This window comes from Amblyraja radiata, chromosome 16, assembly GCF_010909765.2.
Source record: "Amblyraja radiata isolate CabotCenter1 chromosome 16, sAmbRad1.1.pri, whole genome shotgun sequence".
Lineage (NCBI taxonomy): Eukaryota > Metazoa > Chordata > Chondrichthyes > Rajiformes > Rajidae > Amblyraja > Amblyraja radiata.
In genome coordinates, this window is record NC_045971.1 from 47,621,228 (window position 1) to 47,765,406 (window position 144,179).

Genomic DNA, 144,179 nt, shown 5'->3' on the forward strand with positions numbered 1-144,179 from the left:
AGATAAAATGTCTATTATTCTGTTCCTCCTTGAATTTTGTTTAAAATCTCCTGGGCGTATTTGCAAGCAGAGTCTGGGTCCGTAAATGAGCGTTGCTTGCCCTTAAACGTAATTAGCATTTTCGCTGGATAGATCACGCCATAACGAACTTCAGAATGTCCATATAAAATACTGCTTGCCCTTTTAAACTCGCGTCTTTTTGCCAAAATTTCCTGAGGATAATCCCTGTAGAATCTTACGATATTATCAGCAAAATGTAAGATTTTCTCCATAGGTTATTTTCTTTAATAGAGTTTCCAGAGTTGAAATATCCAGGAACTTTACAATGATTTGCCTTGGTTTAGCATTATCATGTTTTTGGAAGCGACCCACTCGATGAGCCAGATCTATCTTTGGTTTTTCTGGAAGTTTGAAAACATCTTTAAGTAGATTAGTAATAAAATCACGCATTTGAAGGCCGTGTTCAGCACCCTCTTTAACTCCTACTATTCTCAGATTTTGCCTCCTTGACCTGGCCTCTAAATCTTGACATTTCTCATTCAGTTTATTCGTTAGCTCCCAATTAGTATCGTGTTGTTTTTTCAGACCTTGTATTTCTTGGCTCATCTGTTCCATTTCACCATCCATCTCTTCCATCAATTTTTCCGAGTCTGTTAATTGCTTCAGCAGGGTGTCATGTTTATTGTTATAATCTTTCTGGATACTTTCCAATTCCTTCGCCGTCCTGGACTCCAAATCTTTAAACTGCTGGTTCAGGGCTACATAAAGCTCTTTTACTTCGCCGCAGCTATTATCAATTTTCTTAGAAAGATTGCCCTCCATAGTGGAGAAGTTGTTCTGCATTGTAGAATTCATTTTGGCAAATTGCTTCTGAAGATCTTTAGTGATATCTTTAAGAATATTAGCTCTTACCGTTTCTTCCCAGCTTTTCATTTATTTCTCCTTTGTATCACTTCTCGCAGCCATATCGCTTGTAGGTTGTTGAGGTTCCAGCTCCTCTTCCAAACTTTCAAAAGTGAGTTCCGGGGTGGTTTCAAGCTCATCCAGAGCATTTTGGAGCTGGAAACTGATTGTAGTTTTCTTGGGTCCTTTCTGACCTCTTCGCTTTCTCATCCAGTTTTAAGGATAAGATCGTTTAAAATCCCAAATCCACCGGTACCGTTTGATTGAGTCAGTACCCTCGACGTTCAGCAAACCTGATAAGATTTTTTTAACTCGATCCTGGCATGGGAGTCGACTTTAAACACGACTTGTTGGAGGAGAGCTCAGTGCAGCTGCCTTCACTGCTTCATAGCTGCCACCGGAAGTCGCAAATGTTTGTGTTAGCTTAAGAATCCCAGCCACTGTAGCTTCTGCAGAGCGGTAATTTAGCAACCTCAAGCTGATTAAGAATTACTTAAGCTCTACAGTGTCTCAGGAATGTCTTGTAGATTTAGCCAGGCTAAGTATTGAATCTATCATTGCCAGAACAATACACTTTTATGCTGTGATTCAAACATTTTTCCAAAAAAGGCCAGGAAAGCTCTTTAATTAAGGTAAATAATGATGTATTTTGATGATCTGATCTGCTTTGAAATACAAAAGGGTGTTTTTGTGTGAATTCTTCCTCCTTATCTGTATTGTAGCATTAAAAACATATGTTCAAAACAAATGTGCTTTCTTCTTTCTGATCATTTTATTTGAGTTGTATTTATCATGGAGGGAGTATAGGAGCATGAGGCCTCAAATGCAGAAAATCAACAGAGCGCTCCATTCCACCCCTCTCATCTTTCATACCCCTTTTTGCTTTACAGGCTACAGCTCATGGCATAAACCGGCAGTGGATATAAACAGGATGATTAATGGAGAAGGGACGGGGCCCGAAAGAAACTTTGTACCCACTGATAAAATTCCTCTCGGAGGCGCTGTGTACAAGCACACCCAGGTCTCGTTACACCTCCCTTTTTCCTAATCTGATACTATTCAGGTAATTGTCTGCCATTCTGTTCTTGCCATCAAAAAGGATGACCTCACATTTATCCACACTATACTGCATCTGCCATGCATCTGCCCACTCACCCAACCAATCCAAGTCACCCTGCAGCCTCATAGCATCCTCATCGCAGCTCATGCTGCCACCCAGCTTTGTGTCATCCGCAAACTTGGAGATGTCACATTTAATTATCTTGTCTAAATCATTTATATTGTAAATAACTTGGGTCCCAGCACTGAGTTTTAGTCACTGTGTGCTATTCTGTAAAGGACCCGGTAATTCCTACTCTTTGCATTCTGACTGCCAACCAATTCTCTATCCATGTCAATACCCTACCCCCAATAGCATGTGCTCTTATTTTGCATACTAATCTCTTGTGAGGGACCTTGTCAAAGACTTTTTGAAAGTCCAAATGCACCACATCCACTGGCTCTCCCTTATCCATTCTACTTGTTACATCCTCAAAAAATTCCAGAAGATTAGTCAAGGAAGATTTCCCCTTCATAAATCCATGCTGGCTTTGACCGATCCTGTTACTGCTTTCCAGATGCACAGCTATAACATCTTCCCCACTACTGGTCTATAATTCCCTGTTTTTAGGCTGTGGGCCAAAGTGCTTTTTTGTTTCAGTTTGTGACCCAAATCACGTAACTACCTGAATTTTTAACATATTGTGTAAAAATATTATAGAAATCATACCTGAAACTCGTCAAGAACAAAACCTGCACATTTATAAAATATGATAAAAACCTCCAGTTTTCCGAGTAGTAATTGTCCAATCAAAGCACCTTTGACATTGAGATCAGACGCCAATTGACCATTCACTCGCTTTGTTTCATGTAGCGAGCACTCTGGGATCATGGCTGCCTCCGAATTACATCAAAACAATAGCAAGGTTTCCAAGGAATAAAGGTAATGCTAACCTTGCTGATAATTTTGTTTCAGAATTGATTTATCTTTATAAAGTTATGATGTGAACTGTTAAATAAAAATGATAAATAACAAATGTAGAGCTGGGGTTAGGATTAGGATTAGGGTCAGTCAGTCAGTCAGTAGGAATGTTACAACATTTTGAGATTTTAAAAATCAAGCCTGAAATTTATCTCATCAGATAAAGCACAAAAAAAACTTGATACCTAATTCACTTTCATATCTTCAGTATTAATAAAGTTATGGTCATTTTCATACTCAGAAATTAGCATCTTGTTCCCTATTGCTTTTCCATTAATTTAACACAAAAGCTGTGATCAAGGACAGTCAATTGACATAAAAGCCCATAACTTTAATAAAAATTAAGAGAACTGAATAACATTTTCAGTTATTATAGATTGAAGCATTCTGAAACAAATAGGATGCATCTTACTTTGATGGGCTGAAATTAAAGTATATAATGAGTTAATTACCTAATTAAGTAGCTAATTACAAAATTAACCGTTGTGACGGAAATAGTAATAAACACCCAGACTGCCTTAAAAATTCAAAAATGTGATATTCTCAAGATCAGAACTTTAATATTAATCACAGCAATGAGGGAGGAAACTATATCCTGGCCTGGATTTCACAGGGAGCAAATGAAGGGAGGGAGAAAAATACTGGAGTGAGGTTTAATACTTGCAGGGAGAATACTTACTGATGAGCCTGGGCTAGTACATGCCTGATGGGCCAAATGAGCACTTTAAAAAAAATCTGAGCAGATTCTCAGTGAAAGGCAATTTTTCTGGACTTTTCCTGGCCTGGCACGGGCCTTTTGGGCCAAAATGCTCCTCCTGGGCTAATAAGGGCATTTGGGGCTAAAGGGACCAGTTTCTCGGCTAATAGGGGTCGTGGGCCGAAATTAGTGGTTTCAGGCAGGCCAAACAACTCATTACATTTCATTTCCAATTGCATTGCAGATTCAAGCTCAGGGCAGGCTGAATAGCTCATTGCATTTTCATTTCACTTCCATTGCCATTGCAGTTTCAAGCACAGGGCAGGCGAAGACAAACAGCTGATTGCATTTTCACTTAATTTCCATTGCAATTGCAGTTTCAAGCACTGGGCAGGCTCAAGCTAAACAGCTGATTGCATTTTCACTTCACTTCCATTGCCATTGCACTTTCAAAACAGGGCAGGCTCAAGCTAAACAGCTGATTGCTATTTCACTTCATTTCCATTGCCATTGCACTTTCAAGCACCGGACAAGCTCAAGCCAAATAGCTCATTGCATTTTCACTTCATTTCCTTTGCCATTGCCGTTTCAAGCACAGGACAGGCCAAACAACTCATTTCATTTTCATTAAGGGCTAACAAATCATTTATTCAAGTACATTGCAGACTCACAGTGTTCTGTAGTTTCCCAGCTCAGACAGAGAGTTGTGACCTCTCCCTCGCTATCTTGCAGACAGACTGAGCCACGCCCACACTTCCGGGTTTTATAGTCCCTCCCACCAGAAGGGGCGTGGCCTTCATGGCAGTGATTGCCAGGAGAGAGAATCAAAAAGTTGTAAACACTGCCCAGGCCATCACCGGCTCTGACCTCCGCACCATCGAAGGGATCTATCGAAGTCGCTGCCACAAAAAAGGCAGCCAACATCATCAAAGACCCACGCCATCCTGGCCACACACTCATTTCACCATTGCCATCGGGAAGAAGGTACAGGAGCCTGAAAACTAACGTTCAGGTTCAGGAACAGCTTCTTCCCTACATCCATCAGGCTATTAAACACGACAACAAATAAGCTCTGAACTGCAATAAACTATTACTATTATTGCACTATATTTGCTATTTATTGAGTATGTGTGCATGTGCATACACACACTGAATGTTTTCTTCTTCTCCCGTTATGTATTATGTTTACATATTCTGTTGTGCTGCAGCAAGTAAGAATTTCATTGTCCTATCTGGGACATATGACAATAAAACACTCTTGACTCTCGATATAAGTGTGAAGAAGGGACTCGAGCTGAAATGTAACCAATTCCTTCCCTCCAGAAATGCTGTCTATCCTGCTGAGACAATAGACAATAAGTGCAGGAGTAGGCCATTCGGCCCTTCGAGCTAGCACTGCCATTCAATGTGATCAAGGCTGTTCAACCCCAATCAGTACCCTGTTCCTGCCTTCTCCCCATATCACCTGACTCTGCTAACTTTAAGAGCCCTATCTAGCTCTCTCTTGAAAATATTCAGAGAACCATCTCCATCGTCCTCTGAGGCAGAGAATTCCACAGACTCACAACTCTCTGTGAGAAAAAGTGTTTCCTTGTCTCCGTTCTAAATGGCTTACTCCTTATTCTTAAACTGTGGCCAAATATAAGCTTGTTTTATAGCTTCTTCCAGTTCTGATGAAATGTAATTGAAAACAAAAATAAGTCTCTTGGTTATAAACCCTGGTTGGGAACAAATAAATTGCAGAATAATTAAATGCTGTTCAGTTCTATCTCCACAATGGAGGGCACAATTAAAGCCCTGTCCCATGGTACGAGTTCATTCCAAGAGCTCTCCCGAATTTGTCCTGATTCAAACTCGGAAATTTACGATAATGGCCACTCGTCGGTACTCGGGGCACTCGTGGACATTTTTCATCATGTTGAAAAATCTTCACGAGTCTTCCCGTGCTTTCCTGCCGTTAGCGAGTCTTCCCGAGTACCTGCCGTTAGCGCTAAGAGATGTCCCCGAGCTCCGACGTACCCGCTACGTTCATTCACCGTGCTTACCACAAGTTTGATTTTTTTTAAACTCGGGAGAGCTCTTGGAATGAACTCGCACCATGGGACAGGGCTATTAGGTTTCTATATGTGTGGAAGGTAGGAATTGAAAGAAATCAATGTTAGGATTAATGACATAGTGCTTGGAGATTATGGCGATAGAAGCAGGACATCACTGAAGTTTGGTGATCTACTTCCAGTGGACTAAAGGCATTTGATATGATAAATTATTTGGATGCAGGAACAAACTGAAACACCTCCAATAATCTATATTCTATCCTATGGGGAGAAGGCAGGAAGGGGATACTGATTGTGGATGATCAACCATGATCACAGTGAATGGTGGTGCAGGCTCAAAGGGCCAAATGACCTGCTCCTGCACCATTCAGGTAATTGTCATATGACATTGTCTATTGTCTATAAAATGGAATTCAGAAAATTAAACAATGCATTGTTGCCAAGAGATGGTCTGTAATGTTCCGTTGCTGTGGTAGCATTAGGTCAGTTCAACAACCTGATGGGACAGTAGCTTTTTTCGAACTGGGAGTGTGGGACGTTTACACTTCTGTGGCTACTGTCGATGGTAACAGTGAGAAGAGAGCACGGCTTATCCCATTTCAGCTATTAGTTGAGCAGACTTAACCTGAACAACTTGGTATTCTTTACATCTTTATATTCTGAGACCTTTCCTGTAAAAGATCTTTCACGGGGAAGTGTTGCGACTATCCGCAGAAACTGCGTGCCTTTGTAATCAATTCCCCTCGCAGTAGACAATAGCCTTCTTTGTCATCAGGAGGCTAAATTCAATCTGGAAATTGTCCGCTTGGGGAAAGATCATCAAATATTTTTAATATATTGTGACATTTGGATTGATACAGGTATTGTAATTTTCTTTTCCACTTACCTTGTATAGTGCTGATAATTTACATAAGCAAAAAAATACAGCCATTAGAACACCCGCGCTCAGTGACTCCTCCCTCCAGTCAATCACGAGGGTTCGATTACCCAGAGCCACCACCAGGTGTCGCTACACTATGTTATTCCCCTTTTTCAAACACTCCCTACACATTAGTGGCAATTTTATGGAGGCCATTTACGGAAACCTAAAAAGCTGCATGTGTTTGGGATGTGGGAGGAAACTGGATCACCCGGAGGAAACCCACACAGTCACTCAAACTCCACAGAACCCAATGTCCGTATGGAACCAAGGTCTCTGGTGCTGTGAGGTAGTAGCTCTACTGGCTGCGCCATTGTGCTGCTCATTTTATGAGTGCAAATTCCATTGTTTTCTTTGTTTTGAGTTTTAGTTACTTTGAGAATAGAGCAGGATTTGCTTTTGAGTCAGTTTATAGACACATATCCTGCGAGAATTGCCAATCCAGTGATAAGGAAGTGCTACACTGTTCGAGGTGCCAATTCTGGATGAACTAGAGGCCTAATCTGTCGTCTTACGTTCAGTGATACTATTTGATGAATACCGGGGATTTTTGATGCCTAATACTTAAACAGGAACCAACTTCACCAGAATATTTTATCTGGTTATTGGGGGAACTTTGCCTAGTCCAAATCAGCTGGTTTGTTTTCCTGTATCCTAGCAGTGACAATAATTCAAAATTATTGGAATGCTGAAAAATGGAAAGTGCTCATGGAAAAAGAAATTTGTTTGTGTCCTTGCACATGGAAATGGAAATGGGATGAAATACAGATAAGTCCAATATCGGCAAAGGAAATCTATATAGAACTTTGGCCATACTTGTAGAATTAAATAACAGCTGATAGGAGGTGCTGTAAGGCTCAAGTTTGCAATTGGATATCAAGCTATGTTCTACTTTTGTGCAGTGCAGGATGGCAAACTTTCTTCACAAGTAGGGCCAGATTTAGCAACAGTTGTTGTAAATAAGCTGATCAACTGTGGCACGGTTATGGAATATGATGTTAAACTAATTACATTGAGATGCAACTTTAATCTGTGTCTTAACTTTTAATTTGCTGTTTTTGCCTCATTTTGTGACGTGATGAAATCTGTGAAATTAAGGTAATTAGGGACGTTTGTGTATGATTTGATACAGGTAGTTCTGCTGTAATGGTTATTTTATTCCTGTGAATTGGATGTAATGTGGATTTTGTGAACATTATTTATATTAAGTGGACCTAATTGATAACATGATTTGATTGATCTACCTTGCGTTTGAATACCTCATGTGATCTAACCTCGACATCATCCAGGATATAAAAATCCAGAGATTCATCATTCACAGAGAGAGGAAATTCTTGCACACCTCTGTTTTAAATGGCAGCTCCTTTGTCTTGTGATCCATACATGTTACACCTTTCAGTTGCCTCAGTTTTATTTCCATTGTTGCATCTAGCGTGCTCAGGATATTTCCTATTTTAACCATTTTGTTTTGTAATAGGCTGGCTTTCCATTGGGTAGAGAAATATTACCCTAAAACTATGTGTTGATATTATGTGTTCATTGAAAGCTACGTTCATCAAAGTGAAACCATGTACATGTTCAATGATCAAAAGTTAACTGAAATTTAACCCTGCTTCCAAAAGAATTGAGGTCCCAAGTTCCACGTATCCACTCTCATAGAAATATTTTGTGTATTGCATTGCATTGTCCATTATTGCAACTCCTCATTATTGAGCATTATTGAGGCATCTTTGAGCCCTTAATCCTGCTCTGCTTATTGGTTGTAAGGAATTTAGATGTATGATCATTTCACACATTGGAACTACCTGAATTTTAGAGCCCAGCTGCCTTCATACTTGTTGCCTTTTCCCCCATAACCTCTGACACCCGCACTAATCAAAACTCTATCAATCTCCGCCATAAAATATCCATTGACTTGGCCTCCACATCCTTCAGTGGCAATGAATTAGACAGATTCACCACCCTCTGATTAAAGAAATTCCTCCTCTCCATTCACTTTAATGTCTCTTTATTATCTGCCACTGATCCGCTTTGCATTGGGTGTCACTTTCTTCAATTGGACCCCTCTGCCATTTGCTAATCTCATCATTCGCATCATTAGTACTGAACTATTATCTACCTCTTTGATGACCCTTGGACTATCCTTGATCAGACTTTGCTGGGGTTACCTTGCGCTGTAAATGGGTCGATTGCAAACGTGTATTGTCCTTCTGCTGACTGGTCAGCACGCAACAAAAGCTTTACACTGTACCTCGGTACACGTGACAACAAACTAAACGTAAACTCAAGAGCATAGACCATAGAACAGTACAGCACAGGAACAGGCCCTTTGGCCCACAATGTCCGTGCCACGGATGATGCCCGGTTAAACTAATCTCTGCTCTGTACCAATTCTATTTAATTATTATTTTGGTTATTTTGCAGCCACATTAAAATAAGAGCATGTGGAGGTGCATTTGTGCAAATGAAAAGCCTCTTGCATCGGCGGGGGTAAGTATTTTTGTAATTTCCTGTTGTTGCATTTGCATTTACAAAATTTGTATTTGTATTCATGATATATTTTGGAATTTAGTTTTTCCTTGTATAAAATAATGTGTGGACTACAATCACTTGCTTATGATTTCAATTGCAAAAATATTTCATGAAAATGCTTTTCCTTTGCTTAACTTAATTTGTCTGTTATATTTTGCCTCTGGTAAATGTTAGCCGTTTCAAATTGAATTTCTCATGTTTTATTATTTGTTATTGGCATGACTCATTTTTATTAGATGGGTTGTGCATATTGAGGCCGAGAAATGTTTATTTGTGTAATGTGACTGGTTCACTACTTGAAAAAATACATTCTCCTCTAAGTAAACCTGGGACGTTTATGACATTCATGATTTTCTTCCTGTCCTGTGCAGTGATGAGCAATGGTGGGCCACTAATGTAAAAGCAACCCTGGAAAAGATGGGCATCCTGTTTGTTCCAAGATAAAGGGGATTGGTCTGAGCACGACCCAAGCTCTTGGTACTAGGAGTCAGCTGCTCATCATAACACCTTACCTTGTGGGCAGCATTGACCACCAATTCTAAACTCCTCTGCTCCAACGTATCACTACTCACCCACAGTCATCAGAGAGCTATTGGCCCTCACTGAGGCCTGAATTGATCCTTGGTTTTCAATTACGATACGATACAATAAAGCTTTCTTCATCCCCGGAGGGAAATTGGTCGCCAACAGTCACAACACACAAGGTGCACGAAAACTTGAAATTAAAAGTGCAAATAAAAAGAAAAAGACATGCGACTGTTGGCTGGCTGCCGTGTGCACAACGCCTTAAACGGAACGAACAAACAAACAAACGCAGGCTTATCCCCTGGGTAGAGAATTATAAATGTAGAGTATTTCCCCCACACCGGGACCCACATTGTTCTACCACCGTCCCACATGGCAGTCCCCCATCGCCGGATCCCCATTGTTCTTCACGGCAGTGGGGGGACGCCTGGTCCCCATTGTCTTCCCCCACCACCCCCCCCCCCCCCCCCCACTATCATTGAACGCTGATTGCGGGTTGATCGTGAGGCCCCACTGCCGCTGAGGCTCCCGTTGCTGCTGAGGCTCCCGTTGCTGCTGAGGCTCCCGTTGCTGCTGAGGCTCCCGTTGCCGCTGAGGCTCCCGTTGCTGCTGAGGCTCCCGTTGCCGCTGAGGCTCCCGTTGCTGCTGAGGCTTCCATCACCGCCGCTGCTGAGGCTCCCTCAGCCCAGGCAGACCTCGCCATCCGGCTTCACCTCGGTCCCCTGGGAGGCCTGTGGGGCGAGTCTAGCCAACCGGTGCACGTTCCGGTCGGCGGCGCGGTTGTTCGGTGGGTGGATTGGGCCCGCACGGCTCCTAGGGTCACTCCCACCTCACGTGTGCGGCTCTCCAGGACACTTCTCCTTTTCCCAGTATTACTAGCAAATCAGACTTGCATCCCAGATACAAAGAAATGCAGATGCTGGTTTATATCAAAAATGGGCACACTGCTGGAGTAATGGTGGTGCAACAGTAGAGTTGCTGCCTTACAGTGTCAGGGAACTGGGTTCGATCCTGACTACAGGTGCTTGTCTGTACAGAGTTTGTACCTTCTCCCCGTGACCTGCGTGGATTCTCTCCGGGATCTCAGGTGTCCTCTCGCACTGAATATTTCAATACTGTTTTCTCTGAAGTCTGATTCACTATGATGCAGTTATTAATGGTGACCAATTATTCTGCAGGCACTGAGCTGCCAGAAGACTAAAGGTAAGTATTCGGCGGCTGATTTAACTGAGCAGCTGGCTCAGTATGAACAGCAAATAGTGCAGCTCAAAGACCAAATTCTGGACAAAGAAACCCAGCTTCACGTGAGAGATGAACAGCTTAAGGTAACATCAATTCCAGTTGAATATTTGTTACCCTCACTGAGTGAGCTATTACAGTGATCTGTGTACTTTGTGTTTGCATTTCTGCAGTTGGATTTCACTTTAAAGCCTGAAAATTCAGTCCAAAATATTGCAAGTTTTCTTTTTAACAATAACAATTAACAATGCCTCTTGTTTTCTAAAGCAAAGACTATTGTTAAACCGTTTCACGTCGTGTGTCGGAACTTTTCAAGGAAATTGAAAGCATGCCTTCACACATCTCTGAAGGTGGACAGATCATCAGGTCCGGCAGAAATGTTTCCCAGCCAGTTAAAAGAAGCAAGGGTGGAAACAGCTGAGGTTCTGACTAAATGTTTTCAGTCTTCCCTTGCCAAAGGAATGGTGCCAGAAAATTGTTCAAATTGTCGAGGAGTGCTTCCTGTTATTATATAATAGTAAAGATGAAATTGTACAGGAGAAGATGCAGATGGGATTTAGTTTAGTTAATTGTCGCATGTATCGAGTAAACTATTAAAGAATACAAGTTTCTGACAAATTTTGAACGGTTGGGTGAGGAGGCACAGTGTTGGGTGGCACGCTGGCACAGCGGTAGAGTTGCTGCCTTGCAGCACTTGTAGCGCCAGAGACCCGGGTTCCATCCCAATTACGGGTGCTGTCTGTACATTCTCCCCTTGACTGTGTGAGTTTTGCTTTTGTTTGTTTTTAGTCTGTTTTATTTGTGTGTGTGTTAGCGTATCTTTAGTTTTGTATTATGTGGGGGGAAGTGGGGGATTGGGGAAAGGAGAAACTTTTATTAACTCTTCCCTCGACGGAGGTGCGACCTTTTCCGTATTGCATCTCCGCCGGCATTGTGGCCAAACATCGTGGAGCTGGAGGTAGCTTTGTTAGGGATCAACGTCGGGAGTTCCAACTGCAGGACCTTTGATCGGCGACTGCGGGAGTTTCGATCGCCCCGACTGCGGGTGTTTCGATCGCCCCGACCGTGAGAGAAAAGGAGGAAGATGGTAAAAGTTATTCACCTTCCATCACAGAGGGGAATATGTGGTCGCAAAAACCACGATGGAGGAGCTGCCTACCCTGGTGGGGACTCGGAGGGATTTCCGTGAGTGCAGTGATCCTGGAGTCTGGTTCGAGTGTGGACGGCTTTCTGACTTTGGGCGGACAGGGACTGCAGAGAGAGTACAGCGGTCGGTGAAGGAGCGTGTGTGTGGCCCGGACATTGAACTGATGGCTGTGGGTCTCTGCTTATGCTGGGTGCCCTAGGGATTCTCACACGCCGCTGTGGTGGCTGTTTATGTTTAATCTTTATGTAGTTTTGTGTCTTGTTGCATTTTTGGTATGTGTGTGGTAAATCATATTTCACTGTACCTCAGTACACGTGACAATAAAGGACCATTAAACCATTGAATGTGAATTAATGATTTCATCCCCTGATTTCATTAATGATAATTTTAATTTTAACGTCTTAATACCAAGGTGGAATTGAAGAATTGGTGCATTTAAATTACAAATGTTGCGTGTGTGTGATTTCCATTCTATGTTGCCCAGTTTTAATCACTGTTAGGAGGTATTAATCACGTTAACTTCCTCAGTTGCTGGAAGACCTCAAGGTAAAACTCCGTGAAAACGAAGAGGCATTATTGGAAAAGACGCAACTTGTGGATGTGTTGGAGAAAAAGCTTGATGGAAATTATCGGGAGCTAGCGGTAAGGACATCATTGTTTGCAGCTGTGTGAATGTCTATTACAGGGAAAGATCTCTGCAACCATCTAAGGGATTCTGTTGTAACTGGCAGTGAAATCAAAATAGCAGGGAGCCTCTTGGAATAAATCTGTAAATAGAAACATAGAAAATAGGTGCAGGAGGAGGCCATTCGGCCCTTCGAGCCTGCACCGCCATTCAATATGATCATGGCTGATCATCCAACTCAGTATACTGTACCTGCTTTCTCTCCATACCCCCTGATCCCTTTAGCCACAAGTGCCACATCTAACTCCTTCTTAAATATAGCCAATGAACTGGCCTCAACTACATTCTGTGGCAGAGAATTCCAGAGATTCACCACTCTCTGTGTAAAAAATGTTTTTCTCATCCCACTCCTAAAAGATTTCCCCTTTATCCTTAAACTGTGACCCCTTGTTCTGGACTTCCCCAACATCGGGAACAATCTTCCTGCATCTAGCCTGTCCAACCCCTTAAGAATTTTGTAAGTTTCTATAAGATCCCCCCTCAATCTTCTAAATTCTAGCGAGTACAAGCCGTGTCTATCCAATCTTTCTTCATATGAAAGTCCTGACATCCCAGGAATCAGTCTGCTGAACTTTCTCTGTACTCGCTCTATGGCAAGAATGTCCTTCCTCAGATTAATAGACCAAAACTGTATGCAATACTCCAGGTGTGGTCTCACCAAGACCCTGTACAACTGCAGTAGAACCTCCCTGCTCCTTTTCTCAAATCCTTTTGCTATGAATGCTTACATACCATTCGCTTTCTTCACTGCCTGCTGCACCTGCATGCCTACTTTCAATGACTGGTGTACCATGACACCCAGGTCTCGTTGCATCTCCCCTTTTCCTAATCGGCCACCATTCAGGTAATAGTCTACTTTCCTGTTTTTGCCACCAAAGTGGATAACCTCACATTTATCAACATGAAAAAATGTGAAGATTTTCTTTTGTATAAATCTTCCCATTCTTATTTTCTAAATCAGCCCATCAACCCTTTTATGATCTGTTATGGTGCAGAATCACATTTTATGTAGAGCCTTGCAACATTGTCATTCTGGTTAGTGCAGTGATCCTGGAGTCTGGTGCGAGTGTGGACGGCTTTCTGACTTTGGGCGGACAGGGACTGCAGAGAGAGTACAGCGGTCGGTGAAGGAGCGTGTGAGTGGCCTGGACATTGAACTGATGGCTGTGGGTCTCCCCTTATGCTGGGTGCCCTAGGGATTCTCACACGCCGCTGTGGTGGCTGTTTATGTTTAATCTTTATGTAGTTTTGCGTCTTGTTGCATTTTTGGTATGTGTGTGGTAAATCATATTTCACTGTACCTCAGTACACGTGACAATAAAGTACCATTAAACCATTGAATGTGAATTAATGATTTCATCCCCTGATTTCATTAATGATAATTTTAATATCTTAATACCAAGGTGGAATTGAAGACCTAACTATTGGTGCAGTTGAATTACAAATGTTGCGTGTGTGTGATTTCCATTCTATGTTGCCCAGATTTATCTGTTAGGAGGTATTAATCACTTGTTAACTTCCTCAGTTGCTGGAAAACCTGAAGGAAAAACTCCGTGAAAGCGAAGAGGCATTATTAGAAAGGACACAACTTGTGGATGTGTTGGAGAAAAAGCTTGATGGGAAGAATCAGGAGCTAGCGGTAAGGACATCATTGTTTGCTGCTGTGTGAATCTCTATTACAGGGAAAGATCTCTGCAACCAGCTAAGGGATTCTGTTGTAACTGGCAGTGAAATAAAAATAGCAGGGAGCCTCTTGGAATAAATCTGTAAATATGAAAAAATGTGAAGATTTTCTTTTGTATAAATCTTCCAATTATTTTTTTATAAATCAACCCTTTTATGATGTGTTGTAGTGCAGAGTCACAGTTTATGTGGAGCCTTGCAACATTGTCATTCTGGTTATGACAGGTTGTTGGCATTGCTGATCTGTGCCACCAATTGTTTTCAGCCGTGACCAAGATCAGAAGAGATCTGCTATTTATCTCCTATTTAGATGTCAACAACACATGAACTCTTGATTATAATGCAACAATGTCACTACTGATTATATCTATCTTCCATCATTTCTATTCCATATCTATTAATATATAAAACTCTCGCCCAAAATTCCGAAACGGAACTCCGTCCGGCTGTCACATTTCTTCCATTGATTCCCTGCAACTCCGAAACTGGACGCAGAATCGCCGACATCTTTTCCATTTCGGTAGAGATTTCACTTTTCTTTCTAAGTATCCGCTCCTCATTACATTCCGTCGTGTTTAAGTACACGTTTTTAATCAAATCCTTCCCCCCCCCCCCCCAATATTTCAAAACTAAACTGGCTTCACACCCACAGAACCTTCACCAGCCCCAGCCCCTGCTGAACGTTCCATCGTGTGATGTCACAATGCCCAATCTTCACATATGTCCAATCGGAATGGATCCATTTACATATGCCTATGCAGGAGCCCAAGCCAATGGTGAACGTTCCATCGTGTGATGTCACAATGCCCAATGCTCAAAGACATCGTTGCCATAGAGAGGGAGTACAGAGAAGGTTCACCAGGCTGATTCCTGTTATGTCAGAACTTTCATATGAAGAAAGACTGGATAGACTCGCCTTGTAATCGCTAGATTTTAGAAGATTGAGGGGGTATCTTATAGAGACGTTTAAAATTCTTAAGGGGTTGGACAGGCTAGATGCAGGAAGATTGTTCCGGATGTTGGGGAAGACCAGAACAAGGGGTCAAAGTTTAAGGATAAGGGGGAACGCTGAATCGCCGACATCTTTTCCATTTTGGTAGAGATTTCTCTTTTCTTTCTAAGTATCCGTTCCTCATTACATTTCGACGTGTTTAAGTGTACGTTTTTAATCAAATCCTAACCCCCTATGCAGGAGCCCCAGCCAATGGTGAACGTTCCATCGTGTGATGTCACAATGCCCAGTGCTCATAGACATCGTTGCCATAGTGACAGTACAGAGAGTCAGATGTGGGCCGAGGAGCCTTCAAGACAACATGAGATGTTCCCATATTGTGTGAAAATATTTACGTCATTCACCCCTGAACCTCGATAAGAACACCACCTGCACATCTTAATTAAATTAGAGAAAAACGGAAAAGAGGTCGGGCATTTACACTTTTAAGGCTCTGTGTGTGTCGAAGCTTCGTGTGTGTGATGCCGCACCGCTAACCCCCCCACCACCCCCCCCACGCGTTGCCGAGACGGACCCGACTTCGACGACTTCAAGATACGATATTTTAAGACGGCAGGGACCCGACTTCGACGACCAAATCTCCCCTGGGGGCTACAGGTAGGGAACGGTCTTTATGCACTTTTCAAACTCTGTGTGTGGGGGTGGTTAGTGTGTGTGAGGCGCCCGCCCCCCACCCCCCCCCCAGTGGGGGCTACGGGTAGGGAACGGCTGCGTTGGGGGATCAGACCCAACGGGTTTGCCATTGGTCGTCGTGTTTAAGTGCACGTTTTTAATCAAATCCTAACCCACCCCCCCCCCCCCCAATATTTCACAACTAAACTGGCTTCTCACCCATAGAAGCAGCACCAGCCCCAGCCCCTGGTGAACGTTCCATCGTGTGATGTCACAATGCCCAATGTTCAAATACATCGTTGCCATAGAGGGAGTACAGAGAAGGTTCACCAGACTGATTCCTGGGATGTCAGGACTTTCATATGACGAAAGACTGGATAGACTCGGCTTGTACATGCTAGAATTTAAAAGATTGAGGGGGTATCTTATAGAAACTTACAAAATTCTTAAGGGGTTGGACAGGCTAGATGCAGGAAGATTGTTCCAGATGTTGGGGAAGTCCAGAACAAGGGGTCACAGTTTAAGGATAAGGAGTAAATCTTTTAGGACCGAGATGAGAAAAACATTTTTAACACAGAGAGTGGTGAATCTCTGGAATTCACTGGCACAGAAGGTAGTTGAGGCCTGTTCATTGGCTGTATTTAAGAGGGAGTTAGATGTGGTCCTTGTGGCTAAAGGGATCAGGGGGTATGGAGAGAAGGCAGGTACAGGATACTGAGTTGGATGATCAGCCACGATCATATTGAATGGTGGTGCAGGCTCGAAGGGCCGAATGGCCTACTCCTGCACTTAATTTCAATGGTTCTATGTTTCCCTCTCCGAAACCCCTCTCCCACCCATCCCTCTCTCCCCCACCCCCCTTCCCTCTCTACGCCACCCCCTTCCTCCTACCCCTCTGTCCTCTTCCATCACTCCCCCTACCCCTCTCCACCTCCCTCTCCACTCTTTCCCCTCTCTCCCCCACCCCTCTCCCCCTCCCTCCCTCCTTCCCTACCTCCCCATCCTCCCCCTCCACCACATCTATCTCCCCATCCCCCTCTCTCACCCCCTACCCCGCTCTCCTTTCCCTCCCAAATCTGTCCCATTTCCTCCACCTCCTCTCCCCTCCCTCCCCTCTTCACATCCCCCCTCCCTCCCCCCACCTGTGTGTTTGGGGGTTGGTTAATATGAGTTTGATGCCGCAGCCCCCCCTCCCCCCCCCCCCTGCAAAACGCCGTTGGGGAAACAGACCCAACGGGTCTGCACTTGGTCTAGTTAATATATAAAACTCTCGCCCAAAATTCCGAAACGGAACTCCGTCCGGCTGCCACATTTCTTCCATTGATTCCCTGCAACTCCGAAACTGGACGCAGAATCGCCGACATCTTTTCCATTTCGGTAGAGATTTCACTTTTCTTTCTAAGTATCCGCTCCTCATTACATTCCGTCGTGTTTAAGTACACGTTTTTAATCAAATCCTTCCCCCCCCCCCCCCAATATTTCAAAACTAAACTGGCTTCACACCCACAGAACCTTCACCAGCCCCAGCCCCTGCTGAACGTTCCATCGTGTGATGTCACAATGCCCAATCTTCACATATGTCCAATCGGAATGGATCCATTTACATATGCCTATGCAGGAGCCCAAGCCAATGGTGAAGGTTCCATCGTGTGATGTCACAATGCCCAATGCTCAAAGACATCGTTGCCATAGAGAGGGAGTACAGAGAAGGTTCACCAGGCTGATTCCTGTTATGTCAGAACTTTCACCACTTAAAAGTGTAATGCCCCAACGCAAAAGTGTAATGCCTCCTCCCCCCCCCCCCCCCCCCCCCCCAGTTTTTCAAATAAAAACTGGCTTCTCACCCATACAAGCAGCCATTTCGGTAGACATTTCACTTTCCCTTCCAGCTGTCCACTCCTCATTACATTTCGTTATGTTTATGTCCATTTTTTTCATTAAATCCTTCTCCTCCCCCCCCCCCCCCCCCCCCTCACTCATTTAAAAACGGCCTTTCGGGAACGGCTCTACTTCGAGGACCACGTCTCCCGTGGGGGCTGCGGGTAGGCAACGGCTGCATTGGGGCATTACACTTTTAAGGCTCTGTGTGTGATACCGCCCCGCCACCCCCCCCCCCCCCGCGTTGCCGAGACGGACCCGACTTCGACGACTTCAAGATACGCTATTTAAGACGGCCGGAACCCGACTTCGACGACCACGTCTCCCCTGGGGGCTACAGGTAGGGAACGGTCTTTATACACTTTTCCAACTCTTTTTGTGGGGGTGGTTCGTGTGTGTGATGCCGCCCCCCCCCCCCCCCAGTGGGGGCTACGGGTAGGGTACGGCTGCGTTGGGGGATCAGACCCAACGGGTTTGCCATTGGTCGTCGTGTTTAAGTACACATTTTTAATCAAATCCTTCAACCCCCCCCCCCAATATTTCAAAAATAAACTGACTTCTCACCCATAGAAGCATCACCAGCCCAAGCCCCTGGTGAACGTTCCATCGTGTGATGTCACAATGCCCGATGCTCACAGATGTCCAATCGGAATGGATCCATTTACATATGCCTTTGCAGGAGCACAAGCACTTGGTGAACGTTCCATTGTGTGATGTCACAATGCCCAATGTTCAAATACATTGTTGCCATAGAGGGAGTACAGAGAAGGTTCACCAGACTGATTCCAGGGATGTCAGGACTTTCATATGACGAAAGACTGGATAGACTCGGCTTGTACATGCTAGAATTTAGAAGATTGAGGGGGTATCTTATAGAAACTTACAAAATTCTTAAGGGGTTGGACAGGCTAGATGCAGGAAGATTGTTCCAGATGTTGGGGAAGTCCACAACAAGGGGTCACAGTTTAAGGATAAGAGGTAAATCTTTTAGGTCCGAGATGAGAAAAACATTTTTCACACAGAGAGTGGCGAATCTCTGGAATTCACTGGCACAGAAGGTAGTTGAGGCCTGTTCATTGGCTGTATTTAAGAGGGAGTTAGATGTGGTCCTTGTGGCTAAAGGGATCAGGGGGTATGGAGAGAAGGCAGGTACAGGATACTGAGTTGGATGATCAGCCACGATCATATTGAATGGTGGTGCAGGCTCGAAGGGCCGAATGGCCTACTCCTGCACTTAATTTCAATGGTTCTATGTTTCCCTCTACGCACCCCTCTCCCACCCATCCCTCTCTCCCCCACCCCCCTTCCCTCTCTACGCCACCCCCTTCCTCCTACCCCTCTGTCCCTCTTCCATCACTCCCCCTACCCCTCTCCACCTCCCTCCCCACTCTTCCACCTCTCCCCCTTCCCCCTCCACTCTCCCTCCCCACTCTTTCCCCTCTCTCCCCCACCCCTCTCCCCCTCCCTCCCTCCTCCCCTACCTCCCCATCCTCCCCCTCCCCCACATATCTCTTCCCATCCCCCTCTCTCACCCCCTACCCCGCTCTCCTTTCCCTCCCAAATCTGTCCCATTTCCTCCACCTCCTCTCCCCTCCCTCCCCTCTTCACATCCCCCCCCCCTCCCCCCACCTGTGTGTTTGGGGGTTGGTTAATATGAGTTTGATGCCGCAGCCCCCCCTCCCCCCCCCTGCAAAACGCCGTTGGGGAAACAGACCCAACGGGTCTGCACTTGGTCTAGTTAATATATAAAACTCTCGTCCCAGATTCCGAAACGGAACTCCGTCCGGCTGCCACATTTCTTCCATTGATTCCCTGCAACTCCGAAACTGGACGCAGAATCACCGACATCTTTTCCATTTCGGTAGAGATTTCACTTTTCTTTCTAAGTATCCGCTCCTCATTACATTCCGTCGTGTTTAAGGTACACGTTTTTAATCAAATCCTTCCCCCCCCCCCCCAATATTTCAAAACTAAACTGGCTTCACACCCACAGAACCTTCACCAGCCCCAGCCCCTGCTGAACGTTCCATCGTGTGATGTCACAATGCCCAATCTTCACATATGTCCAATCGGAATGGATCCATTTACATATGCCTATGCAGGAGCCCAAGCCAATGGTGAAGGTTCCATCGTGTGATGTCACAATGCCCAATGCTCAAAGACATCGTTGCCATAGAGAGGGAGTACAGAGAAGGTTCACCAGGCTGATTCCTGTTATGTCAGAACTTTCACCACTTAAAAGTGTAATGCCCCAACGCAAAAGTGTAATGCCTCCTCCCCCCCCCCCCCCCCCCCCCACAGTTTTTCAAATAAAAACTGGCTTCTCACCCATACAAGCAGCCATTTCGGTAGACATTTCACTTTCCCTTCCAGCTGTCCACTCCTCATTACATTTCGTTATGTTTATGTCCATTTTTTTCATTAATTCCTTCTCCTCCACCCCCCCCCCCCCCCTCACTCATTTAAAAAACGGCCTTTCGGGAACGGCTCTACTTCGAGGACCACGTCTCCCGTGGGGGCTGCGGGTAGGCAACGGCTGCATTGGGGCATTACACTTTTAAGGCTCTGTGTGTGATACCGCCCCGCCCCCCCCCCCCCCCCCCCCGCGTTGCCGAGACGGACCCGACTTCGACGACTTCAAGATACGCTATTTTAAGACGGCCGGAACCCGACTTCGACGACCACGTCTCCCCTGGGGGCTACAGGTAGGGAACGGTCTTTATACACTTTTCCCACTCTGTGTGTGGGGGTGGTTAGTGTGTGTGATGCCGCCCCCCCCCCCCCCAGTGGGGGCTACGGGTAGGGTACGGCTGCGTTGGGGGATCAGACCCAACGGGTTTGCCATTGGTCGTCGTGTTTAAGTACACATTTTTAATCAAATCCTTCAACCCCCCCCCCCAATATTTCAAAAATAAACTGACTTCTCACCCATAGAAGCATCACCAGCCCCAGCCCCTGGTGAACGTTCCATCGTGTGATGTCACAATGCCCGATGCTCACAGATGTCCAATCGGAATGGATCCATTTACATATGCCTTTGCAGGAGCACAAGCACTTGGTGAACGTTCCATTGTGTGATGTCACAATGCCCAATGTTCAAATACATTGTTGCCATAGAGGGAGTACAGAGAAGGTTCACCAGACTGATTCCAGGGATGTCAGGACTTTCATATGACGAAAGACTGGATAGACTCGGCTTGTACATGCTAGAATTTAGAAGATTGAGGGGGTATCTTATAGAAACTTACAAAATTCTTAAGGGGTTGGACAGGCTAGATGCAGGAAGTTTGTTCCAGATGTTGGGGAAGTCCACAACAAGGGGTCACAGTTTAAGGATAAGAGGTAAATCTTTTAGGTCCGAGATGAGAAAAACATTTTCACACAGAGAGTGGCGAATCTCTGGAATTCACTGGCACAGAAGGTAGTTGAGGCCTGTTCATTGGCTGTATTTAAGAGGGAGTTAGATGTGGTCCTTGTGGCTAAAGGGATCAGGGGGTATGGAGAGAAGGCAGGTACAGGATACTGAGTTGGATGATCAGCCACGATCATATTGAATGGTGGTGCAGGCTCGAAGGGCCGAATGGCCTACTCCTGCACTTAATTTCAATGGTTCTATGTTTCCCTCTACGCACACCCCTCTCCCACCCATCCCTCTCTCCCCACCCCCCTTCCCTCTCTACGCCACCCCCTTCCTCCTACCCCTCTGTCCCTCTTCCATCACTCCCCCTACCCCTCTCCACCTCCCTCCCCACTCTTCCACCTCTCCCCCTTCCCCCTCCACTCTCCCTCCCCACTCTTTCCCCTCTCTCCCCCACCCCTCTCCCCCTCCCTCCCTCCTCCCCTACCTCCCCATCCTCCCCCTCCCCCACATATCTCTTCCCATCCCCCTCTCTCACCTCCTACCCCGCTCTCCTTTCCCTCCCAAATCTGTCCCATTTCCTCCACCTCCTCTCCCCTCCCTCCCCTCTTCACATCCCCCCCCCTCCCCCCACCTGTGTGTTTGGGGGTTGGTTAATATGAGTTTGATGCCGCAGCCCCCCCTCCCCCCCCCTGCAAAACGCCGTTGGGGAAACAGACCCAACGGGTCTGCACTTGGTCTAGTATATTACTAAAACTCTCATCTTGACTACTTCGTGTCTGCGTTGTAATTAAATTTGAGCAAAAACCATCCTGCTTATCGCTACCATTTTTCGCCACCATTCTTCTCTGCTGAAATCAATTGTATTGTATTGTATTGTATTGTATTGTATTGTATTCAAATTTATTGTCATTGTCTCAGTTAGAGACAACGAAATGAATTTCCCTTACAGGCAGTATCATAAAAATAAAAAAATAAATTAAAAAAAAAAAAAAAAAAAAAAAAAAAAAAAAAAAAAAAAAATAATAATAAAAAAAAAAAAAAAAAAATAAAAAAAAAAAAAAAAAAAAAAAAAAAAAAATCAAATACGTTTTGATCCGATCGATGAAATAGTACAAATGTTATAAAGGTTTTGAAGGTTCCCCCTCCCCATACCCCACAGACCCCATTCGCCCACATCCCCCCCCACCAACACCTCTCCCCCACCCCCTCTCCTCTGCAACCCCTCCCCCACACCCCTTCCCCCACCCCCCCCACACCCTGCCCTCCCCCACACCCCTCCCCCACACCCACCCTCCGCAACCTCCTCCCCCACATCCACCCTCCCCCACACAAAGGCTCACGAAAGTCTCTAGTTTAATTTGGCTATTTTTAATTTTTTAGGAGTTAGTTGAAGATTTGAGCGTCATTGAGATTGAAAATGAAGAACTCAAGGACAAGCTTCTGGCTGAAAAACACGTAATGAGAACCAAGGTCCGAAATATGACGGAAAAGCATGAGGCAGATTTTAAAAAACTCAACAGAAAACACAGGACTCAGCTCCGTAAAGTCAGTGAGAAACATGCTGAAGAAACATCACTGAAAGATCAGTGCTGTGTACAACTTAACAAAGATCTGCAACTTTTACAATCTCATGCCTGTGCACCTCTTGCAGAACAGGCAACTTGTTCTTTAAATTATTACACCAAACAGAAGATTGGGGAACTGGAAGGTAATTACTCAACGATGACCTGTTAATATTTTTGGTCGGCTATAAATGTTCCTACCACAGATTTGTACATCTGTCCTCACCTGCTGTGTAATTATCTCGTCCCTGTAACCTTATGAGATTTTGTGTATGCAAATTGGTTGTTGTAATTCCCATATTTTATCACTGATCACACTTAAAAATATACTTCATCGGTTGGTAAATGGGTTGGTACGTTCAGTGATCAGGAAAAGTAGTGTGTAATCTAAGTTTTTTTCACTCTGGGATTCTGGTCAGATTCCTTGATCAGAAGATAGTGATGTTTAAAGATTCAAGAAAAGAATTCTTTGTGAAACATTTGTGAGAGTCTGCCAAATGACTGACAGGAACACACAGTAGTCATTTGGACAGATTCGTACAGATGCTTTTAAAAACATTCTCTTCTTGAATCCCTTAATTTACTGAATTTTAATTTTGAGACGGTGCTGATAGTTAAAACATGACATCGTGAAGGGTGGCCTGGTGGCACAGCGGTGGAGTTGCTGCCTTTCAGCGCCAGAGACCTGGGTTTGATCCTGACTGTGGTGCTTGTCTGTACGGAGTTTGTATGTTCTCCCTGTGGGTTTTCATCCAGGTGCTCCGGTATCCTCACACTCCAAAGACGTACAGGTTTGTAGGTTAATTGACTTGGGTTCATGGTAAATTATCCCTAGTGTGTGTAGGATAATGTTAGTGTGCGAGGATCATTGGTCGGCACAAATACGTGGTCGAAGGGCCTGTTTCCACGCTGTATCTCTAAATAAAATCATTTGAAGACATTTTACCATTCACAATGCCCTTGCTGGAAATGATACATCAAAGTTTTTTAATTTCAAATAGCTTTGAATGAGAAGACCACAGAGCAACCAGGACATTTCATTAACTCCATGAATGTCTTATCTCTGTGAGACTTGAGCTGTGTTTGCATGACAGTTTACGGAAGAGAGGGTGAAACCAGGGACAAGATACAATGATGGTGGAGACAGACTATTCAGCAGCAGAAGAGGAAATTTAATTGGAGTAATTTAAAATAAAATAAGGGTTTTAATGGAGCCAGTGGAGAATGATCATTTTGTTTGTTTGGGATTAAGTAACTTTATACCTTAATTTCCAAAATGTTGTTGAGGAGACACATTTTCTGTGGAGCTTTATTCAAGCTTCTAATCTTTTCTAACTAGTGATAGTTATGGAATTTATCATTGGATAAATATGTAAATGGAATTACCATTTTGTCTTACAAATCTTCAAGCTTAATGAATTGTAGCATTTCAAGGATATTTTATGATTTCAAATGTTGGTAATTAGTTCAACAGATGATTTTCACTGATTGCCATTAACTGCTGGGGAAACGATTGTAAATTGTGGAGGTGTTGCTTTTTTTTGCAACAAATATCAGATAATTACGGGTGTTTTTTCCATTCTCTTTCTTAAAGAACAAGTGAGGCTTATGACGCAAGAGGCTGAAAAATCAGAGGCCAGGTTCATTACAATGGAAGCTCAGTCCAAATTGAAAATCAATCAGATTGAAGAGGAGCTGGACAATGTACAGGTACCCCAAATAAAAACCCCTTGTACCTGGTGACGATTAACTGAATATTAATCTGTTTGCCATTTACCTAGAATTAAACGACTTTATCTTATATAAAAAGGAAAATTGATGGTATGTTATTCCGTGAGTTGTTGAAGCATTGTGGGAACAACATTTTTTTTTACACAGTTATGTACATTGTATATTTTTAATCTGGGCTCAACTGTATGAAGGAGTGCTTCCCTACATTTCACAGCTCACTCCATTCCGTGTAGAACACCTTTCTGAAGAGTAAGTGACATGGGATAGATGTGAACCTGCAGGAAAATTCAATCATAAAATAGTTGTGGTAGAATGGAGCTGTCAGCAATGGCACATTAAAAGTATAATGCATGCTAAAGTTATTTAGAGTCAGACTGTTCATAAACAGGCCCTTCAGCCCAACTTGCCCACACTGACCAACAAGCCCCGTCTACACTAGTCTTACCTGTCTAGAGTCATAAAGCAAAATATTTAATCTAGAATTTGAATGGTGACTATTTTACTGACCAATAGAAATCCCTTGGCTATAATTGACACTAAAGTTATTTCTACCCAGATTGTACCTTCTCGGCAGGAGCTGCTGGAGCTCAAAGATATAGCCGTTGACTTGGAAGAGGAGAACGAACAGTTACACCTGAAAGTGAACTGGCTACAACATGTCGAGGCACAAAATGGTGTGTGTATAGTATGTCTTTAATTGGGTAAGAAGGAACTGGGGATACTGGTTTACACCGAAGATAGACACAAAATGCAGGTCAGGCAGCTTCTCTGGAGAAAAGAATAGGTGATGTTTCGGATCAAGACCGTCAGGGAGTCGGGGGGGGGGGGGAATTAGAGGTATGGGGAGGTACAGAACAAAGTAGAGCCTGCATTGATGACTCGGGGAGGGTGGAGCTGACAATGGTCCATTGTTGGCTGGGGATGAGATGATAATGAAGGAATACAAATGGTGAAATGAGCAAGAGGACTAGAGTGGGGGAGAGACAGACAGAGAGAGAGAGAAATGGAAGGGTTATTTGGTTAGAGATCCTTCATCTCTTGTGTAAGAAGGAACTGCAGTTGCTGGTTTAAACCGAAGATAGACACATAAAGCTGGAATAACTCAGTGGGACAGGCAGCATCTCTGGAGAGAAAGAATGGGTGACGTTTCGGGTCATGACCCTTCTTCTTTCTCATTATTTAAATGGTAATATGTGTTTTCTTACAGAGGATCTTCAAGCAAAATTGGAAGAATATGAAGAGCAACACCAGAACATGCAAGCAGATTTAGAACAAGCTACCAAGGGACAAACTTCCCAGGTTGGGAGAATTTGTGCTGCATTTAATTCCTCCATGTACAATCTTAATTCCAAGTGTGTGCATTCTGCACAGATTCAACAGTCTCAAGTATCCTGCTAATTAATATTACATTGTATTTCATGTTGCTTATTCAGATTAATTTTTAAATGGATCATTTAAGTAAGTTTTTATTTTGCTCTTTTCTATTCTCATCCTTATTTTTTGGCTTGATTCTTGCATCTGAGGGGTGCTATTTGCTTCCACACCAGATGGTTTCTGTATGCATTACCACACACCTTGGACATGGAGAAAGTCTACTGAATTAGCTCGTGTGGTTGGGGAAGCAACAGAGTAGTTCCAAACTTTTTTTATCTAGTTTGGGTAAATTTACCTATTAATATTATACGGTCATAAGGAATAATATTAGGTCATTCGGCCCATCAAGCCTACCCCATCATTCAATCATGGTTGATCAATTACTCCCTCCTAACCCCATTCTCCTGCCTTCTACTCTAACCTCTGACACCTGTACTAATCAAGAATGTATCTATGCCTGAAAAATATCCACTGACTTGGCCTCTACAGCCATCTGTGGCAAAGAATTCCACAGATCCTCCACCTTCTGGCTAAAGAAATGTCACCTCATCTCCTTCCTAAAAGAACATCCTTTAATTCTGATTATCCAGAACTCTAAACATTTATTGGCAAGACTGATTTCTGTGGTTAGAGCGTGTCCTATGCTTGAGCCTATATTCTCCAGATTTTAGAAGAGTGTAAAGTGAAAGGAAGGAGCGGGTGTGGAGAAAGGTGTGTTTGACTGATAGGCTGATAGGATATTTTTCCTAATGGGAGAGTCAAGACCTAAAGGGCATATCCTCAGGATAAGGAGCTGCAATAGACAATAGGTGCAGGAGTTGGCCATTCGGCCCTTCCATCCAGCACCGCCATTCAATGTGACCATGTTTGATCATCCCCAATCAGTAGCCCGTTCCTGCCTTCTCCCTATATCCCCTGACTCCGCTATCTTTAAGAACTCTTTCTAGCTCGCTCCTGAAAGTATCCAGGGAACCGGCCACCACCTCCCTCTGAGGCAGAGAATTCCACAGACTCACAACTCTCTGTGTGAAAAGTGTTTCCTCATCTCTGTTCTAAATGGCTTACCCCTTATTCTTAAACTGTGGCCCCTGGTTCTGGACTCTCCCAACATCGGGAACATGTTTCCTCCCTCTAGTGTGTCCAAACCGTTAATAATCTTATATGTTTCAATAAGATCCGCTCTCATCCTTCTAAACTCCAGAGTGTACAACCTAACCGCTCCATTCTCTCAGCATTTGACAGTCCCGCCACCCCGGGAATTAACCTTGTAAACCTACGCTGCACTCCCTCAATAGCAAGAATGGACTTCCTCAAATTAGGGGACCAAAACTGGACATAGTTCTCCAGGTGTGGTCTCACTAGGGCCCTGAACAATTGCAGAAAGACCTCTTTGCTCCTATACTCAACTGCTCTTGTTGTGAAGGCAAACATTACATTTGCTTTCTTCACTGCCTGCTGTACTTGCATGCTTACTTTCATTGACTGATGAGCAAGGACCCCCGGATCCCGTTGTCCTTTCCCTTTTCCCAATTTGACACCATTTAGATAATAATCTGTCTTCCTGTTTTTGCTACCAAAGTGGATAACCTCACATTTATCCACATTAAACTGCATCTGCCATGCATCTGCCCACTCACCCAAACTGTCCAAGTCACCCTGCATTCTCATAGCATCCTCCTTACAATTCACACTGCCACCCAGCTTTGTGTCATCTGCAAATTTGCTAATGTTACTTTGAATCCCTTCATCTAAATCATTGATGTATATTGTAAATAGCTGCACAGAGCTTTGCAATACCCCATTAGTCACTGCCTGCCATTCTGAAAGGGTAACGTTAATCCCTACTCTTTGTTACCTGTCTGCCAACCAATTTTCTATCCATGTCAACACTCTAACCCCAATACCATGTGCCCTAATTTTGCCCACTAATCTCCTATCAAATTTGACCCTTTCTAATGGTTTCTGAAAGTCCAGGTACACTACATCCACTGGCTCTTCCTTGTCCATTTTCCTAGTTACATCCTCAAAAAATTCCTGAAGATTAGTCAAGCATGATTTCCCTTGCGTAAATCCATGCTAACTTGGACTGATCCTGTTACTGCTATCCAAATATGCCACTATTTCATCTTTGACTCCAGCATCTTCCCCACCATCAATGTCAGGTTAACTGGTCTATAATTCCCTGTTTTCTCTCTCCCGCCTTTCTTATAAAATGGGATAACATTAGCTACCCTCTAATACAGTGATTCCCAACCTGGGGCCACATGGCAAATTTCAGGGGGGGGCACAGAAAGATTTTGGGATTTAGGGGGCCACAGGTTCAATGAAGGGGGCCACAGAGCTACCTCCTAAATTTCACTTCTAATAAATTTAAATCTATGTAGTTGAAATTTTTTGATGTTTGTGGAATAGAATAAAAGAGAATATATGTGCAATTATTACACTGATATTTTTATGGAATGTATTATAATATTAAGTACTTTTTTTCCGCTAATAATGTCAAGGGGGGCCACAGAAAAATTAAAAGATCCCAAGGGGGCCATGAGCTAAAACAGGTTGGGAACCACTGCTCTAATCCACAGCAACTGATCCTGAATCTATAGAACATTGGAAAATTAACACCAATGTGTCCATGATTTCTAGAGCCACTTTCTAATGTACCCTGGGATGCAGACCATCAGGCCCTGGGGTTCTACCCAACACCATTTCCTGCCTAATGTGAATTTTCTTCCGTTCCTCCGTCACCACAGATCCTCTGGCCACTAGTACATCAGGAAGATTGTTTGTGTCCTCCTCAGTGAAGACGGATACAAAGTACTTGACAATTCCCCTCTGAGGGTTGAGAATCTTTTGAATTCTTTACCCTCCGGAGCTGTGGGGGGAGAACCATTCAGTATATTCAAGGGTTAGCCAGCTAGAATTTTACACTGCAGGAAAATTGAGGATTGAGTGGATGATGTTGCTTTGTGTGTAATGTGTCTGTAGACAAGTGAATCTGAATCTGCAGAGGAACTGCACAGCCGCCTGATGAAGTGGCGAGAAACGGTTTATAAGCCAACACCGAGCCATGACATCGATGAGAGGAATGTCATGGAATTAAGGATGAGGCAACTTGAGGAAGAAAGAGAAGGTAAATTGTGGTGCTCTCTGGTTCTCACTTGGAACAAATCATACAGTTTACTTTGTTTTAATTTAAAATATTTAAGAAGTGAATGACTTGATTAGTGATCTTGATGACTTGAAAGTCGAGTGTACCTCTATTTAGAGATCTGTTTGTTGTCCATATTTCAGTCAAGACAAAGGCTACTATCGGCTTTTTAAAGCTGGAATTCTAACATTTTTACTTTCAGCATCAAAATCCATGCTGACAATAGTTTTGTCCAGTTTTATTTACATTGGTAATTACAAAGGTAGCACACTTACCTTTTTGTCCAAATGGCCACTACACAGGCTTCACTCAGTTTATTCATGGATTTGCAGGTTCTCCTGAAGAAATACTGAAATAATGTCAATACATAAATCAGTATTGGTATTAGTTGTCTCTGGGATACCAGTGATGTAAATCTAGCTTTGTTACTGCAAGCTTTTAAACCGTAAAGCCAGCCAGCCAGCCAGCTGCAAGGTGTTTTAGCCCAGTCAGAAACTAACACCTTAACTTGGGGAAGCCACAAGGTAGTGATGGTCACCAAAGTCCAATCAGTCCATATTGTGTCTGTGTTCATGCTGTCTTTCTGAATGACGTGTCTTCCTGTGGCACAAAACTGACTGAGGATGACTGGTTCTTTCCCGGCTGCTCTGATCCAGATTTGATCTCAGAACTGCAGGAGCTGGAGGAGGAACAGGGGGATCTTCAGAGACGAGGACAGGATCAAGGATGGACAAAGCAGACCACAGCTGGGCAAAAGCTTAGGGTATGTGCTCGGTCTGACACTTAAATATCTGTGGAAATTTAATGCTTGAGTTCCCTCGACATTTTACGCTGTTATTAATTTTAAGCTTTGCCAAGGTTGAATAAAATAGTTTTCTGTTTGGAGGGGGGGGGGGGGACAGCACAGTGGTAGAGTTGCTGCCTTACAGCACCAGACATCCGGGTTCAATCCTGACCACTGGTGCTGTCTGTACCGAGTTTGCACGTTCTCCCCGTGACCACGTGGGGTTTCTCCGGGTGCTACTGTTTCCTCCAACACTCCAAAGGCGTACAGGTTTGCAGGTTAATTGGCTTGGGTAAAACTTGTAAATTGTCCCTAGTGTGCAGGATAGTGTCCGGGGTGAGCGCTGGTCGGCCTGGACTTATTGGGCAGAAGGGCCTGTTTCCCTGCTGCATCTCAAAAGTCTAAAGCCTTCAGTAGTTTTGAGAAGGTAAATATATATACTGAGATTTGCTAAACTGAAAAAGCCTTCAACTCAATTTTCAGTGCCATTATAAGTTGAACTGAGATGGATGGCTTCATACAAGGAGAAAGCATTATATCAGGCTCAATCATGTTCCATTTCTAATATTAAAAGTAAAATGACATCAATAGAGACAGATTTTGGAAATCACTGACAAATCTGGAAAGTACAGCAATATTTGTCATTTTAGCCAATTTACCCCTTTATATATAAACATTTGAACAGTTCAAATTAAAGATCAGTTTTGGACATAATTGGCAAAATGACGGCTTCTGGGGTTGTGACAACCTGATCAATTTTAACTCCCATTATTCGTGTTTAGTGTTAATAGTCATTGGGTTCCATCCAGTGTGCACAGTATCTCTGTCTCTGTTACTGACGATCATTTACCCATCTGTATTTTTCAAGGGAAGTATTTAAAATACATCAAAGCAAATGAGTAGAGCGTTGGTGAATACATTTTAGCTTGATACCAAGTAACTACATTTGGGAAATTTAAAGGGTTGTTAATACAGCAACTTTGTTGTTCCGTGGTACAAATGTATTGTGAATTCATGTGCAAGGAAGTAAACGTTTCTATTATTATTCAGGATACTATTATTTATGAGGGAATAAAATGTTAAAGTCACAAACAGAAGAACATTCTCGTGTTTTATACCTTCTGCCCAAAGTACAGCAAGTGAAGATGTAAACAACTGAGCAATAGTTGAGCTGTTTGACTTCTCCAATACTTCCGATGTCAACACATACTCCTTTAATGGTTGATCTGCCTCCAGTGTATCAATGACCACATTGGCAACATATCTGCCCACAGCATTGGTTGTCACTTGGGTAGTCTACACCCCAGTGGTATCAACATTCTCTAATTTTATATAGCCCTTGTCTTCTCCCTCCTCCCCATCCCCCTTCTCAGCTCTCCTTCTAGTCCTACTGTCCCCGCCTCTTCCTTTCTATTTACCAGCCTCTTCCATTCTATTTATCCAGCATCTGCAGTTCTTTCTTAAATAGATCTTGGAGAAGGCTGAACCAGCGGGCAGCTGCACAAACAAATGAATGACCGACTGTGGAGCCCCCGGTTTCACCCCAGTGGTGGAAGTTTTCTTGTAAGTTATACTATGTTAACACGTTAATAATAAAATTAATATTAACGCGTTAACATAGAAAACTTCTGCTGAAAGTCATGACTTGCAAGGCCAACTTGACCAGAAAACTGATAGTTGTGTTGTTGCAGAAACAAATGCATTGAATATTGATAAAGAAAGTCTTCAGAATGAGAATAAAGAACTTCACACATCTTTGAGTAGGTGGACTGCTGAGCGCATTCAACTGCAGGGGAAGGTGAATGAGAATGAACTCGCAACACATCTTGTGTAGGATCAGGCACAGGCATTCAACACTGAAAATTGTCGTCTTAAAGCAGAACTTGAAGAGATGAAGTCTGCATTTCAAAGGAAAATTGGTGAATTTAAAGTTGGTGATGTCATTGAATCAGCAAGCACATTTACTGCAACAGCTCCAAGCCAAAACTTGAGCAGTTGGGCCAATATATGCAGATGATTTCAGGGTTGCAACATCAGGAGCAAGTTGTGGTGTGTGAAGCAGGTCAGCTCAAGCAGACTCTGCAAGAGAAAGATAAATATCTACAACAGCAGGGAGATGAGCTTGGACATCTCCAGAAGAAATCTGAAGAACACCAAGCCCTGGAAATACAATCCATGCAAAACATGGAAACCATTTCCAAACTTCAAAATCAAATCCAAGACTTGACCTTGAAAACTCACAAACTGAAGCACACCATCGAGGAGAGAGACTTGCTGCTGGCCTGTAAAGTGGAAGATTGTGTCAAACTCAGGACGGTTCATTATGAAATGGACGACACCATTTCACAACTTTGAGCGCAATTGGCAGCTTCCAGTTCTGAAGCTGAGAGGTTGAAATGTGTTATTAAGGAAAAGGAATTGTCTCTCTCTCAAATAAAGGAGCACGCAGCAGCTTGCAAAGAGGAGGAGAGGCAGAGGCTTTTCTCCGAAGCTGATCGTATATCCACAGAGAAACAGAACCTAAACGTTGCCTGTGAAAGTCTGAAGCAGACACTGGACATCCTAACTCATGAGAAGCAATAATACTCTCAACAGTTGGATTCACTGAAAAACTCCAAGATGGCAGAGTTGTCAGAGTGGAAGACAAAGCACGATGAATTAAAGCACGAATATGAATCCCTTTTGTAATCCTACGAAAATATCAGCAATGAGATGGATAAGATGAGGCAAATAGTTGAGACGGCAAGAAAAGAGAAACAGGAGGTGATGTTCAAGCTCCGCGATGTAGAAGCCAAACGACAAAGCATGGAGAGGCAGCTTGAGGAAGCTGGTGCTGAAAATGAAAAAATAAAGGACAAAATGAGAAAGTTTACAAAATCCAAGCAGCAGCGAGTTCAGGAGCTTGAGGAAGAGATTGAAAGAATTAGCAGTGAGTTACAAACTATTATCACAAAGCAGAGTCACGCAAGTGAATTGTCTGCCCAGTACAATCAGCTCCAGGAGGAAAGCAAATCACTGAAGCAAACTTATCACCATCTTAAAGCAGAGTTTTGACAAAACCCAAAATGAGGGTGAGCTTCTGCTGAATGAATTTAATTCATCCATATCCATCATAGAGGAGTTGCAGAGTGAGGATGATTCTTATCAGGCTGATTTTAATGAACCACTGTCATTAGATTCCCAATCCCTGGAGGACCAGCCTGTGCTGAAGGAAGGAAAGGTTCACACGACAGGGCAAGTAGGACCATTGTTGTCTCAGAAGCGTAGACAATTAGAGGATGACAAATCTCTTCTCCAGGAAGAACTTGAACATTTCCAGGAAATGTCAGAAAAGGTAAAAAATGAGAGAGAGTGTTTGGAGGCAGAATGACTTAAAAATGTCGACAAGATTGATCAGTTAACATATGCAAAATAATTCACTTGTCAATGAATTGGACTGCTTGAGAGAAGAGAAACGTCATCTGATCAAAGAAAACGAGGTACAGGAAATAAAACTGGTGAAAGAATTTGAAGTGAGGCTTCGGTCTGCTCGGAGGTGTAATACCTCATCTAAAGGTGAGACCAAGGAGCTTCGAGAACTGTTAAAAGAGAAGCAGCAGGAAATAATTATTTTGCAGAAGGACTGCATCAAGTACCAGGAGCTCATTTTGGACTTAGAGTGATGTGTCAAAACATCGCAATCTACCTGTGATGAAATGAGCAAGAGACTAGAGTCTATGACTGCAAAAGCTTCCGAGTCTGAAAGGCAAGTCAAACTTGTTCAAGAAGAACTTGCATCTTATAAAGTCTTGCTCCAAGACACCAGAACTGAAACTGAAGGTGCTCGAATGCAGTGCTTAGGGTTCACAGAAGATCTTCGGAAGAACGAAGAGAAGACAAAAGCTCAAATTACTAAGAAGGAAAAGGAACTACTTGAGATTTTAGATCAACTGAAAACAATTCATCTGAAAGAAATATTGAGATATCAGGATAAACTGGATTTGCTGGAACGGGACAAAGACAGAGTGGATGCAGCAACGTTGGAAATTAAGAGGCATTTCCCAGCAGCCGAAGCTAATGTTGAGCAGTAAGGATGCAGAGTTCTCAAAGCTTGTCTCATCAAAAGACAGTGACATTTCTGACTATCTAGTGGAAATCCAGCAGCAACATAGAAAGCAAATAGATGACTATGAAAATAATTTGAGGATTCTCCAACAAGATAACCAGAAAGGAGCCAGAGCCATGAAAGAGCTGGAGATCCAACTTGTTAAGGTTAGGAAAGAAAAAGACAAAGCTGTTAGCCAGACGGGTGCCTTCACAAAATCGATGGCCTCCTTGCAAGATGACCGAGGCCCCATGTTATCAGAATATACGGAGCTAGAACAATGGCATCTCGACATGCATTGCCAGAAACATCGCATCATTCAGGAGAGTGCAGCTGAAAACAATGAACTGAAGCAAGAGATCGGAAATGTTCTCAACCAGATGGATGACCTTAACTCTGACAACGCGCTGTTAAAAGCACAGTTGGTTCAGTACAGGGGGGGAGCTAAACCAGGTCCTGTCTTTGAAGGATAATCAGTTGAAGCAAAAGCAACAACAGCAAATTAAGAATCTTGAGAATGAGAAATCCATCTTCAAAGAGCAATGGAAAGTTGCACAAGGACCCCTTAAACAAAGTAATGAAAGCCCAAAGTCCTTGCAAAAAGAAAATCTGCAAATTTTGGAACAGCTTACAGAGCTCAAGGTTATTGGTTTCCAAAAAGAAGAGGATAAAAATGAAACAAATGAGAGGCAATTAATTCAAGTGCTTCAGCAACAAATTAAAACTAAAACTCTGGAATGCGAAGAACTCAAAAAAGAAAACTAATATTAGAAGAGCTGACTTACAAGAATTGAAAATTTATGAACAGAATTTGAAAATCTGGCTCAAGTAAAGGCGGGAGTGAAAATGTCTGAAAGTGCTGATGGAACAGCAAGAGAAACCTGAAGAATAGTTGGTGGGATTGTCTGTGATGAAGCAAAGACTTTTGGATGTTATTAATGAGAACAAGGAAGTTGCTTCTCGGGCAGAATCTTTTGAGAAAACGTTGCTGGCAGTACAGACGGACAGAGACAGATGTCTGGAGGATATTCGGAAACTTCAAATAAGGCAAACATGATCTCAAGGTAGAAATTAATGTTTTTTAAGCACAAATCTTAGAAGGGACTTTTTAAAAGAGCACTTTCATTTACTAATGACATGCACGGAAACAAACCTTTGCATCAATGAATAAATTGAGCAGGATACTAAATCTCAAGGTACTAAAGATGAAGCCATGACATTGCAAACTGGGGAAAATGGCGGCGGCGGGGATTTCAAATTAACAACGGTCCCTTACCGCGAATCGGCTTCATCTCCTTCAATTGCCGACTGCGGTATATTTTCATCCCGGACGAGGTCTTGATCGACCTGTCGTGGGACCACTGGAGGGTCACTCCAGTTGACGTGGTCTGTGGTCTTTTTTGGCCGTTTTCGGCCGTTGAACGATCGTCCCCCTGTGGCCTATACAGCTAGCCGCCAGAACCGCTAGAATCCCTGCACGCTGCCCGGAGAGGGCGCTGGTGTTGACTGTTCGCCGCTTCTCCGCCCGCTGTCCCCCCCCCCCCCCCCCCCCCGCCGTCTGTTACCTACCTGTTAACTGTTACCTACCTGTTACCTACCTGCCTGTACCTGTGCCTGTGCCTGTGCCTGTGCACCATCGACGCAGGACACCTCCTGTGCCTGTTCTCCATCGATGCTGGATGCTGGATGCTGGGCACCTCCTGTGCCTGTGCACCATCGACGCTGGACACCTCCCTGCTCCAGCTGGACCATCTCTGCACCTGCACCGCTGGACAACCTCTCTGCACCCGCACCGCTGGACAACCTGGACAACCTCTCTACACCTGCACTGCTGGACAACCTCTCTACACCTGCACTGCTGGACAACCTCTCTACACCTGCACTGCTGGACACCTCTCTACACCTGCACTGCTGGACAACCTCTCTACACCTGCACTGCTGGACACCTCTCTACACCTGCACTGCTGGATACTCTCTGCACCCTCATCACTGGACTACCTCTGCACCCTCATCACTGAACTACCTCTACACCTGCTCTGCTGGACAACCTATTTGCTCCCTCAATTGCTGGACACCTCGCTGCATCTGCACTGCTGGTCAACCTCTTTGCTCCCTCACTGCTCGACACCTCGCTGCACCCGCTCTGCTGGACAACCTCTCTGCTCCCTCACCGCTGGATACTCTCTCCACCTGCACCTGCACCGCTGGACACCTCTCTGCACCCTCACCATCATGCTCAAATACTCAACTCTGCAGATGGCTGGTTTCTGCAACTACCACATCCCATCCTGCATCCAGGACGTTAAACAGCTTGGACTTCTGCGTCGACCCCGTTTCATCCACAGAAGCTCTCGACGCAGGCGTGTTTGCTTCAACCACGGACATTCCATTCCATCCATCTGCTCACTACCACACTCTACCCCCCCCCCGCAACACCCTCCATCCCAGCTGACCGCACGCACTGTCAACCGGGACAACCTCAGATCTCTCCAGCCTGCCCCCATCCCTCCACCCTCTCACAATGCCAACTTTGCCCTCCTCAACACCAGGTCGCTCAACAACAAAGCCCTTGCCCTCCATGAACTAATCCTTGACAACACTCTGGACTTCCTTCTGCTCACTGAGACCTGGCAACAACCCAATGTCTTCTTCTCCCTCAATCAAGCATCCCCACCTGGATTTAATTACATTTCCAAACCCCGCCCCTCCCGCCATGGAGGTGGCCTAGCTGTTATTTTTAACCAGAATTTTAGTATCACTGAACTCACCTTCCCCCCAGTAGCATCATTTGAATTCCTCGCCTTCAAAGCCCTTTCCTCCATGACAGTCATCCTCATTTACCGGCCACCTAAACCAAACCCCTCCTTCCTATCTGACTTCACTGAACTTCTCACACTTGCCTCATCCCTCTCCTCACGTCTGCTGCTACTTGGTGACTTAAATATTCACATGGACTCCCCCACCTGCAAGCTTGCATCTGAATTCGCCTTTTTACTGGACAACCTCTCTCTCATACAGCACGTCACCTTTCCCACCCATGACAAAGGTCACATCCTTGACCTGGTCTGCTCCACAAATCAACCGGTACTCGACCTCCATCCTTGCCTCTTCCCCCTCTCTGATCATAAGCTTATACGGTTCACCATCCCTTCTCCGACACCTCGCCCCCGCTTCCTCCGAGAAATCACCTTCCGTAATCTTAAATCCATTGATTCCCCCCATCTCTCTGACCTGCTCTCCGCCACTCTCCCCCTGGACTCAACCCCCATCTCACCTGATGATCTCACAAACCATCTCAACTCCACCTTGTCTACCTCCCTCAACACTCTGGCCCCCCTCAAAACAAGAACCGTAACTTTCAACACATCTTCACCCTGGTACACACCTGCACTTCGTAAACTGAAACAGACTAGTCGCCAACTCGAACGACTTATAAATAAATCATATCTCACAGTCCACCTTGAAGCTTACAAACTCCACCTCACTGACTACAAAGATGCCCTCATTGCTGCAAAATCTGCCTACCTCTCCTCCATATTCACCGATCCCTGCCTAAACCACAGAACCCTCTTCTCCACAGTGGGCAACCTCCTCAAGCCTCGAGCCAACACTCTCCCTACCTCTACTCCGGCTCTCTGCAACTCATTCCTCCACTTTTTCGCTGATAAAATCAGCACCATCTATCAATCTTTATCCCCTCTACCCGACTCCCCAGCATCTACTCCACCACCTACCAAGGCCCCTCCTTTCAACATTTCCACTGACCTCCTTACCCCTCCTCCACACTGCTTCCTCTCCCAGTTTGACCTGGTCACCCCTATTGAAATCTCCAAACTCATCAGCTCTTCCAAACCCACTACCTGCTCCCTCGACCCTCTCCCCACTCCCCTGTTGAAGTCCTGCCTCCCCGTTCTCTGCCCCTACCTCACTAATCTCTTCAACTCCTCATTGTCCCAAGGAATTGTCCCCTCCGCTTTCAAAACTGCTGCCGTTACACCAATCTTAAAGAAACCTGGTCTTGATCCCTCCTCTCTCATTAACTACCGCCCAATCTCAAACCTCCCCTTTCTTTCAAAAACCCTGGAGCGTATCGTTGCGTCGCAACTTTATTCCCACCTCCTTGCGTATAATCTACTTGAACCCCTCCAATCTGGCTTTCGCCCCATCCATAGCACAGAAACTGCTCTCCTCAAAGTCCTCAACGACCTCCTCACCTCTGCTGACACTGGTTCCCTCAACATCCTCATCCTCCTCGACCTGAGCGCAGCCTTCGATACAGTGAACCATAACATCCTGCTCACCAGACTCAAAGACCTCGGCATTGAAGGCTCTGCACTCAACTGGCTCCGTTCCTACCTTTCCAACAGATCCCACTTCATCTCTCTCCACAACCACACCTCTGCTACAGCCGCAGTCACTCAAGGCGTTCCCCAAGGCTCCATACTCGGCCCCCTCCTCTTCATCATCTACATCCTCCCGCTTGGTCAGATACTCCGCCACTTCAATCTGGACTTCCACTGTTATGCTGATGACACCCAGATCTACCTCGGCATCAAATCCCCCCACAACCCCCCCCCCCCCCCCCCCCTCCCATATCAACTCCTGTCTGTCAGCTATAAAAACCTGGATGCAACATAATTTCCTCAAACTCAACAGCGATAAAACAGAATTCCTCCTCATAGGCTCCAAAGCCACACTCAGCAAAATCAATAACCCCACTCTCACCATCGACGGCACCACTGTCTCCCCATCTCCCCAGGCCCGCAACCTTGGCATGATCTTTGATTCCACCCTCTCCCTTGAGCCTCACATCCGCCATGTCATTAAAACCTCCTTCTTTCATCTCCGCAACATCGCCAAACTCAGACCCTCTCTCACACCGCCTGCTGCTGAAAGACTCATCCATGCCTTCATCTCCTCCCAACTGGACTATTGCAACTCACTTCTCCTTGGCATCAGCTCCACCTACATCAACCGACTCCAACTGGTCCAGAACGCAGCCGCCCGACTCATCACCCACACCAAATCCTGGCATCACATCACTCCAGTCCTCAAAAAACTTCACTGGCTTCCCATCTCCCACCGGTTCACCTACAAAATCCTGGTCCTCACCTACAAAGCCCTCCACCATCTGCCCCCCCCCCCCCCCCATATCTCACTGACTGTCAAGTCTTCTAATGTTTTTGCAGATTCCCCGCTTGAAAGGGATTTGATTTATCTACCCCGAAATGATGAACTGGATTCACTCAGACCAAACACTTCTTTTCCATCTTTTAATTTCTCCTTCTTTTATTTTGGCAGATTAGTCTTTAGCAGTTTTTTAGCAGTTTTAGTCTTTACCAGTTTTGGTCTTTATCAGGTGAAAAACCGGCTGCCAATCGGGTCTGTAGAAAATCAGTCCTGCTTGCCTTTTCTGGCTATCGCGGCAGTCTTTTCGGACATTCCTTTTGATTTACTGTTCAAGTTCTCTGCTCGCAAGTATCTTGTATCTTCTTCACTGGCTTCTGGTGCTCTGTGCCCTTTTGACCCCCGGGCAGAACTCGGCAGGCTGGGGTTCCGCCCACTTTAATCACTGTCTCGTGATTTCAATTGTAGCATTTCTCTGCACCTGTTCTTTCATTTCAGTTTGACTTGACACCTCCCACTCGATCTTCCAATGGAACCACTTGGGAGTTCGACGTTTTAAAGTCAAACTTTGAAGTCTAGGTTTGAACTTAGTCACCTGATGCATTTCTGTCTTGTTCTTCTACTGGAAGTAAGACAACCAGCCGCCTAACATCCCTGTGAACTATCGTGGCTTGGATCCTCTCCTTCCCCTGAGTGGAATGCCTTGCCCTTCCTTTCAAAGCCTTTGTCAGAGGAATGGAGTAGCTTGGAAAGATCCGTACATTAACGTCTCTCACGATGCCTTTGCGGTCTGGATTGGAGCTGACAACTCTGCCCATCTTGAATTGCCCCCTCAGTGCATTTTGGTCACTTAACCAGACAATGTCTCCGGCAGTGACATTTCCCTGAGTGGTGTGCCACTTGCTCCTTATAAACAAGTTAGGACCAGCGAGTTGGCTCCAGCTCTTCCAAAACTTGTTCACCTCCGACTGCATTGCTCTAAGTCTTTTGTAGGGGTAGCTGGAAAAGTCAAAAGTCTTGATGTCTCCGCACTGAGATGCTCGGCCAAGCAGAAGAGTATTTGGTGTGATGTACTGAACGCAGTCTTCCCGGCTTTGTATCCTGGCGTCGATTGGACGTTCATTTGACAGGTTGGCTGCCATGTAAAGAGCTGTCTGAAACTCACTATAACTGAGTGACGATTCTTTTCCAAAATTTTGGAGCGCTCTCTTCACAACGCGCACAGCAGCTTCCGCAGCACCATTTCTGTGTGGAGAATCAGCAGGATGGATTTTCCACATCCACTCTGTTCCATTTTTTGCTGCGTTCTCCTCCAAAGCTGCTCTGTCCAGGTTGTCCAAAAACCTATATAGTTCCTCTAAGACTGGTTTTGCGCCAATAAAATTAGTGCCTGGATCTGACCAGATCTTCTTGGGGTGCCCACGGATTGCTGTGAATCTTTGATAAGCCATCAGAAACCCTTCACTTGATAAGGTGTTGACTAACTCTGTGTGGATGGCTCTGCTGGCCATACAGCAGAAGACAACTCCCCAGACTTTGAGTTTTACCCTCTTCTTGACGTCATCGTGTATGTGGTAGGGTCCAAAGAGGTCTACTGTTGTAAACTCAAAAGGAGCAGCAGGTTCAGTTCTTTCAGGCGGCAGATCACTCATTACTTGTTGACATTTCTTTGCTTTTGCTTTCTTGCAGATTATGCAGTGATCAACGACTTTTTGAGCAATTCTCCTTCCTTTTATGACCCAAGCCTTTCTTCTCATTTTAAGCAAGGTCCCGGCCACTCCGTCATGACTCTCCCTGTGAGCCTCCCGAGCTAGCAGCATGGACACCCAGGCATCAACGGGTAGGATGGGAACAGCAACTTTATCCTCTTCAAAGCTCTGCACTCTGCCACCACAAACCATCAGCCCAGAACCTTGGTCTTTATAGGCTACCAGTCGATCTGTTGTGGTGCTTGGGAAAGTTGTGCCCAATTGCGCAGCACAAAAAATGTCTTTTAGAGCATTATCTCGTTCTCTTACTGTAATGACTCCTGTCAAAGAGATGGCCTCCCACTTTGGATTGTTTAGGGCTTTGTTCTTGCCAAGAAACCTCTTCGCTGCTCTCCAAATCCATGCGACTGTCTTGATCAGTCGAGTTAGAATGCTGAACCGCTTGACATCAACAAGGTTCTGAATAGCTGACCCTGCAGGTGGTCTCTTTGGGTTTGTTGGTTCCGGTTCTTGGTTCTCTACTTTGGCTCTTGATAGTGCTGCAACAAAAGCTTTCTTCTGTAACTTGTTGATGTTCTCTCTGGCAGTGGCAGCCAGTTCTTTAGCTGATTTTATTGGCCACTCACTCACAGGCAATACCAGGAACTTCGGTCCATTTTGCCACTCCGAATACTGATCAAGGTCTTGAGGGCTGGCACCTCTGGTGATTACATCAGCGATGTTTTGTGGGCCAGGAATCCACCGCCAGTCCTGAATGTTGGTGCTTGTTTGAATCTCTCCAATCCAATTGGCGAAGAATGTCTGAAATCCGTAGCTTTCTCGCTGTATTGCACCAAGGATTGTTTGGCTATCCACAAGATGATACCACTTCTCCACTTGAATTTGACTGTGTAGCTCAAAATACTTCTTTAAGCGTGAGGCGAACACTGCTCCGCACATCTCTGCTTTAACAGCATCTCCTCTGTGGTCCAAGGGAGTTAACTTGGCCTTGGATTCCACAAGTCTGACAATTGGGCCATGGTCTGAATCCCATCTCAGGTACATCACTGCCCCGTAGGTGTGCTCACTTCCGTCAGAAAAGGTGATTCCCAAGGGTTCAGTTGCGGAGCAAGAGGGAGTCAGTGCCCTGACAAACTTGACTTTTCCAAGTTGTACGTACTCTTCAAAGAGCTTAATTGCATCCTCCCTGAGTCCATCTGAGAGTGCCATGTCCCATGTGTCTCTGACCGAACAGCTTCCCTCTTTTGCTTCTTGGAAAGCTCTGCGTACTAGAATCGCTCCCTTTTGCTTAACAGGAGCCACTATGCCGATGGGGTCATATAGCCCTGCTACCTGGCTGAGAAGCTCTCTTCTTGTTAGGGGATTTGGCGTCTGAGTTTTGATTTGCTCTTGTAGAAGGCTTTGACCAAGCCGCATCGTTTTCTTTCTCTTGGAGAAATTGATTCCCACCATAACGTGGAGCATGTCCTCTTCAACAATGTAGCCCAGACCAAGTGCCTTGTTATCATCATCATGCATTTGGTTTGGTAGGATCATGCTTTTTGTTTTGCTTTTCTTTAAAGCATCATTGTCCTCCTTCCTCCCACTTTGGCCAGACAGAACCCAAGGCTTGAGCTCAAACCCACCAGCTTTTAGGATTTGTTCCACATTTGCTGTGATGATTCTCAACTGGTCGAGGCTGTTGTGAGATGTGAGGATGTCGTCAACATAGCTGTCTTTCTGGAGTACTTGCTGCTCATCCTTGAGGTGGGTAAAAGAAGGAAGATTAGCAGTCTCATGCATTGCCAACTGTGCAATGCACCCCGCAGGTTTGTCTCCGATGTTCACTCTTGTGATAGCATACTCTCCCAGCTCCTCGTCCTCGGAATCTCGCCAGAGGAATCTGTGTAAGTGTACTTCACGGTCCTCCAACCAGACTGAGTTATACATCTTCTTTATGTCTCCCAGAGCAGCATAGATTCCGCCTCTGAATCTGAGGAGGACGGCGCGAATTTGGTTGAGGACGTCTGGACCTTTCATCAGCAAATCATTTAAGCTGACACCATTGCACTTTTGGCTGATGTTCCACACTAGTCTCACTGGGGTTGTGACAGAGTGGGGGTTTGGAGCAATAAGGTGACTCACATACCACACTGGTCCCTTCCAGTTTGCAATCATGTCTTCGGACAATTTGATTGCAGCCTTTCGGTCCACCATGTCGTGCACCTGAGCTGTGTAGGCACTTTTCCATTCAGGTTCTCTGGATAGCTGCCTCTCCGTCCTGAGAAATGTGGCTTCCACTGTCCTTTTATTATTTGGTAGAGAAGCTGGGTCTTCCAACCAAGGATAGCTAGCATGCCAATGTGGGTCTTTACTGTGACGGTCTCCTGTTACGTAGGTGAGGCCTTCCCTTACCACTTCGAGCTCTCTCTCTTCAGCAAGAGTCATTTCTTTTCCGCCTGGCTGGCAGTTTCCACAGCGGCAACCCCCGCACTTTGGCTCGCATGCTGCTCCAATGCTATCCCACTTCCACCAATCCAAGAAGTCCCGATTGGCGGTTGATGTACGTGACTTCTGGACTTTGACGGCGACCTGTCCGTTTAGTGAAAGCTCCTCAGGGACTGGGGCAGTGAGCTCCTCATACTTTAAAGCAGCTGCCCTCATTGATCTTGCGAAGTGTGTTTTGGACATGTGGGCTGACATGGTAAGCTTCTCAAACAGCTCAGGATGACAACCTCCAACAGTCTTTCTCAGTGGTCCATCCCACAGAATGAGATCTCCAACAGTTCTAATCCTCTGAGGCGCTAGCTGACCTTCTCTATGGCTTATGAGCAAATGTATCTCTTTTGGTCTCACAAGTTCCTCAAGTGGGACGTCTGGAAAGAACTTTTGCAGCTGCTGTGGTGTCACATGTTTGTGAACATCTGCAATGCTGTCCAATCCATAACAAACTAACTGGTGCGACTTGAGTGTGCCCTTGGGAGTCTTCACTCGGATCTTTAGAAGGTAGCGCATCGTCTCTACGTGGACCTTCATCCCCCCAACTCCATGGACGATAAGCGTGATGTCTTCACTCCTAAGGTTCAGTCTACTCGCAGCCTTGTGAGTTATGTAGTTGGTATCTGAAGCCAAGTCAATTAATGTCCCAACCTTTTGTCCAGCATTTGCTATGACCTCCAAAAGCATCATAATCACTGGATGCTCTTGCAGTCCACCTTCCTTTAGGAGGCTTGGCTGATGCTTTGCAGTGTTGAAGGCTCTTGATGCAGTGTTGGAGAACACATCTCGGCATTGTTTTGCCAACTCTGGTGGAAGTTTGCTGAAAAACTCCTCTTGGTCCACTGTATATTTCTTCTTGCCTTTATCTTCCTCTGGACCAAATTTACTCCTTCTCTGATCCACACTGCTTTTCCTCATCTCATAATTGGGGCACAGATAAAAATGATGCTCAGGAGTCTGTTCATCCTTGCAGATTTGATTTTTACACAGATATGCAGGTTTGCAGTATGAACCATCATCATGATTTTCAAGACACTTTTTGCATGCTCCCAACTTCTTTACTGCAGCTCTTTTCTCTGTCAGCTTTAGCCCTCGAAACTGCTTGCAGAAGTACAGCTTCCTTTTATGCTTTATGTCACCACAGACTACACAACTTTTGTGGTCATTTTCTGACTTGGTAGACTTGGTTCTGGCATGTCTTGGTTCAGTCCGAGTTTCCTTTCTACTCGGCTCCTCGTCCCTCAGTTGCTCGAGCTGTTCGTATATGCTCTCCTGCTCTTTGAGAAATGACAAGAGACTGTCAAACCGTTTCTCTGGTGCCACACCATTCCTCTTGTCAGCTACATAAACCAGCCATTCCTTCTTAAGGGTTTCTGGAAGCTTGGTTTCAATTGATTTTGTCATCAGTGGATTTTTAATAGCGCCTGTGTCTCCGAGATCGCTCAAGTCATTAAGCGCCTTTTCCACCGCTTGAATTAATTCCACTATTTTACGTGGCTGATGTCCTCTGACAGGTGGGATTCCCTGAAGCTCCTCCACTATCTCAATAGCAATAGCTGTTTGATTTCCAAACCGGTTCTCTAGGACACGAAAGATATCATCTGCAGTGTTATAACTTGTGAGGCGGAGGTCTCTTGTAATTTTGTCCTCCAGACTGTCCAGCAATTGAACCTTCTTCACCTCATTTGATCCAGTGGGTTCACCTTGCTTTTGCAGTGCTTCCCAATCCTTCCTCCATCTATAAAAGTCACGCTTGTTTCCAGTAAACTTAGGAAGGGCCGTGGGCCTCAGTCTGATGGCTGGTGAAGGATAATTGAAAGCTTTCGCCGCTTGTGCTAATCCTTCAGCGTCCTTCTTTATTCTTGCCTGTATGAAGTCAGCCTTCCTGGAATCCAGCTTGGGGACGAGAAGCTCGAGTGTTCTTAGGTGTTTCTGGAAGCTCTCTTGCTCATCCAGAGGGACCCAACGTTTCCACCGACTGTACGTCTCCTTTGCAGTCTGTACCAGTTTCTGCAGGTGGTTAAGCATGAATTCATATGCTTCTTGGTTGCTATTTGATGGTGCGGTGGCAGCAGCAAGTTCACATGCACCATCTGCTGTCTGTAGTGAGGTGGATAATTCAACATTTCCAAAGTTTGCCCATAGAGTGTCCTTGATGAGCCCTTTGACCTCTTTTAGTTTTGACTCGCACTCCTTTGCAGTCTTTGCCAGGTCGGCATTTTGCTGTTCAGTTAACACAGTTTCTTCATCTGCGTCCAGCTCCGCCTCCAGCTCTGCAATGAGTCCAGCCTCCACATCGTCATTGGCTTCCATGACTTTTTCGGCCTCCTGCATGAGTTTGTTGAAATTGTTCCTGAGCCCCTCTTCAGACATTTCTTCATGGTTTCTAATGATGCTGTTAACAAGACGAGATAATGCCCATTTTGCTGTTGTCCTCTTCAGCTTGAGCTGCTCAGCTGACTTTCCAGCAACTTCATCAGCCATGTTTTACCTTGACTTAACTGTCTCTTTTCCAGGTTTCCAGATCTCCTGGCCCCGCCCGGTTTTTCACTGTCAAGTCTCCTGATCACAGCGGTTTTTCACTGTCAAGTCTCCTGGTCACAGCGGTTTTTCACTGGCAAGTCTTTTCGGACAGTCCTTTTGATTTACTGTACAAGTTCTCTGCTCGTAAATCTCTTGTCTCTTCTTCCCTGGCTTCTGGTGCTCTGTGCCCTTTTGACCCCCGGGCAGAACTCGGCAGGCTGGGGTTCCGCCCACTTTAATCACTGTCTCGTGATTTCAATTGTAGCATTTCTCTGCACCTGTTCTTTCATTTCAGTTTGACTTGACAATATCTCCCAAAAAAGTTTTTCAAAAAATTGGATTCAGACATTACAAATTTTATATGGGATTATAAATCCCATAGAATACAAAGAGCACACCTTAATAAACGAAAAGAGCTGGGTGGTCTAGCGCTCCCCAATTTTATGTATTATAATTGGGCAGTAAATATTAAAAATATGATTCACCTGCTGGACAATTCTGCCCAGCAGGTGGACTGGATTGTAATGGAAAGAGAGGACTGCTCTCCGTGTAATATAGGAGCGACTCTCCTCTCACCAATACATCTGAGTAACAAAAATTATAATAAAAATCCAATTATACATAGCACAATTAGAACATGGAAACAAATAAAACAGAACCTAAAATTAAGAAACCTATCTCTTTTAATACCAATAGTTAATAATCCATCGTTTAAACCATCAATTATAGACAAATCATTCATACAATGGGAAAGAATGGGAATCAAAACGCTCGGAGATCTGTATGAAGTGGGAAAATTACTATCATTTCAACAACTACAACTGAAATATAATTTGAAAAATAATCAATATTTTAAATATCTTCAAATTCGTGATTATCTGAAAAAATACACAAAAGACTATCATAATATGCCTACAGACTTACTGGATGAAGCAATGAAGACAAAGGCGGAATCACCGAATCTAATATCGTACTTATATAACATCATCTTAAACATAGAAATACCCACAACTGATGGAATTAGAAGAGACTGGGAACAAGAATTAGCTATAAAAATTTCAAAAGAGAGCTGGGATAATCACTTACTACAGGTGCATAAATGTTCGATCAACGTACGACATACTCTCATCCAATTCAAAACATTACATAGACTATATTATTCAAAAACTAAAATAAATAAATTCTTCCCAAATGTCTCACCCATCTGTGATAAATGTCTGTGTCAAGAAGCTACCATAGCGCATTCTTTCGTTTTTTGTACAAAAATACAAAAATTCTGGAATGAAATATTTGACATCTTTACAAAATTAATTAAAATAAAACTGGTACCAAAACCAGAATGGATCATTTTTGGAATATCGGAAGGTAACCCTGAACTAAACGTGTTTCAGAAGAATTTACTCAATTATGGGCTAATAATGGGAAAAAAGCTTATACTTAAATTCTGGAAAAATGCGCCCACACCAACAATAAAAATGTGGATATCAGGTATGTTTGAAACACTACATCTGGAAGAGATGAGATTCCTCTTAGCAGGCAAAGCAGACCAATTCCAAACGACGTGGTCTACGTTTTTGGAACTATTACAAGCATGAGGTGCAATAGTAATCTAAAAAATAAATATATAAATAAATAAATAAATGGTACCAGGATCTGGCAACGGGGAGTAAAACAACAAAAACAGACTTGGTTGGTGGTTCCCTCTCTGCGGAGTTTAATGTTATAATAGAGCGATTGTTTCTCCTTTCTTTTTTCTTCTTTTCTAGGGTCTACTTTCTTTCTTTCTTTACTTCCTTCTCTAACTTCTTTTCTAAGGGGCTTTCTTTTCTCAACACTCTCTTGCACCTTCACGACTCTTGCGCACTTTTCTTACTTTCTTTACTTCTATCTTTTTCTTAAAGCTCAATAAATGAAGCGGTACAAAAAAAATGTATTAAGACATATGTGTTGTGTATTATTGTAACTTACCATACTTCTAATAAAAAATAAATAAATGTTTTTTTTTTAAATAAAAAAACAAAAACAAAAAACAAATGTAGGTCCCTTGCAGTCAGAAACAGGTGAATTGATCATGGGGAACAAGGACATGGCAGACCAATTGAATAACTACTTTGGTACTGACCAACACCAAGAAAATGGACCACATTACACCTGTCCTTAAATCTTTGCACTGGCTCCCTGTGTGTAAGAGGATAGATTTTAAAATTCTGTTACTGACCTACAAGGCACTGAATGGTCTAAGTCCGAAATACATCTCTGACCTACTTGTTGTATATGAGGCGCCTAGACTCCTCAGATCTTCAGGGACAGGTTTACTCTGTGTTCCCAGGGTCAGAACTAAAAAGGTTGAAGCAGCATTCGGTTTTTATGCTCCACACCTGTGGAACAAGCTCCCTGAACACCTGAGGTGTGCACAGACTGTAAGCGCATTGAAATCAGGCCTAAAAACACTGTTGTTTACTATAGCTTTTCCATAACCCGACATGCAGGTAATCTTAACCGTCTAATTTTAACCCTTTTATTTGCTTTTTAAATTGTTTTATTGTTTCATTGACGTTGTTTTATTATTCATACATTTGTCGTATTGCTTATTTTGCAATTTTTAATTATTGACTATTTTATTTTTTCTTTCCTATAAAGCACCTTGATTTGCTGTTTGCACGAATGGTGCTATACAAATAAATTTGCCTTGCCTTGCCTTGCCTGTCTTCACTAAGGAAGACATAAATAATCTGCCGGAAATAGCAGGGGACCGGGGGTCAAATGAGATGGAGGAACTGAGTGAAATCCAGGTTAGCCGGGAAGTGGTGTTAGGTAAATTGAATGGATTAAAGGCTGATAAATCCCTAGGGCCAGATAGGCTGCATCCCAGAGTACTTAAGGAAGTAGCCCCAGAAATAGTGGATGCATTAGTGATAATTTTTCAAAACTCTTTAGATTCTGGAGTAGTTCCTGAGGATTGGAGGGTAGCTAATGTAACCCCACTTTTTAAAAAGGGAGGGAGAGAGAAAACGGGGAATTACAGACCAGTTAGTCTAACGTCGGTAGTGGGGAAACTGTTAGAATCAGTTATAAAAGATGGGATAGCAGCACATTTGGAAAGTGGTGAAATCAGTGGACAAAGTGAGCATGGATTTATGAAAGGTAAATCATGTCTGACGAATCTTATAGAATTTTTCGAGGATGTAACTAGTAGAGTGGATAGGGCAGAACCAGTGGATGTGTTATATCTGGACTTTCAGAAGGCTTTCGACAAGGTCCCACATAAGTGATTAGTATACAAACTTAAAGCACACGGTATTGGGGGTTCAGTATTGATGTGGATAGAGAACTGGCTGGCAGACAGGAAGCAAAGAGTAGGAGTAAACGGGACCTTGTCACAATGGCAGACAGTGACTAGTGGGGTACCGCAAGGCTCAGTGCTGGGACCCCAGCTATTTACGATATATATTAATGATTTGGACGAGGGAATTGAATGCAACATCTCCAAGTTTGCAGATGACACGAAGCTGGGGGGCAGTGTTAGCTGTGAGGAGGATGCTAGGAGGCTGCAAGGTGATTTGATAGGTTGGGTGAGTGGGCAAATGCATGGCAGATGCAGTATAATGTGGATAAATGTGAGGTTATCCATGTTTTTTTAGCTGCCAAGGGGATAAGGGGCTACGGGGAGAGGGCAGGGATATGGACCTAGGTATGGTTAGTATAGTAAGACCTGAGTGATCTCCTGGACAAGTGTCGATCGCCTGGATTGGGGTCGGAGAGGAATTTCCCGGATTTTTTCCCCGAATTGGACCTGGGTTTTTATCCGTTTTTTTGCCTCCCCCAGGAGATCACGCGGTTCTTGGGGTGGAGAGGGGTGATAGCGGTATAAAGGGGAGGGTAGTGTCTTGTGTTCTCTGTCTTGTGTCTACTGTTTGTGGGTAAGTGTGTCTGTTTAGTGTTCAGCCATGAGCGAATGGCGGTGCGGGCTCGACGGACCTGGTGGTCTACTCTCGCACCTACTTTCTATGTTTCTATGTTTCTATGAGACCTGGGTGTCATGGTACACCAGTCATTAAAAGTAGGCATGCAGGTGCAGCAGGCAGTGAAGAAGGCGAATGGTATGTTAGCATTCATAGCAAAAGGATTTGAGTATAGGAGCAGGGAGGTTCTACTGCAGTTGTACAGGGTCTTGGTGAGACCACACCTGGAGTATTGCGTACAGTTTTGGTCTCCTCATCTGAGGAAAGACATTCTTGCCATAGAGGGAGTACAGAGAAGGTTCACCAGACTGATTCCTGGGATGTCAGGACTTTCATATGAAGAAAGACTGGATAGACTCGGTTTGTACTTGCTAGAATTTAGAAGATTGAGGGGGAATCTTATAGAAACTTACAAAATTCTTAAGGGGTTGGACAGGCTAGATGCAGGAAGTTTGTTTCCGATGTTGGGGAAGTCCAGAACAAGGGGACACAGTTTAAGGATAAGGGGGAAATCTTTTAGGACCGAGATGAGGAAAACATTTTTCACACAGAGAGTGGTGAATCTCTGGAATTCTCTGCCACAGAAGGTAGTTGAGGCCAGTTCGTTGGCTATATTTAAGAGGGAGTTAGATGTGGCCCTTGTGGCTAAAGGGATCAGGGGGTATGGAGAGAAGGCAGGTACAGGATACTGAGTTGGATGATCAGCCATGATCATATTGAATGGCGGTGCAGGCTCGAAGGGCCGAATGGCCTACTCCTGCACCTATTTTCTATGTTTCTATGTTTCTATGACACCATATACAACTATGGGGTGGAGAGATTTGGGGTGAAGGTCATGAAACAGAGGACATAGAAGGAACCAGCACTGCAGTACAAGTCCAGGAGGCAGCAGGAGATCAAAAGACTGGTGAAAGAAAGGAGGGAGCTGAGAAAACAGTGGAGGAAGGCCACAGAGGCAGAAATTAAAGGACTCAAGGCACTGCCGGCAGAAATAAAGCAGCGCTTGGCAATCCTACGAAGAGCAGAACGCCTGAGAAAGCAACACAAGAAGAAAGAACGGGCGAGGACAAGTTTCTACAGAAATCTGTATAAGTTTGTCAAGGAGAAGAGCGGGATCCTGGGAGTACCTCTAATGGAACTGGAGGAGCACCTGAGGAAGACGTACTCTGACAACCGGAGGTATGAGCCAGTCACCATTCCAGATAACATGCCACCTATCCACCCACCTGAGCACCAGATGGACATAAGGCCTCCTACATGGAAGGAGGTGGAGAACACAGTCAAACGGGCAAGAACAGCATCAGACCCAGGGCCTAATGGCATTCTATACAGGCTCTATAAGAACACCCCTGGTGCCCTGAAATACCTTTGGAAGTTAATGAAAGGGGCATGGGGGAAAGGAATCATACCTAAGGCATGGCGAAGGGCAGGAGGGATCTTAATTCCCAAAGAAAAGAACTCCTCAACCATTAGCCAATTCCGCCAGATCAGCCTTCTGAACGTGGAAGGAAAGATCTTCTTTGGTGTTGTGGGCCAAAGACTCTCAGCATATTTGCAGAGCAACAACTTCATTGGCACGTCAGTGCAGAAAGCAGGGGTACGTGGTTTCTCAGGATGTCTAGATCATGCAAACGTCATCTGGCACAAGATACAAACTGCCAAGAAGGAAAAGAGAGATCTGTATGTGGTTTTCATAGATCTTGCCAATGCCTTTGGTTCCATGCCCCATGAGACTCTTTGGGCAGTTTTTAATTTCTTCCAGGTCCCAGAGGCCATCACAAAGCTGGTAAAAGGTTACTTCCAGGACCTCCAGTTCTGCGTCACAACACAGGACAACACCACCGCCTGGCAGCACCTTGAGGTAGGCATAATGGAAGGCTGTACCATTTCTCCTCTGGTTTTCACCATGGCAATGGAGCTCATCATTCGAGCATCACGATGGGTGGTCGGAGGGGAACGCTTGAAAAGTAGGCTGTGCCTTCCTCCAATCAGGGCGTACATGGATGACATGACCACAATAACAACAAGGTAGCGAGGTACAGTGAAAAGCTTTCTTGTTGCGGAATCTCCAGTCAGCGGGAAGACTGTACATGATTACAATCCAGCCGTCCGTCCACAGTGTATGGATACAGGATAAAGGGAATAATGTTTAGTGCAAGATAATGTCCAGTAAACTCAACTAATCATCTTGTAAATCTTCATTACATTTGTCTTACAAAGTCTCTCTCTCTCTTTTTCTCTCGCTCTCTCTTTTTCTCTCTCTCTCTCTCCGCTTAGCTATCTTCCCCTCTCTCCATCACCCCTCACTCTCCCCCTCTCTCTCTCCCCTATCTCACCCCCTCTCTCCATCTCTCTCTCCCCCTGTCTCTCCACCTCTCTCTCTCTCTCCATTTCTCGCCCCCTCTCACTCCTCTCTCTCGCCCATCTCTCTCTCTGTCCCCTCTCCTCTTTAGCTCCACTCTCTCCCGCCCCCATCCCTCCCCTCTCCCCCATAGCTTTATCTCCCTCCTCTCTATCTCCTCCTCTCCCCTATGTCTCTCCTATATCTTTCTTTCTCCCCCTTTCCGATCTCTCTCACTCTCTCACACCCCTGTCTCTCTCTATCGTCTATTGTCTCTCCCCTCTCTCTCTTTCTCCCCTCTCTCTTCTCGCTCTCCCTATCTCCCTGCCTTTCTGTCTCTCTCTCTCCCCTCTCCCTCTCTCTCCCCTCTTGCTCTCTGCCTCCCCGTCCCTCTCTCCCTCTCTCTCTCCGCCCTCTCTCTTTCTTTCCAATATCTTTCTCCCCTCTCTCCTCCCTCTATCTTTATGTTTTCTCTCTCTCTCTCTCTCTCTCTCTCTCTCTCTCTCTCTCTCTCTCTCTCTCTCTCTCTCTCTCTCTCTCTCTCTCTCTCTCTCTCTCTCTCTCTCTCTCTCTCTCTCTCTCTCTCTCTCTCTCTCTCTCTCTCTCTCTCTCTCTCTCTCCTTTCCGAAACTTTCCAAAACTTTCTCAAACTTTCTCCCTCCCTCCCTCCCTCCGTCTCCTTTCACCTCCAGTGAAGATGGGATTAAAGAAGGGAAAGAGAAATATCCCAGAGGTGAAATTCTTCCAGGCGACATTTCCAGACATCTTCGTGCAGAAAGCAAAATGAGCAAAATGGCGACCACAGGAGCTTGAAGGGGAGGGAGGGAGAGGCGTGGAAATTTCTGGAACCTTCCTCGTAGTTCTCTCTCCCACTCTGTCTGTCGGCGTAGGGAGAGAGTGGAGCGTATTGGGGCGTGTAGTCCTGAACTCACACTCGTCCACACACGCAAACACACCTACAGTGCCCTCCATAATGTTTGGGACAAAGACCCATTATTTATTTATTTATTGATTTGCCTCTCTACTCCACAATTTGAGATTTGTAATTCAATAAATCACATGTGGTTAAAGTGTAGATTGTCAGATTTTAATAAATGAAGGCAACTTTTAGACATTTTGGTTTCACCATGTAGAGATTACAACAGTGTTAATACATAGTCCCCCCATTTCAGGGCACCATCATGTATAGGACACAGCAATGTCATGTCAATGAAAGTACACAAAATACTGGAGAAACTCAGCGGGTGAGGCAGTATCTATGGAGCGAACAAAATAGGCAACGTTTCGGGTCGAGACCCTTTTTCAGACTGATGTGAGAGTGGGGGGGGGGGGGGGGTGGTGTCGGGAAGAAGAAAGGAAGAGGTGGAGCCAGTTGACTGAGGGAGAGCTGAGAAGGGGGGGAGAAAGAAAGGACTACCTGAAATTGGAGGTCAATGTTCATACTGCTGGGGTGTAAACTACCCAAGCGAAATATGAAGTGCTGCTCCTCCAGTTTTCGGTGTTGTTCACTCTGACCATGGAGGAGGCCCAGGACAGAAAGGTCGGATTCGGAATGGGAGGGGGAGTTGAAGTGCTGAGCCACCGGGAGGTCAGGTTGGTTAATGCGGACCGAAACGATTGCAAGCCTACGCTTGGTCTCACCGATGTAGATCAGCTGACATCTAGAGCAGCGGATGCAATAGATGAGGTTGGAGGAGATACAGGTGAACCTCTGTCGTACCTAGAACGACTGCTTGGGTCCTTGAATGCAGTGGAGGGGGGAGGTAAAGGGAGAAGTGTTGCATTTCTTGCGGTTGCAAGGGAAAGTATCCGGGAAGGGGGTGGTGCGGGTGGGAAGGGAAGAATTGACCAGGGAGTTGCGGAGAGAGCAGTCTTTGCGAAAGGCAGACTGGGGGGGGGGAGATGGGAAGATGTGGCGAGTGGTGGGATCCCGTTGGAGGTGGCGAAAATGGCGGAGGAATGTTTAGAGGAGGGGGGGGGGGGAGAGAGAGAGAGAGAGAGAGAGAGAGAGGGCGGGCGAGAGGTGAGAGGGGAGAGAGAGAGACAGACAGAGAGAAAGGAGATGGAGAGGGAAAGATAGAGGTGAGGGAGAGAGAGAGGGAGAGAGAGAAAGGAGAGAGGGAGATGGAAAAATTGAGAGAGGGGAGAAAGAGGGATGAAGTTTAAAGGATTTGCAGTTTTCACTTTCGAAGCAGATTTGCAAGTTTGTCCCCAGCATCTGAAGAAGAGTCTCAGCCCGAAACATTGCCTTTCCTTCGCTCCATGGATGCTGCCTCACCCGCTGAGTTTCTCCAGCATTTGTGTCTACCACCTATTAAATTCAATTGTTAGTTAACTTCAGAGTGGAGGCATGCGTGCGTGTGCGCTTGGAGGGCGTGCGTATGTGTGGGCACACAATACTCCATGTGCAACTGCAGAAGGACCTCTTTGCTCCTATACTCAACTACTCTTGTTATGAAGGCCAACAGACCAAAACTGTACACAATACTCCAGGTGTGGTCTCACCTGGGCCCCGTACAACTGCAGAACGACCTCTTTGCTCCTATACTCAACTCTTTCTCCGTTTTCTTTAGTGGCCTTTCCAAATAAAATGAAAACATCTTTTACACTTTGTGGACAACTGAATGTTTGAATTATGTTCTTCAACCAGTTAAGTTTGGAGATACACCACGGAAACAGGCCCTTCGGCCCACCGAGTCCATGCCGACCAGCGATCCCCGCACACTAATACTATCCTACACACACACACACACACTGGGGGACAATTTACAATATTTACCAGAAGCCAATTAACCTACAAACCCGCACATCTTTGGAGTGTGGGAGGAAACCGGAGCGCCCGGAGAAAACCCACGCAGGTCACGGGGAGAACGTGCGAACTCCACACAGACAGCGCCCGTGGTCGGGATGGAACCAGGGTCTCTGGCGCCGTGAAGCGGCAACTCTACCGCTGGGCCATCGTGATGACCAGAGAGGGATGGAGAGGTGAATACTTCTCCATCCCTCTCTCCCTCTCTCAATCAAAGATCTTATAGCGGAGCAAGATAGGCTACTCCTGCGAAATGCAATGGGCTGACGTGTAGTACGCTATGGAGGGGATCATGGGCATTTTTCCCCGCCCATTTTAGTAACCTGAGCCTACCTGACCCGACTCGATTCGCAGTGTAATCAATGTTGCGGGGCAGCAGTTTGTGTGTGTGATATAGGGTTAGATTCATAAATCTGTCAGTTCATACTTCTTGTCAAGAATAAAATTTGACTGGTAATTGTCTTTTTTTATGTTTTTTAAATCATTTCTTTTTAAATGGCTCACAAGCAGTGTTTGAGTTGATTTTGTAGTAACCGGAACCGACCCGACTCGCAGGGTAATTGACATTGCGGGGGGAGTTTTTGTGTGTAATTCTGTTAATTCATAATTCTGTTAATTCTTGTTAAAGAATAAAATGTTTATAAACACACATTCATGAATGCGATATAAATGTATATAATCATATAACACACAGAATTATATTTCTTCTGATCCAATAATGAACTTTATTTCAGACTAGACAAGGGACATTAAATAAGAAACATTGTAAACCTCCCCGCAACTTCACACACACTAGGCCTTATCCCCCCTCCGGGCACTCCCTCGCCTGCCCCCTCACTACAATGTCTCCCCCCCTCCTATGCCCCTCTCCCCGGGCCCCACACACCCCTCTCCCTGCTGCCATGGCACAAGATGGCGGCGGCTGGTTGCTAAAATGGCCGCTATATTCACCATGAACCCGCCCATGAGCGAACTACACGTTTGCGTGAGAGTAACCCATCTTGCTCCGCTATAAGATCTTTGCTCTCAATCTCCAAAACTTCCTAAAAACATTCTCAAAAGTTTTCAAAACTCTCTTAAACTTTATCTCACACTGATTCCCTCCCTCTCTACCTCTCTTCCTCCCTCCTCCTTCTCTCCCTCCTTTTTTCTCTCCATTCCACCCTCAATGCACCAAAAAAACACCCCGGAACCAACATGCGGCGTTTCGCCCTCCACCCGGACGCCTGAGACCCGCCGTCCCGCTTTGCCAGCGCCGGTGCGCCGCCCTAAAGCGTCCCCCTCCCGCCAGTGAAACTGCCAAAGCGCAGAGTGCCTGTAGCTATGATGACACCTCTACAAGAGGAGCTCAAAGATCTAGAGAGAAGAGGGATAATCACACCAGTGGAACGCAGCACTGACTGGATCAGTAGCATGGTCGCAGTGAGAAAACCTAATGGGAAGCTGAGGATCTGTATAGACCCAAAACCTCTGAATCGGGCACTAAAAGATGTCACTATCCACTCCCAACTATAGATGACATCCTGCCGGAGATGTCAAAGGCAAAAGTATTCACAGTCTGCGACGTGAAGCAAGGCTTCTGGCACGTCAAACTAGAGGAAGAGTCGAGCTTCCTTACCACATTCGCCACTCCATTTGGCCGCTTCCGTTGGCTAAGGATGCCGATGGGAATAAGCCCAGCACCTGAAGTGTTCCAAAGAAAGCTCATGCAGGCCCTGGAGGGCCTCCCAGGAGTCTGCGTCATAGCAGATGATGTGTTAATCACGGGGGAAGGAGCAACACAAGAGGAGGCAGGAAAGGACCACGACGAGAAAGTCAGACGCTTTCTAACCAGGTGCAGAGAGCGCAACATTAAGCTGAACGCGGACAAATTCAAGCTCAGACAAAAAGAGGTACCCTACATAGGTCATCTGCTCACTGCCAAGGGACTGAGGGTTGACCCGGAGAAAGTACGGGCAATCAGAGAGATGCCAAGGCCAACGGACGTGAAAGGGGTACAGAGATTAGTTGGGATGGTCAACTATCTTTCTAAGTTCTATGACCACCTTTCAGATGACTCTGAGATTCTGAGACAACTCACGCGCAAGGAGAACATGTGGGAATGGACGGACATCCAAGAAGGGGCGTTTCAAAGACTGAAAGACAAAATCGCTAAAGCACCAGTTCTACAGTACTACAACAAGGAAAAGGAGTTGCACTTCAGTGTGATGCATCTGACACGGGACTGGGGGCCGCCCTGACACAGAAAGGTAAACCGGTAGCATTTGGTAGTAGGGCACTCACACCAACTGAAAGGGGCTATGCCCAAATAGAGAAAGAATGCTTAGCCATAGTGTTTGGGATGGAAAAGTTCCATCAGTATACTTATGGTAGAGAGGTCATAGTACAAAGCGACCACAAGCCTCTAGAAAATATACACAGAAAGCCATTACTTAGTGCACCTAAGAGACTGCAGAGAATGCTACTCAGGCTGCAGCAGTATGATATCAGTGTGACCTATGTTCCAGGCAGGGACATGCTACTTGCAGACACGCTGAGTAGAGCATACTTACCAGAGAGCACTAAGGGAGAGAGTGAGACAGATATAGAGACTGTGAACATGGTCAGCTACCTACCCATTTCAGCAGAGAGGCTGAGTGCCGTCAGGGCTGCAACACAAGATGACACAAAGTTACAGAGTGTGGCAAACAGAATACTGGCAGGGTGGCCCAAGAGAAAAAAGGACTTACCAAGTGACATCAGGCACTACCACACTTTCCAAGATGAACTGAGTTTCCAGGACGGCATAGTGTTCCGAGGAGACAGAGCCGTGATACCTGACGCACTCAGGGTGGACATCACTCACAGGATCCACTCCTCTCACCTGGGAGTAGAAGGATGTCTGAGGCGAGCGAGGGAGTGTGTATACTGGCTTGGAATGAACGAGGAGATCAAGACCTTCATCGCCAAATGTGACATATGTAGGTCAGTGGACCCAAAGCAACAAAGGGAGACACTACATCCACATGACATGGCCAGCAGACCATGGGCCAAGGTAGGAACGGACCTTTTCTCCTTTCACAATAAAGACTATCTGATAACAGTAGATTATTATTCAAACTTTTGGGTGGTCGATTATCTACCTGACACTAAGAGCAACACAGTGATCAAAAAACTCAAGGCCCACTTTGCCCGACAGGGGATTCCTGACATTGTTATCTCGGATAACGGACCCCAGTATGCATCACAAGAGTTTCAGCACTTCAGCCAGAAGTGGGGCTTTGAACACAGGACATCGTCGCCGGGATACCCGCAGAGTAATGGGAAGGCGGAGTCAGCGGTAAAGACAGCCAAGCGCCTGATGCTGAAGGCTGCAGCAGCGAGACAGGATCCGTACTTGGCAATGCTGGATCATCGCAACACACCGAGCCAGGGCCTCAACACAAGCCCGGCACAGAGACTCCTAAGCAGGAGGACCAGGACCCTGCTTCCCACAAAGGACACTCTGCTGAAGCCAGAGGTGACACACGACGAACAGGGACTTAAATACAACAGACAGAGACAGGAAAAGTACTACAACCGCACAGCAAAAGACATGGACACTCTGAAAAGAGAGGACAGTGTGAGAGTACAGCCCTGTGACACACACAAGGGCTGGAGACCAGCGAGAGTGGTCCAACAGGTGAGCCAGAGATCGTATGAGGTGGAGTTAGAGTCAGGAGGTGTTCTGAGACGAAATCGTCGCCACCTCAGACACAATCTCACCACGCTCACACCAACACAAAACACACCCACACCAACAGTGACTGAGGCGGCCATACCGCCAGATGGCCCAGCAGAGAACCAAGACACGGTCACCAGGTCAGGTCGACAAGTTACAGTGACTGAGGCGGCCATACCGCCAGATGGCCCAGCAGAGAACCAAGACACGGTCACCAGGTCAGGTCGACAAGTTGTCACCACGGTCACCAGGTCAGGTCGACAAGTTGTCAGACCCCGCTACCTGACAGACTATACTCAGTGATTAGAGTATGGACTATGGAAAGAAAAAGAAATGAAAATGTGTTGGTTATGCACTTGTTGGAAAACGGATGTTTTGAACTGTTGATTTATTATTGCTTATGTTGTTAAATCTGTTGTAAATGAGCAGAGCATATGGTACAAGTGTTGCACATAATACCTAAGGGAAAGAGACTAACTTGAAAAAAGAAAAAGAAAGATGTAACAATAGGATTGTTTATTTAAGTACTGTTGTACGGGGGACTGGTTTAGAGGGGACACCGGGGGCGCGGCCCAGTTCGGAGGATGACTGCACAAAGACAATAAAGTTCAAGTAAGCAAGACTGCTTTAATCGTCCATTATGTATAGTCCAGATAGAGACAGAACATAATGAACTTGTCTTTCAGCCCACTCTTCCAAATGGCCTAAATCTCTCTGTAGATTGTGAAAATCTACTTCATTATTCACAACACCACCTATCTTAGTATCATCTGCATACTTACTAATCCAATTTACCACACCATCATCCAGATTATTGATGTACATGAGAAACAATAGTGGACCCAACACAGATCCCTGAGGCACCCCAGTAGTCACCAGCCTCCAACCTGACAAACAGCCATCCACCCTTAGGTACACCAAAATGCTGTAGAAACTCAGCGGGTGCAGCAGCATCTATGGAGCGAAGGAAATAGGTAACTTTTCGTGAAAAGTTACCTATTTCCTTCGCTCCATAGATGCTGCTGCATCCGCTGAGTTTCTCCAGCATTTTTGTGTACCTTCGACTTTCCAGCATCTGCGGTTCCTTCTTGAACACAGCCATCCACCCTTACTCTCTGACATCTCCCATTCAGCCACTGTTGAATCCATCTTGCTACTCCACCATTAATACCCAACAATTGAACCTTCGTAACCAACCTTCCATGAGGAACCTTGTCAAAGGCCTTACTGAAGTCCATATAGACAACATCCACTGCTTTACCCTCATCAATTTCCCGAGTAACCTCTTCAAAAAATTCTAGAAGATTAGTCAAACATGACCTTCCAGCCACAAATCCATGTTCCAGGCATAAAATATAATGATTAAAAAAACAATCCAGTTCCTGATAAAACAGTACGAATAGTTAAACAAAAGTGCAGGTAAAAACAGCAACATTAAAATACAAGTAACAGTCATAAAATGTACAGGGCAGCTGATTTAAGTGGCCTGAGCCAGTGCCAGAGTTATTACTCAGTGCCAGTTATTAAATGATCAGTTCAAAAAGCAGCAGAATCAGGTGGAATGACTGTTTAGCAGCCTCACAGCCTGTGGCAGGAAACTGTTTAGCAGTCTGGTTGTCCGGGCTTTGATGCTACGGTATCTCTTGCCTGATGGCAGGAGATCCAGGTGTGTGTGGAGTGGGTGCAGTCTGTCCTTTGCTATGCTCAGTGCTTTTTTCAGGCAGCGGCTCTGGAACAGTTCTTGTACCGAGGGTAGGGAGACGCCAATGATCCTCTCTGCTCCCCTCACTACTCTCTGCAGAGACTTCCTGTCTGAGCAGTTACAGTTGGAGTACCATGTGTTCATGCAGTACGCGAGTACAGACTCCACCGTGGCCCTGTAAAAAGTCCTGAGGATGTTGGTGGGGAGTGAGACCTGTTTGAGTTTCCTCAGTTAGTGCAGTCGCTGATGGGCCCGTTTGACAATCCCAGTGATGTTCCTGGACCAGGTGAGACTGTGTAATTTGCACTCCGAGGAACTTTATGTTCTCCACTCTCTCCACCGTGGTGTCGCTGATGTTTAGGGGTGTGTGTTTGGGCTGCGACCTCCTGAAGTCGACAATCAACTCCTTTGTTTTGTCGACGTTTAATGCTAAATTGTTGTTGCCGGAGCAGTCTACTAGTTGTTTCACTTCCTCCCTGTACATTGTTTCATCCTCTCCACTGATGAGACCCACCACTGTGGTGTCATCTGCAAATGTTATAATCTTATTGCCCCTGAATCTGGCAGCACAGTCATGTGTGAGCAGTGGGAACAACAGCGGGCTGAGCACACAGCCTTGCGTGATCGAGCCTGAGGTATTCTTGCCAACATGGACTGACTGCGGTCTCTATGTCAGAAAGTCCAGGATCCAGTGACACAGGGTGTTGTTGAGGCCCAGCAGGGTTAGTTCCTCCACAAGTCTCTGTGGGATGATGGTGTTAAAAGCTGAGCTGAAGTCAATGTACAGGATTCTGGCGTAGGTGTTTTTGTTTTCCAGATGAGTGAGTACTGTGTGCAGCGTAGTAGAGATGGCATCTTCTGTAGAACGGTTGGGGCGATAGGCGAACTGGAGGGGGTCTAACGATGAGGAGAGGCTGGCAGTAATGTGAGGTTTAACCAGGCGTTCAAAGCACTTCATTACTATGGGGGTCAGGGCGACAGGGCGGTAATCATTTAGGCAAGCCACAACTGATTTCTTTGCTATTGGGATTATTGTGGAGGTTTTGAGGCATGTGGGAACAATGGCTTGACTAAGGGAGATGTTGAAGATGTCTGTTAGCACTTCTGCTAACTCATCCGCACATTCCTTGAGCACACGGCCTGGGATGTTGTCGGGTCCAACTGCTTTCCACGGGTTGAGCTTGGACAAGATTCTCCGTGTGTACATCGAGTCTATGGTCAGGAATGGCTGGTCAGTTTGTAAGCAAGGGCTAGCTCTCCCATTGGGTATGGTGTTAGCTGCATCAAAACGTGCAAATAAATTGTTCTTCTGGTACAATTATCTGGAAGTTTATCTGGAAGAGAAGTGTCGGTGTCAGTCACCTGCTGCCTTGCCTTGTACCCCGTCAGTGTTTGGATTCCCTTCCACATCCTCCTGCTGTCTCCTGTGTCACAGAGGTGTCCCTGGATTTTCTCTGCATAGGCACGTTTCGCTGCCTTGATTCCTTTTTCCAGTGCAGTTCCGGTAGATGGAAGAGCAGCTGTGTTACCGGCTCTGTAGGCTGCATCACGGGCCCTCAGCAGCGAGCGCACCTCTGCTGTCATCCATGGCTTTTCATTTCCACAGAGATTAGGGATGATCAGCCATGATCACATTGAATGGCGGTGCTGGCTCGAAGGGCCAAATGGCCTCCTCCTGCACCTGTTGTCTATTGTCCAGTGAAGGTGATTGGACTCTTGTTGTTAGACAAAAATGCTGGAGAAACTCAGCGTGTGAGGCAGCATCTATGGAGCGAAGGAAATGGTTCTTGAGTCTGAAGAAGGGTCTCGACCCGAATCGTCACCTATTCCTTTGAATGCTCTGTCCCAGAGAGTGTGAGAGAGAGACAGACAGAGAGAGAGAGACAGAGAGAGAGACGGAGAGAGGGATGGAGAGAGGGATGGAGAGAGAGGGAGAGAGAGAGAGAGGGACGGAGAGAGGGAGAGAGAGAGGGAGATGCAGGTGCAGCAGGCAGTGAAGAAAGTATATTCCCATGGACATTGAGGGAAGTTAGTGTAGAAATAGCCGGGGCTATGACAGAAATATTTCAAATGTCATTAGAAACGGGAATAGTCCCCGAGGATTGGCGTACTGCGCATGTTCCATTGTTTAAAAAGGGTTCTAAGAGTAAACCTAACAATTATAGACCTGTTAGTTTGACTTCAGTGGTGGGCAAATTAATGGAAAAGATACTTAGAGATAATATATATAAGCATCTGGATAAACAGGGTCTGATTAGGAACAGTCAACATGGATTTGTGCCTGGAAGGTCATGTTTGACAAATCTTCTTGAATTTTTTGATGCGGTTACTAGGGAAATTGACGAGGGTAAAGCAGTGGATGTTGTCTATATGGACTTTAGTAAGGCCTTTGACAAGGTTCCTCATGGAAGGTTGGTTAAGAAGATTCAACTGTTGGGTATAAATGCAGGAGTAGCAAGATGGATTCAACAGTGGCTGAATGGGAGACGCCAGACGGTAATGGTGGATGGCTGTTTGTCGGGTTGGAGGCAGGTGACTAGTGGGGTGCCTCAGGGATCTGTGTTGGGTCCTTTGTTGTTTGTCATGTACATCAATGATCTGGATGATGGTGTGGTAAATTGGATTAGTAAGTATGCAGATGATACCAAGATAGGGGGTGTTGTGGTTAATGAAGAGGATTTCCAAAGTCTACAGAGTGATTTAGGCCATTTGGAAGAATGGGCTGAAAGATGGCAGATGGAGTTTAATGCTGATAAATGTGAGGTGCTACACCTTGGCAGGGCAAATCAAAATAGGACGTACATGGTAAATAGAAACATAGAAAATAGGTGCAGGAGTAGGCCATTCGGCCCTTCGAGCCTGCACCGCCATTCAATATGATCATGGCTGATCATCCAACTCAGTATCCTGTACCTGCCTTCTCCCCATACCCCCTGATCCCTTTAGCCACAAGGGCCACATCTAACTCCCTCTTAAATATAGCCAATGAACTGGCCTCAACTACCTACTAAATGGTAGGGAATTGAAGAATGCAGTTGAACAGAGGGATCTGGGAATAACCGTGCATAGTTCCTTGAAGGTGGAATCTCATATAGATAGGGTGGTAAAGAAAGCTTTTGGTATGCTAGCCTTTATAAATCAGAGCATTGAGTATAGAAGCTGGGATGTAATGTTAAAATTGTACAAGGCATTGGTGACCAAATCTGGAGTATGGTGTACAATTTTGGTCGCCCAATTATAGGAAGGATGTCAACAAAATAGAGAGTACAGAGGAGATTTACTAGAATGTTGCCTTGGTTTCAACAACTAAGTTACAGAGAAAGGTTGAATAAGTTAGGTCTTTATTCTCTGGAGCGCAGAAGGTTAAGGGGGGACTTGATAGAGGTCTTTAAAATGATGAGAGGGATAGACAGAGTTGATGTGGACAAGCTTTTCCCTTTGAGAATAGGGAAGATTCAAACAAGAGGACATGACTTCAGAATTAAGGGACAGAAGTTTAGGGGTAACATGAGGGGGAACTTCTTTACTCAGAGAGTGGTAGCGGTGTGGAATGAGCTTCCAGTGGAAGTGGTGGAGGCAGGTTTGTTGGTATCATTTAAAAATAAATTGGATGGGCATATGGATGAGAAGGGAATGGAGGGTTATGGTATGAGTGCAGGCAGGTGGGACTAAGGGAAAATAATTGTTCGGCACGGACTTGTAGGGCCGAGATGGCCTGTTTCCGTGCTGTAATTGTTATATGGTTATAAAGTGAATGGTATGTTAGCATTCATAGCAAAAGGATTTGAGTATAGGAGCAGGGAGGTTCTACTGCAGTTGTACAGGCTCTTGGTTCGACCACACCTGGAGTATTGCGTACAGTTTTGGTCTCCTAATCTGAGGAAAGACATTCTTGCCATAGAGGGAGCACAGAGAAGGTTCACCAGACTGATTTCTGGGATGTCAGGACTTTCATATGAAGATAGACTGGATAGACTCGGCTTGTACTCGCTAGAATTTAGAAGATTGAGGGGGCATCTTATAGAAACTTACAAAATTCTTAAGGGGTTGGACAGGCTAGATAAAGGAAGATTGTTCCCGATGTTGGGGAAGTCCAGAACAAGGGGTTGCAGTTTAAGGATAAGGGGGAAATCTTTTAGGACCGAGATGATAAAAACATTTTTCACACAGACAGTGGTGAATCTCTGGAATTTTCTGCCACAGAAGGTTGTTGAGGCCAGTTCATTAGCTATATTTAAGAGGGAGTTAGATGTGGCCCTTGTGGCGAAAGGGATCAGGGGATGTGGAGAGAAGGCAGGTACAGGATACTGAGTTGGATGATCAGCCATGATCATATTGAATGGCGGTGCAGGCTCGAAGGGCCGAATGGCCTGCTCCTGCACCTATTTTCCATGTTTCTATGAGAGGGAGGGAGAGAGTGGGAGAGAGAGAAAGAGACAGAGAGAGGGAGCGAGAGAGACAGACAGACAGAGGGACAGAGAGACAAAGAGACAGAGAGAGACAGACAGAGACAGACAGAGAGATATATTGATAGAGAGAGAGAGAGAGAGAGAGAGAGAGAGAGAGAGAGAGAGAGAGAGAGAGAGAGAGAGAGAGAGAGAGAGAGAGAGAGAGAGAGAGAGAGAGAGTGAGTGACAGAGCGAGAGAGAGAAACAGAGAGAGAGAGACACACACAGTAAAGGACACAGGCTAAAAATGAGAAGCCAGTGTGACCTCAGTGTGGGGGGGAGAGAGAGAGACTGACAGACAGAAAGAGAAAGAGACAGAGAGGGACACAGACAGACAGACAGACAAACAGACAGAGAGAGAGAGGTACAGCGCGGAAACATGCCCTTCAGCCCAACTTGCCCACACTGGCCAACATGCCCCATCTACACTAGTCCCACCACGACTAACTAGCCCCATCTACACTAGTCCCACCCCGACCAACATGCCCCATCTACACTAGGCCCATCCCGACCAACATGCCCAATCTACACTAGGCCCATCCCGACCAACATGCGCCATCTACACTAGTCCCACCCCGACCAACATGCCCCATCTACACTGGTCCCACCCCGACCAACATGCCCCATCTACACTAGCCCCACCCCGACCAACATGCCCCATCTACACTAGTCTTGTACAAATGCAACGTGACCTCCCAACTTCTTGACTGAATAGGCAGAGAGAGAGAGGGAGTTCAAGTTCAAGTTCAAGTGAGTTTATTGTCATGTGTCCCTGTATAGGACAATGAAATTCTTGCTTTGCTTAAGCACACAGAAAATAGTAGGCATTTACTACAAAACAGATAAATGTGTCCATATACCATGATAAAATATATACACACATGAATAAATAAACTGATAGTGCAAATAACAGAAAGTGGTTGGTAATAATCAGAGTTTTGTCCGAGCCAGGTTTAATAGCCTGATGGCTGAGGGGAGAGAGAGAGAGAGAGAGAGAGAGAGAGAATGAGGGAGAGAGAGACAGAGAGAAACACAGAGAGAGTTGTCCAGTGCAAAATGAGAAGACGTTTCCCAGGGAATACCGGGGCATCGCACATAAAACGTAAACATTTCACGCATAACCATATAACAATTACAGCACAGAAACAGGCCATCTCGGCCTTTCATGTCCGTGCCGAACACTTATTTTCCCCTAGTCCCATCTACCTGCACTCAGGCCATAACCTTCCATTCCTTTCCAATCCATATACCTATCCAATTTATTTTTAAATGATAAAATTGAACCTGCCTCCTCCACTTCCACTGGAAGCTCATTCCATACAGCTACCACTCTCTGAGTAAAGAGGTTCCCCCTCGTATTACCCCTAAACGTCTGTCCCTTAATTCTGAACTCATGTCCACTTGTTTGAAACTTCCCTCCACTCAAAGGGAAAAGCTTATTCACGTCAACTCTGTCTTTCCCTCTCATCATTTTAAAGACCTCCATAAAATCTCCGCTTAACCTTCTGCGCTCCAAAGAATAAAGACCTAACTTGTTCAATCTTTCTCTGTAACTTAGTTGCTGAAACCCAGGCAACATTCAAGTAAATCTCCTCTACTCTCTCCATTTTGTTGACATCCTTCCGATAATTAGGCGACCAAAATTGTACACCATACTCCAGAATTGGCCTCACCAATGCCTTGTACAACTTTAATATTACATCCCAACTTCTATACTCAATGCTCTGATTTATAAAGGCCAGCACACTAAAAGCTTTCTTTACCACCCTATCTACATGAGATTCCACCTTCAGGGAACTATGCACAGTTATTCCTAGATCCCTCTGTTCAACTGCATTCCTCAATACCTACCATTTACCATGTACGTCCTATTTTGATTTGTCCTGCCAAGATGTAGCACCTCACACTTCAGCATTAAACTCCATCTGCCATCTTTCAGTCCACTCTTCCAAATGGCCTAAATCTCTCTGTAGACTGTGAAAATCTACTTCATTATCCACAACACCACCTATCTTAGTATCATCTGCATACTTACTAATCCAATTTACCACACCATCATCCAGATTATTGATGTATATGACAAACAATAGTGGACCCAACACAGATCCCTGAGGCTCCCCAGTAGTCACCAGCCTCCAACCTGACAAACAGCCATCCACCCTTAGGTACACCAAAATGCTGGAGAAACTCAGCGGGTGCAGCAGCATCTATGGAGCGAAGGAAATAGGTAACTTTTCGTGAAAAGTTACCTATTTCCTTCGCTCCATAGATGCTGCTGCACCCGCTGAGTTTCTCCAGCATTTTTGTGCACCTTCGACTTTCCAGCATCTGCGGTTCCTTCTTGAACACAGCCATCCACCCTTACTCTCTGGCATCTCCCATTCAGCCACTGTTGAATCCATCTTGCTACTCCACCATTAATACCCAACAATTGAACCTTCGTAACCAACCTTCCATGAGGAACCTTGTCAAAGGCCTTACTGAAGTCCATATAGACAACATCCACTGCTTTACCCTCATCAGTTTCCCGAGTAACCTCTTCAAAAAATTCTAGAAGATTAGTCAAACATGACCTTCCAGGCACAAATCCATGTTCCAGGCATAAAATATAATGATTAAAAAAACAATCCAGTTCCTGATAAAACAGTACGAATAGTTAAACAAAAGTGCAGGTAAAAACAGCAACATTAAAATACAAGTAACAGTCATAAAATGTCCAGGGCAGCTGATTTAAGTGGCCTGAGCCAGTGCCAGAGTTATTACTCAGTGCCAGTTATTAAATGATCAGTTCAAAAAGCAGCAGAATCAGGTGGAATGACTGTTTAGCAGCTCACAGCCTGTGGCAGGAAACTGTTTAGCAGTCTGGTTGTCCGGGCTTTGATGCTACTGTATCTCTTGCCTGATGGCAGGAGATCCAGGTGTGTGTGGAGTGGGTGCAGTCTGTCCTTTGCTATGCTCATTGCTTTTTTCAGGCAGCGGCTCTGGAACAGTTCTTGTACCGAGGGTAGGGAGACGCCAATGATCCTCTCTGCTCCCCTCACTACTCTCAGCAGTGGATGTTGTCTATATGCATCAAAACATGCAAAGAAATTGTTCTTCTGGACCAATTATCTGGAAGTTTATCTGGAAGAGAAGTGTCGGTGTCAGTCACCTGCTGCCTTGCCTTGTACCCCGTCAGTGTTTGGATTCCCTTCCACATCCTCCTGCTGTCTCCTGTGTCACAGAGGTGTCCCTGGATTTTCTCTGCATAGGCACGTTTCGCTGCCTTGATTCCTTTTTCCAGTGCAGTCCTGGTAGATGGAAGAGCAGCTGTGTTACCGGCTCTGTAGGCTGCATCACGGGCCCTCAGCAGCGAGCGCACCTCTGCTGTCATCCATGGCTTTTCATTTCCACAGAGATTAGGGATGATCAGCCATGATCACATTGAATGCCGGTGCTGGCTCGAAGGGCCAAATGGCCTCCTCCTGCACCTGTTGTCTATTGTCCAGTGAAGGTGATTGGACTCCTGTTGTTAGACAAAAACACTGGAGAAACTCAGCGTGTGAGGCAGCATCTATGGAGCGAAGGAAATGGTTCTTGAGTCTGAAGAAGGGTCTCGACCCGAATCGTCACCTATTCCTTTGAATCCTCTGTCCCAGAGAGTGTGAGAGAGAGACAGACAGAGAGAGACAGACAGAGAGAGAGAGACAGAGAGAAAGACGGAGAGAGGGACGGAGAGAGGGACGGAGAGAGGAACGGAGAGAGGGACGGAGAGAGGGACGGAGAGAGGGAGAGAGAGAGGGAGATGCAGGTGCAGCAGGCAGTGAAGAAAGTATATTCCCATGGACATTGAGGGAAGTTAGTGTAGAAATAGCCGGGGCTATGACAGAAATATTTCAAATGTCATTAGAAACGGGAATAGTCCCCGAGGATTGGCGTACTGCGCATGTTGTTCCATTGTTTAAAAAGGGTTCTAAGAGTAAACCTAGCAATTATAGACCTGTTAGTTTGACTTCAGTGGTGGGCAAATTAATGGTAAAGATACTTAGAGATAATATATATAAGCATCTGGATAAACAGGGTCTGATTAGGAACAGTCAACATGGATTTGTGCCTGGAAGGTCATGTTTGACTAATCTTCTTGAATTTTCTGAAGCGGTTACTAGGGAAATTGACGAGGGTAAAGCAGTGGATGTTGTCTATATGGACTTTATTAATGCCTTTGACAAGGTTCCTCATGGAAGGATGGTTAAGAAGGTTCAACTGTTGGGTATAAATGCAGGAGTAGCAAGATGGATTCAACAGTGGCTGAATGGGAGAAGCCAGAGGGTAATGGTGGATGGCTGTTTGTCGGGTTGGAGGCAGGTGACTAGTGGGGTGCCTCAGGGATCTGTGTTGGGTCCTTTGTTGTTTGTCATGTACATCAATGATCTGGATGAAGGGGTGGTAAATTGGATTAGTAAGTATGCAGATGATACCAAGATAGGGGGTGTTGTGGATAATGAAGAGGATTTCCAAAGTCTACAGAGTGATTTAGGCCATTTGGAAGAATGGGCTGAAAGATGGCAGATGGAGTTTAATGCTGATAAATGTGAGGTGCTACACCTTGGCAGGACAAATCAAAATAGGACGTACATGATAAATGGTAGGGAATTGAAGAATACAGTTGAACAGAGGGATCTGGGAATAACCGTGCATAGTTCCTTGAAGGTGGAATCTCATATAGATAGGGTGGTAAAGAAAGCTTTTGGTATGCTAGCCTTTATAAATCAGAGCATTGAGTATAGAAGCTGGGATGTAATGTTAAAATTGTACAAGGCATTGGTGAGACCAAATCTGGAGCATGGTGTACAATTGCCTGGGTTTCAACAACTAAGTTACAGAGATAGGTTGAATAAGTTAGGTCTTTATTCTCTGGAGCGCAGAAGGTTAAGGGGGGACTTGATAGAGGTCTTTAAAATGATGAGAGGGATAGACAGAGTTGATGTGATCAAGCTTTTCCCTTTGAGAATAGGGAAGATTCAAACAAGAGGACATGACTTCAGAATTAAGGGACAGAAGTTTAGGGGTAACATGAGGGGGAACTTCTTTACTCAGAGAGTGGTAGCGGTGTGGAATGAGCTTCCAGTGGAAGTGGTGGCGGCAGGTTCGTTGGTATCATTTAAAAATAAATTGGATAGGCATATGGATGAGAAGGGAATGGAGGGTTATGGTATGAGTGCAGGCAGGTGGGACTAAGGGAAAAAAGTTGTTCGGCATGGACTTGTAGGGCCGAGGGCCTGTTTCCGTGCTGTAATTGTTATATGGTTATATGGTTATACCTACAAAATGGTAGGGAATTGAAGAATGCAGTTGAACAGAGGGATCTGGGAATAACCGTGCATAGTTCCTTGAAGGTGGAATCTCATATAGATAGGGTGGTAAAGAAAGCTTTAAGTATGCTAGCCTTTATAAATCAGAGCATTGAGTATAGAAGCTGGGATGTAATGTTAAAATTTTACAAGGCATTGGTGAGACCAAATCTGGAGTATGGTGTACAATTTTGGTCGCCCAATTATAGGAAGGATGTCAACAAAATAGAGAGAGTACAGAGGAGATTTACTAGAATGTTGCCTGGGTTTCAACAACTAAGTTACAGAGAAAGGTTGAATAAGTTAGGTCTTTATTCTCTGGAGCGCAGAAGGTTAAGGGGGGACTTTATAGAGGTCTTTAAAATGATGAGAGGGATAGACAGAGTTGATGTGGACAAGCTTTTCCCTTTGAGAATAGGGAAGATTCAAACAAGAGGACAATACTTCAGAATTAAGGGACAGAAGTTTAGGGGTAACATGAGGGGGAACTTCTTTACTCAGAGAGTGGTAGCGGTGTGGAATGAGCTTCCAGTGGAAGTGGTGGAGGCAGGTTTGTTGGTATCATTTAAAAATAAATTGGATGGGCATATGGATCAGAAGGGAATGGAGGGTTATGGTATGAGTGCAGGCAGGTGGGACTAAGGGAAAATAATTGTTCGGCACGGACTTGTAGGGCCGAGATGGCCTGTTTCCATGCTGTAATTGTTATATGGTTATATGGTTATAAAGTGAATGGTATGTTAGCATTCATAGCAAAAGGATTTGAGTATAGGAGCAGGGAGGTTCTACTGCAGTTGTATAGGCTCTTGATGAGACCACATCTGGAGTATTGCGTACAGTTTTGGTCTCCTAATCTGAGGAAAGACATTCTTGCCATAGAGGGAGCACAGAGAAGGTTCACCAGACTGATTTCTGGGATGTCAGGACTTTCATATGAAGATAGACTGGATAGACTCGGCTTGTACTCGCTAGAATTTAGAAGATTGAGGGTGCATCTTATAGAAACTTACAAAATTCTTAAGGGGTTGGACAGGCTAGATGAAGGAAGATTGTTCCCGATGTTGGGGAAGTCCAGAACAAGGGGTCGCAGTTTAAGGATAAGGGGGAAATCTTTTAGGACCGAGATGATAAAAACATTTTTCACACAGACAGTGGTGAATCTCTGGAATTTTCTGCCACAGAAGGTTGTTGAGGCCAGTTCATTGGCTATATTTAAGAGGGAGTTAGATGTGGCCCTTGTGGCGAAAGGGATCAGGGGGTATGGAGAGAAGGCAGGTACAGGATACTGAGTTGGATGATCAGCCATGATCATATTGAATGGCGGTGCAGGCTCGAAGGGCCGAATGGCCTGCTCCTGCACCTATTTTCTATGTTTCTATGAGAGGGAGAGAGAGAAAGAGACAGAGAGAGGGAGCGAGAGAGACAGGCAGACAGAGGGAGAGAGAGACAGAGAGGGAAAGAGAGAGACAGAGGCAGAGTGAGGCAGAGAGAGAGACAGAAAGAGAGAGAGACAGAGAGTGAGAAAGAGACAGAGAGAGACAGACAGAGACAGAGATATATCGATAGAGAGAGTGAGAGAGTGAGTGACAGAGAGAGAGAGAGAGAGAGAGACAGAGAAACAGAGAGAGAGAGAGAGAGAGAGACACACACACACACAGTAAAGGACACAGGCTGAAAATGAGAAGCCAGTGTGACCTCAGTGTGGGGGGGAGAGAGAGAGACTGACAGACAGAAAGAGAAAGAGACAGAGAGGGACACAGACAGACAGACAGACAGAGAGAGAGAGGTGCAGCGCGGAAACATGCCCTTCAGCCCAACTTGCCCACACCGGCTAACATGCCCCATCTACACTAGTCCCACCCTGACCAACATGCCCCATCTACACTAGTCCCACCCCGACCAACATGCCCCATCTACACTAGTCCCACCCCGACCAACATGCCCCATCTACACTAGTCCCACCCCGACCAACATGCCCCATCTACACTAGTCCCACCCCGACCAACATGCCCCATCTACACTAGTCCCACCCCGACCAACATGCCCCATCTACAATAGTCCCACCCCGACCAACATGCCCCATCTACACTAGTCCCACCCCGACCAACATGCCCCATCTACACTAGTCTTGTACAAATGCAACGTGACCTCCCAACTTCTTGACTGAATAGGGAGAAAGAGAGAGAGAGAGGGAGATAGAGGGAGAGAGAGAGAGAACGAGGGAGAGAGAGACAGAGAGAAACATAGAGAGAGTGACAGAGAGAGAGAGTGACAGAGAGAGAGAGTGTGATAAGGAACTGCAGATGTTGGATTACACCGAAGATAGACACAAAGTGCAGGACTAACTCAGTGGGTCAGGCAGCATCTCTGGAGAGAAGGAATGGGTGATATTTCGGGTCGAGACTCTTCTTCAGACTGAGATAGAGAGACAGAGAGAGAAAGAGACAGAGAGAGAAAGAGAAAGAGAAAGAAAGAGAAAGAGAGAGAAACAGTGAGACAGAGAAAGAGAGAGAGAAACAGGGAGAGAAACAGGGAGAGAGAGAGATAAACAGAGAAAAAGAGAGAGACACACAGGGAGAGAGAGAGAGAGAGAGAGGGAGTGATACAGGACGGAAACGGGCCCTTCGGCTCAACTTGCCCACACCGGCCAACATGCCTCATCTACACTAGTCCAAGTACCTGTCCAAGTGTTGGGATAGTCCCAGCCTCAACTCCCTCCTCCAGCAACTCGTTCCATACACCCTGTGTGGAAAAGTTGCCCCTCAGGTTCCTATTCAATTATTCCCACCACCGCACCTCTCACCTTAAACCCGTGTCCTCTGGTCCTCGATTCCCCTGCTCTGGGCAAGAGACTGTGCATCTACCCAATCTATTCCTCTGCTGATTTTGTCCACCTCTATAAGATCACCACTCATCCTCCTGTGCTCCAAAGAATAGAGTCCCAGCCCTGCCCCAACCTCTCCCTGTAGCTCAGGCCCCTCGAGACCCGGCAACATCCTCGTAAATCTTCTCTGCGCCCTTTCCAGCTCGACGACATCTTTCCTGTAACACGGTGCCCAGAACGGAACACAATACAGAGACAGAGACAGAGAGAGGGAGACAGGGACAGAGGCAGGGACAGAGAGAGAGACACACACACACACAGGCAGGGACAGAGAGAGACACACACACACACACAGACAGGGACAGGGAGAGACACACACACACACACACACACACACACACACACACACACACACACACACACACACACAGACAGGGACAGGGAGAGGGACAGACAGAGGGAGAGAGAGGCAGGGACAGAGAGAGAGAGACACACACACACACAGACGGACAGAGACGGGCAGGGAGAGGGACAGACAGAGAGACACAGAGTGAGAGAGACAGATGCAGAGAGAGAGGGAGATAGAGAGAGGGAGAGATAGAGAAAGAGAGAGACAGAGAGACAAAGCGAGAGCAAGACAGAGGGAGAGAGAGACAGAGACAAACGGAGACAGAGGGAGAGAGAGACAGCAAGAGAGAGATAGAGGGACAGGGATAGAGAGGGACAGACAGAGACAGAGAGAAATACTGAGAGGGACAGAGAGAGAGGGAGAGAGATATAGAGAGAGACAGAGAGAGAGAGACAGAGAGGGACAGAGACGGAGAGACAGAGAGAGAGAGACAGAGAGAGAGAGACAGACAGAGAGACAGGCAGAGAGAGAGACAGAGAGAGAGAGAGAGATAGGGAGAGAGAGACAGAGACAAACAGGGAGAGAGAGGGAGAAAGAGAGACAGACAGATATAGGGGCAGTGATAGAGAGGGACAGAGAGAGACAGGGAGACAGACAGAGAGGGGCAGGCAGAGGGAGAGGCAGAGAGAGAGAGAGAGAGCGAGAGAGAGAGAGAGAGGGACAGAGAGATAGTGAAAACAAATTAGACCCAAATAACTACCGTGGCATATGTGTCAGTAGGTGCCTAGGGAAGTTATTCTTCAGTATCATAAATAACAGAATGCAGGATTTCCTTAACAAACACAACATTTTCAGTAAAAACCAAATTGGCTTCCTCCCAAAACACCGTACCACTGACCACATTTATACGCTCCACACTCTCATTGAAAAACATGTACACCAAGCGAAAAATGGGAAAATATTTGCCTGTTTTATTGACTTTGAGAAAGCATTTGACTCTATTTGGCATGAAGGGCTCTATTACAAACTCCGCAGCTGTGGTATAGGAGGAAAGGTATATGACCTTATTAAATCAATGTATCTGAATAATAAATGTGGCTTTAAAATTGGGGACAAACGCACTGATCTCTTCGCCCATAGAAGAGGCGTCCGGCAAGGCTGCAATCTGAGCCCGACACTGTTTAATGTATATATCAACGATTTGGCAGAAAAGTTGGACCAGAGCACAGCGCCGGGCCTCTGTCTTCTGGACGGAGAGGTAAATTAGCTGTTTTATGCGGATGACTTGGTTCTGCTGTCCCCCACAGAACAGGGACTGCAGCAACACTTGGACCTACTTGATGAGTACTGCCAAAATTGGGCCCTGGTAGTAAATCTAAAGAAAACCAACATCATGATTTTTCAGAAAAGACCCAGATGTCAGGAAGATAAATACAAATTTACTCTCAATGGTGCTGTTATCGAACACACTATGAGCTATACTTACCTTGGTCTAACCGTCTCAGCATCAGGGAGCTTCAATATGGCAGTGAATGCACTAAAAGAGAAAGCTTGAAGAGCTTTGTATGCAATAAAAAGAAGATTCTACAACATCCAAATCCCAATTAAAATCTGGCTTAAAATATTTGACAGTGTAATCCAGCCTATTGGGCTTTATGGTAGTGAAGTATGTCACCATAATTATAGTAAATGGGAAAAACATACAACAGAGGCCCTGCATGCGGAATTTTGTCGGAACATCCTCCGTATCCAAAGGAAAACACCAACAAACGCATGTAGGGCGGAATTAGGCAGATACCTGCTGATATCCAGAAAAGAGCACTAAATTTTTGGAATCACCTTAAATCTAGCCCCCCAGATACCCTCCAGTTTAAAACCCTTCAAACACAAGAGGGGAACCCAGAAAAAGAGATCCCTATGTCTGTTGGTACTGAGACTAACTACTCCTACTCAGTTAAACCCTATCCAGTTAAACCCTGACCGGCCACAGATTAATACTGACCCCCAATCACCAATTAGAGTGAACCAAATTATCAAACAATGTAAAGAAACGTACTTGGAACATCAGGATAAAGAAACCAAAATCCAAAGCAGATTAGAATGTTACCGTTCCCTAAAAAGAGACTATAAATTGGCAGACTATCTCTCAACTGTTAGAGATATAAAGCAGAGACAGACCCTCACCAAATACAGGTTAAGTGACCACTATTTGGCAGCTGAAAAAGGAAGACAGAAGAGATTCTGGCAACCAAGAGAAAACAGAATATGCGGCCACTGTTTGACAGATGAGGTAGAACCAGAGATGCACTTCCTCCTAAAATGCAAAAAATTTGACAAAACAAGGAAAGCATACTTTGACAAACTCAGTGTGGCAACCCCTGATTTTAAAGAACTAGATGATACATCAAAACTAAGAATAATCCTTGGTGAAGGAAATACGGCTCATCTTGGTGCAAAATACGTAACAGCATGCCATAACCTGAGAGACGGTGAATGACCAACATGCACATATGTACGCACACACTAATTGACATTAACTAACACTAAGAAATGAATATTGAATTGCTAAACTTGCTATTGTGTTGTACTGCTTACAGCTGCAAGAACGTGTGGCAATCAATAAAGGGCTATAGGCATATTGCGAGTTTATGTACAGGGACATATCTATCCATGCACTGTATATTTACATGACATACATACACTGTATGTATGTCATGTTTTATACTTTAGCAATATAACAATGTTTTTTTATCGTGCCAATAAAGTTTTTAAATTGAAATTGAGATTGATAGAGAGAGCTAGAGAGACAGAAACAGAGAGAGAGAGAGAGAGAGAGAACCAGAGAGAGAGAAACAGCGTGAGAGACAGACAGAGAGGGGGAGAGAGACACAGACACAGAGGGATAGCGACAGACAGAGTGAGAGAAAGACTCTGAGTGACAGGGAGAACCAGAGAGAGAGAGAGAGACAGACAGACAGAGAGAGACGGAGAGTGGGAGAGAGAGGCGGCGAAAGGAGAGAGAGATGCAGAGACAGAGGCAGCGAGAGAGAGGGAGAGAGAAAGACAGCGAGACACTCAGAGAGAGAGAGAGAGAGAGGGAGGCAGACACGGAGGGAGAGCAACAGACAGAGAGACTGAGACGTAGACAGAGAGAAATACTCTGAGAGATGGAGAACCAGAGAGAGAGAGAGAGAGACAAAGAGAGAGACACAGAGTGACCAGAGACAGACAGAGAGTGGGAGAGAGAGACAGCGAGAGGCAGCGAGAGAGAGAGAGACAGAGTGACACTCAGAGAGGAAGAGACAGACAGACTCAGAGAGAGACAGAGAGAGAGAGAGATAGGGTCGGAGAGAGAGAGACAGCGTGAGAGACAGAGAGATGGAGAGAAAGAGAGACAGTGGGACAGAGGGGGACCGGGGGGGGGGGAGAGGGGGAGACAGATAGAGAGTGGGAGAGAAGATAGAGAGAGAGTGACAGACAGAGAGTGACAGACAGAGAGTGACAGAGACAGAGGAGAAGCCGTGAGAGAGAGAGAGAGAGAGAGAGAGACAAACTCAGAAAGATAGACAGAGAGAGGCAGAGAAAGAGAGAGGGAGAGACAACGGGATAGAGACACAGAGAGAGACAGACAGAGATACTCATAGAGAGAGAATAAGAGAGAGATAGTGAGAGACCGAGAGAGAGAGAGAGAGAGAGAAGGGGGGGAGAGAGACAGAGGCAGAGAAAGAGAGACAGAAAGAGATAGAGAGAGAGGCATTGAGAGAGAGAGAGACAGATGGACAGAGAGAGAGAGAAAGAAAGAGAGAGACACACAGTGGGAGAGGGGGAGATAAATAAAAAGTGATAGACACAGAGGGAGTGAGGGGGACAGTGAGAGATAGAGAGATCCAGAGACAGAATGACAGAGATACAGAGACAGTGGCAGAGAGAGAGAGAGAGAGACAAACAGGGACAGAGAGATAGAGAGAGAGGGACAGTGAGAGAGGGAGTGAGACAGAAGGAGAGGGAGAGAAAGAGAGACACACATAAGGAGAGACAGCGGGAGAGAGAGATACAGAGACAGTGAGAGAGCGAGAGATTGAGAGACAGAGGGAGAGAGAGACAGAGTAGGAGAGAGGTACACAGACAGAGAGAGTGCGGGTGAGAGACAGAGAGAGAGTGACAGACAGACGGAGAGAGAAAGAGAGAAGCAGACATACAGAGAGAGAGGGAGAGAGAGAGACAGAGAGAGAGACAGACAGACAGACAGACAGACAGACAGACAGACAGACAGAGAGAGAGTAGAGTCAGGGACAGAGAGAGACAGACAGAGAGAGAGAGAGAGAGGCAGAGTAGGAGAGAGATACAGAGAGAGAGTCAGACAGAGATACTCAGAGAGAGAGAGACCAAGAGAGACAGAGAGAGAGAGAGAGAGGGGACAGTGAGAGAGAGTGTGAGGCAGAGACAGAGAGAGAGAGAGATAGAGAGAGGTCAGAGAGAGAGACATTTAGAGGCACAGAGAGAGAGAAAGAGAGAGGGGGAGGGGTGAAGAAGGTGGCTGGGTGAAGAGGGGTGAGAGGCTGGAGGTGGATAGGGGATGAAGGGAGTAGCGGGGAAAGCAGGGATCGAAGGGAGGGGGAGGGATTCAAGGGGGAGTGGGTTTGGTGCTGAGGGGGATGAATGGGGGGCAGGGAACTGGGGGGGGGGGGGAGAGAGAGGTCCAATGATCCATGAAAGCGGGTAGGGAGCCAGGTGGGGGTGGGTTCACATTGCTTGGGGGTGGGGAGGAGGGAGCAAAGGGGGGTAAGGAGCAGGATGCGGCGACAGGGGTGAGGGGCAGGGAGCCACAGGGAGGAGGTCACATTGTTTGGGCATGGGGAGGGTGTTGCAGTTTAGGAAGTCAAACCAGGGCAGGATCTTCACTGTGAATGGCGGGCGCTGGGGGAATGTGTGGAGCCGAGGGATCTAGGAGTTGGGCCGAAGGGCCTCTTTCCAACGCTGTATCACTCTATGAATCTATGACAAAGTGCTGGAGTAACTCAACGGGTCAGGCAGCATCTGTGGAGAGAATGAATGGGTGACATTTTGGGTCAAGACCCTTCTTTGGTTTAGTTTAGTTTAGAGATGCAGCGCGGAAACAGATCTTTTGGCCCGCAGAATCCGCGCCGACCAGCGATTCTATCACTAGCACTATCCTACGCACATTAGGGACAATTTAACAATATTGCGGAGGCCGACAAATCTACAACCCTAAACGTCTTTGAAATGTTGGAGAAAAGCGGAGCAGCCGGAGTAAAAACCATCACAGGTCAAGGGGAGAACGTACAAACTCCACATGGACAGCACCGTAGTCAGGATGGAGCCCGGGTATCTGGCGGTGAGGCAGCAGCTGTCCCGCTGCGCCACTGTGCCGCACAGAATTGTATTAGTGATAAATAATGCATCCCAGAGTACTTAAGGAAGTAGCCCCAGAAATAGTGGATGCATTAGTGATGATTTTTCAAAACTCTTTAGATTCTGGAGTAGTTCCTGAGGATTGGAGGGATGCTAATGTAACCCCATTTTTTAAAAAGGGAAGGAGAGAGAAAACGGGGAATTACAGACCAGTTAGTCTAACATCAGTAGTGGGGAAAATGCTAGTCAGTTATTAAAGATGGGATAGCAGCACATTTAGAAAGTGGTGAAATCATTGGACAAAGTCAGCATGAATTTATGAAAGGTAAATCATGTCTGACGAATCTTATAGAATTTTTTTCGAGGATGTAACTTGTAGAGTGGATAAGGGAGAACCAGTGGATGTGTTATATCTGGACATTCAGAAGGGTTTCGACAAGGTCCCACATAAGAGATTTCGATGCAAACGTAAAGCACACGGTATTGGGGGTTCAGTATTGATGTGGATAGAGAACTGGCTGGCAGACAGGAAGCAAAGAGTAGGAGTAAACGGGACCTTTTATGAATGGCAGGCAGTGACTAGTGGCGTACAGCAAGGCTCAGTGCTGGGACCCCAGCTATTTACAATATATATTAATGATTTGGACGAGGGAATTGAATGCAAAATCTCCAAGTTTGCGGATGACACGAAGCTGGGGGGCAGTGTTAGCTGTGAGGAGGATGCTGGGAGGCTGCAAGTTGACTTGGATAGTTTGAGTGAGTGGGAAAATGCATGGCAGATGCAGTATAATGTGGATAAATGTGAGGTTATCCACTTTGGTGGCAAGAACAGGAAAGTAGACTATTATCTGAATGGTGGCCGTTTAGGAAAAGGGGAGATGCAATGAGACCTGGGTGTCATGGTACACCAGTCATTGAAAGTAGGCATGCAGGTGCAGCAGGCAGTGAAGAAGGCGAATGGTATGTTAGCATTCATAGCAAAGGGATTTGAGTATAGGAGCAGGGAGGTTCTACTGCAGTTGTGCAGGGCCTTGGTGAGACCACACCTGAAGTATTGCGTACAGTTTTGGTCTCCTAATCTGAGGAAGAACATTCTTGCCACGGAGGGAGTGCAGAGAAGGTTCACCAGACTGATTGCTGGGATGGCAGGACTTTCATATGAAGAAAGACTGGATAGACTCGGCTTGTACTCGCTAGAATTTAGAAGATTGAGGGGTGATCTTATAGAAACTTACAAAATTCTTAAGGGTTTGGACAGGCTAGATGCAGGAAGATTGTTCCTGATGTTGGGGAAGTCCCCAGAACAAGGGGTCACAGTTTAAGGATAAGTGGGAAGACTTTTAGGGCCGTGATGAGAACGTTTTTTTTCACACAGAGAGTGGTGAATCTGTGGAATTCACTGCCACAGAAAGTAGTTGAGGCCAGGTCACTGGCTATATTTAAGAGGGAATTGGATGTGGCCCTTGTGGCTAAAGGGATCAGGGGGTATGGAGAGAAGGGAGGTACAGGATATGGAGTTGGATGATCAGCCATGATCATATTGAATGGCGTTGCAGGCTCGAATGGCCGAATGGCCTACTCCTGCACCCATTTTCTATGTTTCTTTATAACGGTTTCCTCCGCCATAAACGCACTCAATATGTGCTAGTAATGTCCTGTTTGCCCTGTGTTCCCCTCCTGCAGGGTTTAGGAGCCGTTGCTGTGGACGGAGAGTCGGGGACGTGAGCGGCCATTGAGGGCGGCCAGGGTGCCAGTGGGCTCCCCCATCTGCTCGGTGTGCGGGCTGAGCTTCGATGGAGGACCAACAAGTTAAATTGACATTTGTGGCAAGGCGTGGCGGTGCCTGAGCGAGCTGGAGGCCCATCGGCTGGTGCACACGGGAGAACGTCCCTTCAACTGCTCGGAAAGCGGCAAGAGCTTCACTCACTACAAGTACTTGCAGGGGCACAACAGCATGCACTCCAGCGAGAGGCCCTTCACCCGCTCCAACTGCAGCATGAGCTTCAAGACGGCGAATCACCTGAAGATACACCGGCAGGTGCACACGGGCGAGAAGCCCTATGGCTGCTCCACCTGCGACATGAGCTTTGTCCAGTTGTCGGGGCTAAGGCAGCACCTACTGGTGCACAGCACTGAACGGCCCTTCACCTGCTCCGACAGCGGCAAAGGCTTCAAGTCGTCCAATCACCCGAAGAGGCACAGGCGCCTGCACGCCCGCGAGCGCCCCTACACCTGCAGTGACTGCGGCAAAGGCTTCACCCAGTCCAAAGACCTGCTGTCCCACCGGCGCCTCCACACCGGCGAGCGCCCATACCGCTGCGACCAATGCGGCAAGCGCTTCACCCAGTCCAGTCACCTGCTGGACCACCAGCGCACCCACACTGGGGAGCGGCCCTACACCTGCGCCCAGTGTGGCAAGGGCTTCACCCAGTCCTCTCACCTGCTGGAGCACCAGCGCACCCACACTGGGGAGTGGCCCTACACCTGCACCCAATGCGGCAAGGGCTTCATCTGCTCCAACAGCCTGCTGGGGCACCAGCGCACCCACACCGGGGAGCGCCCCTACATCTGCACCCAGTGCGGCAAGGGCTTCACCCATTATAGATACCTGCTGGAGCACCAGCGCACCCACACCGGGGAGCGCCCCTACAACTGCACCCAGTGCGGCAAGCGCTTCACCCGGTCCAGCAACCTGCTGGCGCACCAGCGCACCCACACCGGGGAGCGGCCCTACACCTGCACCCAGTGCGGCAAGGGCTTCACCCGTTCTAGTCACCTGCTGGAGCACCAGCGCACCCACACCGGCGAGCGCCCATTCACCTGCACCCAGTGCGGCAAGGGCTTCAACCAGCCAAGCACCCTGCTGGTGCACCAGCACACCCACACTGGCGAGCGCCCCTACACCTGCGTCCAGTGCGGCAAGGGCTTCACCAGCTCCTCCAAGCTGCTGTCCCACCAGCGGGTGCACTCCGGCGACCGTCCCGTCCCCAGCCCGGTGTGTGGAGAAAGCTTTGCCATGGCCTCCCACGCCCTGTCTCACCAGCGCGTGCACACCAGTGGTCAGCCCTACGACTGTCCGTACTGCGGTGAGTCGTTTGACAGCACGCGGGGGTTGCGGCAACACCGGCGGACCCACGCCGGCGAGCAGCTGCTCCCACTGTGACAAGAGAGCACGGGGGCTGCGGGAGCACCAGTGGATACACACCGGAGAGAGACCCTTTGTGTGCGCTGAGTGTGGCAAGGGTTTCACCCACATGTCCAGCCTGTGGCAGCACCGGCGTACCCACTGCGGTGAGCGTCCCTTCCCCTGCCCGTCCTGTGGTAAGTGCTTCACCTGCCTTGACCACCTGCTGGAGCAACGACAAATCCACAACGGTCAGTGCCCGTTCACCTGCCCGCTCTGTGGCAAGGCCTTTGCCCGCTCCTCCAGCCTGCTGGCACAACGCCACATGGATAGATAAGCACTGTTTAAGTAGACACAAAATGTTGGAAGGAATGGGTAACGTTTCTGGGTCGAGACCCATCTTAAATGTCGACCTGAAACGTCAACCATTCCTTGTCTCCAGAGATGCTGCCTGTCCCGTCGTCTCCGTGCATTCCATTCTCTAGGCCCCCATCCTCTCATCTTCATCATGGACGTCCAGTCACTCTACACCTCCATCCCCCACCAGGATGGTCTCAAAGGCGTCCGGTTCTTCCTCGACCAGAGAAGCAACCTATACCCATCCACTCAAACTCTCCTCCGCTTAGCGGAGCTGGTCCTTACCCTCAATAGCCTTGTTTAACTCCTCCCATTTCCTCCAAACACAATGCGTAGCTATGGGCACGCGCATGGGCCCCAGCTGCGCCTGCCTCTTTGTCTGGTACGTCGAACAATCCTTGTTTGAGGCATACCAGGGCCCCATCCCCGACCTCTACCTCCGCTACATCGACGATTGCTTTGGTGCCACCTCCTGCACCCACACACAACTGACTGACTTCATCCACTTCACCACTAACCTCCATCCGGCACTGAAATACACCTGGACCATTTCCGACCCTTCCTTGACCTCACTATCTCCATCACAGGTGATAGACTTCTGACCGACATCCACTATAAACCCACTGACTCCCATGGCTATCTGGACTACACTTCTTCCCACCCTGCTTCCTGTAAGGACTCCATCCCCTACTCCCAATTCCTCCGTCTACGCCGCATCTGCTCCCAGGATGAGGCGTTCCACACCAGGGCATCAGAAATGTCCTCATTCTTCAGGGAACGGGGGTTCCACTCCCCTCCTATAGATGAGGCGCGCACTAGGGTCTCTTCCATACCCCGCAACACTGCTCTCTCTCCCCATCCTCCCAATCGCAACAAGGGCAGAGTCCCCCATGTCCTCACCTTTCACCCCACCAGCCGTCACATACAACAAATAGTCCTCCGTCAGTTTCGCCACCTCCAACGTGACCCCACCATTCGCCACATCTTCCCATCTCCCCCCCCCCCTGTCTGCCTTCCGCAAAGACCGTTCCCTCCGTAACTCCCTTGTCAATTCTTCCCTTCCCTCCCGCACCACCCCCTCCCCGGGCACTTTCCCTTGCAACCGCAAGGGATGCTACACTTGTCGCTTTACCTCCCCCCTCGACTGCATTCAAGGACCCAAGCAGTCATTCCAGGTGTGCCAGAGGTTCACCTGCATCTCCTCCAACCTCATCTATTGCATCTGCTGCTCTAGATGTCAGCTGATCTACATCGGTGAAACCATGCGTAGGCTTGGCGATCGTTTCGCCGAACACCTCCGCTCGGTCCGCTTTAACCGTCCTGACCTCCCGGTGGCCCAGCACTTCAACTCCGTATCTAACCTCTCTGTCCGAGGCCTCCTCCATGGCCAGAGTGAGGCCCACCATAAATTGGAGGAACAGCACCTCATATTCCCCTTGGGGAGTCTGCATCCTGCTGGCAAGAACATTGAATTCTCACAATTCTGTTAGCCCTTGATGTCTCCTCCCCTTCCCAGCTCCCCCTCAGCCCTCGGGCTCCTCCTCCTTTTTCCTTTCTTCTCCCCCGCCCCCCACCCCCCATCAGTCTGAAGAAGGGTTTTGGCCCGAAACGTTGCCTATCTCCTTCGCTCCATAGATGCTGCCGCACCCGCGGAATTTCTCCAGCATTTTTGTGTACCTTCGATTTTCCAGCATCTGCAGTTCCTTCTTAAACAACATGCTGCCTGTCCTACTGACTTACTCCAGCACTCTGAAATGTCACCTATCCATGTTCTCCAGAGATGCTGCCTGACCCGCTGACTTACTCCAGCATTCTGAAATGTCACATATCCATGTTCTCCACAGATGCTGCCTGTCCCGCTGACTTACTCCAGCACTCTGAAATGTCACCTATCCATGTTCTCCAGAGATGCTGCCTGACCCGCTGAGTTACTCCAGCACTCTGAAATGTCACCTATCCATGTTCTCCAGAGATGCTGCCTGTCCCGCTGAGTTACTCCAGCACTCTGAAATGTCACCTATCCATGTTCTTTTTTTTTTTTTTTTGAAAATATTTTTTATTGGAGATAGGTACATAACCTATTACATCATTACAGTCTTACATTTTTAAATTGATAATATTGTCAATTATTATTACATTGTCTCCAATACCTTTTGCCTTTTTAAAAAAAAACTAGATAGAACTAAAGAGATAGATGAAGTAAAGAAAGAAAAGAAAGAGAAGAAAAACAAAAACAACAACAAAAAAAAAAACAAAAAAAAAAAAGATAGTTAAAGAAGAATGGAAAAATTTATTAAAATAAAAAACTTCATTCGAGATATATTCGTACATTTCAAAGTATAGCATTTCATCCATTCTTTAGCCCGAGTGCTAGTCAGGTTCCTGTGCTGAACTATTCTGACCCTTTAAGTAATCAATAAAAGGAGACCATGTTCCAACGAATAATTCCTGTTTGTCCAACAGGGAAAATCTGATTCTTTCCACGTTTAAGGTCTCCGTCATTTCTATAATCCACATTTTGATTGTGGGGGCCGTAGGGCCTTTCCAAAATTTTAGAATTAATTTTTTTCCTGTTATTAAACTATAATCAATAAAGTTTCTTTGTGTTGTTCTAAATGTTTGATTTAATTCTAATATTCCGAGTATTATTAATTTTGGATCTGGGTCCAATTGTGTGTTGGTTACTTTAGATATTATACTGAAAATATTTACCCAGAATTTTTAATTTTATACAGTTTGCAAACATATGAGATAATGTAGCTTCTAAATGTTGACATTTATCACATATAGGTGAGATATGTTGAAACATTTTATGTAGTTTTGTTTTTGAATAATGTAACCTATGTATTACTTTAAATTGTATTAGAGAATGTCTGGCGTTTAGTGAACACTGATGTATGTGTTGCAAACTTTCTTCCCAAGTACCTTTCGTTATTACTTGATTTAATTCTTTTTCCCATGTTTGTCTGTGTAAGTCCGTCGAAGGAATGTCACTGTCTAATAAGATATTATATATATAAGATATTAATTTTTCTGTATTAGGATGTTTGTTCCAACATTCATCAAGAATTTCTGAATTTCTAATTCGAAAATTTTGAGAGTTCGATTTTACATAATCTCTAAGTTGAAGATATCTGAAATAATCATTTCCTCGAAGTCCATAAATCTGTTGCAACTCCTGAAATGTCAGAAAAGTGCCTTCCTTGTAAAGTTGTCCCATATTTTTAATTCCATAATTCTTCCATTGTGTAAAACCCCTGTCCAACCATGAAGGCTTAAACAAAGGATTATTCACAATTGGAAGAAAAAGTGATAAATTATCTAATTTTAATGTCTTTTTTAATTGTTTCCAAATTCGTATAGCACTAAATATTATAGGGTTTTCCCTATAAATTTTTTTGTTTAATTTAGACGTAGCAAATAATATCGAACCGATATCAAAAGGTAAACAATCTTCCTTTTCCATTTTTAACCAGTCTGGTTGATGATCTATTTCTTCCAACCAGAAATTCATATTTTTGATATTAACTGCCCAGAAATAAAACAAAAAATTAGGTAAAACCAAGCCTCCATTTATTTTTGATTTACACAAGTGTCTTTTGTTTATCCTATGATTCTGATAATCCCAGATAAAATCATTAACAATGGAGTCCAATTTAAAAAAAAAAATTTTTTGCCAGATATATCGGAATTGTCTGAAAAAGGTATAATATTTGCGGTAAAAAAATCATTTTTATGGCATTAATTTTGCCAACCATTGAGATACTGTTTTCCAGTATTGAATATTCTTATGTAGTTTGTTCAGTAATGGGGGAAAATTTGCTTTAAATAATGATGTATATATCTTAGTTACATAAATACCTAGATATTTAAATTTTTCATTTACTATTTTAAATGGAAATTGTTGTATTATCTGTTTGTTATGTTCCCTTATTGGCATAATTTCACTTTTATTCCAATTTATTCTGTATCCTGAAAGTGAACCAAATTGGGTTATTAGCTTTAATAAGTTTGGAATACTAATTTCTGGTTTTATAATGTAAATTAATACATCATCTGCGTATAGAGAAATTTTATTCACTGTGTCCTTTGTGTTATACCCATGTATTTCCGGATGCCCCCTAACTCTTTCTGCCAGTGGCTCAATAGCAAGCGCAAATAATAATGGAGATAACGGGCATCCTTGTCTACAACCTCTAGATAGGCTAAATTTAGATGACAACCTTTGGTTTATAAATATTCTAGCCGTGGGATTTGTATATAACAGTTTTATCCATGTACAGAATTTCTCCCCTAGCTGCATCTTTTCCATCACCGAAAATAAATAAGACCATTCGACCTGATCAAATGCTTTTTCAGCGTCAAGTGAGATTATTGCTAGATCTTCATTAATAATTCTCTTGGAATATATAATATTGAATAATCTTCTTAAATTATAATATGAGTACCGTTTCTGAATAAAGCCTGTTTGGTCAGGGTGTATTAATTTATTCATCACTGTACTTAATCTATGCGCTAGTATTTTAGTTAATATTTTCTGATCTGTATTTAAAAGTGCAATTGCTCTGTATGATCCCGGATCTTCCGGATCTTTATCAGCTTTAGGAATAAGTGTTATTATAGATTCATTTAAAGTGTCTGGAAGTTTCTGTTGAGTATAGATATACTCATACAGTCTTTGTAAATGTGGGCAAAGCAAATAATAAATTTTTTTGTAAAATTCGGAGCCTAAACCATCTGGTCCTACTGCTTTACCATTTTTTAAAGAGCCAATAGACTCCTCAATATCCTTTATCGTAATCTCCCTTTCTAATAATTCTCTATCGTTTGAATCTAAACCTTTTAAATTACATTTTATTAAAAAATCTGCTATTCCTTCTGATTGTGCTACGGTTTTAGTTGAATAAAGGTTATGATAGTATTGCAGAAATCTATCATTTATGTCCTTGGGCATTTTTAATAATTCTCCTGTCTCTGTTCTAATTTTATGAATTATTTTTTCCCCTTCCATTTTTCGTAACTGGCGTGCTAATAGTTTTTGTGGTTTGTCTCCAAATTCAAAATGTAATTGTTTGGTTTTTTGATAAAGTTTTATTACTTGTTCTGAATACATTTTATTTAATTTATATTTCAATACAGCAATTTTATTATGTTTTAACGTAGATGGCATTCTCGCATTTTCTATATCTAGTTGCTTGATTTCACTTTCCAATGTTTGTTGCTTGATCCTGTTCTCTTTATTATAAAATGCTTGAGCAGAAATTAATGTACCTCGAACATAAGCTTTGAACGTTTCCCACATAAGAGAAGTAGGTGTGTCAGGGTTGTCATTTTCCTCAAAAAATATTTGAATCTGTTTAATAATATATTCCTGGCATGATCTTTCGTTCAAAATTTGTGGGTTAAATCTCCAATATGCTTGTTTCTCGGACATTCCATTTAATTTAATCATGAATGTTACAGGTGCATGATCTGAGATTATAATGTTATGGTATTTTGAATTATAAATAAATGGGATAAACGTAGAGTCAACTAAAAAATAATCTATTCTTGAGTATGCTTGTGTACTGGTGAGTAAAATGAATATTCCCGTCCAGTTGGGTTTTCTATTCTCCAGACATCCTTAATATTAGTGGTATTAATAAATGAATTTAAAAATACACTTGATTGAGATTTTACTTTTTTTTGCCTTGATGATCTATCTAAGTATGAATCTAATGTACAATTGAAGTCTCCTCCAATTATTAATTTATATTGTGTAAATTCAGGAATTTTATTAAATGTTTTATTAAAAAATGTGGGGTTATCAAAATTAGGCCCATAAACATTTAGAAGAATCACTTTTTCTCCATTTAACTCTCCAACTAATATAATATATCTACCATCAATATCCACTATTGTTGAAGAGTTCGTAAAAGGTATTCCTTTATGAATTAATATTGCAACTCCTCTGGACTTGTGGGAAAAGGACGAATGATATGATTCAGCGATCCACTTAGCTTTAAGTCTATGTTGAGATTCCTTTTTAAGGTGTGTTTCTTGAAGAAATATTATATCTGTTTTGATTAAATTTAGATGTGCCAAAACTTTACCTCTCTTAATTGGTTCATTGATTCCCTTGACATTCCAACTACAAAATGTTATTCCCTGACCCCCTCTTGTCATGTTAACATCTTGCATATTGTTTCTAAGGTGGTCTATAACCGAGCAGAAGGTACAACACATAGAACCTGACCCTGCTCCCGAACCTCAAATAGATGAATTTAAAATCATATACGTCGCTCTTCCGAACACATCTCCTTGTATTAGTCTTATTTTTCCATTCAATCATTAAGTTATAAAAATATTTAAAGTGAAGAAAGTGATAGAGTTGGTTAGTGTAGGGTGAAAGAAAAAGAACTACATCTACAATTAGTGTAGTTAGTGATAGCCACACTAACGTGGCTAGAATTCTAAAGACTTCCGTAGCCTTTGTAAGAAAAAAAAAATTCCCAGCTCCGTGCCCGAAGAAAAAAAAAGATTATTTCTAACATTCAAATAACTTCTTTGGGAGTAACAAACTTATTTACATACCCATACATACACACACACAATATATATATATATATATACCCATATGTATACATACATAAGCACGTAACCCTGCAGAAAAGTTCAAGGACAGCAAAAATTCACAACGTTATTATTCTCTACATATCATATTAATTTCTTCGCTAAATCTATAAATTTAATTTTAAATTGAAAAATAAAGAGAAAAACCGTCAAACTTTATTATGACGTAGGCTAATTTACCTCTAGCATATCTTCCTATATAATATAAGTATGTAATTCATTTCTACGTTAATCGAAGACTATTAATTATTAATCATTGTTATCAATCATATACAGTATTAACTTTTTATGAGAAATGTTAATGTTAATAATTTTAGTGGTAATATGGATATTTAATAAGTATTAGTTGTTACATATATAGTTAGATATGACTATACAGATAATAATAATGATTAGTAAACAAAAAAAAAAAAAACAAAAAAAAAAATACAAAGATCACGGTTTTATCCAATGTCCTCCGTCGATTTCGGTTTCCGAATGTCCTTAAAGCTCTTGAAAGAACTTTAAAGGTCCTTTTAGATCTGGCGGTCCTGTTAGTCCTTGACTCCTAAGGAGTAATGTAAATTCTTCAGTCTATGGTCATGTTACCGACTTCTTTGGCATATTCCAGTGCTTTTTCGTGGTCTGTAAAAAAGTGCTCCTTGGACTTGTAGGAGACTCTTAATCTTGCGGGATAAAGCAAGCTGTATCTCAAATCAGGTACATTCTTCAATATTCTTTTTGTCTCAGTGAACAGCGCTCTTTTCTTGAAGACTTCTGCCGGATAATCTCGGTAAATACTGAATCTCACACCTTCAAAGAGGAGCTGTCCGCCTCGAACAATTTTCTTCATTATATCGTCAAATTCATGATCCAGTTGCACTTTTACGATAATTTGTCTTGGATGGGCATCATCTTGTATACGACGTCGCTGCGCTCTATGAGCTCGACCGAGTGAAGGTTTGTGATCCAATTTTAAGGCTTTTTGTAATAGGTCTGCCACAAAATCCCGAGTGCCCATTTCCCTCTCACTTCCTTCTTTCACCCCTACAATTCTTAGATTCTTACGTCTTTGACGCCCCTCCAAATCGGTACATTTATCACTTAATTTGATCACCATATCGGAGAGGCGTTGGTTTTCAGTAAGGAGTCGACTTACAGTTTCCGCACTTGTCGTCGCCCATTTCTCAAGTTCGGTTATCGCTGTTCTATGTTGATCAAGTTCGTGATGAATGGTCCACCTCCGTTTTAACCTTCGTTTCCACCGAAACGAGCCTGGCTTCCAGCACTTCCATCTGATCCTTGACCTCTTCCTCCCTCGTCCTCTTCCAGATTTCCAGCATTTGTTGAACGGTAGAATGCATTTCTGCTTTAAAATCTACCTTAAAAGCATCAAGTACCTCTTTAAAATTCTCTCCAAAGGTTTTCATTTCGGCAGCGAGAAAGGTTTTAAGTTCCTCCATTTCAGACTTTTTCTGTTTCATTTTCTTCGGAGGGTCTTCCTGGGCCGCCGTTGTAACTGAGGCCGAGGCCTCTGTAGGGCCTTCCTCTTCCATCTGCGGTTTCCCATTACCGGCTATTTTTTGTGTCACACGGGGGGGGGGGGGGGTACGTTGTAGCGACGACATATCTTAAAGTCGCGCGCCTGATGACGTCACGCAGGCAGCCGTTCAGATCGCGATCGCTGCAGGTAAGACCCGATTTTCTCCCGTTTTTAGATTCTTCGGCACGGAGCTAGTTGGCGCTGGACTCAAGCCTCCATAGCGCCACCGGAAGTCACCTATCCATGTTCTCCAGAGATGCTGCCTGACCCGCTGACTTACTCCAGCATTCTGAAATGTCACCTATCCATGTTCTCCACAGATGCTGCCTGACCCGCTGAGTTACTCCAGCATTTTGTGTTAGTCGTAGAGTGATACAGTGTGGAAACAGGCCCTTCGGCCCAACTTGCCCACACCGACCAACATGTCCCAGCTACACTAGTCCCATCTGCCTGTGTTTGGTCCATATCCCTCCAAACTTGTCCAATCCATGTAACTGTCTAACTATTTCTTGGGATGGTACCAGCCTCAACTACCTCCTGTGACAGTTTGTTCCATACTCCCACCACCCTCTGTGTGAATGTACCCCTCAATTTCCTTTTAAATCTTTTCCCCTTCACCTTGAACCCATGTCCTCTGGTCCTCGAATCCCCCACTCTGGGCAAGAGATTCTGTGCATCTAACTAAATTGTGTTCTATGCAAGATTCCAGCATCTGCAGTTTCTTGTGTCTCCCTCACCTATATCCACCTATCACTTCTGAAGAAGGGTCTCAACCTGAAACTTCACCCATTCCTTCTCTCTAGAGATGCTGCCTGTCCCGCTGAGTTACTCCAGCATTTTGTATCCACCTATCACTTGCCAGGCTTTGTCCTGCCCCATCTCTCTGTTCCAGCTTCCTCCCCCCACCCTCTCCACACAGTCTGAAGAAGGGTCCTGACTTAAGTGTTGTTTGTCCATTCCCTCTAAAGCGGTGGAGGAACTCAGTGGGTCAGGCCGCATCTGTAGAGGGAAGGGAATCTAAGACGACCACTCCCACCTCTTCTTTCCAACTTTCTCCACCCCCCACACCAAGCAGTCTGAAGAAGGGTCCTGACCTAGAATGTTGCCTGTCCATGTTCTCCAGACGTGCAAGTTACTCCAGGAGATTGCGTCTCTCTTTGTAAACCGGCATCTGCTGTTTCTTCTTTACGTATGTGAAGAGGAAAACCATATAACAATTACAGCACTGAAACAGGCCATCTCGGCCCTTCTAGTCCGTGCCGAACACTTATCCTCCCCTAGTCCCATCTACCTGCACTCAGACCATAACCCTCCATTCCTTTCCCGTCCATATTCCTACCCAATTTATTTTTAAATGATAACATCAAACCTGCCTCCACCACTTCCACTGGATGTTCATTCCACACAGCTACCACTCTCTGAGTAAAGAAGTCCCCCCTCATGTTACCACTAAACTTCTGTCCCTTAATTCTCAAATCATATCCTCTTGTTTGAATCTTCCCTACCTTCAATGGAAAAAGCTTATCCATGTCAACTCTGTCTATCCCTCTCATCATTTTAAAGACGTATATCAAGTTCCCCCTGAACCTTCTGCGCTCCAAAGAATAATGACCTAACTTGTTCAACCTTTCTCTGTAACTTAGTTGCTGAAACCCAGGCAACATTCTAGTAAATCTCTGTACTCTCTTTCCTATAATTTGGCAACCATACATCAGAATTGGCCTCACCAATGCCTTGTACAATTTTAACATTACATCCCAACTTCTATACTCAATTCTCTGATTTATAATGACCAGCACTCCAAAAGCTTTCTTTACCACCCTATCTACATGAGATTCCACCCTAAGGGAACAATGCACAGTTATTCCTAGATCCCTCTGTTCAACTGCATTCCTCAATTCGCTACCATTTACTATGTACGTCCTATTTTGATTTGTTCTGCCTAGATGTAGCACCTCACACTTATCAGCATTAAATTACATCTGCCATCTTTCAGCCCACTCTTTCCAAATGGCCTAAATCTCTCTGTAGACTTTGAAAATCTACATCATTATCCACAACACCACCTATTTTAGTATCATCTGCATACTTCCTAATCCAATTTACCACACCATCATCCAGATCATTGATGTACATGACAAACAACAGTGGACCCAACACAGATCCCTGAGGCACCCCGCTAGTCACCGGCCTCTAACGTGACAAACAGTCATCCACCATTACTCTCTGGCATCTCCCATTCAGCCACTGTTGAATCCATCTTGCTACTCCACCATTAATACCCAACAATTGAACCTTCTTAACCAACCTTCCATGAGGAACCTTGTCAAAGGCCTTACTGATGTCCATATAGAAACATCCACTGCTTTACCCTCATCAATTTCCCTAGTAACCCCTTCAAAAATCCAAGATTAGTCAAACATTACCTTCCAGGCACAAATCCTGGAAGGTCATGTTTGGCTAATTTTGTACTTCTTGAAAACATTAGTTAAGACCAAAGTTGGACTCTTGAAGACTGAAAAAGGTGAATTTATTATGGGGTACAAGAAAATGGCAGATGAGTTGAACAGGTACTGTTCCATCTTCCCTAAGGAGGACACAAACAATCTTCCTGGTGTACTAGTGGCCAGTGGATCTGGGGTGAAGGAAATCCACATTAGGCAGGAAATGGTGTTGGATAGACTGATGGGACTTAACGCTGATAAATCCCCAGGGACTGATGGTCTGCATCCCAGGGTACTTAAAGGAAGTGGCTCTAAAAATTGTGGACACATTGGTGATCATTTTCCAATGTTCTATAGATTCAGGATCAGTTCCTGTGGATTGGAGGGTAGCTAATATCCCACTTTTTAAGAAATGCGGGGGAGAGAAAACGGGGAATTATAGACCAGTTAGCCTGACATCGGTGGTGGGGAAGATGCTGGAGTCAATTATAAAAGATGAAATAGCCGCATATTTGGATAGCAGTAACAGGATCGGTCCGAGTCAGCATGGATTTACGAAGGGGAAATCATGCTTGACTAATCCTCTGGAATCTTTTGAGGATGTAACTAGGAAAATGGACAAGGGAGAGCCAATGGATGGCATGCACCAGGACTTTCATCCAGCATTGATAAGGTTCCACATTGGAGATTAGTGAGCAAAATTAGGGCACATGGTATTGGGGATAGAGTGCTGACATGGATAGAAAATTGGTTGGCAGACAAAACGGGTCCCTTTCAGAATGGCAGGCAGTGACAAGTGGGGTACCGCAAGGCTCGGTGCTGGGACCGCAGCTATTTACAATATACATCAATGAAGAGATTTAAAAGTAACATTAGCAAATTTGTAGATGAGACAAAGCTGGGTGGCAGTGTGAACTGTAATGAGGATGCTATGAGAATGCAGGGTGACTTGGACAGTTTGGGTGCGTGGGCAGATGCATGGCAGATGCAGTTGTATGTGGATAAATGTGAGGTTATGCACTTTTGTAGCAGAAACAGGAAGGCAGTTTATTATCTAAATGTCAAGTTGGCAAATGCGGTAGTACAACGTGATCTCGGGGTCCTTGTTCATCAGTGACTGAAAGTAAGCATGCAGGTACAGCAGGCCGTGAATAAAGCGAATGGCATGTTGGTCATCATAACAAGAGCAGTTGAGTATCGGAGCAAAGAGGTCCTTCTGCAGTTGTATAGGGACCTAGTGAGATGACGCCTGGAGTATTGTGTACAGATTTGGTCTCCAAATTTAAGGAAGGACATTCTTGCTATTGAGGGAGTGCAGCGTAGGTTCACAAGTTTAATTCCCGGGATGGCGGAAGTCATATGCTGAGAGAATGGAGTGGCTGGGCTTGTACACTGGAGTTTAGAAGGATGAGAGGAAATCTGATTGAAACATATAGGATTATTAAGGGTTTGGACATGCTAGAGGCAGGAAACATGTTTCCGATGTTCGGGGAGGTCCAGAACCAGGGGTAACAGTTTAAAAATAAGGTAAGCCATTTAGAACGGAGTTGAGGAAACACTTTTTTCACACAGTGAGTTGTGAGTCTGTGGAATTCTCTGCCTCAGGGCCGGTTCGCTGGATACTTTCCAGCGAGAGCTAGATAGGGATCTTAATGATAGCGGAGTCAGGGGATATGGGGAGAAGGCAGGAACGGGGTACTGATTGTGGATGATCAGCCATGATCACATTGAATGGCAATGCTGGCTTGAAAGGCCGAATGACCAATTCCTGCACCTGTTGTCTATTGTATCAGGACTAGGCGTGTATTTCACCCTACACTCCAAGGCCTGCTGGATCTCCCGGTTGCCAACCATTTTAACTCCCCTTCCTACTCCCACTGATGTTTCTGTCCTGAGCCTCCTACATTGCCAGAGTGAGGTGACACGCAATCTGGAGGAACAGCACCTCATAGCTTACAGCCCAATGACATGAACATTGAATTCTCCAAATTAAGGAAACTCCCCCCTCCTGCTCAAGTCCTGGAGTCTGTCCCGACCCCATCTCTTTTTTCAAGCTTTCTCCCCCGACTCCATCAGCCCAAAGAAGGGTCCAGACCCTACACGTCACCTGTTCATTCCCCTCCAAAGTGCCGGTAGAACTCAGCAGGTCAGACATCCGTGGTGGGAAACGGATGGAGAAGTGTTCCTATTACAAGCTCACCTTGGCCCTGTCAAGAATGCGGTGTCCATTCTTGGGATGGGATGCAAGGTCCGAGCTGACCAGTCATCGACAGCCCCCCCTTCCCTTCCCTCGTGGGCCATCTCTTTGTCATTCCTCTGACTTCTCGCTGGATGACAAGCAGAACCGTCTTGGTTTAACAGTAGATGTATCTTCGTCCTTTTGGCGTTTCATTTCTGCAGGTATTTACAGCGGAAACAAAACTACTTCCCTTAGGTCCTGATCTTCCTTTTGTTTTAGTAAAGGTAGAACCTTTGACAGTTGTGATTGGTTTAGGATCTTGAATATTTCCATAGCGTAAATTTGACATGAACTGTACTTCCTTTTCTATGAAGTTCACCAGATCAGGAAGCATGGCCTCTCCATTCTCATTTTCCTCTAACAGACCAGCTTTATCTTTCCTCTAAGTCTATAGGGCAGTTTTAGAGTGATAATTTTCATATTGCTAACAACATTCATTTCTTGCATGTGGTCTAAGAGGGTAGTCATTTCTTTCATACTTCTAAGACATATCGCAAACTCCCGCAATGCTTTGGCATCTTCTGGCTGGATAGCTGTCCAAGCATAGACCTTCTTCATGAGGATGTCTTTGGATCATGGAAGTTTAAAGGGACTTTTATGTAGTGTGTTGGCAGCGAGCTGCGAATGCGGAGGGTTCAACAGCCCTGACGACGGGTGAACAAAAGGGGAAGATGATTGAACTTTATTACTTTCCATCACAGTGTGAGATACAAATTCAATCACAAACTCTTCAGAGACAAAATCAAAGAAACAAGTTTTCCTTTATTACATTTCTGCGCAGAAAAGGGTGTCCCTCCTCTATCATCCTCTAGAGACACACAAAAATGGAGGTTGTATCTGTCTTTTATACCTTTCTTCACTATGGTCACCACCTCATGTCTCCCCATCGAGCTTCGTCCAATCATAACATAAAGCCCACATTCCCACGAGAACGTCCAGAAACGTCTCGGAACATCTCCTGACGTCAAAGGCTTCTGCTGGAGTTTTTATCTGTTACTTCTTTATCTAGAAGTTCCCTCTGTCCTGTATATTGTTACTTTCTTCTACCAGCAGTCTGGCTTCTGCTGACACCTTATTTCTTTCTAAGTTATAATTTTCAGAGTTTTAGTATAAATCAACCATCCCTATTAACCCTTCTCTCACAATCCACCATTTTTCTTTTTGCTACGCAACTCTTGATTTATACTATATCTTCCTTTTCTAGTGCTAGCAGCAGATTATTCGCCTCCCTATCCTCCTCTCGCTAGTCATACTGTGTTCTGAAGGCCATCATGACGGTGCTGTTCTTTGTCAGGGCTGTCTCTATCAATCGCTGAGCCAGACCCCGTGTGCAGGGAATGATACAACATCTGAATAGGCACAAAGTCAATGGTTCCTTCCCTTCACGCACAGTCCATGGGCTGATATTGTCCGGTGGGGCCTCCACAGGACCCTTAAATCGGCTTGCGTGTGTCCACCCTTTTTCTTTTTGTTCGTACTGCTCTCTCGGTGATTAATAACACAAGGTAGGGTCCAGTCCACCTAGGTTACAGCTTTTCTTCCTTCCATGATTTTACAAGATCCCAGTTCTCTGCTTTCACAGAATGGAGTGGCAAGTCGAGATCGGGACTCTGTGCCAGCAGCCCCTTGGTTTTTAATTCTGTAATAGAGCGAGATACTGCCAGTAAATAGTTCCTTAAGAAAACATCACTACCCTCTATGGTGGGTATTCCTTCTCTCTTTCCCCAAATATCTAACTCGTTCAACCTTTCTCTTATAAATATGCCTACCAAAATTATACACCATACTCCACAATTGACCTCACCAATACCTTGTACAATTTAACATTACAACCCAACTTCTATAAACAATGCTCTGATTTCAACTTCATTCCTCAATTCACAATCTTTTACCATGTACGTATAATTTGAATTGTTCTGCCAAGATGTATCACACTTATCAACATTAAATCCACCTGTCATGTTTCAACCCACTCTTCCAAATGACCTAAATCTCTCTGTACACTTTTAAAATCTACTTCATTATTCACAACACCACCTATCTTAGTATCATCTACATACTTCTTAATCTATTTTACCACACCAACATCCATTTTATTGATTCACATGACAAACAACCCAGCACACATCCCCGAGGTACCCCTCTAGTCATTGACCTCCAACCTGACAAACATCCATCCACCATTACTCTCCCTCATTTGGAAGAGTGGGTTGAAACATGACAGGTGGATTTAATGTTGATAAGTGTGATACATCTTGGCAGGACAATTCAAATTATACGTATTTTTAATCCATCTTGCTATTCCTTACTAACCTCTTCTTAACCAACCTTATTTCCTTATTGAACCTTGTCAAAGGCCTTACTGAAGTTCACCACTTTAACCTCATCAATTTCCCTAATAACCTCTTTTTTTAAGGTAAAAAAATCAAGAGTAGTCAAATATCACAATCACAAATCCATGCTAATTCTTCCTAATCCTACCCTATTTATCCAAATCCCTATAATATTGCCTTTAGTATCCTTTCCATTATTTCCCACCACTGATGTCAAACAACGTTCTTGTTAAAACTCTACTCTTCTTTGTCCTCCTGTTCACTTACCTCAGGGCTATTATCTATTCGTACCTGCAGGACAGCCCTCATGTAACTATTGAAATTGTACTAGGTATCTCAACCTTCTAAACGAACATCGGTCGGTGATTTAGAAAACTCATACATACACCTTGTCTTCAGGTTTAAAGGGTCCTTCCTCCTGGTCCATCTCCGACAGCTTTTACTTTACCTGTTCATAAATAGACTTGTATATCATTATTAACTGTTTCATATACTTTTTTTTAAATTATTCGATCTGTAACTGTTCCAAACTCGGTCCCCTGCAGGGACTTCTCCATTGTGCCACCCACGGCTGGTTAGTTTGCATGCAACATTTCTTCAGTGCCAATGGAAGAGCATTACACAAATGTTCCATTTATTCTTTTCATCAAATGAAAACAATCCGTTGTCAAAGCTGATTTCTGTAGGTTTACCAAACCTCTTAATTACCTTATTCATCATAAACGACACTGTAGTGTTTATACCTAAATTGATTCAGACTTACCCTGGACATCTCTTCAAGATGCTGCTTCAGCTGCTTTGTCTGCATTTTAATTTAACTTCTTTGACATGTACTTTTTCCGTTTCACCATACAATTTCAACATATTTTCCGACCTAGTCTTAACTATATCCTGCCTTTCCCAAGGTCATCATCTGCTGTCTTATATTCTGAAGTGTTTCTCTCTCTCTCTCTCTTTACTTGTGGAACAAACCAACAAATTGTCCACATCAGCAAATACTTTCTAAGGGTATAACCATATAACCATATAACCATTACTGCACGGAAACAGGTCATCTCGATCCTTCTAGTCCGTACCGAACATGTATTCTCCCCTAGTCCCATATACCTGCGCTGAGACCATAACCCTCCATTCCTTTTCCGTCCATATAACTATCCAATTTATTTTTAAATGATAAAATCGAACCTGCCTCCACCACCTTCACTGGAAGCTCATTCCACACAGCTACCACTCTCTGAGTAAAGAAGTTCCCCCTCAACTTTCAACTCTGCCTTTCCCATCTAATTTAAAAAACCTACGCATCCTAGCCTTTCTTGACATCCTTCCTTAAATCCCTTCCTCTCTCTTGGGGACCCCAGTCCTGTTAGGGCTTATCATCTCCAGATTAATTTCACTCCTGATAGGACTTTTCGAGGAAAAGTTCCCCAAGACATGTATTATTGGCATGTAATTCTCTGGCCCCGCTTGGTTCCGTCATAGGACTCACTTGTGTCAGTTCATCACTTATTTCAGTCTTTTCAACCAGGGGCTTTGTTCATTGACATTGACTGCAGAGACCAACTGTTTACTGATTCTGCTTGACTTTAAGAAGAATGGCTTCCACCACAATAGTTCATAATATAATGTTCATCAACTGGTTGCCTTCTATTTCTTGTTCATTTTCAACTCTCCACCTTTTCATTCCCATTTGTTCCTTGGGGTTCACCTTAAGTGGGTAACATTTGCTGAGGGGCCTGCATACCCTCGTTCATGACGGCATCCAACCAGAAGATGGCGCTGTAGCCGGTAGTCAGGCTGCAGTAACAGCAGCTGAGCTAACGGTGGCGCTGTTGCCGGTAAGTTTGTGAACGGCGGCCATGTTTGTAGTCTATTGCCGGTCATTGTAACAATTTACATAGTGGTTCCCACCACTTCACCAATGGTGCCTTCAAATCTTCCATGGCCAACAATCGTCCCACGTTCTCCTCCTCCAAAGCCCTAATCCATTTTTTTATTTATTTTTTTATTTTAATTTTAGCCCTCTCAGTTCATGGGTGCTCCAAGGGATAACCTGTCATCTCTTACTTCTGTTTCTCTGTCTGTCTCTCTCTCTCTCTGTCTGTGTCTGTGTCTGTGTCTCTCTCTCTCTCTCTCTCTCTTTCTCAACGCTGAATAGATTCAGGACGACATGGCCCCTGCTTGGCCAGCCTTCACAAATGGGGCAGCAGCCCAACCCCACGGTGTGCTTGTGGCACTCCCTTACAACACATCATTGAAGCATGCCTTCAACAAAGACTCAAAGGAGTACTTGTCACCCTTCACACAGCAGATCAAGAGGCAACTGCTTGGCTAAAGGATTTTGCATTCGCTAAATAAATAAAATCTCTCTCTCTCTGTCTGGCTGTCTCTCTGTCTGTATCTCTCTCTCTCTCTCTGTATCTGGCTCTCTCTGTGTATCTGTGTCTGTCTCTCTCTCTCTCTCTCTGTCTGTGTTTCTCAACTTGTATGTCTACCATAAAACAACATAAAAGCTGGTCATGTTTCATCAATTAACTTATTTCCAGTTAACTTTACTGACAAGAAATCTAAGAGAACATCAAGAAACGATTTTTACAACTTCTCTTTTTCAGGTTACCAGGATACAAAGAGTTAATTTTTGCAGCTTGTTCGCAATCCCCCACGGCCCAAACACAGTGGGAATTCCCACCTCCGCCACGGGGCATCTGTGGTCAATTTTACAACTTGCTCATTTTAACCATTTGTTCCAAACCGGTTTTCAAACAAATCACTTTGTTTCATTCTTACTTCAAATAGGTTATTCAATTTATATTTTCTCCCTGCCTGCACTGTTGTCCCCGGCCTTTGCCGTCTTCTATCACATCCCCCTTTCGCGGCCTCTGCCGTCTGCTTATCTGCTACTTTCGGGAGTAACTCCCTTATCATCCTGTCTCAGGAATTTTCCTGTCTCTCAGGAATTGATCTAACTGTTCTCGTCAGACCTAATGAATCTTCAAGGAGGCAAACTCCCTTCCCCCTCAGGGTCCTCTCCTAGGTACCTCCCTCGGGTCTAATTTCTACCGAACTTCTTATCTTCCCCTTCTGCCCTTTGACTCCCCGTCTTGTTGGCCGGGTGATTTTCGTCCACCCCGGCCCCTGTCTTCTCTTTCCTTGGGTATTTTGGCCCCCTCCGGCTCTTCATTTTCCGTGGACATCTGCCCATATGCAGCTCTGCATTTTCCCCAACTGACTATAACTTATCATTGTTGGCTTCTCCAACCCCTGGGTATTTCCTGCCCTCCAGGGTCCAGCATTTGCCCCAACGGACTATTGGGCAGAATGCGGGGATTTGGCCCACAGCCTTTTCCCTCCCTTTTTCTTAACACTGTGTTTATCATCCCTGCCTTGCCCGTATAGACCCCTGAATCTTTCAGGGCGTTAACCACAAGGACTTATATTCTTAATACCGTGTTCATCATACCTGCCTTGCCTGTACAAGGTCTTATATTCTTAATACCGTGTTCATCATACCTGCCTTGCCCGTACAAGGTCTTATATTCTTAATACCGTGTTCATCATACCTGCCTTGCCCGTACAAGGTCTTATATTCTTAATACCGTGTTCATCATTCTCAATCGCCCAGGAAGTACTTAATAGTCATTTTCCTACCTGGGTTCCATGCACTGGAATTGCTCGATTGACTTTTCGCGATTTCCTACCACTCTCACACTATCACTTGTTTCTCGTGTCTCTCTGTGTGGTCCTGGATACTACTGCTCAAACAGCTGGCGGAAAGCAAGGAGTCTGAGACTGCTGAAATCAGCAGGGTGCACCTTCCCTTCGTCCGTCTACTCCCGTCAGCTGGCTGGAGTAATTGATCCCGGAACCGAGCCCCCATCTGTGAGATACAAATTCAATCACAAACTCTTCAGAGACAAAATCAAAGAAACAAGTTTTCCTTTATTACATTTCTGCGCAGAAAAGGGTGTCCCTCCTCTATCATCCTCTAGAGACACACAAAAATGGAGGTTGTATCTGTCTTTTATACCTTTCTTCACTATGGTCACCACCTCATGTCTCCCCATCGAGCTTCGTCCAATCATAACATAAAGCCCACATTCCCACGAGAACGTCCAGAAACGTCTCGGAACATCTCCTGACGTCAAAGGCTTCTGCTGGAGTTTTTATCTGTTACTTCTTTATCTAGAAGTTCCCTCTGTCCTGTATATTGTTACTTTCTTCTACCAGCAGTCTGGCTTCTGCTGACACCTTATTTCTTTCTAAGTTATAATTTTCAGAGTTTTAGTATAAATCAACCATCCCTATTAACCCTTCTCTCACAACAGTGAGGAATGTGGATTCCGCTGTGGCGGTTGTTTATGTTAGATTTTATTTTATGTGGCTGTGTGTCTTGTTGCTTTTTACTTAGTATTGCTGTACGGTAACTCAAATATCACTGTACCTTAATTGGTGCATGTGACAATAAATTCCAACTTGAACTTGATAAGCCTTCATCTATATTTCTATAATAAAATTCTAATATTGATGTGTATTTATTTGTGTGTGATGTTTGTGTGTACTCACATTTTCTCGAAAATACAACACACTAACGGTAACATTTTTACATATTCCGTTAGAATTTTTCCTCCTGGAGTCCAAAACAGCTTATCTGAAAAATTCATGCTTTATTTCTTGAGTTATTTATGTAAATGTTCACACATCCGAAAATTAACGAGATGGTCTTGCTGATGACGTCACAATGGGTCTTCCGCGCATGACCTGCGCTGCGTTCCACGCACTGCGAGTGACGTCACACCTCCCCCCGCCCAACTCGCAGTCGTTTGGTTGACACCTGCTGCCCCGCTCTTCCCCTCCTCCTCTCCCAAGCCCATCCTCTCCCGCCTCCTCTCTCCCCCTACTCTCTCTCCCCTCCTATCTCACGCTCCTCTCTACCCCCTCCTCAATACCCCCTCCCCGCTACCTCACCTCCTCTCTCTCCCATCCTCTCTCTCCCCCTCCTCTCTCTCACCCCCCTCCTCTCTATCCCCCGCCCCGCTACCTTTCCTCTCTTCCCCTCCTCTCTCACCCCCATCCTCTCTACCCCCCTCTCTACTTCTCTCCTCCCTCTCTCCCCCCTTGTCTCTCATGTGTGTGTGTCGCCACACTTGGTCTAGTATATATTAAAACAAGGATAATGCGGACTGATCGTGCACAATTGTGACGGCTTGATTCCAAAGGCAGGGCAGGGGCATTCCCTGAGGGATTCGGGGGGTTGGAAGAGCTTTCTTCTGTGTTTTTCCCCCCGTTTTCCGGGGAGGAAGGCAGCGGCACTCGGCCCGTCGGGGCTAGGATGCGCGGGAGGAAGGCTGAGCTCGCCTCCCCTGCCCCGATCCGTCCACCATGGAGGGGGAATCGAGTAAACTCCACACGGACACGGACATTGGTCGCTCTGCCCGGAGATTGGCCCTTCGCCCCCTCTCGGCCGTGCTTCCTCGGGCTTTATGCAACACAATCTTGCACTGTTCTGCACTGGATATTGCATTAATTGCGTTTGTCATCACTGTATGTACACTTTGCTCTGGCGGCTGCGTGTGAACGAGCGATTTCATCGCCTCCTGATCGATGTGCAGAACAACAAACTTACCCCACCAAGCTGGCTACTCCCTTTCATTCCCCTTACTCCCCCAAGCTGCCTAACCCCCATTCCTTACTCCCCCAAGCTGCCTACCCCCTTTCATTCCCCTTACTCCCCCAAACTGCCTACCCCCCATTCCTTACCCCCCCAAGCTGCCTACCCCCATTCCTTACTCCCCCAAGCTGCCTACCCCCCATTCCCCTTACTCCCCCAAGCTGGCTACCCCCTTTCATTCACCTTACTCCACCAAGCTGGCTACCCCCTTTCATTCCCCTTACTCCCCCAAGCTGCCTACCCCCATTCCTTACTCCCCCAAGCTGCCTACATCTCATTCTTTACTCCCCAAGCTGGCGATCTCCCATCTCTCATTACCCCCAGACTGGCCACCTCCATACCTTATCCCCCAACCTGGCTACATCCCATCCGGTACCCCCCTATGTGAGTATCCCTCCATTCGTTAATCCTCCAAGCTGGTTACCTCCCATTCCCCTTACTCCTCCAAGCAGGCCACGTCCCATCCCTCCCCTGTCCCACTTATGAACCCTGAACGGAAACCTCTGGTGACCTTGCGCCCCACCCAAGGTTTCCATGAGTCGGCAGAGGTCACTCGCCTGGAGAGCCTCGACCGAAGCGTGAGCTGCATCTACTGACCAAAGATCCTACAGCGTCTTTGCTACCGACCGCACACACACACACATCGCGAAGGTGGGGGCCAGGGACAGCGGAGGAGTGTTGTCTGCGTGATGAAGAGGAAGGTAAATGGCTGCCGCAGAGCACGGTAAGTCCTTTAGAGAGTGCGGGAGGGAAGGGGAAAGATGGGAGAAAACGACAGAGGGGAAGAGAAGGGGAGAGAGAAGGGGAGATAAGGGGGTGGAAGTGGGGAGAAGGGGAGAGACGAGGGGGGAATGGGGAGAGAAGGGGAGAGGGAAGGGGGAGAGAAGGAGGAAGAAGGACTGGTGACAGTTTTAAGAAGTTCAATAAAGTTAGTGGGCATTTGACCTACCGGCGGAACTTCTAGGTCCTGAAAACCAACGATCCTACAGGATGTTTGCTGAAAACTCGAATGAGCCAATCAAAATGGCCGGTCAGCGAAGGAGATTTCATTCGACTGCCTGTAAGTACATAGCGACCCCACTCCACTGGCTTCGACCAAATGGCAACCTATTTTTAGTCGCCGGTTTTGAATTTGTTGAAATAATCGCAGGATCATAGAAGAAACCTCGGCCATGCGGAAACCACTTTCGACCATTAGGGAGAGTGATCTAAATCTCTGGGAACTTCACGGAAACCTTGGGTGGGGCACAAGGTCACCAGCGGTTTCTGTTCAGGTTTCCTAAGTGGGATAGGGGCTCCCATCCCTTACTCCCCCAAGCTGGCTCCCACCGCACTATCACGGCTCCGGGCAGCGGACACACGGGGCCATAAACCCGGCAATATCCCCGCCAGCTGATGCAGAGTTGGGGACAGTCTGGTCCCTCCACACACCCAGAGTCACTGACCGTGCTGCACCGGCACCATGACCATCCCTACCACGACCCACAAATCAGGGTGATTCACCCCCCCCCCCCCCCCCGCCCCAGACCCACACATCAGGGTGATTCACCCCCCCCCCCCGCCCCAGACCCACACATCAGGGTGATTCACCCCCCCCCCGCCCCAGACTCACACATGGGGTGATTCATCCCCCCCCCCCGCCCCAGTGCCACACATGGGGTGATTCATCCCCCCCCCCCGCCCCACACATGGGGTGATTCATCCCCCCCCCCCAACCCAGACCCACACATGGGGTGATTCACCCCCCCCCCCGCCCCAGACCCACACATGGGGTGATTCATCCCCCCCACCGCCCCACACATGGGGTGATTAACCCCCCGACCCCCACATGGGGTGATTCACCCCCCGGACCCCCACATGGGGTGATTCGCCTGGGTGCCGGGCTGTCTGTAGCCCCACCGCTGTGTTTCAGACACCAAACACCAAACGATATTGCCAAGTGCAGGAACTATCTTTCAAGTAGTGGGGAGGTGTTCGACTGCCCTACAGCTACAGATATGCATGGAGGCGAGAATAATTTATTATCATTTCTGGAGATTGTTGCCATTTTTTTGTATCAGTCATTGGCTGTGGGTGAAGAGAAAAGAAGCTGCCTGGGCTGCCACGTGACATTCTAGAGGCTAAACATAAGACACATACCCGGGTCTGATCATCCTGCGCTGGGCCTGCCTCGACTGAGGGTGTCTTGTGATAAAAGGCCGAAACACCCAGTGACGTTGAGGTACACAACTGAAGATGTGTCTCATTGGTAGCAAAATCACCTAGTGGTCACCCCCAAGAATATCCAATGTCAATTGTGGTGTAAAACCTTAGGGATTGTAACATCCAGTCCTACTAATCAATTTCATTATTGATAGCACAACAAGAATTCTGGAGAATTCCGAAGAACACAGTGAGTTCAGGAAAACTTGCTTTATTTGTTACGTAGGGCACAAATGCGTCAAGACTTTCTTTAGTTCACCTAATCCATGATGTGTCTGTCAGACCTTGAGTACTAATCATCAGTCTCTTCATAAAGGCAAGAGTGAGCATGTTGCTATAGAAACTCCTCAGAGGAAAGACCCTTGTAGGAAAGGAAACATTTCCTAATCTAATCAAATCCATGAAACAAGTAAAACACAACAGCGGCCAAACGATATTGACAAGTGTAGGAACTAAATTTGAAGTAGTGGGGAGGTGTGCGACTGGCCTACGGCTACAGATATGCATGGAGGCGAGAATAATTTCTTATCATTTATGGAAATGGTTGGCATTTTCTTTCATTATTGATAACACAACATGAATTCTGAAGAATTCCAAAGAGCACAGTTGTCAAAGTTTGTCTCTTAAAGAAAGCAGACAGCAACAAAATTGTTAAAGGTAAACCAAAACAATCTTTTAATCAATTTGCCAGACGGGAGTGGCGAGATCTACAAAGAGCACACGCGTTGCTCAGTGCTTCTCGAGCTCCACTCAAAGAACAAAGGAAAATTAGAGTAATTATACAGTTTCTTATCAATAAAACACACCTTCTAAATCTGAGTGAAAGATCCGTAGCCTAAGGGAAACAAGGGAGGTTGGACCCATATATTTGCAATGTCAGCCTTATTCTCAAATCTTGGCACAGCTTCAGTACAGCTGCCCATTCCGGAAGGACAACTAACTTCATTTTGTTTTCAAATGACTTCCATCTTGGTTCCAGAATGGGCATCCGTCTGTGAACTATAACAAGCTTGTAAGACTTGGATGAAAGCCGCTACCTTGTCCTTAGCTGGGACAGGCAGTGCAGACAGATATCTAATATGGTGCTGTGCCCAGACTATACATCGCTATGTTAATACATTGTTGATATATTGTTTCAATGATTAGTGTAAACCAAGCTTCTAAGATTTTCCCAGACTTTATGTTGCTGGGAAAATTCTCTTTTAAATTTGACTGCTTTCTGTTTTTCAGCAAATCTGCATTTTTAATTTACGGACCAAATTAAATTATTTCACAGTGAGGTCAGGATAAACTTGTTTTATTTGTTACGTTAGGCACAAATGCGTCAAAGCTTTCTTTAAAAAAACGATTAAAAATGCTTAAGAAGGAACTGCAGATGCTGGAAAATCGAAGGGAGACAAAAATGCTGGAGAAACACAGCGGGTGAGGCAACATCTATGGAGCGAAGGAAATAGGCAATGTTTCGGTTGGAAACCCTTCTTCAGACTGATGTGAGGGTGGGGGAGGGGGGAAGAAGAAAGGAGGAGGTGGAGCAAGTGGGCTGAGGGAGAGCTGAGAAGGGGAGGAGTAAGTAGGGACTGCCTGAAATTAGAGAACGACGTTGATCCCAGGGATGGAGGGACTGTCATATGAGGAAAGATTGAAAAGACTAGGCTTGTATTCACTGGAGTTTAGAAGGATGAGGGGGTATCTTATAGAAACATATAAAATTATAAAAGGACTGGACAAGCTAGATGCAGGAAAAATGTTCCCTATGTTGGGCGAGTCCAGAACCAGGGGCCACAGTCTTAGAATAAAGGGGAGGCCATTTAAAACTGAGATGAGAAAAAACTTTTTCACCCAGAGAGTTGTGAATTTGTGGAATTCCCTGCCACAGAGGGCAGTGGAGGCCAAATCACTGGATGGATTTAAGAGAGTTAGATACTCTAGGGCGTCAAGGGATATGGGGAGAAGGCAGGCACGGGTTATTGATAGGGGACGATCAGCCATGATCACAATGAATGGCGGTGCTGGCTCGAAGGGCTGAATGGCCTCCTCCTGCACCTTTTTCTATGTTTCTATGTTTAAGTCAATGTTCATACCGCTGGGGTGCAAACTGCCCAAGCGAAATATGAGGTGCTGCTGTTCTAATTTACGGTGGGCCTCACTCTGGCCATGGAGGAGTTGAAGTGCTGAGCCACCAGGAGATCAGGTTGGTTATTGTGAACCGAGTGTGTGTGTGAGAGTGTGTGTGTGTGAGAGAGTGTGTGTGTGTGAGAGAGAGAGTGCGTGTGTGAGAGTGCGTGCGTGGAAGAGAGAGGGTGTGTGTGAATGAGAGATGGACTGTGTGTGTGAGAGAGAGGGACTGTGTGTGTGTGTGACAGAGAGAGGGGGGAGTGTTGTGTGTGTGTGTGAGAGACTGTTTGTGTGTGTAAGTGAGAGAGAAGGAGAGAGGGAAAGGGGGAGTGTTGTGTGTGAGAGAGAGAGGGACTGTATGTGTGTGTTTGAGAGAGGGAGGGAGAGAGGGGGAATGTTGCGTGTGCGAGAGAGAGCGCCAACCTATCTACGTGGCGGTGTGCCAGCAGACTGGAGGAGCGGGCTAAGGCCTTGCCACAGAGCGGGCAGGTGAAGGGGCACTGACCGGTGTGGACTCGCCAGTGCTCCTGCATGTGGTCAAGGCGGGTGAAGCCCTTACCACAGGATGGGCAGGGGAAGGGACTCTCACCGCCGTGGGTACGCCGGTGCTGCCACAGGTTGGACATGCGGGTGAAACCCTTGCCACACTCAGTGCACACAAAGGGTCTCTCTCCGGTGTATATCCGCTGGTGCTCCCGCAGCCCCCATGCTCTGTTGTCACAGTGGGAGCAGCTGGTCGCCGACGTGGGTCCGCCGGTGCCGCCGCAACCCCCGTGAGCTGTCAAACACCTCACCGCAGTACGGGCAGTCATAGGGCTGGCCACTGGTGTGCATGTGCTGGTGAGACAGGGTGTGGGAGGCCGTGGCAAAGCGCTCTCCACACACCGGGCTGGTGAAGGGACAGTCGCCGGCGTGCACCCGCTGGTGGGACAGCAGATAGGTCGAGCGGGTGAATCTCTTGCCGCATTGGGTGCAGGTGTAGAGGCGCTCGCCGGTGTGGGTGCACTGGTGCCTCAGCAGGTGGCTGGAGGAGCTGAAGCCCTTGCCGCTTTGGGTGCATGTGTAGGGGCGCTCGCCAGTGTGGGTGCGCTGGTGCTTCATCAGGCTGCTGGAATGGGTGAAGCCCTTGCCGCACTGAGCGCAGGTGTAGGGGCGCTCGCCAGTGTGGGTGCGCTGGTGCACCAGCAGGTTGCTGGAGGATCTGAAGCCCTTGCCGCACTGGGTGCAGGTGTAGGGGCGCTCGCCAGTGTGGGTGCGCTGGTGCTTCATCAGGCTGCTGGAATGGGTGAAGCCCTTGCCGCACTGGACGCAGGTGAAGGGGCGCTCGCCAGTGTGGGTGCGCTGGTGCGCCAGCAGGCTGCCGGACCGGGTGAAGCCTTTGCCACACTGGGTGCAGGTGTAGGGGCGCTCGCCTGTGTGGGTGCGCTGGTGCTCCAGCAGGGTGCCGGTCTGGGTGAAGCCCTTACCGCACTGGGGGCAGGTGTAGGGGCGCTCGCCACTGTGGGTGCGCTGGTGCAACAGCAGGCTGCTGGAGCAGGTGAAGCCCTTACCGCACTGGGCGCAGGTGTAGGGGCGCTCGTCGGTGTGGGTGCGCTTGTGCACCAGCAGGTTGCCGAAGCGGGTGAAGCCCTTGCCGCAGTCATTGCAGGTGTAGGGCCGCTCCCCGGTGTGCACATGCCGATGCTGCTTCAGCTCTGGCAACGACTTGAAGCCTTTGCCGCAGTCGGAGCAGGTGAAGGGCCGCTCACCACAGCCCCGACAACTTGGCAAAGCTCTTGCCGCAGGTGGAGCAGGTGAAGGGCCTCTCACCCGTGTGCACCCAACGGTGCACCTTCAGCACATCCGCCCTCTTGAAGCTCTTGCCACAGGTGGAGCAGGTGAAGGGTCTCTCGCCGGAGTGTGCGCGGTTGTGCCGCAGCAGGTTGCTGGAGCGGGTGAGGCTCTTGCCGCACTCCGAGCAGTCGAAGGGGCGTTCGCCCGTGTGCACCCGCCGGTGGATCTCCAGCTCGCTCGGGCTCTGCCAGGCCTTGCCACACACGTCGCACTCATAACGCTTCTCCTTGTTGTGCCCCATCATGTGGTCCTCCATCGAAGCTCAGCCCCTCGAAGCTCAGCCCGCACACCGAGCAGATGGGGGGGGGGGGGGGGGGGGGGAGAACTCACCGGCACACTGGCTGCCCTCAATGGCCGCTCACGCCCCCTTCTGTCTGTCCACAGCAACGGCTCCTAAACCCTGCAAGAGGGGAACACAGAGGGTCAACAAGCTGACAAACAGGACATGACTAGCACATATTGGGTGCGTTTATGGCGGAGGAAACCCTTATATAATTATGCGCGGCACAGTGACGCAGCGGTACAGTTGCTGCCTCACCGCCAGAGACCCGGGCTTGATCCTGACTGTGGGTGCTGTCTGGGTGGTGTCTGTACGTTCTCCCCTTGATCTGCGTGGGGTTTTACTCCGGGCGCTCCGTTTCCTCCAACATTTCAAAGACGTTCAGGGTTGTTGATTAATCGGCCTCCGCAAAATTGTTAAATTGTATCTAGTGTGCGTAGGATAGTGCGAGTGTACGGGGTAGTCGCTGGTTGGCGCGGACTCCGCCGCCGAAGGACCTGTTTCCGCGCTGCATCTCTAAACTAAACTAAACTAAACCAAACAAGGGCCTCGACCCAAAATATCACCCATTCATTCTCTCCACAGATGCTGCCTGACCCGTTGAGTTACTCCAGCACTTTGTGTCTATCTTCTCCACAGATGCTGCCTGAACTGTTGAGTTACTCCAGCACTTTGTCATAGATTCATAGAGTGATACAGCGTTGGAAAGAGGCCCTTCGGCCCAACTCCTACTTGCTTCCTAGATCCCTCGGCTCCGCACATTCCCTCAGCGCCCCGCCATTCAGTGAAGAAACTGCCCTGGTTTGACTTCCTAAACTGCAACACCCTCGCCACCACCAAACAATGTGAACGCACCCCCAGCAAGCACCCTACCTCCTTCCTTGGCTCACTTGACGCCTCTCTCTCTCCCCCCCCCCCCCCCCCCATTCATCCCCCTCGGCACCAAACACACTCTCCCTTGGTCATAATTCAGCCATTTTGCTCATACCTGTGGCCTTAGTTTAATACAATTTTGGAGTAATGCTTTTATAATTTTTACTTAATTCAATGGAATTTTAATTTTGTCATGGTCCTTTCTGTCATTTTGTTTTCTTTTAGCATAATGAATTATGGTTTTTATTTCAAGAATAAACATGTTTTTAAAAAGCCACAATAGCACAGCTACAACCATTAGACTCAAAACTTTATGGACATGGGTTTAAAAGGCAGCCTGATGATGCATGTGGTTCTTGTGAAATACCAACTTGTGTAATGTCATCACAGCAGATTTATAATTATTTTACCGAGGGGTCGGGGTCGGATGTTTATGGGAACGATTCCACAGCCCAGTTTATCCCGCTTCCCCTGTGTGTTTATAACATTATTTACCCCAGTTTAACCGGGTTTATTTCCCCAGGCGTGTAGTGTATTTGGTGATTTATTGATTATTTACAGAGAGGGGGGGAGCCAGAGAGGGAAATGTTTATAACGTGTTTTATCTCAGGACGCTGCTCCAGACAGTGAGTTTATATTATTGACCCCAGACCAGTTTTATTCCCCCAGACGTGTAATTTATGTGGAGATTGACCTCAGCTCTCTCTCTCTCTCCCCCAGATTTACCGGGTTTATTTATTTCGCTGATTCCGCTGCTGATTTATTTATTTATTTATAACCTCAGTTATTGATCTGAGTGAATAAGAGGGTGAGTCTGGTTTATTTATAACGAGTTTGACCCGTTTTCCCCACACACACACACACGTGTACTGTAGTGTAGATGATGTATCTCCACCATGTTGACCCCACACACACTGTACTGTAGATGATGTTTCTCCACCATGTTGACCCCACAGATCCCGCTCAATCCGCTGCTGATTTACAACATTATTCACCTCAGCTCCGTCCGCAGTGACGTCATCAACTGCCGCTTCTCCGCCGCCATTTTCATGCGGTCGACGGGCAGATTCGGCTCGGGGCGGGCGGGCGGGCGGCCATCTTGGTGAGGGCAGTTGAGGTCGGCGCCGCTGATTGGTCGGTAGCCGGTGGCCATCTTGGTGAGGGCAGTTGAGGTCGGCGCCGCTGATTGGTCGGCAGCCGGTGGCCATCTTGGTGAGGGGTTGACGGTGGCCGTCTGGATGGGTCGCCGTCAGTGGCGCTGGTTGACGGCGGCCATCTTGGTGAGGGGTTTATAGAAGCAGATTATGATATCGTTCAAGAGATTGCTCCCTGGAGCCACTTAGGAGACAGCATGGAGTTAGGAGAATGTCGTTTTACGCATGTCAGCTCTCCACCAGACTTGCTTCTCGAAAGATAAATAACACAGTCTTTTGATAAATAACAGTCTTTTGATTAATAGTTTATTTTAATAGTTTACATAGAAACATAGAAATTAGGTGCAGGAGTAGGCCATTCGGCCCTTCGAGCCTGCACCGCCATTCAATATGATCATGGCTGATCATCCAACTCAGTATCCCGTACCTGCCTTCTCTCCATACCCTCTGATCCCCTTAGCCACAAGGGCCACATCTAACTCCCTCTTAAATATAGCCAATGAACTGGCCTCGACTACCCTCTGTGGCAGGGAGTTCCAGAGATTCACCACTCTCTGTGTGAAAAAAGTTCTTCTCATCTCGGTTTTAAAGGATTTCCCCCTTATCCTTAAGCTGTGACCCCTTGTCCTGGACTTCCCCAACATCGGGAGCAATCTTCCTGCATCTAGCCTGTCCAACCCCTTAAGAATTTTGTAAGTTTCTATAAGATCCCCTCTCAATCTCCTAAATTCTAGAGAGTATAAACCAAGTCTATCCAGTCTTTCTTCATAAGACAGTCCTGACATCCCAGGAATCAGTCTGGTGAACCTTCTCTGCACTCCCTCTATGGCAATAATGTCCTTCCTCAGATTTGGAGACCAAAACTGTACGCAATACTCCAGGTGTGGTCTCACCAAGACCCTGTACAACTGCAGTAGAACCTCCCTGCTCCTATACTCAAATACTTTTGCTATGAAAGCTAACATACCATTCGCTTTCTTCACTGCCTGCTGCACCTGCATGCCCACTTTCAATGACTGGTGTACCATGACACCCAGGTCTCAGCTGCATCTCACCTTTTCCTAGTCGGCCACCATTTAGATAATAGTCTGCTTTCCTGTTTTTGCCACCAAAATGGATAACCTCACATTTATCCACATTATACTACATCTGCCAAACATTTGCCCACTCACCCAGCCTATCCAAGTCACCTTGCAGTCTCCTAGCATCCTCCTCACAGCTAACACTGCCCCCCAGCTTAGTGTCATCCGCAAACTTGGAGATATTGCCTTCAATTCCCTCATCCAGATCATTAATATATATTGTAAATAGCTGGGGTCCCAGCACTGAGCCTTGCGGTTCCCCACTAGTCACTGCCTGCCATTGTGAAAAGGACCCGTTTACTCCTACTCTTTGCTTCCTGTTTGCCAGCCAGTTCTCTATCCACATCAATACTGAACCCCCAATGCCGTGTGCTTTAAGTTTGTAAACTAATCTCTTATGTGGGACCTTGTCGAAAGCCTTCTGGAAGTCCAGATACACCACATCCACTGGTTCTCCCCTATCCACGCTACTAGTTACATCCTCGAAAAATTCTATAAGATTCGTCAGACATGATTTACCTTTTGTAAATCCATGCTGACTTTGTCCAATGATTTCACCACTCTCCAAATGTGCTGCTATCCCATCTTTAATAACTGACTCTAGCAGTTTCCCCACTACCGATGTTAGACTAACTGGTCTGTAATTCCCCGTTTTCTCTCTCCCTCCCTTCTTAAAAAGTGGGGTTACGTTTGCTACCCGCCAATCCTCAGGAACTACTCCAGAATCTAAAGAGTTTTGAAAGATTATTACTAATGCATCCACTATTTCTGGTGCTACTTCCTTAAGTACTCTGGGATGCAGCCTATCTGGCCCTGGGGATTTATCGCCCTTTAATCCATTTAATTTACCCAACACCACTTCCCGGCTAACCTGGATTTCACTCAATTCCTCCAACTCCTTTGACCCGCGGTCCCCTGCTATTTCCGGCAGATTATTTATGTCTTCCTTAGTGAAGACGGAACCAAAGTAATTATTCAATTGGTCCGCCATATCCTTGTTCCCCATGATCAACTCACCCGTTTCTGACTGCAAGGGACCTACATTTGTTTTAACTAATCTCTTTCTTTTCACATATCTATAAAAACTTTTGCAGTCAGTTTTTATGTTCCCTGCCTGTTTTCTTTCATAATCTATTTTTCCTTTCCTAATTAAGCCCTTTGTCCTCCTCTGCTGGTCTCTGAATTTCTCCCAGTCCTCCGGTATGCTGCTTTTTCTGGCTAATTTGTACGCATCATCCTTCGCTTTGATACTATCCCTGATTTCCCTTGTTATCCACGGATGCACTACCTTCCCTGATTTATTCTTTTGCCAAACTGGGATGAACAATTTTTGTAGTTCATCCATGCAGTCTTTAAATGTCTTCAATAGGGGATGTTTAATAGTACTATCATCCCCTCCAAGCTGGTTACCAAACTCGCAGAACTGGGTCTCTGCGCATCCCTCTGCAATTGGATCCTCGACTTCCTCATTCATAGACCACAGTCTGTTCGTGTTGGTGGAAATGTGTCAGACTCGATAACAATCAGCACGGGAGCACATCAAGGCTGCGTGCTCAGCCCCCTGCTGTACTCACTCTATACTCATGACTGCGAAGCCGATCATAGTGCGAACTCCTTCATCAAGTTCGCTGATGGTGATGAGTCAGAGTACAGAAGAGAGATCGAGCGACTGTCCATATGGTGCCAGCACAATAACCTGGCCCTCAACACCAGCAAAATCAAGGAACTGATTGTTGACTTTGGAGGGTGTAGGATGGGGACCCACAGTCCCGTTTATATCAACGGGTGAATGGTTGAAAGGGTCAAGAGCTTCAAATTCGTGGGCGTGCACATCTCTGAACATCTTTCCTGGCCCGAGAACATTGATGCAATTATCAAGAAAGCACATCAGCGCCTCTACCTCCTGAGAAGATTACGGAGAGTCGGTTTGTCAAGGAGGACTCTCTTTAACTTCTACAGGATGCACAGTAGAGAGCATGCTGACCGGTTGCATCGTGGCTTGGTTCGGCAACTTGAGCACCCTGGAGAGGAAAAGACTACAAAAAGTAGTAAACACTGCCCAGTCCATCATCGGCTCTGACCTTCCTTCCATCGAGGGGCTCTATCACAGTCGCTGCCTCAAAAAGGCTGGCAGTATCATCACAGACCCACACAATCCTGGCCACACACTCATCTCCCTGCTACCTTCAGGTAGAAGGTACGGGAGCCTCAAGACTGCAACGACCAAGGAATAGCTATTTCCCCACAGCCATCCGGCTATTAAACTTGGCCCGGACAAAACTCTGAACATTAATAACTCATTATCTGTTATTTGCACTTTATCAGTTTATTTATTCATGTGTGTATATATTTATATAATGGTATATGGACACACTGATCTGTTTTGTAGTCAATGCCTACTATGTTCTGTTGTGCTGAAGCAAAGCAAGAACTTCATTGTCCTATCAGGGATACATGACAATAAACTCAATTGAACTCACTTGAACTTGAACTTGATTTATTGTTGAAGAAAAACAGTAATATATTCATCCAACCTTCTTTGACTCATACACTTTAATCTTCATCAAACTTCAGCATGTCGCTTAGAAATGTTGGAAAACTCCTCATGTAGGAAAGTTCCTCATGCAGGAAAGCTCCTCATGGTCGAAAGTTATTCCTTCTCCATGTTTCTCCAAACTAAACTAACAAATTACTAGCTTTTGCGCTAGAATCCCCGCAGCAAACACGCCCCAGGTGATGCAATAAATCCACCCACATGATTACAGGCAGACTAAATTTAAAGACAAATGCTATAATTAGGACACACAGCATTATGCAAAATGGTTACTACATGGTTGACGGTGGCCATCTTGGTGAGGGGTTGACGGTGGCCATCTTGTTCGGTTCTCACCCTTCAAAGCGCCATCTTGAGAAGGTGCCAATGGCCCACTCACATTTTCCCCATTCTCCCCTTTAAACCTGTCTTTTCCACGTACCTGTCCAAACGTCTTAGTTTCCATCCCTTTGCCCACCAGTGGCCGATCAACGCGTGGAGGAAAGGACTGCGGAAGGTGTATTAATCCGAACATAGACACAATGTGCTGGAGTAACTGGGCGGGACAGGCAGCATCTCTGGAGAGAAGGAATGGGTGACGTTTCAGGATCAGCAGAGGGATCTAGGAGTGGCCAATGTGACCCCTTCCTGCCTCCCCCTATGACGGGCAGCACCAGTGGCCAATGGGACGTGTCCCGCCTCCCTGGCCTGACGTCACAAAGGACCAGTTCCCACCTTCTCCTTCCATCTGCCCCCCCACCCCATGCTGGAGTAACTCAGCGGGTGAGGCAGCATCTATGGAGAGAAGGAATAGGTGATGAGACTCTTCTTCAGACTGATGGTGTGGGTGAGGAGTAGTCGCATTCACCTGGTTCAAGGGTGAAGGGGAAGACACCTTGATAAGGTCCCACATAGGAGATTAGTGGGCAAAATTAGGGCACATGGTATTTGGCGTAGAGTGCTGATATGGATAGAAAATTGGTTGGAGGACAGGAAACAAAGAGTAGGGATTTCCGAATGGCAGGAAGTGACTAGAGGGGTGCCGCAAGGCTCGGTGCTGGGACCACAGCTATTTACAATATACATCAATGTTTTAGATGGAGGGATTAAAAGTAACATTAGCAAATTTGCAGATGACACAAACCTGGGTGGCAGTGTGAACTGTGAGGAAGATGCTATGAGAAAGCAGTGTGACTTGGACAGGTTGGGTTAGTGGCCAGATGCATGGCAGATGCAGTTTAATGTGGATAAATGTGAGATTAACCCCTTTGGTGGCAAATATGGGAAGGTAGATTATTATCTGAATGGTGTCAAGATGTGAGAAGAAGAAGTACAACAGGATCTGGCGGTCCTTGTTCATCAGTCAATGAAAGTTAGCATGCAGGTACAGCAGGAAGTGAAGAAAGCAAATGACTTGTTAGCCTCTATAACAAGAGGAGTTGAGTACTGGAGCAAATGTGTCTTCCTGCAGTTGTACAGGGCCCGTGTGAGACCTCACCTGGAATATTGTGTGCAGTTTTGGTCTGCAAATGTGAGGAAGGACATTCATGCTACTGAGGGAGTGCAGCGTTAGGTTCACCAGGTTAATTCCTGGGATGACAAGACTGTCATATGCTGAGAGATATGCTGAGAGGCTGGGTTTATATACTCTGGAATTTAGAAGGATGAGAGGGTATCATTGAAATTTTCTGAGATTATTATGGGTTTGGACAGGCAAGAGGCAGGAAACATGTTCCCAATATTGGGGGAGCCCAGATCCAGGGCCCACAGTTTAAGAATAAGGGGTAAGCCATTTAGAACGGAGATGAGGAAACACTTTTTCACACAGAGAGTTGTGAGTCTGTGGAATTATCTGCCTCAGAGGGCGGTGGAGGCCGTTTCGCTGGAAACTTTCAAGAGAGAGCTGGATAGGGCTCTTAAATATAGCGGAATCAGGGGATATGGGGGAAGGCATGAACGGGGTACTGATTGTGGATGATCAGCCACAATCACATTGAATGACGGTGCTGGCTCAAAGGGCCGAATGGCCTACTCATGCACCTATTGTCTAGTGAGGTTCCCTGTGGGAGGAGGGGAAGCATTAGGTCCCAGCCCAGTTAGACCACGTGGTGTGAGAGTCTGCAGCATGGCGACTCCAGGCCTGGTCGAGGCCCGTGGTCGAGTGGCACACGGGCGAAGTGTCGGAAGTGCCGGTCAGCGGATGAATGGGAAGGCAGCGAGGGTCGGCGGCTCCGGCGAGACAGTGAGGGTCGGCTGTGTCGGTGAGTCGGTGAAGGTTGGCGGCAATGGCCACGGGTGAGGTCACATAGAAACATAGAAAATAGGTGCAGGAGTAGGCCATTCGGCCCTTCGAGCCTGCACCGCCATTCAATATGATCATGGCTGATTATTCTACTCAGTATCCTGTACCTGCCTTCTCTCCATACCCCCTGATCCCTTTAGCCACAAGAGCCACATCTAATTCCCTCTTAAATATAGCCACTGAACTGGCCTCAACTACCTTCTGTGGCAGAGAATTCCACAGATTCACCACTCTCTGTGTGAAAAATGTTTTCCTCATCTCAGTCCTAAAAGATTTCTCCCTTATCCTTAAACTGTGACCCCTTGTTCTGGACTTCCCCAACATCGGGAACAATTTTCTTGCATCTAGCCTGTCCAACCCCTTAAGAATTTTGTAAGTTTCTATAAGATCCCCCCCTCAATCTTCTAAATTCTAGCGAGTACAAGCCGAGTCTATCCAGTCTTTCTTCATATGAAAGGCCTGACATCCCAGGAATCAGTCTGGTGAACCTTCTCTGTACTCCCTCTATGGCAAGAATATCCTTCCTCAGATTAGGCGGAGAGTCACGCGGGGAGGTCGACGACACCAGCATCCCCTCCACCCACACAGTGTCAGTGGCCGCGCTGCACCGGCACCACGACCCCCTACCAGGGTGATTCACCCCTGACCCTCACACCGGGGTGATTCACCCCCGACCCCCACACCGGGGTGATTCACCTCCCCCCCGACCCCCACACCGGGGTGATTCACCCCCGACCCACACACCGGGATGATTCACCTCCCCTCCCAACCACACACCGGGGTGATTCACCCCCGACCCTCACACCAGGGTGATTCACCCCCGACCCACACACCGGGGTGATTCACCCCTCATTCACCCCACATGGGACGATTTACCCTCCGGACCCCCACAATGGGGTGATTCACCCTCCGGACCCCCAGATAGGGTGATTCACCCGGGTGCCGGGCTGTCTGTAGCCCCACTGCCGCATTTCAGCCGCCAAACACCAAACGATATTGCCAAGTGCAGGAACTATCTTTGAAGTAGTGGGGATGTGTGCGACTGCCCTATGGCTACAGATATCAGGCCCGTACGAAGCTTTTCAAAAAGGGGGGTGGCAGACGGGATTACAAAAAAATTAATGTGAAATAATTTGCGCTCTGCGCACATCACGAGCGTGAAGCGTGAAGTCCCTCGATGCCAGGGTCCAGGGCCTGCTTAAGGGCCCTGGAAGCTCTGGGGTTTTTCATGCTTTCTGATGCATTCTGAGCCTTATTTTGGAGCATTTTTGCACCAAATTTATGACCAATATTTCAGAAATTAACAAGAATCTGAGTGCTTGCCCTCTCCTATAACGTCTCTGCTACCTTGGGTGATGCAGGACAGGACGCGAGCTTTGGGACACTGTGTGAAGCTGTTGCCGTCTGTCCCAGCCTGGTAAAAACCTGGATGGAGTGGATTTGGAGAGGATGTTTCCACTACTGGGAGAGTCTAGGACCAGTGGCCACAGCCTCAGAATTAAAAGACATTCCTTTAGGAAGGAGATGAGTAGGAATTTATTAAGTCAGAGGGTGGTGAACTGTGGGAATTCATTGCCACGGACAGCTGTGGAGGTCAAGTCAATGGACATTTTTCAGGAGTAGATTGATAGATTCTTGATTGATACGGGTGTCGGAGGTAATGGGGAGAAGGCAGGAGGATGGGTTTGAGAGAAGGATAGATAGAGTCATAGAGTGATACAGTGTGGAAACAGGCCCTTCGGCCCAGCATGTCTCATCTGCACTAGTCCCACCTGCCCACGTTTTTTGTTTTTTTAAAATATTTTATTTATTAGAAGTGAGTACAATGCATTGGTACAAACACGATGTTAACATATTACATTGCCTGTACAACTTCCCTTTTTTTAAAGAGAGAAGTGAGAAAGGAGAGAAGAAAAAGAGGTTGTGAAAAGTGAAGAGTAGATTAGTGAGCGTGGGTGAAAAACCAATAAAGAAAAAGTGAGAGAGAAGGAATAAGTGAAGAAGGAAAGTAGGAGGGAGATTATTCCATTGCCACAGTGAGATGATTTATTTTTAATATTCTAAATCATCTTTCACCCATACCTGAAACTGTTGGTTTTCATGATACTATGTCACCACATGAATCCAAGAAATTAATAAATGGGGACCAGCTCCTTAAGAATAGGTCTTGTTTGTCTATTAGGAGGAGTCTCATTTCTTCCAAATGTGCTGTGTCCAGCATATTACTGATCCACATTTTAAATGTTGATATATTAGCATTTTTTCAAAATGTAAGTATAAGTTTTTTTGCTGTTATTAACCCATAATTGAAAAATGAGTTTTGGTGTGTATTTAATTTGTTCCCATCTCCACTTACTCCAAATATAATCATTTCAGTGTTAGGTTCCATTTCTGTCTTAAATAGCTTTGAGAATATATCAAATATATCACAGCAAAATTTATAAAGTTTTGAACAAGAGACAAATGAGTGCGTAATATTGGCATTTTGAGAAAGACATTTATCACAAATGGGAGAAATATTTGAATAAAATTTATTCAACCTAGTTTTGGAATAATATAATCTATGTAATATTTTAAATTGAATTAAGTTATGTCTAGCATTGATCGAACATTTATGTATATGTATCAAATATTTTTCCCATGTTTCTTTTGAGATTTTTATCATTAATTCTTTTTCCCAGTCTTCTCTAATTGCCTCTGTTGATGGTAATTCTATATTTAAAATACTGTTAAACAAGTATGATATTAATTTTGTTGACTCCGCATTGATATTCATTACTTCTTCCAGTGGGTCTAAAATTATACTTTGGAATCTTGGTATATATTTCTTCATAAAGTCACATACCTGTAGGTATTTAAAATATTGATTGTTATTCAATTTAAATTTTGATTTTAGTTGTTGAAATGATAATAAATTTCCCAATACATACAAATCACCTACCTTTTTAATTCCCACTTTTTCCCATTGTTTATATGTTTTATCCATACCAGATGGTTTAAATACTGGGTTATTCACTATTGGTGTTAACACTGATACATTTCTTAATTTTAAAGTTAATTTTATTTGTTTCCAGATTCCTATTGTATTTTGTATAATTGGATTCTTCTTATATAACATATTATTCAGCTTTATTAGGGAAAAAAGCTTTCTCCATTCTTATCCATTCCAACTGTTGAGCTGAGCAGAACTGTCCAACCAATAAATTACATTTTTAATATGTACTGCCCAATAATAGTATAGAAAATTAGGTAATGCAAACCCCCCCCCCACCTCTTTGGGTCTGCACAAGTGATTTCTTTTAATTCTATGTGCTTTATAATCCCAAATAAAATTAAAAATTAAAAATATTCGAGTCTAATTTAAAAAAAAAAGTGTTTTGGTATATATATTGGTATAGATTGGAATAAATATATTATTTGTGGTAGCGCTATCATTTTTATAGTGTTTATTCTGCCGATTAGAGACAGTGGGAGCGTTCTCCAAAATTTAATCAGTGAATCAAATGTATTTAATAATGGTATAATATTAGCATTAAATAATGATTTATATCTTCTAGTAACTTGAATACCCAAATACTTAAATTTTTCCGTTGCGATTTTAAATGGAAATTTTAATAGGTGATTCACTTTCTGGGGTTTTAATGACATAATTTCACTTTTATTCCAATTTATTCTATAACCGGAGAAAGAGCCAAATTCCTATATTAGATTTAATAGATTCGGGATGCTCGTTTGGGAGTTTGTAATATATAAAAGTATATCATCTGCATATAGTGCTATTTTATTAATAGTATCCTTAGTATTATATCCCTGAATATCCGGATACCTTCTTATCCTTTCAGCAAGCGGCTCTATCATAAGTGCAAATAGCAGGGGAGATAAAACACAGCCCTGCCTATTGCCCCTCGATAATTGAAATTTTGAAGATAATATATTATTAGTTAGTATTCTTGCCATTGGTTTATCATATAGTAATTTAACCCATCTGATAAAATTCTCTCCCATATTAAATTTTTGGAGTACTTTGTGTAAATACTGCCATTCTACCTGATCAAATGCTTTCTCTGCATCCAGAGATATAACTGACAAGTCTTCCTTTTCCGTTTTGTATGAATACATTATATTAAAAAGGCGTCTCAAATTGTTAGATGATTGTCTTTTAGGTATAAACCCCGTTTGGTCCGGATTTATCAATTTATTAATATATTTACTCAATTTACTTGCTAAAGTTCTTGCTCAAATTTTCTGATCTGTATTTAGGAGTGACATGGCTCTATATGAGCCCGGTTCTTCTAAGTCCTTATCTTTTTTAGGTATTAACGTAATTGTGGATTCAGCTAATGTTTCTGGTAATTTATTTTCGGTAAAGGCATATTTATATAACTTAAATAACCGTGGTACCATTAACTCCTGGAAACCTTTATATAATTCATTATTAAAACCATCTGGTCCTGGCGTTTTCCCATTTTTCAGCTCTTTTATTGTTTCACTTATTTCTTCCCTTGTGATCTGTGCTCCTTATTCCTCTTGTTCCAAAATATCCAATTTTGGCAGATTACAATTATCTAAAAAATCTACAATTATATTGTCTTCTATTTTAGTTTTAGACGTATACAAGTTTTGATAAAATTGGGCAAACATTTTATTAATATCCTGGGGTAACATTAATAGTTCACCATTCTCTGATTTGATTTTAGTAATCGTCTTTTCCTTCTCCTGGTTCTTCAATTGTCTAGCCAGAAGTTTATGTGGTTTATCATCAAATTCAAACTGTGCCTGTTTTTCAATCTGAAATAATCTTATTACTCTTGCCGATAATATTCGATTAAGTTTAAATTTCAATAAAGTGATCTTATTATGTTTATGTATAGTTGGGTCTTTTGCGTTATCTAATTCTAATATTTTAATTTCCTTTTCTAAAGTCTCTTGTTCTATGGAGTTCTTTTTATTTTGGTAACTTTGATATGAGATTATAACTCCACGTATAAATGCCTTAAAAGGTTTCCATAATAAAGATGGTGAAATGCTTGGTGTCTCATTTGTATCAAAAAAGAATTTCATTTGTTGTTTTAAATACTCATAACCTTGTGGATTATTAATTAAATGTGTATTAAAACGCCAAAACGATTTTATACCTGGCGTTCCCTCTAGTTTTAAAGTAAAGGTCAATGGTGAGTGATCAGAAATAATACTATTGTGATATTTAGGGTTAATCGTATAAGGAATTAATTTTGTGTCCACTAAAAAATAATCAATTCTCGAATAAGTTTTATGTACCGCTGAGTAAAATGAGTATTCCCTTCCCGTAGGGTTGACTATTCTCCATACGTCTGTTATATTAGTGTTTTTTTATATATATGTTTAAAAATTCACTAGTTTTAGATTTAACCTTCCTCTTCCTTACTTTTGTTGATTTATCTAAATATGTATCTATAACACAAGTAAAATCCCCCCCTAATATTACATTTTGGTAATTATACTCATCTATTATATCCGTGATTTTCTTAAACAATTGGGGGTTGTCAAAATTTGGTGCATAAATATTTACCAGAGTCAGTGGTGTAGAATAAATTTCTCCTGCCACTATAGTGTACCTTCCTTCCTTATCAGATATAGTGTTCTTTGATATAAATGGTATACCTTTCCGAATAATAATAGCCGTACCTCTAGCTTTAGAAGTAAATGACGAATAATAAGTTTGGCCTATCCAATTTGCTTTAAGTCTCATCTGTGTTTGTAATTTCACATGCGTTTCTTGTAAAAACGCAATATCCACCTATAAGATTTTAATTGAGCCATAATCTTACCCATTTCAATTGGATCGTTCGCACGCCTAATGTTCCAACTACAAAATGTGATTCCTCCATTCCTTTTTCCCCTAATGTCTTGCATTTGGTATCATTTAAAAATAAATTGGATAGGCATATGGATGAGAAGGGAATGGAGGGTTATGGTATGAGTGCAGGCAGGTGGGACTAAGGGAAAAAAGTTGTTCGGCACGGACTTGTAGGGCCGAGATGGCCTGTTTCCGTGCTGTAATTGTCATATGGTTATATGGTTATATGGTTATTCTTAATTAGTTTTGCTAATTTTAATTCATGTGGTGTGGTTAAATACCTTGAGGTTTTGGGTGTGGGGTAACCGTCCCCTATTAACGTTATTTTACATCTCCTCCGTCTATTGAACCTCCATAGGAAGAAAAAAGAAGTGCGTTGAAAAATACATAGAAAAAACAGAATACTATTATTAAGTAAACCATATAACAGTGAATTATAATTTAAAAAAAAGAGTGATTTTAAGGTATCAAAAATGGGATACCTTAAATTCTCGTTGCCACCTAAGGTGGCCCGAATATTATTGACTTCCGCCGTTGGAATTGTACATTGAGCTCAGCCCCCAAATTAAGCTGTCCTAGACAATATCATGCCATTTCCCCTTAATATAGCCAAAAATCTTAACCTACATAGAGAAGGAGAAAAAAAATAAAAAATTGTAACCAGTCAAGCCAAAAAAAAACAAAAAAAAAAACAACGAAAATTTAATCATAAAAAATTATCATCATCATTACTTTTCCACGTGATCTCTTAAATACCCAAACTTTAAACCTTCTATAATTCAATAATTCTTATTCCTTACTTACAATCATGAAATCATAAGACATAAGGACAGGCCTTGTCCTTATACTCAGAGATGCACCTAATTACCAGCCTGTTCCAAGGGTTAATTTCCCTTATCTTAATAGTAACCATCTTCCTGTCGGAACCTTTGGAACTATTCCAAATCCTTAACACCCCCCCCCTTTACTACAGGTTTATAGAATTATAATCTTCTTATACCTATTTTTATTAGTTATTGAGTATTAGAATACATCCAGGATATATTTCCTTACATTTCATCTATTGGAATTATTTAACTGTTAGTAATTTAATAAGCTTCATATAATTAGTTGGTTCTTTACTATTTAATCTTCATTATAATAGTTAAAGCTTTAAATTCAGTCCATAATATCAGTTCTGCTCTTTTTCTTCAGCCTGTCATTTTTTCTTCAGTTGTTTATCTTCTAACTTTTCGTTCAAGGTGAAATCTGAACTCTGTCATTGAAAACACATTCCATTGAGATAAGGCTGTCTGGTTAGTGTCTGAAGCAGGTCCGCCATCTTAATTGTAGTACAGACTTTTATTGAAAGTTTTAATCCTCATCCTTCTCAATTTTCTGTACAATCTCTTGTGCGTACTTAAGTGCCTTCTCCGGATCCCTGAATGAACGTTGAGTTGTTTTGTAAGAAATAAACATCTTGGCCGGATAGACCACGCCGTATCTTATCCCTCGTTGTTCTGGCAAAGTGTTGCTTGCTTTTTTGAATTGATTCCTTTTCTCCATTACTTCGTGAGGGTAGTCCCTATAGAATCTCACGGACTCTCCCTCGAATATAAGCCTCTCACCGTGTGGTATCATCTTCAGGAGTTTTTCCGGGGTTGAAATATCTAAGAACTTCGCAATAATTTGTCTTGGGGGAGCATTTGTTTCTCTTCGGTGAGGACCAACTCTGTGAGCCACATCAATACTCACATTTTCCGTCAGCTTAAAGACCTCTTTGATTATTTTGGAGACAAGCACCGGCATATCAATTCCTTGCTCTCGTCTCTCCTTTACTCCTACAATCCTTAAGTTCAATCTTCTTGCACTCGCTTCTAAATCATGACATTTGTCCATCAATTTAATCAATTGCTCCCGATTATCACTTTGTTCCTTTTTCAGAATCGATATTTCACGAGCCATCTCCTTCATTTCAGTTATAATCTCTTCTGTCACGATGTCAGACTGTTTCATCTCTTCAATCAACATATCAAATTTATTTTTATGATCACTTTCTAGTCTTTCAAATTCCAGTGCTGTTCTCTAATCAAAGTCACTGAATTTCTGCTTCAGAGAAGTATACATTTCCCTTGATTCTTCTCGAGCAGCATCTATTTTCTTGGATAAGTTAACTTCCAGTTTACAGAGATTGTTCTCCAGTGTAGTATTAATACTGGAAAACATTTCGGAGAAGTCTTTAGTAAGATCTTTAGTAAGATTAGCTCTTACCGTTTGTTCCAGCTGTTTCAGCTCCTTCTCCTTTTCTTTGGCCTCTCCTCTTGTAGCCATTTCAAATACTGCTTGTTGAGGAATGGACTCTTCTTCTGAGCTTTCAATTGTTTGATATGAAACAGACTTTGTTGATTGAAGAGCTTCCAAATCTTCTTGAACCTGAAGTCGGATAGTAGCTTTCCTGGGTCCTCATGTGAGTTTTCCTTTTCTCATCTAAAGGTCCCGTTAAACTCCGATTTTTTTGTTGATTTATGATGACGTCACTCCCACGACGCCAAGCAACCTTCGGTGAGTATTTTTTTAAATCATTCCCGACTTTAGAAAGGCTTTTTATGCGATTCACGGGAAGCTGAGCTCAATGCTGTGCCCTCACCACAACATGGCCACACCGGAAATGGAATTTTCGTCACTTTTTCGGCTCTTCATGTGCTAACATTTCGTCGCAATATGCGTCGAATGGTACAACTCTACCATTGTGCCACCGTGCCACCCCAGATGTAGGTGCAGTGTAAGGTCGTATGTGATAGAAGCAGACTAAGGCCATTCGGCCCATCAAGTCTACTCCGCTATTCAATCATGGCTGATCTATCTCTCCCTCCTAACCCCATTCTCCTGCCTTCTCCCCTTAACCCCTGACACCCGCACTAATCAAGAATCTATCTCTGCCTTAAAAATATCCACTGACCTGGCCTCCACATCCTTCTGTGGCAAAGAATTCCACAGATTCACCACCCTCTGACTAAAGAAATTCCAACATCTCCTTCTCAAAGCAACGTCCTTTAATTCTGAGGCTGTGACCTCTGGTCCTTGACTCTGCCACTAGTGGACACATCCTCTCCACATCCACTCTGTCCAAGCCTTTCACTATTCGGTAAGTTTCAATCAAGTCCCCCTCATTCTTTTAAACTCCAGCGAGTACAGGCCCAATGCCGACTAACGCTCATCATATGTTAACTCACACATTCCTGCAATAATTCTTGTAAACCTGTAAATATAGAATCTGGGGGTGAATTTGATGAGAATGTGGGGAGAATACAAAGAGATCAGCGTAGGATAAGTGGTGCTTGGACAATATGGACCCGATGGGCCGAAGGGCCTGTTTTGCGCTGTATCACTATTACTAGATTCTCTCCCCTAAATTAAGTATTAACCCAGATAGGTTAAACACAAAGTAGCGGGTCAGGCAGCATCTGTGGAGAACATGGATAGGTGACGTTTCACAGAGTGCTGGAGGATCACAGTGGATCAGGCAGCATCTGTGGAGAACATGGGTAGGTGATTTACATTGGGAAGGGCCCTGACCCAATATGCCATATGTCCATTGCCGCAGGGGTGATGCCTGAGCCGCTGAGTTAGTAAAGTATTTAAGTTTAGTTTAGTTTAGAGATACAGCAGAGTTTAGAGAAACAAGAGGTGTTTCGGCACCGAGTCCCCGGCGCCCAGCGATCCCCGCACACTGACACTACCTTACACTCACTGGGGAACCAAGCCAATCAAGCTGTAAACCTGTATTTCTTTGGAGTGTGGGAGGAAACCGGAAATCTTGGAGAAAACCCACACAGGTCACTGGGAGAACGTACAAACTCGGTACAGACAGCACCCGTAGTCAGGATGAAACCCGGGCCACTGGCGCTGTGAGGCAGCAACTGTACGCTGCCACTTTGTGCTGTGCTCAGGGTTACGGCTCCTGCAGTCTCGCCTCATCTCCAGCAGGGGGCAGAGACTCACCATCAGGACGCCCAACATCATATGATCACCTTTAGTTGTTGATGAGGAATATCAGCTAGTCCCGGCGGGAGGAAATCTCCACGGCAATCCGCAGCACAAAGTTCTCCACCTCCACCTGTGCAGAGAAAGATAGGTCTGCGTCACAGCGCCGTTGGGAACAGCTCCGTCCAAGACTCGCGACAAAAAGCAGAGAGTCGTGTGCATACTGTAGCCCAGACCATCACACACACAAACCAACCTCCCTTCCATCAACTCCATCTACACCTCACGCTGCCTCGTCAAGGCCAGTAGCCCAGACCATCACACACACAAACCAACCTCCCTTCCATCAACTCCAGCTACACCTCACATTGCCCCGGCAAGGCCAGCAGCATAATCAAGGACCAGTCTCACCCCGGTAACTCTCTTTTCTCTCCGCTCCCATCAAGAAAGAGGTACAGAAGTGTGAAAACGCACATCTCCAGATTATCTTTAGTTGGACTGTATCTTCCACTAAATGTTGTCGCCTTTATCTGTTCCCTGTGGACGACGTGTATGTACTCGTTCATCGTCGTTTGTTTGACTGGATTTTCACTGTTCCTCAGTACACGTGGTAATGATAATAAACTACATACACACACGAGCACATGTACACATACATACATACATATACACATGTACACATGTACATACACATTTACGCACACGTACATACACACATACATATGTGCACACACACCCATACACGCAGACGTGCGTACATGCAGACGTTCATACACACACATGTACGTACACACGCACATACATGAACATACACACGCATGTACCTACACACACACACATATGTACACACACACACACACACGTACACACATACACACATGTACGTACACACACACATATACATACACACCCGTACGCACACATACGTACCACGCACACACACACACACACATACCACACACACAAACACACACACACAGACACATACACACGCAAACATACCACGCACACACCCACACACACTACCACGCGCGCACACACACACACGTACCACGCGCGCACACACACACACGTACCACACACACACACACACACGTACCACACACACACACACACATACACACACACACACACAGACACACACACACACACACACACACACACACACACACACACACACACACACACACACACACACATACACACACACACACACACACACACACACACGCAGAGGTGTGGGTGTGTGTGTGGGTGTGTGTGTGTGTGTGCGGGGGTGTGGGGGTGTGTGTGTGTGGGTGTGTGTGTGTGTGTGTGGACTGAGTGGTTACAGAGTGGGGCAGGATGTGTGTTTAGGGGGGTGTGGGTGTGTGTGTGGGTGTGTGTGTGGGTGTGTGTGTGTGTGTGTGTGTGTGTGTGTGTGTGTGTGTGTGTGTGTGTGTGTGGGTGTGTGTGTGTGTGTGTGGACTGAGTGGTTACAGAGTGGGGCAGGATGTATGTGGGGCCGAGTCCGTAAGTGGGCTGCACTGGGCTTACATAGTGGGTGTGTGTGTGTGTGTGTGTGTGTGGGGGCGGGTTTGTACGTGGGCTGCGTGGGGTTTACATAGTTGGGCTGGGTGTGTGGGGTCAGGGTGTGTGTGTGTGTGTGTGTGTGTGTGTGTGTGTGTGTGTGTGTGTGTGAGTGTGTGTGTGTGTGTGTGTGTGTGTGTGTGTGTGTGTGTGTGTGTGTGTGTGTGTGTGTGGGTGTGTGGGGGTGTGTGGGTGTGTGTGTGCGTGTGTGTGTGTGTGTGTGTGTGCGCGTGCGTGCGTGCGTGTGTGTGGGGCCGGGTGTGTACGTGGGCTGCGTGGGGCTTACATAGTGGGGCCGGGTGTCGAGGGCTCCCAGTTTCTGTGGGTCAGTGCGCGAATGCTCTGTGTGTTCAGCTCTAGGATGAACTCAAACCTCGGCCACAGGATCTGGAGAGACACACGGCCACACAGTACCTGGAGAGACACACGGAGCCGTGACAAACCTTGCCCCCTCTTGCAGCATCTTTAACCAAAAATAGATTCATTCCAGTATTTACAACACCAAGAAATTCAGAACAAAACACACCCACACAATGCAAGTACAACAAATGTTCCTAAACATGTGGGCTGTCACGGTGGCACAGCGGTAGAGTTGCTGCCTTACTGCGAATGCAGCGCTGGAGACCCAGGTTCAATTCCAACTACAGCACGTCTGTACGGAGTTTGTACATTCTCCCTGTGACCTGCGTGGGTTTTCTCTGAGATTCGGTTTCCTTCCACGCTCCAAAGACGCACAGGTTTGTAGGTTGATTAGCTTGGTAAATGTAAAAATTGTCCCTCGTGGATGTAAGATATTGTTAATATGCGGGGATCACTGGTCAGTGTGGACCCGGTGGGCCGAAGGGCCTGTTTCCACTGGGAATCACTAATTTAGGTTAAACTAAACGTGTAAGGAGTGGATCCGGGATAACATAGAAGTAGTGAGAACGGGTGATCGATGGTCGGCTTGGCCTGTTTCCATGCTGTATCTCTAAACTAAACTAAACTTAACCAAACTAAGATGATGCGCAGGCAGCATCTGTGGAGAACATGGATAGGCGATGTTTCACAGAGTGCTGGAGTAACTCAGCAGGTCAGGCAGCATCTGTGGAGAACATGGATAGGCGACGTTTCACAGAGTGCTGGAGTAGCTCAGCAGGTCAGGCAGCATCTGTGGAGAACATGGATAGGCGACGTTTCACAGAGTGCTGAAGTAACTCAGCGGGTCAGGCAGCATCTGTGGAGAACATGGATAGGCGACGTTTCACAGAGTGCTGGAGTAACTCAGCAGGTCAGGCAGCATCTGTGGAGAACATGGATGGGCGACGTTTCACAGAGTGCTGGAGTAACTCAGCGGGTCAGGCAGCATCTGTGGAGAACATGGATAGGCGACGTTTCACACAAGTCTGAAGAAGGGTCTCGACCCGAAACGTCACCCTTCTCTCCAGGGATGCTGCCTGTCCTGCTGCGTTACTCCAGCATTTTGTGTCTATCTTCGGTTTAAACCAGCATCTGCAGTTCCCTTCTTAAGACTGGTGTCAGGGGAGAGGGAGATACATAGATAAGGAAGTGTAAGGTGTGAAAACAGGACAAAGGGAATGGAGATGCAGGAAAATGTAGAACAGACCAGTGTTCGCTGGGAGAAGGTGACAACAAAGCAAACAGACTACTAAAATGTAGTCGGAGCCATGTGGATCGACAGGAAAACGGCGATACTGTTGTAGCAATCGGCAACATAGGTGTCCATGTGTTTCTGAAGGGGAATTACACACCGACCATTCTGATTCACAGATCAGGATCTTACAGAAACATATAACTACTGTAGGGATTGGACAGGCCGGATGCAGGAATAATGTTCCCCATGTTGGGGGTGTCCAGAACCAGGGCTCACAGTTTAAGAATAAGGGGTAGGCCATTTAAATATGATCATGGCTGATCATCCAACATTAGTTCCCCGTTCCTGCTTTCTCCCCATATCTCTGGATCCCGTTATCCGTAAGAGTTAAATCTAACTCTCTTGAAAGCATCTAGAGAATTGGCCTCCACTGCCTTCTATGACAGAGAATTCCACAGATTCACAACTCTCTGGGTGAAATATTTTTTTTCCTCATCTCCGTTCTAAATGGCCTACCCCTTATTCTTAAACTGTGACCATTGGTTCTGGACTTCCACCAAAATGGGGAGCATTTTTCCTGCATCGAGCCTGTCCGCGGGGAAGGCCAAATGCAAGGGTAAATCATTTCTCTCCACCAGCGGCCAGAGTCTGCTTAAACTCACCAAGACAATGCTGAGGGTTTTGCCCTTGATGGCGTTGAAGAGATCTTGAGCGGAGCTTCCGGTCACGATGAAGAAGTCACAGAGGAAGAGGTATTCACGACAGCTGTTGTCTAGAAGGCCGTAGTGCTGGCTCCGAAACAGGCTCTCAAAGGGGGTACTGGGAGGGAGAAGAGTAACGTCACATCACAGAAGATAAGGTACAAAATACTGGAGTAACTCAGCGGGACAGGCAGCATCTTTGGAGAGAAGGAATGGGTGACGTTTCGGGTCGAGACCCTTCTTCAGACTGATGCTTCATGGACTCCCCCTGACGGTCTTCTACTCTCTCAAGACCTCGTTATTTCTAACTGTCGGGGTGATGTCGACCGTCTCAACTTTTCCACCCCCTTTATCTATCCTAACCTCACCCCCTCTGAACGTACAGCCCTCCGCTCACTCTACAGGCTGCATCAACCCCGACATTATCCAACCCGTCTACAAGGGAGGTGCCATGGTAGTCTGGCGCGAGGACCTCTGTCTGGCTGACCTAGTCTAGTCAGGCAGATCTAGTCTAGTTGAGGCCAGGTGACAACTCTCAGACACCTTCTCCTCCTTATCCAAGGTAGACACAAAATGCTGGAGTAACTCAGCGGGGCAGGCAGCATCTCTGGAGAGATGAAATGGGTGACGTTTCGGGACGAGACCCTTGTTCAGACTGATGTCAGGGGAGGGGGCGGGACAGAGATAGAATGTAGTTGGAGACAGTAAGACTGGTGGGAGAACTGGGAAGGGGAAGGGAATGGAGAGAGGGGAAGCAAGGGCTATCTGAAACATAGAAACATAGAAAGTAGGTGCGAGAGTAGACCACCAGGTCCGTCGAGCCCGCACCGCCATTCGCTCATGGCTGAACACTAAACAGACACACTTACCCACAAACAGTAGACACAAGACACAGAACACAAGACACTACCCTCCCCTTTATACCGCTATCACCCCTCTCCACCCCAAGAACCTCGTGATCTCCTGGGGGAGGCAAAAAACCGGATAAAAACCCAGGTCCAATTCGGGAAAAAAATCCGGGAAATTCCTCTCCGACCCCAATCCAGGCGATCGACACTTGTCCAGGAGATCACTCAGGTCTTACTATACTAACCATACCTAGGTCCATATCCCTGCCCTCTCCCCGTAGCCCCTTATCCCCTTGGCAGCTAAAAAACCATCTATTTTAGTCTTAAATATATTTAAAGTTTCTGCTTCCACTGCTCCCTGGGGCAGTGAATTCCATAAATTAACCACCCTCTGGGTGAAGAAGTTCTTCCTCATCTCAGTTTTAAAAGAGCCCCCCCTTATTCTGCAACTATGTCCCCTAGTTCTAGTTTCCCCGATCATTGGGAACATCCTCGGTGCATCCACCCGATCAAGGCCCCTCACGATCTTATATGTTTCAATGAGATCGCCTCTCATTCTTCTAAACTCCAAAGAGTAGAGTTCCAGCCTACTTAACCTTTCCTCATATGTCAATCCCCTCATTGCAGGAATTAATCTTGTAAACCTTCGCTGCACTGCCTCCAGGGCTAGTACATCCTTTCTTAAGTATGGACCCCAGAACTGTACACAGTATTCCAAATGTGGTCTCACTAATACTGTGTACAGCTGCAGCAAGACCTCCGTGTTTTTATACTCAATCCCCCTAGCAATAAAGGCCAAAACTCCATTGGCCTTCCTGATTGCTTGCTGCACCTGCATACTAACTTTTAGTGATTCATGTACTACTACCCCTAGACCCCTTTGCGTTGCATTACAACGCAGCTCCTCCTCATTTAGAAAATAACTTGCCCTATCATTTTTTTCCCCAAAGTGAATGACTTCACATTTATTAGTATTAAATTTCATCTGCCAAGTTGTTGCCCACTCACCTAGCTTATCTATATCCTTTTGCAGACTCTTCCTATCCTCCTCATCCCCTACTTTTCCTCCCATTTTTGTATCGTCCGCAAATTTTGATATATTACACTTGGTTCCCTCCTCCAAATCATTTATATAAATTGTGAACAACTGGGGTCCCAGCACCGACCCTTGCGGAACCCCGCTAGTTACCGGTTGCCATCCCGAGTATGAACCATTTATCCCCACTCTCTGCTTCCTATTTGTTAGCCAATCCTCTACCCATGCTAATATATTACCCCCAATCCCATAATTTTTTATTTTTAGCAATAGTCTCTTATGTGGCACCTTGTCAAAAGCCTTTTGGAAGTCCAAGTATACCACATCCACCGGTTCCCCTTTATCCACCCGGGTTGTTACTTCCTCAAAGAATTCGAGCAGATTCGTTAAACAGGACTTCCCCTTCACAAAACCATGCTGGTTCTGTCCGATGAAGTCATGTTTATCCAAGTGCCCCGTTAGTGTTTCTTTAATAATTGTCTCTAACATTTTACCCACCACCGATGTTAGACTAACCGGTCTATAGTTACCCGCCTTCTGTTTACTTCCTTTTTAAATATAGGTGTTACATTGGCCATTTTCCAATCCACTGGGACCGTTCCTGCCTCCAGGGAGTTTTGGAAAATTATCACCAATGCATCCACAATCCCCACCGCTATCTCCCTCAAGACCCTTGGATGTAATCCATCAGGCCCAGGGGATTTATCCTCCTTCAGTCTCATTAATTTCCCTAATACCACCTCCTTGGTGATCTTAATAGTATTTAGCTCCTCCATTCCTACCGCCCCCTGTTTATCCAGCGTTGGAATATTTTTTGTGTCTTCTATGGTGAAGACTGATACAAAATACTCGTTTAATGCCTTTGCCATTTCCATGTTCCCCACCAACAACTCTCCAGTCTCACCCTCCAATGGACCAACGTTCACCTTAGCCACCCTTTTTCTTTTTATATAGCTATAAAAACTCTTACTATTAGTTTTTATGTTGTTCGCTAAATTCCTTTCATAGTCTATTTTCCCCGTCTTAATTAATCTCTTAGTTATTTTTTGCTGACCTTTAAATGCTTCCCAATCCTCTACCCTCCCACTATCTCTGGCTACCTTATATGCCCTTGCCTTCAGCCGAATACTATCCTTTATAGTTTTACTGAGCCATGGCTGACTGTTCTTACCCTTACCCCTTTTTTTCTTCATAGGAATAAATTTTTCTTGAAGGTTATACAGTATACCCTTAAACGTACACCACTGCTCATGTACCGTCTTATTCTTGAGTCTGCTATCCCAGTCAACTTTGATCAGCTCAGTCCTCATACCTTCATAATCCCCCTTATTTAGACTAAGCACCCTAGCCTGAGTTTCAACCTGCTCCCCTTCTATTTGAATATGGAATTCGACCATATTGTGGTCACTTGTTCCCAACGAGTCCCTAACTATGACATTTTTAATTAATCCTGCTTCATTACACAGGACCAGATCCAAGATTGCCTCCCCCCTTGTCGGTTCGGTGACATACTGTTCTAGGAACCCGTCTCTAATACATTCTATAAACTCTTCCTCTAGTCTACCCTGCCCAGTTTGGTTTGCCCAATTAATATGAAAATTGAAGTCCCCCATGATTACAGCAGTTCCCTTTTTACATGCGTCAACTATTTGCAGATTTATGTTCTGACTAACAGCGTCACAGCTATTTGGAGGTCTATAAATTACACCCACTAGTGTTTTTTTCCCCTTATTATTCTCTATCTGTACCCAAGCTGTTTCACTATCCTGATCCTTCAACGCAATATCCTTCCTCTCTATTGCCGTTATTCCCTCCCTTATTAAAAGGGCCACCCCTCCTCCCTTTCTTTCCTGTCTATCTTTTCTAATTGTCGAGTACCCCTCTATATTTAACTCCCAGTCCTGATCTCCTTGCAGCCATGTCTCCGTAATGGCCACGATATCATAACTATATATATTTAATTGCACCGTTAATTCATTTATCTTATTTCGAATACTCCGTGCATTTAGATAAAGCACTTTCAGATGATTTTTACTACCCTTCCTTTCCGTTTTTGCCCCTTTTACATCTAGAGCTTTATCTTCACACATTCTGTCTCCTGTCACATTTTGACTTTCCGCTTCCCCACTGATACCCTGCTCTATTTCCTCTACCCCTGCCGTTATTACCCCCCTTGATACCTCCCCCCGCTACTTAGTTTAAAGACCTCTCTACTGCCCTAGTTATATGATTTGCCAGGACCCCAGTCCCAGCACCGTTCAGGTGAAGTCCGTCCTTACAGAACAGATCCCCCCTGTCCCAGTACTGGTGCCAGTGGCCCAAGAAACCAAACCCATTATTCCCACACCAGTCTTTGAAGTTAGAGAAGTCAATGATCAGAGCGCTGGGGTGTAAACTACGCATGCGAAATATGAGGTGCTGTTTCCCCAAACTCAGAAAAAAACCCATGCAGTTACGGGGAGAACGTACAAACTCCGTTTTGATAGCACCCGTTGTTGGGATCGAACCTGAGTCTCCGGTGCTGCAACTTTACTCCTGTGCCATCGATTCTCTCTCCACGGCCACTTCCTGACCTGCTAAGTGCTGCCAGCCCCGTCTGCTGGTTTGACCCTGGGGAATGGACAGTGGGGGATGGGGGGGGGGGCGGGGGGGTGGGGGGGGGGGGGGGGGGGGGGGGGGTTGGAAGGGGAGGGATTGGAAAAGGAGGGGGGGGTAGCTCGCTTACCCGAGTGTCGTTCTTCTGTGCTGCGTGGGGCACGATGATTGGGGCTTCCAGTTCTGACGAGGCAATCACGTTTCCACGGTTACCCAGGGTGAAGATGATGTTCCTGTTCTTCAGCGACGGCTTGAGGGAGAAGCATTGAGCGGTGAGTCAACTGTGTAGGAAGGAACTGCAGATGCCGGTTTAAACCGAAGATAGGCACAACATGCTGGAGTAACTCAGCAGGACAGGCAGCATCTCTGGAGAGAAGGAATGGTGGCGTTTCGGGTCGAGACCGTTCTACAGACTCCTTCTTCTGAAGAAGGGTCTCAACCCGAAATGTCGCCCATCCCTTCTCTCCAGAGATGCTGCCTGTCCCGCTGAGTTACTCCAGTCAAGGTTAAATGTTGATGCTTAACCAGAGGAATACCCGAGCTGTGACTACCGAAGTTCACCAGGGTTTAGTTGGCTGTCGTTAGCAGCACAGTGTTAGGATACACAGTCAGCACTGGCAAAGCATTTGTCCGCACTGGGCCTGTACTCGCTGGAGTTTAGAACAATGAGGGGGGGCCTCACTGAAACATACAGAATAGTCAAAGGCTTGGATATAGTGGGTGTGGAGAGGATGTTTCCACTAGTGGGAGAATCTAGGACCAGAGGTTACAGCCTCAGAATTAAAGGACGTTCTTTTAGGAAAGAGATGAGGAGAAATTTCTTTAGTCAGAGGGTGATGAATCTGTGGAATTCTTTGCCACAGAAGGCTGTGGAGGCCAAGTCAGTGGGTGTTTTTTAAGGCAGAGATGGATAGATTCTTGATTAGTACGGGTGTCAGATGTTATGCGGAGAAAGCAGGAGAATGGGGTTAGGAGGGAGAGATAAATCATCCATGATTGAATGGCGGTCAACTTGATGGGCCAACTGGCTTAATTCCACTCCTATTCCTTGTGACCGTAAAGGATATCTTTCTTGGCCGTGTCCTCCACTCCCATCAGATCATTCTTGTCAGCGACCTCTTCATACTGGGGAGGGGAACAAGGTCCAATGACAGCAGAACACAAATTACACAAGACTTTGCAACGGCGATGGCTGCCTTCATCACGGGCTCTGACCTGCACTTTCATCAGCCGGTTGCTGTAGGACTTGAATTAGGACAGGTAGATCTTGCTGACGGAGTCCACGTGTTCATCCCGGATCTCCTTCACCACCTGACGCTCGTTTGCCAGCAAGAACTGGTAGAAAAACCTGAGGGGGGAAGAGCAGGCAATGAGAGTGGGGGAAGGGAGGGAGAATGGGGTTAGGAGGGAGAGATCGATCAGCCATGATTGAATGGTGGAGTAGACTTGATGGGCCAAATTGCCGCATTCTACTCCTATCCCTTATGAATGAATGAATGAATGAATGAATGAATGAATGAATGAATGAATGAATGAATGAGTTTATTGGTCAAGTCTGCTTACATACAAGGAATTTGCCTTGGTGCTCCGCTCGCAAGTAACAACACGACACACAGTAAACAATTAAGGCTTAAAACATAAAACATTAAACATTAGGAATAAAACATTATCGATTAAACATGTGAATGAAATAAAATACCAGAGCAAAAGGAGGCTACAGACTTTTGGTTATTGAGTAGCGCTACTGCTCGTGGAAGAAAGCTGTTTTTATATCTGGCTGTGGCAGCTTTGACAATCCGGAGTCGCCTTCCAGAGGGAAGTGATTCAAAGAGTTTGTGACCAGGGTGAGAGGGGTCAGAGATGATCTTACCCGCTCGCTTCCTGGCCCTTGCAGTTTACAGTTCGTCAATGTAGGGAAGGTTGCAGACTTCTCTGCTGATCGGACGATTCGCTGCAGCCACCGGATGTCGTGCTTGGTGGCTGAACTAAACCAGACCATGATGGAGAAGGTATGACCTTATGAGGGGAAAAGGCAGTGGGGGTGGGAGCAGAGTGGGGGGCAGGTGGGGGGGAGTGGGGCATAGGAGACGAGGTAGTGAGCGGGGGGAGGGGAACAGGCAGTGGAGGTGGGAGCAGAGAGGGCGGTGGGTGGGAGTGGGGCATAGGAGACGAGGTAGTGAGCGGGGGGAGGGGAACAGGCAGTACAGGTGAGGGAGAAGGAGAACAGGTAGTGAGGGGGGAGTGGGGCAACAGGGCAATGATCAATGCAGAGGTGAAACAGACAGAGTGGGGTGTGGGCAGGTGATGATGCACCTGTACTGTAGCCCCAGTGTGGGAGACATTGTACCTGTATCTCAGTCCTGGGACAGGACAGGGGCAGAGAGATGTGTCACCTGTACCTCAGTCCTGATATGGGACAGGGACAGTGAGGCAGCACCTGTATTTCAGCCAGGTACAGGACAGGGACGGAGAGATAACTTACCTGTACCTCAGTTCTCGTGACAGGGATAGAGAGATGTGGCAGACACAAAATGCTGGAGTAACTCAGTGAGGGTGAGGCAGCATCTCTTGAGAGAATGAATGGGTGATGTTTCGGGTCTAGACCTTTCTTCAGGCTGATGTCAGGGGAGGGGGTGGGACAGAGATAGAATGTGGTGGGAGACAGAAAGACTAGTGGGAGAACTGGGAAGGGGGAGTGGATGGAGAAAGAGGGAAAGCAAGGGCTATCTGAAGTTAGAGAAGTCAATGTTCATACCGGTGGAGTGTAAACTACCCAAGCGAAATACGAGGGGCTGTTCCTCCAATTTGCGCTGGGGCTCACTCTGACATGGAGGAGGCCCAGGACAGAAAGGTCAGATTGGGAATGGGAGGGGGAGTTGAAGTGCTGAGCCAACGATATATCAGGTAGGTTTAGATGGACTGAGCGGAGGTGTTCAGCGAAACGATCGCCGAGTCTGCGCTTGATCTGGCCGATATAGAGAAGTTGACACCTGGAACAGCGGATACAGTAGATGAGGTTGGAGGAGGTGCAGGTGAACCTCTGCCTCACCTGGAAAGACTGTTTGGGTCCTTGGATGGAGTCGAGGGGGAATATGAGAGATGTGGCACCTGTATCTCACATCTTGTATGGGGCAGACAATAGACAATAGACAATAGGTGCAGGAGTAGGCCATTTGGCCCTTCGAACCAGCACCGCCATTCAATGTGACCATGGCTGATTATCCCCAATCAGTACCCCCTTCTCCCCGTGTCCACGGACTTCGCTATTTTTAAGAGCCCTATCTCGCTCTCTCTTGAAAGCATTCAGAGAACCTGGTTCCACTGCCCTCTGAGGCAGAGAATTCCACACACTCACCACTCTCTGTGAGAAAAAGTGTTTCCTCGTCTTCGTTCTAAATGGCTTACTCCTTATTCTTAAACTGTGGCCCCTGCTTCTGAACTCCCCCAACATCGAGAACATGTTTCTTGCCACTAGCGTGTCCAAGCCCTTAACAATCCTTTAAGATAGGGAGATGACTTAACTGTACCTCAGTTCTGTTACCTGACGGGGACAGAGAGAGGCCGTACCTGTATCTCACCTGTTGTACAGGACAGACACACACACACACACACAGAGGTGCCATACCTGTATTTCAACAGTGCGTTCTGAGGAACCTGGTAGTTGGTCATGGGTTTGCGAAATGAATAGATCTTCTGCAGAATAAATTCCCTGATCATCGAAACGGCCTGCACAAACGACAAGCAGAACAGTCAACCCTTTGCAGTGGAGTGCTGATCCCTTGACCTTTACCCCGCGAACGCCAACCAATGGGTGGCAACTGATGACATTCTGCACTACCCGCTGCGACACCGTGCCTCCATTGTAGAGAAGTTACAGAGAGAGAGATGCCACACCTGTATTTCCAACCTGGTATTGGTCAGTGATAGAGAGAGGCCGTACCTGTGTCTCACCTGTTGTACAGGATTGACAGAGATACAGAGAGTGGAGCAGGCCATTCGGCCCTTCGAGCCAGCAGCACATTCAATGTGATCATGGCTGATCATCCCCAATCAGTACCCCGTTCCTGCCTTCTCCCCATATCCCCTGACTCCGCTATTTTTAAGAGCCCTATCTAGCTCGCTCTTGAAAATAGTAGAGGGTGTGAGCTGTAGGGAGAGGTTGTAGTGCAGTGTAGGTTCACGAGGTTAATTCCCGGGATAGCGGGGCTGTGATATGTTGATAGAATGGAGCGGCTGGGCTTGTGCACTCTGGAAGGGTGAGAGGGGATCTTATTGAAACATTTAAGCAGGAAACATGTTCCCAATGTTGGGGGAGTCCAGAACCAGGGGCCACAATTTAAGAATAAGGGGTAAGCCATTTTGAACGGAGATGAGGAAACACTTTTTCACCCTGAGAGGTGTGAGTCTGTGGAATTCTCTGCCTCAGAGGGTGGTGGAGGCCGGTTCTCTGGAAACTTTCAAGAGAGAGCTAGATAGGGTTCTTAAAGATAGCGGAGTCAAGGGATCTGGGGTGAAGGTAAGAACCGGATACTGGGTGGGTGAGGGGGTGGGTCGGGGGTGGGTGGGTAGTGGGTGGCACTGTCCAGCCACTCACGTGGTCATGATGTTGGAGTCAGGGCTGTGTGGGTAGGTTTAGGTTGGGTCGGGGTTTGAAATGGATGGCCTCCACCGCCCTCTGAGGCAGAGAGTTCCACAGACTCACCACTCTGTGAGAAAAAATGTTTCCACGTCTTTGTTCTAAATGGAGGGTTATGGACCAAGCACAGGCAAGTGGGGCTAGGGTAGATAGGACATTGTTGACCTGTGCGTCTACCCGATCTATTCCTCTCATGATTTTGGACATTTCTATAACATCTCCCCTCATCCTCCTGCGCTCCATGGAATAGAGACCCAGTCTACTCAACCTCTCCCCACAGCTCACACCCTCTAGTCCTGGCAACATCCTCGTGGACCTCCTTACAAGAGCAGCCCAGTGTAGTCGCTAGCCACAACCCTGCCAGTATCACTGTGGCAGTGCCCCCGAGGCTGTGCCCGCACCCACCTACCTACAGGATGGTGTCACATGCAGTGATCTGGTTGTGCAAGCTGGCGATGTTCTCTCGTTGATGTCTGCTGTGGCCGCTGAGGAACGCAGTGAGCTCAGAGCAAAGAGCACAACTCCCACCCCTCCAGAGCCCAGCGGCTGCACGAGGGATCAGTTCATAGCAGGTGGAGCTGGAGCACCCTGCTGTCATTACCTGTCCATGTACCTGCACTGTGTCAACACCTGTCCATGTACCTGCCCTGTGTCATTCCCTGTCCATGTACCTGCCCTGTGTATGTACCTGTCCATGTACCCGCCCTGTGTCATTACCTGTCCATGTACCTGCCCTGTGTCAACACCTGTCCATGTACCCGCCCTGTGTCATTACCAGTCCATGTACCTCCACTGTGTCAACACCTGTCCATGTACCCGCCCTGTGTCATTACCAGTCCATGTACCTGCCTTGTGTCAACACCTGTCCATGTACCCGCCCTGTGTCATTACCTGTCCATGTACCTGCCTTGTGTCAACATCTGTCCATGTACCCGCCCTGTGTCATTACCAGTCCATGTACCTGCCCTGTGTCATTACCTGTCCATGTACCTGCCCTGTGTCATTAACTGTCCATGTACCTGTCCTGTGTCAACACCTGTCCATGTACCCGCCCTGTGTCAACACCTGTCCATGTACCTGCCCTGTGTCATTACCTGTCCATGTACCTGTCCTGTGTCAACACCTGTCCATGTACCTGTCCTGTGTCATTACCTGTCCATGTACCTGCCCTGTCATTACCTCTCCATGTACCCCACCAGTCCGATCCAGGCGAGCCTCCGAGTCGAGCAACTCTCTCTCAAGCCGTCTGATCTCGGAGTCCCGCCCTTTGGTCGACCCCCTCGCATAGCCCTGGCAAAACAGACGGACGTAGACCTTCCCCACGTCCCACCACTGCCTTAGGGAAAGGAAACGCCCCTGCGCTCTCTCCACTTCACCCAGAACTGCCTGAACGAATCCCGCAGTCGCTGGTTGTTAAAATGCTAATACATGGTCCTGCCTGTGTGCGCGCAGGGATAAAGTCCACTCGCACCAGGCAGCGGTGGCACCAGCCGCATGGAGGCCGCCGATACACAAGAGACATCGGCCTTGGAAACGTACAAGCGATCAATACGGGAACCACTCCCCGGGGCCTCATGGGAGTTGTAGCAAAGATCTTAGAGCAGCTCTCTAAGATCTTTGGTTATAGGCACAGTCAACGATCTTAGAGCAGAGCAAGATAGGCTACTCCTGCGAAATACAATGGGCTGACGTGTAGTAGCTACGGAGGGGATCCTGGGCATTTTTCACCGCCCATTTTAGTAACCGGAGTCTACCTGACCCGACCCGACTCGCAGTGTAATCAATGTTGCGGGGCAACAGTTTGTGTGTGTGATATAGGGTTAGGTTCATAATTCTGTCAGTTCATACTCCTTGTCAAGAATAAAATTTGACTGGTAATTGTCTTTTTTAATGTTTTTTAAATCATTTAATTTTAAATGGCTCACAAGCAGTGTTTTAGTTGATTTTGTAGTAACCGCAACCGACCCGACCCGACCCGACTCGCAGGGTAATTGACATTGCGGGGAAAGTTTTTGTGTGTGATATAGGGTTAGATTCATAATTCTGTTAGTTCAGAATTCTGTCAATTCTTGTTAAAGAATAAAATGTTTATAAACACAGATACATGAATGTGATATAAATGTATATAATCGTATAACACACACAATTATATTTCTTCTGATCCAATGATGAACTTTATTTCAGACTAGACAAGGGACATTAAATAAGAAACATTGTAAACCTCCCCGCAACTTCACACAATAGGCCCTAACCCCCCCCCCCCCCCCCCCCCCCGGCACTCCGTCGCCTGCCCCCACACTACAATGTATCCCCCCCTCCTATGCCCCTCACCCCGCTGCCCCGGGCTCCACACTCACTCTCCCCGGGCCCCACACTCACTCTCCCCGGGCCCCACACTCCCTCTCCCCGGGCCCCACACTCACTCTCCACGGGCCCCACACTCCCTCTCCCCGGGCCCCACACTCCCTCTCCACGGGCCCCACACTCCCCGGGCCCCACACTCCCTCTCCCCGGGCCCCACACTCCCTCTCCCCGGGTACACACTCACTCTCCCCGGGCCCCACACTCCCTCTCCCCGGGCCCCACACTCACTCTCCCCGGGCCCCACACTCCTTCTCCCCGGGCCCCACACTCACTCTCCCCGGGCCCCACACTCCCTCTCCCCGGGCCCCTCACCCCGCTGCCCCGGGCCGCACACTCCCTCTCCCCGGGCCCCACACTCACTCTCCCCGGGCCCCACACTCCCTCTCCCCGGGCCCCACACTCCCTCTCCCCGGGCCCCACACTCACTCTCCCCGGGCCCCACACTCCCTCTCCCAGGGCCCCACACTCCCTCTCCCCGGGCCCCACACCCCCTCTCCCCGGGCCCCACACTCACTCTCCCCGCGCCCCACACACCCTCTCCCCGGGCCACACACACCCTCTCCCCGGGCCCCACACCCCCTCTCCCCGGGCCCCACACCCCCTCTCCCCGGGCCCCGGGCTGCACACTCCCTCTCCCCGGGCCCCACACTCACTCTCCCCGGGCCCCACACCCCCTCTCCCCGGGCCCCACACCCCCTCTCCCCGGGCTGCACACTCCCTCTCCCCGTCCCCACACTCCCCGGGCCCCACACTCCCTCTCCCCGGGCCCCACACACCCCTTCCCCGTGGGCCCCACATCCCCTCTCCCCGACCCACACCCCTCTCACCCACACTCCTCTCCCCGGCCCCAACACCCCCTCTCCCCGGAGCCCACCCCCCTCTCCCCGGCCTCCGGGCTGCCACACCCTCTGCCTGGCCCACTCTACCTCTCCCCGGCCCCCCACACTCACTCCTCCCCTGGCCCCACACTCCCTCTCCCCGGGCCCCCCCCGCCCTCTCCCCGGGCCCCAGCACTCCCTCGCCCCGGGCCCCCACAAGACCCCTCTCCCCGGGCCCACCCCCCGCTCTACGCTCCCGGGCCCCACACCCCCTCTCCCCGGGGCTGTGCCCGCACCCACCTACCTACAGGATGGTGTCACAGGCAGTGATCTGGTTGTGCAAGCTGGCGATGTTCTCTCATTGATGTCTGTCGTGGCCGCTGAGGAACGCAGTGAGCTCAGAGCCAAGAGCACAACTCCCACACCTCCAGAGCCCAGCGGCTGCACGAGGGATCAGTTCATAGCAGGTGGAGCTGGAGCACCCTGCTGTCATTACCTGTCCATGTACCAGCACTGTGTCACCACCTGTCCATGTACCTGCCCTGTGTCATTGCCTGTCCATGTACCTGCCTTGTGTCAACACCTGTCCATGTACCCGCCCTGTGTCATTACCTGTCCATGTACCTGCCCTGTGTCATTACCTGTCCATGTACCTGCCCTGTGTCATTAACTGTCCATGTACCTGTCCTGTGTCATTACTGTCCATGTACCTGCCCTGTGTATGTACCTCTCCATGTACCCGCCCTGTGTCAACACCTGTCCATGTACCTGCCCTGTGTCATTACCTGTCCATGTACCTGCCCTGTGTATGTACCTGTCCATGTACCCGCCCTGTGTATGTAACTGTCCATGTACCCGCCCTGTGTCAACACCTGTCCATGTACCTGCCCTGTGTCATTACCTGTCCATGTACCTGCCCTGTGT

General features: G+C 45.8%; 2 protein-coding genes and 2 pseudogenes across 2 annotated transcripts; 2 read left to right on the forward strand and 2 right to left on the reverse strand.

The window, feature by feature from the left end:
• The first annotated feature begins 9,016 nt into the window (after positions 1 to 9,016).
• LOC116982296 (golgin subfamily B member 1-like) lies at positions 9,017 to 52,903 on the forward strand. Its single transcript, XM_033035567.1, has 16 exons — positions 9,017 to 9,083; positions 10,829 to 10,975; positions 12,565 to 12,678; positions 14,247 to 14,360; positions 22,648 to 22,975; positions 24,424 to 24,539; positions 25,117 to 25,234; positions 25,768 to 25,859; positions 28,920 to 29,064; positions 29,739 to 29,845; positions 31,880 to 32,165; positions 33,043 to 33,200; positions 34,073 to 34,375; positions 37,820 to 37,867; positions 50,621 to 50,928; positions 52,783 to 52,903. The coding sequence occupies exons 1-16, from the start codon at positions 9,036 to 9,038 to the stop codon at positions 52,901 to 52,903; spliced, it is 2,553 nt and encodes an 850-aa protein (XP_032891458.1). The 5' UTR covers positions 9,017 to 9,035.
• Positions 52,904 to 78,669: 25,766 nt separating this feature from the next.
• On the forward strand, positions 78,670 to 81,833 carry LOC116982297 (zinc finger protein 501-like). The gene is made up of 3 exons (XM_033035568.1): positions 78,670 to 78,681; positions 80,457 to 80,747; positions 80,850 to 81,833. The coding sequence occupies exons 1-3, from the start codon at positions 78,670 to 78,672 to the stop codon at positions 81,786 to 81,788; spliced, it is 1,242 nt and encodes a 413-aa protein (XP_032891459.1). The 3' UTR covers positions 81,789 to 81,833.
• Positions 81,834 to 107,988: 26,155 nt separating this feature from the next.
• Positions 107,989 to 115,308, reverse strand: LOC116982299 (annotated as a pseudogene).
• Positions 115,309 to 127,143: 11,835 nt separating this feature from the next.
• The window catches only part of LOC116982300, a 17,437-nt pseudogene continuing 401 nt past the window's right edge, over positions 127,144 to 144,179 (reverse strand).

Excerpts from the sequence above, each read along its gene's own strand:
- LOC116982297 (XM_033035568.1), top strand. Across the intron at positions 80,748-80,849 it reads GGCTAAGGCAGCACCTACTG|CCCTACACCTGCAGTGACTG; the intron begins GTGCACAGCACT and ends GCCCGCGAGCGC.
- LOC116982296 (XM_033035567.1), top strand. The coding sequence starts at position 9,036 with ATGTGGAGGTGCATTTGTGCAAATGAAAAGCCTCTTGCATCGGCGGGG. Across the intron at positions 22,976-24,423 it reads GAAGATTGGGGAACTGGAAG|AACAAGTGAGGCTTATGACG; the intron begins GTAATTACTCAA and ends TCTTTCTTAAAG. Across the intron at positions 32,166-33,042 it reads GGCCTGTAAAGTGGAAGATT|ATTCCCAATCCCTGGAGGAC; the intron begins GTGTCAAACTCA and ends CACTGTCATTAG.